Source organism: Perca flavescens, chromosome 22 (assembly GCF_004354835.1).
Source record: "Perca flavescens isolate YP-PL-M2 chromosome 22, PFLA_1.0, whole genome shotgun sequence".
In the NCBI taxonomy this organism is placed as follows: domain Eukaryota; kingdom Metazoa; phylum Chordata; class Actinopteri; order Perciformes; family Percidae; genus Perca; species Perca flavescens.
Window position 1 is genome coordinate 8,366,778 of NC_041352.1, and position 128,989 is coordinate 8,495,766.

The following is a 128,989-nucleotide window of genomic DNA, read 5'->3' on the forward strand; positions in this document are numbered from 1 at the left end:
GTAAATAAATCAGAAAGCTATAGTATTGTGTTTGCAAGTGCCTTAGCATGCTAATACACAATTAACATGAGCTTAGTAACACCTAACTTGTCCTCTCTGGTAGACAAAGGGTGCTAAAACAATCATTAGACATGCCTAGATCTCGTGTTTTCAACTAGCTAACAGGCAGTTATTTTCGCCACCCGGTGGGGGCAGGACTTAAATGCGCTCTCTGTGGTAGGATGGAATTGGGCCATAGTAGGATGTGATTGGCCAAAGTTCGAAGTCAAAGTCAAAGAACAACGATGTTAATGGCGATTGTTCACATGAAAGACACACAAGTGGGCCAGTCATGTGATCTCTCTTCTCTCTATGGGCCGATAAAAAAAAGGAAGAGTTTTCGACCGGAGTGGTGCCTTTGAGTGGTGCAGCCCAGAGCCATATTAGAGAGAGTAGATGTCTTTCTCTATCACTCTGGTGGTCTTTCTCTATCACTCTGGTGCAGCCCATTCAGCCCACAAAAATAGACTGGCCCACGGTACTCCTGATGGCCAATCCATGCCTGCCAACAAGATGGATTGCCATGAAATGTAATCACTTTGGTGATTCTTAACTTTTCATCGTCAGGGCAGAATTTAAATATACCAATCCTTTTGTTTTTGACCAAATACCTGCAAAACTAATGCCATTCCCGTCAACCTCAGCAGCACTTTTTGTGTAGTGCTAATTAGCAAATCTTTAGCCTGGCTGACACCAGACCCTTCTCAGTTGGAACTGAGAGTGGGTCTAGGAAAGCTTCATTGACAGTTCATTTCCAAAGGGGCGTCACCAACGGATGCCACTCAAATGCCTCTGGACGCAATTGGATAGTCCTTCAACCAATCAGACCAACGGTCCGGGTGACGCTTTTCACATCCAATATCCAACTAAAAAAAAATTGATTCTGGTTTTTGGTGTCGTCCCTCCGCGCTCTACTTTTTCCTTGCAGGTGTTGCATATTGCAAACTTGTTATCTTCTGCACACACGCTGAAGAATTTCCAAACAGCTGACATGTTGCAGGTTAATTCACGAGGTTCCCTGTGCAAGAATAGCGCGGACACACGCTTCACACCGCAAGCGGGTACGCACACACACACTGCTGAAGAGAAGTTGAAAGAAAGGAAAAGGAGACGGAGTCCGTGTGTGCGTGCGTCCTTGAGAAGAGAACTGTAACTCGTATAACTTATGTTGTCAGTTAATTGTAGTATTGACCTGCATGAAATCGGCATATGTCACACTGACCTGCGGGTCGCCGAGCACGTGAAGCACGGCTTCGGTAGCCGTCATGTTGAATGTAAACAAAAAGCTGCTCGCCGTCGCTGCGCTATCCTCGTCGCGTATAGTGTTGACGAACTGACCGAAGAGCCGGTTAATTAACCCGACTCGTGTCACTGAGCCGGGAGAATCGAGTGCCATACGTCAATGAACCGACTCACTCCTGTTTTTTTTCTTTTACTTCATTCGTGCCGTTGGCATTATATATATGTCAATGGTCAATGGTTGGCCGTTGTGTAGCTGGTATTATTCTGCTACTGTGTGTGTTGTAATCTAGCTCATTAGCGCCTCCGCTGGACTGGAGTGGTGGTGCTAGAATCAATCAGGAAATGAGCTACTAATGCCCGAATGTAACCGTGCAACCGGCCGGCCGCTCGACTCTAATGTAATCAAGCGGTGTCTTGGTTCTCGGCAAGTTTGAGTTATTAACCGAGCCTTGTTTCTGGTGCATCTTAGAGGATTGTGTTCACGGCAATTCACACATTATCGATGGGGAAGTACAGTACATCACATACAAATACACGTCATGTAATCTTGGTAGTTATGTTAAGTTAAATGTTAAAAGAAGTGAATGTTGCTACGTGGTAACTAGGCTAGGCTGTCACAGGGAGACCGCGCACCAGGCTAGAGCCCTGCAAGCCCGGCGTCGGGGCCCGACAGGCTAAGCCCATTCGGGCCGGGCTCGGGCCGTTTTTTTTTTTTTTACAGATCGGGCTCGGGTTGGACTCGGGCTTATTTTAGCTTCTCTCCTCATTGTGCCCATCTTAAGGCCGTTTTACAGTTGTGCGGAGGCTCCACGCAGAGCTCTCGCCGTAGCCTATGTAAGTGGCCTGATGTTTATACTTGTGCGCTGGTGTGTGCGTCGAGCCGTATGTGAGTGTGTGGGGAGTGTGTGGTAGAGTGAGAAGTGAGAGAGTGCCGGCGATCGGAGCGAGTAGTGACTCTAGAGTCATAGTGACAGAAACAAAGTGTCTCCCCTGTGTTTTCTGACCACAGTGGGGAATCTGTAACAGGAAAAGTTGGCCCTCTCCTTGATTTCATGTTGTTTATGGAGAAGGTGTGACGTGTGTGTGTTTGCGTGTGTAGCAGAGACTTTGGAACGCCAACGAGGTCAAAAATACGTGAATTCTAACACGTGCGTTCCATAAGAGACAGCGCGCATCAGAGAACGCGCGTCAGAGAGAGAGTATGGAAGAGAGAGCGCGTCAAAGAGCGCGCGTCAGAGAGAGCTTAAAGGGATTGATGTTGGTCTAGGGTCGGGCCGGGTTCGGGCTGAAAAAATTGCAGGCGTTGTCGGGCTGGGGTCGGGTAGGGCTTGAACACCACGGGCCAGGGCCGGGTTAGGGCTGGAGTTTTTGTCCCGTGCAGGGCTCTACACCAGGCTACTGAACGAGCCGTAAGGACCGTAACCGAGGGTACGTAACGCGAGTCTATATTCAAACGGGTGTCTAGGTTCTCGGCAAGTTTGAGTTATCAACCGATAGCAGAAGCCTTTATTTCTCGTGCATCTTAGATGATTGTGTACATACAAATTAATAGATTACATTATCGATGGATATCACATACAAATGCACGTCATGTTATCTTAGTAGTTATGTTAAGTTAAATGTTTGTTACGTGATAGGTAGGCTGTCACCAGTAGACTGTGCACCAGACTACTGAACAAGACCGTAACCGTGGCTAATGCATGAGTCTATGTAATCAAACGGGTGTCTAGGTTCTCGGCAAGTTTGAGTTATCAACCGATAGCAGAAGCCTTTATGTCTCGTGCATTTTAGAATTGTGTTCATGGAAATTCATATGCTACATTACCAAGGGGAAAGTATTAGGCCTATATCACATACAAATACACGTAATGTTGTCTTGATAGATATGTAAAGTTAAACGCGATCACCCCCCGCCGCCGAGGGCACGCGAACCGGTGACCGAATCTATTAACTCGCTAGGCCAACCAACAACCGTCCGGTTGAACCGACTCTCGTAAGTCAGCGGTTGTGATTGGTGTAAAGCCCGCCTCAGCGGTTGTGATTGCTACTCTCTTGTCTCCGATGAGTATCTAGGCTACGTTTGAAGCCCACTGGGACTGTCAGGACCCGGTGTGATCCCTCGGGTGCCAGAGGGACCCGTAATCTTCACATCCTCTGTTCCAGTGGATGGTGCAATTTGGACAGCCATACGTGGTTTTTCCAAATTTTCTGCACCACATTTCTCAGCAATTATCCGTCAGTCAAACAGTGATGTGATGATTTCTCCCATCAATTTCCTGTTAATAAAGAATGCATTTCTCCAGGTGGCACTCTTTGTCTGTTCAGTGGCTTCTTCTTCTTTCTCTATTTTTCCTAAATCTAGAATGGTAGAAAACAAAAACAAAAAACATCACTTCCTGCATGCTCACACTTATTTATATGATAATGTAGGAGATTATTACTATGATCTTGCACAACAACTCAAAACAGTTTGATTGCTTCATTTAAATAAATTGCAGGTTTTGAATATTTTAAATACCTATTAAGCATGCAAGTAATCTCCTGAGACAAACAGTATTTGTTAAAGGACTCAAATGGCAAGTTGAAAGTAACATGAGTGTAGAGCTGAATTCTTCTCTGAAGCCATTGGGAGAATGTCTTGATAGTTTTCCTTGTGTGTGCGGTTCCACATGAGTATTCTCTTTGGTCGCTTCTCTACAAAGACCCCCACTCCAAAGAAAGAAAGATAAAAAGAAAATACAAAGTCCATTTCTTTTGCTGCTTAGCGCAGACGATCAGTCAGTTGTTATTATGTGGATTTCTTTTGCACTCAAGGAGGAGAAAATAAGGTTTAGCGGTGGTCAATCCTTTGAAGTGACACAGGCCATCACTAACACTTGTTTCAAGGAGGCTCAGGATGACTGAATACTAATTAGGCCTGGAGTTGCAGTAATATATCGTATAGTAATAGAATCATAATTGGAAATACTCTGGATACTCAGGATAAATTCAATTACATTTTTAACATAAAGGGGCAGAGATGAAAACTTTACACATTTCAGGAAATTTACTTATTCAGTTTTTTTGCCAACTATGCCGAGAGTTAGATGAAAGATTGATACCACTCTCGTGTCTGTACACTATATATGAAGCTACAGCCAGCAACTGATTAGCTTAGATTAGCATAAGGCCTTGAGGAGGAAAAAGCTAGCCTGGTAGGTTAAAAACTCCACCAAACGGAACCGCTTAAGCTTGCTCACTGACACTTTATATCTCAGTATTTTAATTTGCACGAAAACTTAAGTAAATAAAACAATTCTGTGTTTGACAGGACTATTTGTTGGTTGGTAGTTGCCAGGCTAGCAGTGGAGCTTCCAGGAAGCTGTCTGAATTGTCTGGAATGTACTGTAACCCCCAGCCCCCCTGTAAAATGGTCAATTGTTGTTTCCACTTTGGAATTGTATGGTTTAAACAAACAAGATAAAATGTGTGAATTGGTGAGGTTTATAGATGCTGGTAAGCAGATTTTGTGACCTTTGGACAGAGCCAGGCTAGCTGTTAGTAAGCTGACTGCTAGCTGCTAACAGTCGATCCATACTGCCACACAAACATGAGAGTGGTATTAAGCATATTTACCAAAATGTCAAACTATTGCTTTAAGTGTTAATGTTTTGCCCTTTACCCTTAAAATGTCATTAAATGTATCCTAAAAGTGTTGACGAGCTAACGTGTTAATTAGTGAGCTTTATAGGTGCTGGTAGGCTGATGCTAAGCTAAACTTACTGCTGGCTCCGGCAACATATTTACTGTACAGATGTGAGAGTGGTGTCACATCTCTATCTAATTACCACAATATGGATTGTATGTGTGAGAACAAGGCTCCCTTCCTGTGCTTTGCTGCAGACAACACCAAGCCATACATAATGGTCGGACACAATTTCACAATTTTCTCACTCAGAAGTCGCACACACACTTCTTCTTTGTACAAACAAAACACTCACAGGTAATTCCAAGATGTTAAGGACATCCCACAAAGCTCTATAGCACAAATTGAAATTCCAACTTGGTATTAAGGTTTTTGTCATAGAAAAGAATTCACATTTGCCACACATATGCTAAGATAACTGTGCTAAAATATAGGCCTTGATTTCACTCCATCTGAATGAAAAAACATATCCAGTGGAGTTAAATGGCTTTTTGTGTGTGTGTGTGTGTGTGTGTGTGTGTGTGTCGTCCCCCAACACTTATTATGCTCATATACATATTGAAAAATATAGCTCATAGAATATGTCCATAGCTAATCCTTCTTGTGGAAATAAACAGCGAATATAGGAACATTTAAAAAACAATTGTCATTCTTCCTATGAAAAACAAAAGGAGACATTTTATTCACGTTTCCATTAATGTACTCAGAATAAAAAGGAATTATTGTAAGATGGTACTTTATTGGTTTCAAGAGAGATGGAATTGCACCAGCCCAGAGTCTCAGTTGAATTAACATATCCTTGATTTAAAGCATTTAACATGTACAGTAGGTAGATCTAAAAAGATCTCCAAAGTCATCTTACACAAACCATAGAGACATTCAGTTCACTGTTGTTTAGATTCCAGTTTTTAATATTTAAATGAACTATAAAAAGCACATTAAAACATTTTCTCATTTTAGTTACAAAAATGGGTCACCTAAAGGGCTTCTCATTGCATTCACAGAAGGATTTGAACAGTGGATGTCTAACAGTTAACGTATTTCTCTCTTTAAAAAAATCCCCACCCAAAATATATAAACTTAATTGCTTAACCAAGGTATATACAGGGCATAACATCCTTGCATCTTACAGGTTATCAAGAAAGTTTGAGGTATACAACCGAAATAAAAAGCCTGTCAGGAAACAAAACAGAAAAAAAAACAACAAATAGAATTAAATAAAGGAAAAATGAATGCCATGATTTCTTCCTACTAGCACAGGATCACAACATTAGTGGGAGATGTGTATACGTGCTGGTGTGATACTTCCAGTTGTTTCACCTACGGTCACAAGGGCAAAACAGCAAATAACCTTAAGCTTTGGACTTTCAATATATACAAAGGGAATACAGTCTAATTTAGCAATAGAGAATTGTTTGAATGCTCACTTTATTTGCTTCATGACAAATACACAGTATGTGTTGAACAAACAAATATCAGAATTATAAATTTATTTGATTGAATGATGTCTTTAACTTACACTGTATATCTTTGAACCAACATAGAAATTAAAGAGCCGGAAGCAGAATCTGATACACATGCAAGTTTTGAAAGTGGATTCAGAAATAACAGTATTGTACAAAATAATAATTACATTTTTTTTTTTTATAATTATCAAAATACACCTTCTTTCTTAGCACCTCTTTATATTTTGTGTGTGTTTTGAACAAGCACCATTGTAGTCGTTTTCATACAGCACCTGGAGTATCCAGAGAGGAGGTCTGTGTCCCCTTATGTTGCCTGACCCCCTCTCTTGGTTACCTCCGATTCACCCTCCTCTGCCACGCGTTCAAATGTCCTTCACCTTTGCTCCATAACGTGGTTAAGTCATGTGGTTCGAGCCCTACAAGGGCAACAAGTATTTTCCTGGGTTACATGTACATACATGGAAAGACATGCTTTGCTACACCATCTCTTATTCAAAACTTGCATGTGGCATAGAAAAGGGTGGGGGGCTAGAAATGGGGTTTGGTGGTACCCAAAACGTCTCAACTTGACTTTCTTTGCTGGCCCCATCAAGTCCTTTTTTTTTCTTTTTTCGTTTTTATTTAGCCAAGGAAGCAGATGGGCCCAACTTCAAACCCAAACTTCTGGTTAGGGTCTCCAAAGTCAGTCAACATGACATCGATGATTGGAACCTGATCGATTTTGGGAGTATTAATCTCCATCACAGTCTTTCCATAGCCCTTCCTCGTCTGCAATAAGAGAGACACAGACACAGAGATACAATTAGACAAGAAAAGAAAAAAAGCACACATTTTGTCACGTTTCTAACTTGGCAAAACCGTGTCTTCATGCTGATCATTAGGTCAGTCCATTCATTTCCTTCAGACCCGAACTACTGGGAAAAATTTGCTAATGTTTGTGTATGAGGAGAGATGGGCTTTTAACAATTATTAGCTGTCATCAGCTACAATCATGGCTTTCCATTCTTGTTTCACTACTAATGTGATTTCCTTACAGAAATAATAGTTCTGTTCAGTAAGTCCCAAATAAATGAGTAACTGATTCCAACTATTCAAAGCCTGACAGTTCTTAAACTTCTATTTGAAACACCACAGGACATAATGGTTCAGAAGTCATGCTCGATTTTTGTTCTTTTTTTCTTAATAGCACTAGCTAGCTAGGGTAAGTCATCCAAAAAAATCCAACTTTAAAGAGCAGCAAAATGTGCATACTGTAATTAGCTGTTTGAATTGCTCACATAAGTCAAATTAAAATACAGTAATTTTGAGTGATGCCTGTAAAAGACATCCACTCCCTGCTCATTTAGACAAACTGATCCATGGACAGGGCTTACCGCACAGCCGTCTGAAAGGGCCTTGATGTAAGGGTTATTGTCATAGGACATCTCCTCATCGTTGGCGCCCAGGAAGCGCATCGCCTTGCTGTAGCTGTCACTGGTGGCGTCGTGCCACGCCACAGACTGGTGGCAGCTGTAGGTGAAGTTTTGCCTGGCAGAGGCTGTCAGTAGTCTGAGGAAGGTCATCTGTACCATGTTTATTGAGTTTCCATCTGCGTCAACATAGGAAAGCTGTTGGTGGGCAAAAAGGAAGAAAGGTTAAAGGTTAAGAAGCAAACACTTCTACATTTTCACTGGATTTATAAAACAACTAAAATAAAATAATTAATAGAAGAGAAAGAAATTATGAAAGAAATGTGTAAGCAATATGAAGGAGTAGTCATACACAATAATAAAGCAATTTGAAGACAAAACAATAAAATAAACTGAACCAGAGATGTTTAAAATGCTTTTATAAATGATGCATATGTTAGATCTCCAATAGCCAGCTTTGTATCTTGAACATGCGGTCTCATTACTGAAACATAAAACAAGATGAAGATATTTAGACTGCCTGTTAAGAGTGTGTGAAGAACTAACACAAATTAGTGGGGAAAAAAAGAAGAAAAACTGAAGTGTTTTGGGTGCCAGGGAGAGTTTAAATATAATTTTCTGAATAAGATTAAGTCTGTAGTTTATTAATGTTGAAGGCAATGAAAATATTAAAATTTTATTTCTGTTAGAAAAGGCAGCTGATCACACAATTTCCTTTTGTACGGTGTACAGTTTCTTAAGATATGAAGAGTATGTCCTGGCCCAAATAATATTGAAGTAAGGTAGTTATGGGGGGGGGTTATAAATACCTATAACAATTAGTCATATGTTTTCCAATTGATATACAGTAACCGTCGCTGCCTCTTAACCCAAATAAATCCCAAACCACCTTTGACAAGGCTAGTGGCTGTATGGTCAAATTAACCTTAGTTGCTTTGTCACTATTACTTTAAACATTACTGAATGGGGCCACAGCACTCTCATCTAAATCAACTGCTGAGGAGCTTAAATATGGCCACCAGAAGACATGTTGCATCACAGAAAAGCCCCCTGTCAACAAATGCATATTTGCTCAAACAGTCAGGCCAGACAACTTCTGCTCCGATGGATTCTATTTTCTCGCCAAAGTCCCCATCCCAGAAGAACACTATTTCACAGCCGGCCAGAGGATTTCTACACTTACAGTACTGTAGGCATCAGTTAGTCCTATGGTACTTTAATTCCTACGTGGACAACGTTATCTATTTACCATTGTGTGTTAAGATTTTAACAGTCTATAGTTAAGATGGTTGGTCTCCATTTAAATACAGTAGAATAACAGAGTTTCTAAAAGGCTGTGAAAGGTTTGTCCAGGAAAAGCACAGAGCAAGATACATTCGTGAGTCATTGTATTTACTTTGTCTTACAGTATATATGGTAGTTTAATAGCACATGTATGTTTGTAACAATATATTTTTTGTCTCAGTTTAATACATGTCAACCTAATGAGCCTCGGCTGTCTTGAATCTAGAAAAACGAGAGGTCTACAGAACACACATGACCCTGACAATGAACCTTATCTGAATATGTGCATTAGCAGAGCCCGCAGTTTGTAACCAGGAGATGTACTGTACTGTGTATTGTTCTGTCACAGTATTTTCTCTTTGTAAATACATCAGCATGACAGCAGTCTGATGGAGCAGACAAACTTTTTTTCTTTCATTTCTGACTACAAGAAATAGAAGCCGATGAGCCGAGACCATTTCTATCTGTTCAAGGGCAGAGTGAGGACTACTGGAAAGCTAAAATACTCAGGCATTCTGCTTGAATCCTCTGTAATGTTTTATTGATGCTCTCGTCTTTATATAGAACAGTCTTAGAAATGTAATGAATTGTAATGACAGTATCTGAAAATGAGGCAATGGTTCAAAAGGAAGTAGATTATTTTACCTAAAAGCAATATTTTTCATGATGAAAGCCTACCCCCTTGCACTATAAATTCTCTCTGGTCTTGTTTTGCCTAAAGTATAGACACATTCAAACCATTAGGCAGTTTGGGATTTCTTTATGGGGAGCAACTTTGGGTCACTGCCTCACAATTTTATGGGTGGTGCTGCTATTTGAGTCTATTAGCAGCTGCTTGTCGTTTTGCAGTATCCCTGCACAGGTGCATGGGAGAATGCAGGAAAAATAGAAGAGATGGAGCAATCCATTCAGTTTAGCACTGAGTGAAGGAGTTTATGTATTTGGTATTTTTTTGCAGTAAACTGAAGGAGGTGAATGAAAGAAAAGGAAAAAGAGACTTACTATTTTCCCACGCTTAAATTCACTGAACCATGTCCCAGGGACTTCTTTGGGCCATGAAGATATTCTGACCTGTAGAAAACGAAACCAGACAGGGCATATTAATACTAGACAATATCATCTATATTTGTATATAAAAAAGGTCTATTGTATAAAGCACAGCCTGAAGGGTAGCATCGAAGTCTATCACCTGGGAGCAGAAGATAAACCTGCATGTTATTTTTAATATCTTTGAAATATCGTTTTTTACCAACTTTATAGTCAAAACATTGCATTGTATTTGCCTTTTGGTGGTTCTTGTGTTGTTTGCACAAAAGTGAAAATCAAATCTGTACAAGCTTAGCCCTGAAGCAAATCAAATGGGTTTCTTTGACAACTTCAGCCTAGTGCTGCGCTGTTTGTTGATGTGGTGGTTTAACATAATGGATTAAGATTTGATGAGAAATGATGATTAGAAACAGGCAGTTCTGAATCTCGTGGGTACAAATCCAAAGTCACTTACTCCATTAGACTTCTTATCTGGATAGATGCAGGTTTCGCCCCCGGCGGTGAAGTTACAATAGACTTTGAAGGAATCCCCAGAGCAGCCTTGGTTCGGATCAATCCAGTATTCGCCTGAGGAGAACCAAGCACAGTTCTACTACTGTCCATAAAAATGTCTTGAAGCTCCTTTTCAGAAATGAAGTGTGCTAGAATTCCTTGATCCTATGTGAAATTTTGCTTGAAAGTAGTTTACTGCTGATTTTCAAGGCTTATACAATGCTAGATAAAATGTTATTGTTATGCCTGGAGCAGGATATAATTTATGTGCAACAATTTTGACAATTTTGCTCAACAGAAGCAAAATGAGTAAGGACAACCTAAACCAATCCATGCGGCTCTAAATGACAACTTTCTGTCACTCTCATTATGCCTGTTGTTGATTGCTCTTATGGGGACTGATGAGGTGATGGGAAATGACTTCAACGGCAAATAGTAAGCACACACAAGGAAGAAAGGGAAAAGTTCTAACACTGATTAGCCCAATCTTCTCTGGGCAGTGTTCTCAATCACAGTTTGAACTAAAAAAAGTTTGTTTTTTCACTCGAGTATCAGTTTGTCAGTAAAGCAGAGAAAATGGGGAGAATCTCTAGTGTCTCAATTACCGAGGGTTATAAAGCTCTTCTCTGCTACAGCCTGACTTTGTGAATTACACTCATAAGAGGGGTGTGTTTTTATACAAACAGAACCCTTTCAGTATTACTTTACTTTTACGTCAAACACTCCTGCTTACCATCAGGGAACTCTGGGTGGCAGAGCTGCAGATCTTTGCACGTCCTGGCAGGGTTGTTTTGTGTGCCCATGGGGTATTTCATGCGTTCAATGTCCTGTTTGAGGTTGTTGAGTGAGCCGAAGATGTCCTCCATTCCCTCGCCGTAGTCCATGATGGCAGCGGCTGCGTCTGACTGCATGCCACTGGAGCGCTTGGTCTTTTTGGGTGACTGGATGGGCAGGGGCTGGATAACTTCACCTGGTGGACCCTGTAGGGTGTGGTGGGAAAACGGTTTTAGATTTCATACAAGCAAACCGACCTGAGATTGTGTACAATGCAATTTTAATTTAGCGGGAAAAGAGGGAACAGTAGTGGTCTTAAATACTCACAGGAGGACCAGGAGGACCAATTGTACCAGTGTCTCCCTTTGCACCAGCAGGACCCTGGGACACACATGAATAGACAAATGTTAACCAAGATAAATCAAACAGTGACAATGTGCCTTTAAAACACTGATAGTACTCACAGATGAACCCTTGGATCCCTTGGGACCTTGAGGACCCTGCATGAGATAGGACAGAAGTACAGAAATTTGGCAAAGTCATTCTATCATCAGTGTAGAATCTAAATGAATGAGTGAACCAGTAAAAGACTTACAGGCAGACCGGGGGGGCCTGGGGGACCAAGAGGACCGGAAGAACCACCGAGACCCTGTGATAAGATGAGATGAAAGCAGAAGTCAGATATATATTAAAGAAACCTTGTAGACTAAAGTATTATTGGGAGGCTTAAATAATGAGCGAAATGAAAAAGCTAGAAAATAATGGCACAGGACCAGGGATATGGAACAAATGCATAATGAGCCTTCTTTTGGAGTTTTTTATTAACTGAGATGAGAAGAAGACTTTATTTTAACCATCAACACTGCACTTGGTTTCTTTGAACCCAGCAATTCACAACCGTATAGCTCAATTTGGTCAGGAAATAAAAGCAAACGATATGAAGCCTATTTTCAGACCCTAAAATGGAAATGGTAAACTGAGTGAAAACTTTTTTGAAGCCCTTGTGCTCTGACAAAAGGGGACATTACGATTTCATTACGCCTAATCTCCAGATACTTAATCCAACCCATCATTTTAAATGACCAAGCCAGGGCAGTCCAAGGGCCACAGCAGGACAGAATCGCAAATGCAGTCGTCCTGCAATGTTTATTTAAAAATGGATGAAGGCTGTCATCAGTCCTTTATCGAGACTGAGCTTCAACCTTCTTTCAGTTCTTCTTACTGTTTCAGTGGAGGGCTCAGTGGTTGAAAAGAATATATTCATTTTAATGCTGTGGTTCAGAAGCAAACTCGTTTCAGTGTTTTCGACAATGCAGTTAAATATGCACAGTAGGCATCAGATACACAGAAACTGAACACAACAAAAAATATATATATACACATGTTTACAGTGTTCAGGATGCTCATTGGAAAACAGGGGGAAATAAAAACTAAATGAATTTCTATCCTCTCCAAAAACAGTGAAGGGGAGATCAAAAGTTTAAACATAATGCCTCAAAGCCATGTTAATACAGTTGTTTACATCCTTTGAGCAATATGAATGAGTAGTCCAATCCGTTAAAGCTAGAACCAACAGAAAGTTTGCTCATGGTGATTGAAGAGATGTGCAGTGCAGGGCAGTAGAGCTCTGCACTGCACTGCCTCTTTCACTGGGTTTCACTGTGGCCACGGTGGATGGGCGAGAGGTGGAGAGCAAAAGGCCCGCGGACCAAGGTGGGAATAGAGTCATCAATTACTTACACTGTCGCCCTTGCCACCGGGAGAACCCTGGGGCCCGGGCAAACCTCGGTCTCCCTTCTCTCCTTGCTCACCAGGGGGTCCGATCAGGCCAATCAAACCTGGATGACCCTGTAGGACGAAAACAAATGAGCACACACAAAGAACAGTCAGAGGAAACAGCAATGTCCTTTTGTGCTCTGAAACTTTAAAGCTATTGTATTCATGTCTGACACGGGCAAAACTGAAACAGCATTTCTTCCACAATACTGAAATGCACATGGAAGGCTGTGAAGTTTCATGACAATACAGATCCTCAGGCATTATAATATAAATGTATCTCCTGGAACAGACACACAAAAAAACTATTCACAACACTAAAAGGATGACTTTGAAATAGGCAAGCTCTAACCAGGCCCAAGGATTTTAGAGCATTAAACACGCACAACATGCAACACGGTGCCTCTATTGTGTGCTTTTAAACTGCTTTCTCTCAAGCCATCATGTCAGTGTGTGGGAGGCAATTTAGATAGAGTAATGTGTGCTGTCTGCATATCCTTTGCAGTTATATTTCACTGGCAAATTTGACAGTGGCAGCGAAGAAAAGAGCAAGATTAGAGAGATCAGAGTGATACATCACATTCAGCTGCATATTCAATCCTGTTAAGAGTTTTTCTCGTACAGCAGCTATGGCAAAAACTAATTTTGTTTCCTACATGTTAACATAAGCTCTATTATCAACGTTGCTTTGTATTTCTAAAAGATGTGTTGCTTTTCATCGATTGCAAAGTCGTGAAGGCTCTGTGCAAGTGGCGAGCAGCCTTGACTGAAGTCTGAACCTAGATCACCGTTTTCCTGTTTATCTGCCAGCCTATTTGGAACCTGGGAAATGTAATCAGCAAGAATAAAAGGGGCTACACTCACCTTTTCACCTTTAGATCCAGGGTCACCTTTCAGACCAGGAAGACCAGGAGGACCCTAAACAACAATAGCACAAGTTAAAAATCAATCAATTTCACAGAGAAAAGTTAGACAGGACCTTGTGAGGAAAACTAGCAAGACAGAAAACTTGAAGCAGGAAATGAGGTAATAGGAAGAAAGAAACATGAAAAGGGAACACAAAAAGAGGCATTAAACCATCCATGTATTACAGATATGACTCATAGGGACAGTCCAGTTTGTTTTCTTCAACCTGACTGAACCTAAAGACTGGAACTCAGAGAAAACGTATTTCCTATATCTGTCAAATGTGAAAAAATATACCTCCCAACTCCAACAAGATAAATAGTCAGAAAGAGGCAGAGAGATAGATATTACGCATACTAACCATGGGGCCAGGTGGACCATCCTGTCCTGGGGAGCCGGGCAGTCCTTGTTCACCCTGTGAAAAGCCATTCGATTGAGGTGAGCATTATAGTCTGCTGTATTTTCTCTGGCCTGCCATTGATTTGCTGTGTTCAGCACAATGATTAATAGCCCAAATAGGGGGAAAAAAAGTGTGCTGGAATAAACAAGCGAAACTAAAGTATAAGCCAAATGGATGTATTGATTATTCCATGAAGTCTTTCATCATGCCTTAGCAGTACCTTTTTATGTGCGCACACTGTGGGTGGGTGTCTGTGTTCGAGCATGCATGTCTGTTTGAGAGTGGAGCTGAATGTATCAAAGGGAAAAAAATCACTGTTTTATCTCAGACTTACGACAGGGCCAGGGATCCCACGCAGACCCTCTGGACCGGGCTTTCCTGAAGGTCCCTGGGGTCCAACCGGTCCCGTTTTTCCTGCTGGACCCTCGGCACCTGCCTCACCCTGTATGTGGATATGCAAGTGTTGTGAAAAAGCAATGTGACATAATTTAGGAATTTAAGCTTATTGTAATGTTACTGAGGAACAAAACATCAGTCAAATAAAAAAAAGCAAATGTCTGTTGTAACTGTAGCCAGGGAGGACACTCTACAGGTAAATCTAAATAACAAAAAAGTCTACATGTGCATCAACTTTTAAAATCTGCAGCACATAAAGAACACTTTATGTGTTTTTTTCTTTGGAGCCTCCCGGTACCTCAGAGTAATTTTATCAGAATTCAGCTGCAGGCTGCTTTTAGCTTTAAATTATGATCAGACAGTATGCAGTGTGTAGATCGGGTAAATGTGGACAAGTAAACAAGAGTCTGAGTTATCGGATGAGCCAAAGTGCTCCGGCTCCTCCAACTGAGGTTCAGAAAAGGCACAGCCATATACGGTGCTACATCCTGCTATGTTTTCATTTGAGGTCCATGAGAAAATTAGCCTCAAATTCAAAGTGTGCCACGGCGGACCGACTGTAATCTGAAATACATCAATATGCACAGAGACTGGACGGAGCTCATGGAAATAAGATATCAAGTTTGAGCTCCAAGGTATTTACAGATTATAGGCTTATTATAAGAAAAGTGGGCAGAACTACTTTAATAAAACTATTGTTTATTTCAGCTATCTTTTGGCAAGCACATCTTCAAGGCTGATTTCCACATATGAGAACAAGATAAAACGTGTTTCCTTAAAGGTCATTCTTCATGCAATTCTAAAAAAAAAATAGATTTGTATATAGACAGTTCATAATACTACCATAGTATAGTGTATGGGAAATTTACTTTACATCCATACTCATGTAACCAGATTAGCTGAGAAGAGCAGTATGCGTTTGTCGTAAATGTGATTTATATGAAGCATGCACCAGCTGGTGGTAACAGAGCAGGCAGCAGATCATAAGTATAGATTTAGACTCTGATGAAACCAGGAGCTTGGTGTGGAACAAGTGCAAACTCAGAGAAGCTTCATTTGGGCTCTGATTCTGACTAAAAAGGGAAAAACATAATTACTCTGAATACCTGAGGGCTAGACTCCTTTTGTCGGTCTTGAAATTAAGCCACAGCACAATGCAAGAAACAAGTGCATCTTAGTTTTACTCAAATAGGCTGCATCCATACAATTCCATTTAATCTAGGATGGAAATTACTTTTTGTGTTTTTGTGCTTTTAATTTAAGAGGGGGAACACTGTGGGTACGGGTAATGGGGAGGCAGTACAGGGACTTGCTGAGACGACTCTACTGTGTGAAGGATGAATTGATTTTGTTACCTTAGCGCCCTTCTCTCCTTGTCTGCCCTCTGCACCAGCAGCCCCCGGAGGTCCCTGAGGAGGATGACAGTTTTAACATTTCAACACAGCATCAGCACACACTAACTGTACAACAAGACTGAACCATCAAAGTGAATGCTCATCAGTGACCTCTCACAGTATTTCAGAGGCTAACATCATTAAGCAAAAATTATTATGCATCTGTTTGTATGCTGGCTAATCTTTTTTTACATTATGTACTATGTTGTTGTCATGTATGCTGCATACATGCTTTAGTCTTAAACCAGGAAGGATCCTCACCACCAGTTTTTCTTCAGTACACCTTGCCAGCATCTTGGCATTTCAGTTTACTTTTATAAATATTGTATTCATGCCTGTGACATATTCTACAGATGGCTTTAGACATTGAAACTGTAGTGATATGTGTCAAGTATCTAATGTTGCTGGTATGATGTCAATATGACTATCACCAGATCATTGTCACTGTCTATTTTTGCTGAGAATCACACCTTACACAGAAAATAGGCAGGACGCACGGCTGCAGCGCGGCTCCTGCTGTGTCTGCTCATGTGGCTGCTCTGACCCGTTAACACAGGCAGCGAAATAAAAAGCAAGATGTCTGTGGTGCACACACGCTGCTCAGATAGCTCTCCCGCACAGACAGCTGCCAGTTTTAAGCAGTTTAATGTCATTAAGATGCAAAGATACAGTAGGTTTGTTGGGAAATAATTACAGAGGTCCAGACCTCGGTGACCTCATAGCTGGCTACGGCCATGTTTCTGTCAGGAGCTCTCAAGCACACAATGATTTCTTTCAACTGCAGTGGTCCCTCTTCAAAACCCCTCTCCATACAAATTCCACTCTCATCTGGCCACCTGAAGCCTGAGGGCTATTGACTGAGAGCCTATAATGTGAGCTCGCCTCCCGTCTTGGTGCTTTCATCTTCTACTCTTCTACCTCTTACTCTTGGGGAAGAGGCAGGCTCTTGATCAGCACAAAGAGCCATTTCAATTGTAGCACGATATACAGTAGCTAGAGTCAATGTGTAGGTGTGATCTTTTTCTCAAGATCGCCAGGGCACCTTGTTGTTGGCTCTGCAGCATCAGGTGTATGAGACAAAGTATAAACTTTGTCTCATACACCTGATGCCGCAGGGCCAGTAATAATACTGTCCTTAATCTTATGAAATTGCTACTGAGAAAGGATAAAAAGGTACTAAATTAAATAGTGACCTGCACCCAAAAAAATAATTAAAGCCAGATGAAGTTAATAACTTTTCCATATTTCTCTTTTCAAGAAGCAAAGTTGAATACATTCCCAGTATTAAGGCATTAGCAAATCAGATGAAACACAATTTTCTGCTATGCTAAATTGTTCAGAATTGGGGGCTGTGCTCGATAAAAGATTTAAGAGTTGTTGCCATTTTATACAGGCAAAACGCTGAGAAGACACAAAAAGGGCCAATGCTTGCTGTGGACTTATGAATGCAAAGGAGCAACCTGTCGGGGAGCAGCAGGGATCATCTTCTGTCCCTCCTTTCCCCCTTGAGCGATTATAGACCTGTGAGTGATAAAATAGCCCTTTTCCTTACCATAATCCCTAGGCCATTTAGGTGCAGCATATGCTGATAACATGCTAAATGCTCAGAATGTAAATTTCATTGGGCACATTAGAAAAGCAATCAGCCCAGCAGGTTTAAAAATGCATGACATATTTTTTTTCCCATTGGACTGAGCCTTGGAGTCTTTCTTTGAAATGCAGTCAGTCACTTGAGATTGTGACTTTTCTTTCAAATTCAGGAGAATAGCTGCTCATATTCATGTGGACTTTGAGCTTCACATCATATTGAAAATATGTTAATGCTCCACCTCAGATTTGTGCATTCAAAAAGTAGCTTACTGGCTTTGATATTTCACTCCGTTATCTCAACCTCTTACTGTAGGATGCATGGAGAGGATCTCCTTATTAGAGTGAGAACGGACATTATAGAAGCAGAAACTTTAATTGTGTTTTACATTTACTCAGATTTGTTTTCTCAAAGTAGAGACCCAGTTCATCTAGCAAAGGCAGACAAAAATCTCATGAAGATGATCGCATCACAGTCAACACAGATGAGGTTTCATTTTATTTCATTGTTTTGTTGGTGGCCAACCCTTCTCCTCCCATAACCTCTTAAGAACTTTACCACGTCCATGGTATGCCTTTTTTTTGTTCTGACTGTCAGTCAAGCAGCCATGGATCAATAATGTGTCAGACTTGCTATATCTCTCTCGCTTTTTTCCCACTGCCAAAACAAAGTAAATTAGTTTGAAACCCACGGGTCTTTTTTCCAGCTTTTTTTTGGTAAGCCTTTTCAATTTCTTGCTAAAAAAAAAAAAAAAAAAAAAGATTCATGATTTTCACATCCTACCATTCATTTCTCAATAGGCTTTGATGCGGATTTCTTTGCAGACAGCGCAACGCCTTGACCCTTTAAATCTCCCACTTTGTTTTCCCAACTCTACTTTTAATGAATGTGAATCTCTCCTGCTGACTGCCAAGATTGAGTTGTCGAGGGGGAGTTGTTGTTGCGAAGCGAGGCAGGATTCTGGTCTGTTGGCTCAGGAGCCAGATTACAATGCCAACAGATACACACTTATTTCATCTATTTTTAAATAGGGCTACAACATTTCACACAGGTTTGTTGAGTCATGGTTTTACCACTGACTAAAACTTTGGTCACCAAGAGATTTCATATCAAAACAACTCACTCTTGCAAAGATGAAATGCCAAAAGAGGGGACCATCAAACATGCATGAATAAAATACTGTAGTCATTTTAGAGTTAATGGCCACAGACTTACTCTCTTGCCAGGTGGTCCCGGTGGGCCAGCTTCTCCTGATGGACCTGGAGGTCCCTGAGAACAAGCAAAGAGATTGGAGATGCAGGATGCTATTACAGACAATAAAACAAGTTGTATTAACAAATGAATCAGTGCTGATATGAATTTCAATGAGAGATCAGCATGCTTCACTAAAGATCTTGTTATGTCTGCCAAAAGGACAACAACACAGAGATCATATTGACATTTAGGGAATATTCAACCCCAGTAAAGTCCACAAGATTTGGGCCAAAACCCAAAGTTGGATGAGGCACTGCACTGCCTGAAATGACACGTACTGTGCTTCCTGACACACTCATCCATCTCATCCAATTATCTCGTAGTTAATTGCAAGCAATCAAACCAATTTTTTCATCATTTGCATTGGTAAATATTTGGCAGTCCTGAAAAGTGTGAGTTATTGAGCTGTTTTATCGGTTGAGTACACAGTTACATGTAAAGACGTATATCCAAAGGATATATATGTTTTCCTCTCAAAGAGCACTGAGCCACTACACAAAGTTTATCAGATTTTAATTTACCTTCTATCTTTTCCACTGTAGCATTTCGGCACGCAATCAGAGTTTATAAACATGTATTTATTCAAAATTCAAATATGTAACATTCATGGAGTAAAACGAAATAGTTTCTGTGTTTTTCTTTGGCAATGATAAAGGCTCATTTACATTTATAAATGTTAATAAGAGTTGTGATTCGTTGCGCTTTACACAGGGCCAGCACATTACTGTTTGGCTTTTATTTCTAATCAGAAGTAATGAATCTGCAAGGCAAATACGCCCATTTACCCTACACCAAAGAGTATGGAGTAAATCTAATGAATTAAAGTGTAAATTATTTACCGACTAGATGTAATTACAGCTTTTACTGCAGGCAAACTTGTGATGGACAACTATAATATAAGGTATATATATTGATTCTTATTCATACACTGTTGCAAAGTAGCCGATTGTTAAGATAATTATATTATATTATGTGCTTTTAAAGTGTCCCTCGAGTGAAGCGTATACAGTGAATCATACATACTCATGCAATCATTTGTTTTGGCCAAATACTGTGGAATGACAACAACTTACCGGCTGACCAGCCTCACCATCCTCTCCCTTCTCTCCTGATTCTCCATCAGTGCCCTGTAAAAGAGAGATGTGCTGGTTAGGTCATGTCTACCACTGAAAATATTGATCTATACTTTAACTATCATACTGTTCCATTTATGGATTTAATGATTCACAATACAAATATCTACACTATCTACTCTATATGGGCCTATATAGAGTAAATATTGCTGAAAGATTTCATACTTACAGCAACACCTGGCTCACCAGGAGGACCAGGGTCTCCAGGGAATCCAACAGGACCCTTTAAGGGAGAGAAATGACATGCATCAGTGTAGAAAAAGAAAGCTGCGGTGCTGCTGCTGAGATATCATTTCCCTGGATACAGGTATAAAGGACATGGTTAGTAATTTAGATAGTGATTTAGTCCTGTTGTACCTGGTAACAACCATTAAAGGCAATTTGATGGATTTAAGGATGATGCTGCAAATCCATGACAAAAAGCCTCACTGCATTTTATTACCATGCAGGCATAAAATATAATCTCCCTCAATAAAAAGGCTTTTTAGTTTTGAATATGTTCTAGGATGAAATGCCTGCCTCAGGGCTGGTGGGTGACATTTCCTTTAAAGCAGTACATTTGAGTCTGTTAGACTGAGACACTCTTTCCACTGCGATTTTGAGAGTGTTTGGGGGACTTACAGGGTTGCCCTTTGGACCGTCATCTCCAGGGGGTCCTTTGGCACCAGCAGGTCCAGCAGCTCCAGGGGGTCCAGCCTCTCCTTTCTCTCCTCTTTCGCCTTTAGGTCCCTATAATTGGGGGAGTTGGGGAGGACAATCATTACACCAGTACAGTTCCACAGGGAACAGCATTGTTTTAAGTCTACAATGAACTGAATGGGGGATGAAGACGGATGTGTGGACAAAGGCTGCTGAAAGAAATGTGACGTTACTGTGCCTCTACAGTCCTGGTACAGAACTTACATTCATTTTGTATGATTATATTATTATACTTTGTATAAGATTTCTTTACAAGTTTTTTATCATGAATTGTAAATTTAAAGTGCATGTGGCTAAATGCAGTGCATGTTTCATGTCAGTTTGTTTAATGTATATCTTCAATCAAATACATGATGTATGAGGATAAAAATAAGCTTTTAGCCATATTAAAATATTAAAAATCTAATTGAAACAATTGTGTTGAATATTGTACATGGTACCTTACAAAACAGTCAAATAAAAGTTAAATTAAAGTAAAGGATATTCAGCTCAATTATTAATTATTAATTCATTATTAATTATCATGGTAATTAGTTATTATTGAGTTATGATTGTCCCAGTACTATCAGTACTAAATGAAACACTTTAATGTAAAAAGACAAAAGAAGAACTGAAAGTCATTGGGTCGGGCTGGGCTTATAATGGGGACTTAAGCTGCACACTGACTTTGGAAATGTCAATGACACCAGCAGTTTGATGGGGAACTAGCAGGGGACATTATGAATGCTTTTAATCATGCTCCTCTGCCACTCCCACTGGAGATAGGCCATCTTTTCAATCTGCTGTTGTACCTCAATGATAAATGAGGTAGCAGAGCTAATAGAGCCATCAATGATGGGTGTTGGGTAAAAGTTAAAAAAGCTAATCAAATTGTGATAAATCTCTGTCTGGCAATAACACGGGCAAACATACGGATATGGTAAACATGCAATCTTTCAGAATCTTTTAAAATTCAATGTATTACTACATTTACTATAAACACTATAATACAATTAGAACAATCTAATGTAAATACATGGTATTGAAGAGGACTTAGAAAACTTTATAGTCCTTTCTTCTGCTCCATTGTAGCTATCAAAGCTTAACCCAGCAAAGTAGGTGCCTGGTGTTTTGATGCCAACTTGCTTCATGGTGGCTTCAATCATTGTTCCTTAGGACAGAAACACCAGGCGTATCCTCCTGGTAATTATGTCTTAAGAGTCTGGGAAGAGACTCAATTTGGCAGGCCTTGTGGACATGGGGTGCAAAGCACAAGAACCATGCTGAGATGAACTACCAGCCTCAATGTGAGGAGCAATTACTTTCAGTGTAATGAATACACAGTGTCACAGAAAAAAAACTTCCTGTTAAATTGGATTTTGCTCTATATTTGCCTAAAGCTATCCATTAAGCAAGTGTTTTCCTGGCGATAACCTACAAATATAAGTTGCTGATGTTGCTGATACTGTTACCTACCTTGCTGTAGCAAAAAACAAATTTGACAAACCTTGGTGGTGTGTACATTAAAGTAATGTAAAATGAGGTGAAGCTTTCTAAAAAAAAATTAGTAGAGCCCTACAAATATTCATCATTGTTATGATGCCCTGTACACAGAAACACACACAAAGTGGCACATACATACTAAAAAACATACAACATACCTGCAACACATATTCAGTTTGACAAACTAGCAAAAACAAAAATAGAGCTCCTTACCCCAGTTCCAGCCTCTCCGGGTGGTCCTGGGTTTCCAGCCTCACCTTGTTCACCCTGTGGTTAGAGAAATGTCAGTGTCTGGATGGATAAACCTTCACCCTCACACATGGAGAGCTTGCAAATTCAGATGCAGCGATTAAAAAAGGAACACCTACTCTACCAACAACAGTTACCTACGTACTAACACTTCATGATGTTATCAGTATGAGCAGAAGGCAGAGATTTAACTTAACTAAGTCTATAACTGTAGCAGATACAAGGGTTACTGTATTTCAAGTGCCCCCTTAAAGAGTTGGTAGCCCTTCATTTTTCATATTCCAGAATCATTTTAACTGCCGTGGTACAGCATTAAAATTTATAGAGCAGCCGTCTGCCAAATGGCAGTAAAAGGGACGAATCTGGTTGGAAGCATTGTAAAAGAGACATTAATAGTGTCAAGGCACTAACTCAGACAAAAGGCCTGGGCAAACAAAATGAACAGACTGAAGGTGGTAACAAAGGGGGCAGCTGGACGGTCTGGAAGGGGTGGGCCAGCAGAATTTAAGTCCTAGTGCCCAACATCATGGTGGGCAGGCAGAACAGCCTGGGGTGCCAAGTTGTGAGTCTTACCTTCTCACCCACAGATCCCATGGGGCCCACACCACCTGGAGGGCCTTGTGGACCCTGCAGCATGAAATAAAGAAAGAGATGAGTCATCATCCATCAACCTTAGGAGAGGACTCTTGATGATATCCAGGCATTGCAATGTAAGGCAGGTGAGTTAAGGCCAATACAGATGTAGGTAACTTAATGTCACAGTCTTACTTGGAACAGGTCCTTTTTTTTAAATATGCAGTTTACATAATTTGGTGAAAAACATATTGTTATCATTAACCATACGTACATCAGCTCCACTAGGACCCTGAGGACCTCTGGGACCAGGGGGACCAGGAGGGCCCTGCAGAAAAGACAAAACACAGTGTTGTTAAAGTGCATTAAAGTATTATTATAAGTGTGCGTACAAGAAGCAGATGTGTTTCTTACCATGGGGCCAACATCACCGTTCTCTCCCTTCTCACCAGGAGGTCCAGGAAGCCCCTGAGGACAGCAAAAATGAATTATATTATTAGAAAAGAAAAAAATCATGTTACAAGCACGAGGTGCTGTTGCATGAATAAGCAATGGTGTTCACAATGATTTAAATTGGTTTGTGATGTTAAATGCGTTCTCATGCGTTGATATTTAATTTTTAAACTTGATTTGCCTGCTGGAATACATTGTGGTGATGCACTGAAAAATTAAATATATCTGTCGGCCAGAACACGCATTAAAAGAATCACTTGAATCCATGTTTTAACTTTGGCCTAGTCCTATTATCTGTTCAATGAAATATTCAGTGGAAATGCTGAGCAAGGTCAAGAACAAGTATTCTACCAGGTGAACCAGAGACCTTAAAAAAACAACTAAACAACTAACTAAGAGATTTAGAAGCAGTGCATTTTAGTAATGACAGAAGAAGTCATTTTAATTCTTATCCATAGCAAATAGCAAGGTCTTTGAATGAGGTAGGAGACATGGTAGGGCAAGTATGCCGTGCATTAAAAAGTCTAACTTAGCTAGACTTTCTAAACAGCAGTTGGTAGTGATGAACTCGGTGTCAGTGATGTATCAGATAACTCCACACTTGGGTGTGAGCACAACAGGGGTTTAAGCTTCCTTATAAATACTCAATTCTGTCCCCGGCTCCGCTAACATGCAAGACAAGACTTCTCATCTGTTTGCTTTCCCATTTGTAGTCAGTGACAGTTTCATCTTCACTCAAAGGTGCAGACATAGATCCGGCTCACTCATGCATGTTAAATGAGCAGCATGGTCAAGACCTCACATGTGTGTTTGATCCCTGACATTTCTACCGGTAATTGCTGTGATTAAATTGCTGTACCCTTGTGTGTGTGTGTGTGTGTGTGTGTGTGTGTGTGTGTGTGTGTGTGTGTGTGTGTGTGTGTGTGTGTGTGTGTGTGTGTGTCCTTAATTCAGAGGCAGTTTGTCATCAGGGTAAGGTTAAGGAATGCATTCCTCTACATCTGCTTACACCATAAGATAACTCTTTGCTGACTGTTTGTATATATGTGCATTGGCCTACATCTGAGCTTATGTGTGTTCATGCCCCTGTTTCCAAGTATTTTCCATGGGTGCTAAAAAGTGTGTGTTGCTGCATGTTGATCCCTGCCGTGCTGAGAAATCTCATCTGTGTAAAGGTCTCCTCTAGTCGGAGATCATTAGCGGTGCTTCTAATTATGCAGCATGGTAAATGGGCTCGATGAGGAACTGACTATCAGAGCAGGTCAGTCCACGCAATTATTGGAATCGCGATGGGAAGTAAATTACTCCCAATTAAAAGTCCATTGAATACAATCCTGCAGAGATAGGATAGTACCTTGGAACAATGAGCAGTAGTCTACGTAATTTCATCAAGAATATGGCCCCAATCTCTGCAGTAAACTCTTAACGCGTTTAGCCTAAGGAGTTGATTACTAATAAAACAGATCATTACTAACACATAGGCTACTACGGAGGGGAGCGTCCTATCTCGTTACATTATTATCATAGTGATGCAAAACATCATTAACCCTAGTTGTTGTTATGTGTAAATTTTTTTGTATACAGCTGATCTGTTTTTTTTACCCTAATATTACTCTAAAACAGTTATATTGCACATATTTGTTACAGTGTCTTTTTACATACTTTTTATTTTAATATATCTACTCTTACTTAGTACTTTGCTTTATTGTCTATTCCCTTTTTAATATCTTTATTGTTTAATGTATGCACCTAATACACCAAGGCAAATTCCTTTTACGTGCAAACTTGCTTGGCAATAAATCAGATTCTAATTCTAATATTTCCAATCCGGCTTAAATGATGTCCTTGGATGGATGGAGTCTACCACATAACTATGAATAAAATAAAATGTTGCATATCAAAAAGCAAATTGTAGCACTGATGATAATGCCTTTTTCTGTGTGTGGAAATGGAGGATGGATGTTGCCAGTGAATGAAGGTGAGAGGTGTAATCATTGCAGGTCAAAACTCGGTCACCATACATTACACACCACAGATCCAATTAAAGAATAGGTGTTTGTGTGTGTGTGTGTGTGTGTGTGTGTGTGTGTGTGTGCGTGTGTGTGTGTATGTGTGTTTGTGTGTGTGTGTGTGTGTGTGTGCGTGTGTGTGTGTGTGTGTGTGTCTGCCTTTATTTGCAGTGTAGCATGTTGTGGGATGAATGTCACAGTGTGGCAGCCCCACACAGTTTAGACAGCTAATTTGAGCGATCCTGATTCGTACGTATGTCATCACTAGACTCGGCTACTACAGGCAGAAAAGATGAAATATTTCAATTCCATTTATGTCAGACTGTTCATGGTAATACAATATAAGAGATGTATAAGATAAAATAATAAATAAATACAGTGAGTGGTTATGCCTACTCAATACAGTAGGTCTAAAATATAAATCATAAAAAGATGACTTCCTAATTGTTTTCAATTTAGTTTGTTGTAGGCCTCTGTATTAAACTCATTGTATTTTTCTTCTTCCCACCCCTCGTGCATGCTTAATAAGCTATTCATTCCCTAGCTACGAGTTATTATTGTAGAGTATGGTATTTCAAAGCAGTTAATTGAATGGCCCCAAAAACTCTTATGCCTTCAGTAAACACGTTAAAGCAATGTTACTTAAAAAAGATTCCACAAGACTCTTATGACACATGTTCTCTGTCCCCCATAGCACAAACCTAAAGCATGGCATGTTGAATATGACCCACAATATAATACATATAAAATGAATATGAAGTGATGGCCTGCAATCAGGGTTCTGCTCTATGCTATTTCAAGTGATTCCTCACCTGAGGAGCCAATCTCTCCAGCCACACATGGCTAAACAGGAAATGGCTTTTCTTTAACATTATCTTTATGAAGCCAGGGCTGTGGCTCATAGGACTGGATATTTTCATACCACAATTGTGAGTTTCTCCTCATCCATTGTGACAGCTAGAGACCACAGATGAAGAAATGCTCTCATCTAACAAGTGAACCAGTCAATGTACAGTGGAAGCAGGTCTGAGTCACAGCAGTAGGACGTCCACCCGGCCCAATGTGTACCTCACCACCACCTTTGTGTGTCTTTATATAGAAAATAATCAGGGTGGCTGTTTTGATGTTGTCATATACTGTACTACTGATATACAGTATGTTGGACTAAATATGACAAGTACAAACAACATTTTTGTCAATTTCAATCTCTTGACAAGAAAATGCCATATCCATTATCTAATCTCATGGTCTCCTTCGGTCTTGTTTCATGTCATGACATGTCATTGTAGAAAAACTCCTGACACATGTAAAACTGCATTACCAAACCATGATGGCAGAACTTTACCTGTTGCAGACTAGGGTACGTCTTACTGTAAAGGGGCTGTACTCAACTCAGAACATTATTATAGCAGCAAAAGAATATTTGCAATGCAAAGATATAGTGGAGTAATTGCAAAGTCTCACTACCTCTGTGCGTTCTGTAATCTAAGCTTCTCTGTTCTTTGTTTTGATAATCGTTCCGGCCGCGCATGCATGTTAGTGCAAAAACAGATATTTTACGTATTTCGGTCTGTGAGAGCTGTGTGGAGGCAGCACACGTTTGTTTGTTTTTTTCAGTATTTCGAGTATAGTCCCTTTAAAAACTGAATATGGAACTGAAAGCTTTGTGAAGACGCAGCACAGAGCTGAGTCTGGGGGGACGAGGTTTTGGAGGCAGGATTGGCCTTTGTTCTGGTTTTCATTTGTCATTAATTTTTGCACATATAAATGGCACTGCCTGGCTGTACATAAGTCTGTCTTAGCATAACATGCATTTAATGCTTACCTGAAAATGTTCAAATTGCTACAGAAAATTCATTATTTACACAATGTTCATTGAGCGAGAGCCTCAATGTAACCATGGCATTGACAAAAATGCATGCGTAAGAAATGCATGTACAAAGTATTACCTCTATAATGACTCTTACCATTTATAATCATAGTTTGCTATGTAAAATGCTAACTTGTAATAGCGAGAGTTTTCCTAAACAGCTGTTTACGTGACCCATACAGGATTACTAGAAAATGACAGCCCCATATGGCTCATTGCGTAGCATTACCTTAATGACTATATGTATTTGTAGAATGTGTTTGCACGTGTACATGTGTGACTGGTACTAACCTGCAGACCGATGGGACCAGGGGGTCCAGGGAAACCTCTGGAACCTTCATCTCCTTTCTGTCCAAACATACCCTGCTGACCTCTGGGACCAGGCTCTCCATCAGCTCCCTGAGAAAACACACCCACTTTCACTGTGACATTTCCTCTCAACTTTAACATTTAATGCATGTTCATGTGTTGTTTAAGACTATGTTTATTTTTTGACAAGCTCGTAAGGCATTGTTGGCAAAGATGGTGTTGCATAATCTCAAGATGGCGCCGTGTACGGCTGCCTTGGTGTTGTGCTTATGTTTACCTTGTTCAGCCATGTGTGCGTTCAAACGTACTTGGCCATTAAAGTTGATTCTGAGGAAGCTTTTCAACTTTATGATTATAAACACCTAGTGTCTTTATCAGGAAGAATCCCCTGGCTAGTTGAATATTAAGCGTTTTACAGTCTTCTTTAGACATCACACACGTGGTCCATTACATTAGTTTCATTAGTTTTTTAGGATAGTTGTACTTACAGCAGGACCTGGGGCACCTATGGGACCTTGGAGACCAGCTGGGCCAGGAGGACCCTGAACACAAACAAGAAAAAGTTTCCACAAATGTAAAAGCACAGATGTATCATTTTGCGATTTGTAAATTAAAAAAAAACGCTCATTGTGATAATGGTGTTAGTGTGTAGTTCTGTAAGTAGGGACTCCTTCCCAACTCGTGTAAATGTGTGTGGAAATAAGAAATGAATGGACTCTGATTCCTGTAACACACCTGTTCTCCCTTGTCGGCTTTGCTTCCCTTCTGACCGGGCTCTCCAACCTCTCCCTGGGAAAGAGAAACACACACACACACAAACAATCAACTGTCTCATTTCAGCCTCGCTTCTTCTCGAAATGTCAACAGCTTATGAAAAGATCATTGAAAACCCTTGGCTGAACACAAACAGCCATTATCTGCAGCTATAAGTTTATGGATGCACAAATATGGAGATGTAAGTTTTCTACTGTCGACTTTGTTGCATTGTAAACCTCTGCAGTGACATACGTTTGGCAGCTCAATACAATGCCTGATAGTAACCTTAAGGGGCATAATGATTGCAGGAGATAAAACAAGCAACAGTATTACACTTTTACATCTCCTCTAATTGTTGGCACATTTGGTTATGAAGATGGATAGGCAACAGTGAGGGAAAGAGAGAAAGACACATTTTCTGTGCAGATGGCCTGAGTGCAAACATGGGGATGAAGATTGATTGGCAATCTGGTTCAATCCCACAACATATTGCAGTTTGGGAATGGAAAAGGAGTTGTAACTGTGCCAACAGGACGGGATTAGAGGTGGGGAGTGTGGTTGACTGACCTTGTCACCATCCTCTCCAGGTGGACCCTGAGGTCCAGCAGGTCCGGGCAGACCAACAGGACCCTGGACGCCATCACGACCAGCAGGACCTTGAGGTCCTTTCTCACCCTAGAAGAGCAAAGACATTCCTTTTAATTAGATTTTGAAAACTAAAAACAGCTGAATTGAAGGTCAAAGGGAGGAAAAGAATAAAAAAAACTATTTAGGTGACAGAAATGTTTTGTGTCGGCCACTGTACTGTAGCAGAGATAAAAATGCTTACAGGTGCTCCCTTCTCTCCAGCAGGACCAGGGGGACCCTGAGGGCCAGGTCTACCAGACAGGCCAATCGGACCGGCTGAACCAGCAGGACCTCTTTCACCAGGAGAACCCTGTGAGCGTGAGAAACAGATTGATATGATGAGAATTAGAGGCAAAAACTGTGTTCTGTTTGTTGTGGAAAGAAACAGATTGATATGATGAGAAATTAACCTGAGCATGCAAAAACTGCCATTAAGTGTTCTGTTTGTTGCACCTTTTAGGAGGAAAAGGAAAAAGAAGGACAAGCAGGTGGCTTTTTGTATAAAGCTGAAAGCAGCCAGCATTATCTGCTAGCTAGCTCTGAACTCCCTGCTGAAAATTCATGAATAATGATGGTGAAAGACACTTAAATCTCACCCTTCGTAAAACATGAATTAACTTTAAATCTCTGCTTCACTGAATTAACTCAATGTGTACCTGCATTCATATTAACCATATATTCCAAGAAAGGCATGGCCCTACCAGAAATTCAATATAGAACCAAACTGCAAATTAAACTGTTCTATGTTCTTATAAAATCAAAACCTAAAATGTTTTTGTCACCTCTTAGATGATCGAGATTATTCTGTGACTACATTTATAAAAATTGATAATATATCATTTTCTTTGCAAACTTTCTAAATGGTTTGAGTTTATTTAATTGATCTTTTTTTATTTTTTTATTTTACAGCACTGCTATCCCTAAAACTAGTTTTAGTGTCCCATGATCCAAGAATAAAAACCCTGGAGCACATGAAAAACAACCCTCAAAACTATATATTGGTGGATTACTATGTTTTCTACTCTACAGTGTGAAGTAAGTAACTAGAATTACTGTTTAGTAATTCTAAACAGTATACACTATAGTCTACAATATGTATGCATATTAATGTGCAAAAAGGTAAATGAAGTTAGATTACTTTAGTGTGTTAAATTTGTGTCCTTGAGTAGGAAATTACGAATTTATTCATTTCCCGGGGTTTTACAGTAATTACTGTGGCGGAGTCACATTGCTGCTAGATTATTCTAAAAATGTTTAATTAAAATGTTCATGCATACATAAGTGCTGAACACTAGACGGTCAAGTATCCCCTGAGCAGAACTTTGCCATGAGCATAATCCCATTATGTGGAAACCTGACTTTATACTGCAATCAATAACATTTCACTATCAAGAGACAATAATAAGAGCCTATTAGATCATTATTTAACACTTTTTTGCTCAAAATGTCTTGTGTTTTTAGCAGCTATGTATTTTGTAAATGTATTGCTTTAATACAAATACATAAGTGGGTGCTAATTAAAAAGAAAAAAAACAGATCATGATTAGGAATAAGAAAATAACTATTTTAACATCAGCAGCTTCTTGCATCGTGCTAACCTTACCACTGAATTTTGTGAAGAAGCTCTAGAGTCTCTGTGGCAATTTGAGAAGAATGAACACAGCAGGCTTAAAGTGCCAGGATGCAACCTTTGGGACTGATGAGGCATGTGTAGGAGCAGAGAATGACTAGACACTGACTCACCATATGGATGCTCTCCTAGCTGTGCGGTTATTTGTGTGTGTGTGTGTGTGTGTGTGTGTGTGTGTGTGTGTGTGTGCGCGTATTTGTGTGTGTGTGCGTGTTTGTTTGGGTCCGTTTCTGTGTGCCAGGAGGCAATGGAGCAACAGTCTTGATACCCAGCTACTCTAGTGCATGATCGCTCTAAAGACAAATCACTGTGTGCAGTGGGATGAGATGACATTGGAAAATTAATAAAATGATTACGTGACTCTGATGGCTTAATGAGTTGTGTATTACACATGTACAACTGAAATAATTTACTGTTTGATTTTCTCTCATGTCTGCCTTAATGTCACTGTGGCTGCAGTTCAACAGTTTTTATTTACCTTCAGCACATGTAATTCCTGCTGTATTTGAGAAAACCTAGGCTCTCCTTTATATAATGTAGCTACAGTTGTGATGCACTTGAGCGAGGCACCTAACCAAGCTGCTACAGTGGATTTAAACACAGACATTCCTAGAATGTGTGTGTGTCTAATACATTCATGAATGTGCAGCACTGCCCAGCTGAAAAGACACACTGCTCAGCAAACCTGTCATGGGGCAATAAAACTTCAAACAAACAAATACATCCATGTAACTTTCTCTCATAAGTTTGCCTCATAAGGGGTAAATTAAAGCCACTTTTGAAGCTTTGTCCAAATGATGTTAACTGCCCTATCGGGTGCTTGGCATATGCATGCCTTTCTAAAACATTAAATATACTGTACCACCCTTCACGCTAAGCAAGAACACAAATTAAATATTAAAAATAATCCAATACAGAGAGGAAAAAAAGATACAATATCTCAGAAACATTATACTTACAACAGGACCAGGTGGACCCTGGGGCCCCTCTCCTCCCTTCAGACCTGCTGGGCCCTGGGGAAAAGAAGAAAAAAAAAACAATTGAAGATTCTCTTGACATAGCTGTTAAACCCTGTGTGACTTTACATCAGCCTATGCATTCCCTTAACAGCCCTGCATTTTTTAACATCTCCATCATCAGATGCCAATCCAGACTGGACTGTCTACCTTCGTTTACTGGTTTGTCACTTCAGCTAGACACCACTAGAAGTGTGCTTTGAGTGCAATTTATCTATTCCGAGAAATATCACTGCTATAAACATTTTTATCCTGATAGAGCACAAGCATGACAAATGCAGTATGTGTAAAAAAATCCATAATAAACATCCATAATAGGTATCTAGCTAAGGTTATTTATGGCACGTCTAAAAAAGATATCATTCCCCTCATAAATGTTCTCTCGTGAATATTGTTGCGAGAAAGTGTGTGTGTTTGTGTGTGTGTGTGTGTGTAGGGGGGAGATATGGATACATAACATAAGTACACATGTGTGCATTCTTGTATGTTTGTCAATGCACAAAAAGTGTGTGTGTAGCTCCCTAGTGGGCCACAAAAGAGCACATGGCAGTGTGGGTAATGAGTCTCTGTTGGCTGTGGCTGGGTGCTGGAGTAAATTACAATGGCAGAAAACAATCAGCGGTGCTGCTGGCCTGCACAGTCTGACCGACCTTGAGAATGCAGACAGCACATTACTTCCTCTCCCCACAGTATATCCATTCCTAGCCACGGCAGTCTAATTGCCAACATTTCCCACTTAATAATTTATTAAGTAAATAATGCATAAAGAGATAAACAAATAACTTTGCTGCCCCCCCAAAAAAATGCTGGCGCTAGAATATGAAAAACAATTCAAGTCCTAGAGTTAAAGCAGGGAAATATTTTGCAAATGGTTCCCAACAATTCCCTACTTCTATAATAGAGGCCCACGATGCTTTGCGGCGGTTAAAACAGCGGCGTCAGTGGTGGTGGAGCGATGCAGAGGCACGCCTGTTCATTTGTAAGATGTCGCTTTGGATTTCCTCTGCACCGGATTGATTGCGAGGAGTGAATTCCAGGGCTGGTGTCTCTAATGAAGTGAATGGCTGTAGATAGACGCTGGTTCATTTCTTATGTAGCAATGTTCTGTCACTTTCTACTAGCAAACACATGTAAAGGCAAGCTTTGATGAATAGGTGCAGGTGGAGTGTAGCTCTTACCGTGGCACCAGGTAGACCTCTTTCTCCAGGGAAGCCTCGAAGGCCGGGGGGACCGTCTTTACCAGAGGATCCCTGAGGTCCGGGGTCTCCCTATACACACACAAGAACACATGTTTGTGTCAGAATTAGTGTACTTCATAAATGTTGCACCAATACAGCATGGTTAATAAATACAAAACATAAACATAAATACAAAAAGGCTTATGTAATGAAGAAGGGTTTATGGGTGAAGCAGAGAACTGTCCTCTATTGTGCTGCCGACCTGAAATGATGTCCATCAAAGCAAAATGCCAACTGAGCCTGATCAGACAATGAGTGAAAATCGTAGATAATGCCAGACTACCAAAGTAAAATTAGGATTTTTAAATCAAAATCATAGCCTGGTTCATTAGGCAGGTTGGTACACAGCTTAAGTGTCAACATGACAATCAGCACTATGCCATTTGTATACAGGAAACTGGTGTATGATGAGCTTTACTGAACAAGTATTCAACCTTTGACCCTTTCATATCAGACGTCTGTTACAGATGAATCACTGGGAACCACTGACAGTGCATCAAAACTGCAATTGTTGTTCCATTTACGTCGCTGTTAAAATTACACAGTTACTTTATATAGAAAAGTACAGAATAAATGTAAGTTTCAGTTGAGCCCCTCTCCTCATACTGTGTCAGTCTGAAAGAGCCTTTAGTCTTCCGTTATTGCTGTAGCAGCAGTAGGTACTCTGTCTTAGGAACAGCAAACTTTTTGTTTGGAACTTTACTATTTTAAATTACTTTCTTATTCTTTTATTTAAAATCTACGTATTTATCCACATACACAACTTTTAAGGTAACTTTATTGCCTGTGAAGTTTTGAATTGGTGTTTGCATTGTGTCTATATCGGTTTGGAGATGCAAAGCACATGACAAGCCAAATCTTGTATTTAAGAACTGCTCTGTGACTCAGACAGAACCTTGAAACCTTGAAAAAAATCACAACTTAAGAAATGTCCATCCTCCTAAGAGAAACATCCTCCTCCTCTGAGCCCCGTGCTTGCAAGTATATTTCTGCATCTATGAATTAATAAAAAGTATTTAACTTTACTGCTTGCAGATGAGCAATAGAGAGTTCTAAAAAAGTCCATATTTATTGAAAAGCATATGACAAGTAAATATAGTATTTTCTAATGGCTTTTTACATTCCCAGGAACAGAGGTATATTTGTTTTTGAAGCTTGCATTCATCCTAATGGGCCATTAGCCACAATTAGTTTGAAGTATGTGTTTTTCATTTTGATTCATTAACTAGGGCACCACACAGTTAATACATAAGTCTCATATATGTACTGTATATATAAAAAAACAAAAAATAAATGTATACTTCTTAGAGGCTAAAAAGCTCAAATCAAAAGTTAACTAAATTAAACTTTTGTGACTGAAATGTGCTTGCAAGTAAGGATAATCAAAATGTGCAAGCAAAAATGTGTTCAGCTTCTGCAAATGTTTGCATGCTCTCCCCCTTCCCTAACCCTCACCTCAGACACTGAACCCACTTTTAGAGTTTGTGTAAATAATTGCAAGGCAATCTTTTTTACTTCCTGTTTGATTTTGTAAACCACATCTCTAAAACAATGACATTTGACTCCAGACAAAGTTACTTGTGGCTTTGTTCACTTTTTTTGTAATGGCAGGCTGACTTTATCTGCAAACGTGGAGGCACAGAAGAGTGGGCTTCGGAGGTATAAGAGGATTTGGGCTCTGCTGCCAAGACCTCCACAAAGTGTCCCTGGCATACAGATGCACATTCCTGAGCGGAGTGGGGAGGAAAGTGGGGCTGTGAATGGCAGAGGCACCCCATACTTCTACAAAATGGCTACTGTCTGCTCCTAATGAGCACTCAATCGCAGGCCAGGGAGGGAATGTAGACCAAAATCTCAGCTACTGTATCTTCAGAAGTCTCTTGCCAGAGACTAGTATAGCACAGAGAGTAATGGTGAGATTTGGGTGTTTGCTGGGGTGTGTTTCTGGGGAAATTTATTGCTATGGATTTATTTCTGCTTTCTCACAATTTTATTAAAGCAATCCAGCAGTCCGTTGAGCTTTGCATGCCCTCCAGAAATATAACTGCTTTTGAATGCAGCTGGCTCAATCTGCAAAATCACAGCATGTACGATAATGGCAACTGCATAAATTCAATTTGCAGCCCACCTCTATAGTGCAGATCTCTCTATCAACCTCCCTGGCTTCCTCTCTTCGGTATAATTAACACAAATCTACAACGGCCCATAAGAAAATCCAAACCCACACTTTTACACAAATGTCTATGGATATTTGTTACCCACCATAGAAGAAAAGGGGGAGCAATGGGGCCATTTCTAGCATGTTATGCTACTATGCAAAAACAAATGAGCATTTATTTGAGAGGAACAATATGGAAGAATATTTCTCTCCCCTTAAGTGCAGTATACTGGACACATACCTTAGCTCCCTCCTTGCCAGCAGCACCTGGAAGACCCTGCTCTCCCGGTGGGCCAGGGGGTCCAGGGTGGCCTCTCTCACCAACAGGGCCAGTCTCTCCAGTTGGTCCCTAAGATGCCATCCCACAGTTATTATTTATTATATAATTATATATAATATTATATTATTTTTAGTTCAAAATAGCAATGATACAATATGGCAATCTCCTTCCAAAATGAGAGCTGTTGTGAACAAATGTGCAATAGATCTACCACATTTTGCTTAAGGGCTCAAACATACCCACCTGAGCCTTTGTCTTATAGTTGTATATTTTAATTGAGTATTTCTTTTCTAATATGATACTAATCACTGAGGATGGTGATCCACAACACCATTAACACATTGCTCGCTTACATATATTTTCATTTTAAATTGCCTTGAATAGCTCTTACAGTTGTATTGTTTTGCTGCTCACAAAAATGCCCTCAAGATGTCACATTCAAAAATGTAATCTTTAATAATAAAATTATTCTTCAAATAATAAATTTCTCTTACCTGGGGCCCGACGACACCTCCTGGGCCTGGTGGGCCAGTTTTTCCTTGGAAACCCTGAAGAAAATATTACAAAGCCTTATTTATACGGTTTATGATAACAATGGAAAGATAGCTTATCTATTAAAACCCAACTAAAGAAACCACAGGAATTTTACTTGAATTTGTTTCAGTTGATAAGCAGGGATTTAGGTTTTGGCTTGGTATTACCTTGGCGAATTATATTCCATCACAATGCTGGCTAGTAAATAACTGTAGGCAAATGTAGTCTTTAGATATAGTCAGGTCTTCAGGTATATTGTATACATTGATTGATTAAGTAGATATTAAGATTACATTATAAGATTGTATTTCTTTTAGCATTAACTGACAGTAAACAGTAGACACAAACAGGAAACCGAGAGCGGGAGATGACATGAAACAAAGGTCTCTGGCTATCAGGACGCCCATTCATGAAGTATATGTATTGTACTCGACCATAGACAATATTTTACTCTAATGGATCATTTGCATGCTGGATCCATTACTAAAACGTATGCCGGGCAAATCTGACAGGAGCAATAAATGTTTACATGTGAATGTAAAGTTCAACACAATGATGTATTTGCTGCACCTGTTTTTGAATAGTGCATTTCCCTTATCCCTACGGTAGAATAGGATGTCTAACTTAAGTGCTTTACCTTACACGCAAGTATTTTGGGAAAACATTATAATGAAATTTTCATTTAAAATTTGTAATACTAATATGGTAGAAACGCCAGAAGCATTAATACGGTATCTATCTCTTCGACCTTTTTTATCACATAAATGAAGTTCCACATGACCTCAGAGTTTGGCCGGTGCAAGATTTATGAAGCAGACAGCAGGCAACAGAGCAGACAAAAGACACCTGACATGCAGAGCTGTATAGTAACAAAGTAGAACTACTTCACTACTCTACTTAAGTACTAAAAGGCTGTATCTGTACTCTACTGGTGTATTCTTTTTTTCTCCTACTTCCACTTTTACTTGAGTACATATTTTCGATGAGTTTAATACTTTTACTTAGATACATTTTTTTATGTGCTGCATCGTTCCTCGTTACTGTTGTGAATTCCTCACGCTACGGAGACTGTGTAGGTTACAGTGTGTGTAAGAAATCCCTGAGATTGCGTTGTTTCTTTTCATTACGGTTGCCCGTTCAGAAGTCAGAGACCATGTAAGTTTGTAGTCTTTATATTTAGTTATTGTTGCAGCAGATTAATCTATTCCTGAGTTGTTTCAGTCTGCAGTGAGTCCTGAATGTTAACCCCTTGACCCTGTGATGTGAAGCTGCTAGTTAATCTGTATGTTGCTAGCTTGCTAACTTTCCACTGTACATCACACATGTTACTAGCTAGTGTGTGACATGTTTTTGGGGCTTTAATCGTTACTGTGCTGGAGAGGATGTTCATTTTACTTGCACAGTGTGATAATTGTACATTTGATTTCAGTATTTGTTGATATTTGTTATTTTTAATATAATATATTTAATATTTGTTAATTCCTTTGGCTACAGTGTCCTTTAGGAAATACATTTGAAATAATATAAACAATATGATATTCAAACTTTTGACTGATTTCTTTAATAACTAAATAACACAATATTTGTACTTTTACTTTCAGTACTTGAGTAGTACATTTTAAAATAAACTACTTGCAATACTTAAGTACAAAAAATGTTGAATAATAATAAATAGCATTTATACTTCTACTCAAGTCACTTTTTTGATAGAGCACTTGTACTTTTACTCAAGTATGGGTCTCTAGTACTTTATACACGTCTGTTGACATGTTACTGACAATGACAGGAAGCAGATTACTCTATAAGGAGTATACCAGGTAGAAGGGATATATGGATATTCAGAGGCTAACAATGAGTCACTCAAGAGTAATGGGTTCCTACAGACACACAAGCACACACACACACACAAGCACACACACACACACACACACACACACACGCTTTGTTTGTTGCACAAGTTTACATTCACAGCATGTGGTTGATTTGCATTGCCATATTCCCCATGGATATGCTTAAGCAGATTCAAACAGCAGAACAGGACAATCCTAAAGAAGTTCAACATCTCAAGCATCGACTCCAACGCTGCAGCACAGGTCAGATGAACTTCTGTCTTCCAGGAGATGAACAATCTGATCTGAATTGGCTTGAGTCCTTCGAAGTACTCAATATTCCCCAAATATTAACCCAGTGTGATGCTTAAAAGTCAGCTCTGCTGCACACTGTCTTTTACATTATAATTTTGACTTTTCCACAGATTTCCATGGGATCTTCGATTCCCTCAGTTGTCAAACTCCATACATAAGCATATTTCACTGAGGTATTGCATTTACAACTCATTTAATTTGTAACTTTTTATCCTACAACCAAACAAAGTTTTCAAAACGTAGCTTTTAGAACGCCGATCCTGCCTGACTTATGACTCCAGGCCTATCGATCACTGTGTTGTGATTCATGGTGATGTATTATTCAATGGAAACCCTCAGGCCATGCTGTTACAGCATCGGCCCGGATTCAGAAAGACCGACTCAAATCTTTATTTGCACTTCCTCAAATGCAACTTGTGGGAATGGGTGCCTATGAGGATCTTTACTGCTGTGATCTATTCTCATATCAGATGCTTGTGGAGCATGTTCATCTGTCCATAAATCTATGGCCATAAACACATTAATGAAGGCTCTATTGCCGTTACTTGAATAGAAGCAAAGGCAGGGAAGCACTCATGTGTGGTGTTGTCTATAGGAAAGAAGCAGGCAAAAGGGGAAGCTTTAATGACAGAGGCGATGATCTGTCAAGCTTTTAGTAGAATTTATTGCCTTCTGAGCCTCGTCAAACCGAGGTGCCCTGATGCATACCAAGTACGGAGGAATCGAATAGAGGGCAGGGGATTGCAACGATATGTGATCAAGTCAAACTTTGCTTTGTTTGTGTTTATTGTCAGTTAAATCTTATGTCCCATGGGATAAGCCATCTATGCATCAATGCATCTTCAGTACAGATTTAGTACAGCCATTTCTCATTAAGCTCATAACTGCACATCTGAAAAAAACTATGCGAACCACCGTTCCATGCTGCTGCAACAAATGTTATGTCTGCTGCTTTTGTTATACCTCAGTTACATTCTTATTATAAATATTATTATTTTAGAGCAGGCAATGCTACACAAGGACACCTTGTTGCAACTGGACAATCCAAGTTCAGTATCCTTCAGGTGCATATTTGTAAACTTGTAACAAGATAGAAGGTGCATCAGAAAAGTATGCTTCCCCAGCTACCTGGTGTCCATCTCTATGAGATAGGAGCCTGAGCCATCTGGATTCTCTCAGTCAGAATGCAGTGTGTGTGTGTGTGTGTGTGTGTGTGTGTGTGTGTGTGTGTGTGTGTGTGTGTGTGTGTGTGTGTGTGTGTGTGTGTGTATGTGCGGGTGCGTAAATAGAGACGAGACAAGCAGATAGACAATGTTCACAAGGGGTTTGTCTTTAAAATGTTGCCTTAAGAGAGATGTCTGCCCCTTTGGCATCCCACTGAGATGTTGTCTCACTGATTGTAATCCCCTGCATAAAATAGCAATAGAGATAAGAAGTGGAGGAGGAAGAGGGGAGATTCAATTGAAGTGCAGCTCACTGATTGGGAGGATCAGATCTGTCCTGTAATCGAAAGGCAATTTGAAGAATGAGAGCTAAAAAGGTCTCGTTGGCAACTTTAACCTACATGGCAGTGAGTACCAGCCATTAACACAACAAAACTCATTTTTGCAGGATTAAAACAAGATTAGACTGAGCACTGAGAGGAGATTCCTGATTAAACATTTCTGAAAAAGTTGTAAGGTGTCACACTCTTGTATTGTCTTATACTGTCCAAGTGTGAGAAATTATGTTTTATCGAGTTTCCAGCTCAATGTGAGGTTTTCTATTCCTACACTCAGCAGAAAGTTAGAAGCCGAGCCTAATCAGAGCCACACGGGTGACTGAACGCTCAAATAGGATATTGCATCTTCAGGACTCACCGTCTCTCCACGCTGACCAGGGTGCCCGGGCAGCCCGTCCTTTCCAGCTGGTCCCTGTTACGTAGAAAGCAAGATTCACACTTAGCAGGTAACCAAGTACATTCAGAATCAGTTTTGTTGGCCAAGTAAGTGTGTATGCAAACATGAACTTGAATCTGGATAATGTCACTATGAAATTGGCCCTATTGCTGGAATAAAAGTTTTTTTTAATTTTTCCAAGTAATAAGATTTTATTATTGCAGTATTGTGCAAATGCTTTGTGAGCACAATATACAGTACAGTCATAACTTCCAGAGTGGCAAAGTCTTAGACTACTGGAACACAAATGAAAAAAATAACAGGTTGTATTTTTTGGTGAAAGAAACAACATCACTAGCTGAGGGCTAAGAGCCAGCTATGAATCTATCCTGAATCGATAGGTGAAAATGATCACTTGTCTACTGCCTAGACTGGAGAGTGAGAAAATGGGTTCTGCTTCAGTAAAAGTCAGACTAATGATCCCTGCACAGAATTAGGGATATTGCTATGTATTACTGCACCCCATGAATTCCTCAAATCAAATCAATTCTGACTTATAATGTTTGCAAAGTGGGCTAATTTGCCACTGAGACAGTAAGAAGAGGAAAGGAAGTATGAGCGTCGACACTGAACATCAGGGACTAGCGGAAAACCATACACCTTTAGCGTGTGGCGGTACTTAGGTGGTCCGGCGAAAACTCAGGTCTTCCCATTCATTTTGAATGGCAATAGTACGTATAGAGCGGGAAATTAATGCGGCGACCGACTCAACTTTTGGAGAAATGCAACCCAACCTCACCCTGCGCTGGCCAACTTGCAGTCCGTTTTGAGATTCCGGTACAGTAAACATCCCTGTCTCTATTGCTGCCACCATAAAGTTTTAAAACTATGAGGGTAAAAACCGATCGGAAAACAATAATTATGAAATATAAAGTCTACTTGTGCTACATTGGGGGGTTAAATAACACACCAGGACGTCACACAAATGGGCCATTTTAGTGATACTCCTACCGTCGCACAACCCTGCAGTGTTCAGAAAGGAGAAATACTTACAGGGGGGCCCTTTGGTCCAGAGAAGCCCACTGGTCCCTGAGGTCCTTGAGGCCCCTAAAGTATAGAAAACAAAAAGTCAGATCAGTGAGAGACGCAGAGATGATTTTATTAATGGTCCAACTAGGCTTAATCTTAGAATGTAATGCAATGCATGAGCTGTGATTTACATGATATATGATAAAAGGAGCATTTCTGGGGTGGAATATTTATAAAGATTCTGAGTGAGAAAGGTCACCTCCCAGTCAAATGTCAAACTGTGATACTGCAGAGGAAAGGTAATCATTTTATATGAGCCAGACAATAGGAGTCTTTTTGTTAAATGGTTGTTTGTATTCCACTAAGGGCATTAGCTAAAGCCATTAGATAACCCATAATTATCATATTGCATCCTGACATATTATTTCCCAGTACAAAGTGAAGTATGTTGATCAGCTATAAAAACTGGTTGTGACAAGAGTTTTGAGACAGCCATTTGGATGTTTAATTCATATTTAATTGTGTGAATGCTGCAGCATTCACAGTATTGTTATCCGATTCTTTATTCTTCAACTTTATTTGGTCGCCTCTTACTTCTGCATACTTTCAGCTACAATAATAAAAAAAAAAACATTAAAATATCAAAATGGTCAGCTCTTTAAGCACACGATGGGACTTCTTCAACTTTTGTTTTGCTATTTAAACTTTTTAAAATATTAAGCTTTTTAAATTTTTTATTTTACATTAAAGTTGATGGGGCAATCTTCAAATCCTCTTCAGGCTTCTTCCCTTTTGAAATGCTATTCGTCTACCATACTTTCACCTCTAGACGTCATTTAAACTTTAAACTGTTCACAAAACCTTTAGCTATCACAGTTATATTCAGCTTCATGATATCTTTTACAGTTTTTGTGGTATCACTCTTTAAGTCGAGTGTTTCCTTCAGGCTTTTTCTGTGCTTATAATGGAGTGAGTATTGCATGAGTGGGTGATGACATCATTATAGTGGGAAGTCTTGGAAAATCATCTTAAAACCTCTAATTTGCTCTCACACCCACAATAGTTACTTGCCATACACAATTTATAAGTCAAAGCTAATGACAGCTTTTCAGAAAAATATACAAATATTCCAGTTTTGTTTCATACATTCTGTGTGTTATATAGCATTTCATTGAAAGTTATACTAATTTAAACCATTCCCACTTTTTCAACTATTCTCACTGCTTTACCTTCTTACGCATTAAAGCCAGCAATTTAGTTTAGCTTTAGCAATTTAGCTGTTAGCATTCACAAATATTTTCTGCAGGAAATGCATTTTCGAGTTAAATATTTTATTCAATGTAGGTGTGTACCCCTCAACAATGAAGTACATATTTATTTGCTTGGTATATTTAATGTGTAATGATGGTTGTGACTCATGAGCAGTGGGAATATAAAAGGCCAGTTTCGAATACAAATTTGTTTTCAGAAAGCTACTTTACAGTACGTTGTTGAGGTAATATAAGGACTTGGGATTTAGAGACAATAAATATAATTGACAAAATATTCAGTGCAAATTGGTTAAATCCATTGCATTCTAATATAAACATGACTCAAAGGTGACTTGGTAATATAATTTTATCTTTAAATCATATTCATCCATTTGGTTTGAGTTTACTTTAACTCACGTGTGCTGTTTTGGGCCCAATTAAAGATTTTTCGAAATAATTTTAATTTGAAGAAACATGGACTGCAGAACTGTTAAGCAGTACAGACAGAGTTCACAACATTATAGATTGTCCAGCTGGAATTTCACAACTTTGAATCTCTCAGAATAAAGTCCACCAACATAGAAACATGTAATGCCCTGCAGCGCACTGAACTACTACGACTACCATTTGAAGTCACTGTTCCATTATTAATGTGACTATTATCGCCACTGTTCATCACATCCCCAACCGGCACCGTCAGACACCACCTACCAAGAGCCTGGGTCTGTCCGAGGTTTCATCCCAAGAGGGAGTTTTTCCTCGGCACTGTCGCACTGCTTGCTCTTGAGGGAATTACTGTAATTGTTGGGGCTTTGTAAATTATAGAGTGTGGTCTAGACCTACTTTATCTGTAAAGTGTCTTGAGATAACTTGTGTTATGATTTGATACTATAAATAAAATTGAATTGAATTGTATTTTGAAAGTCAAAAGCTGCCTATTAATATCTGCTTCAACAGTGTTCTGTGAAACTGCACTCTGTGGGACTGAGGGCAGCCATTTTAGCCACATGCATACTCAACATACAGTAGAGAACATGGAGTCATTTGACTTGTTCATTTAAACCCTGATACCCAAATCCAATACGAAAATCCAGTTGATTGCAGTTGATTGTAACCAACCAAAGCACTAACCTACAGCTTCACAGTTGAGTATTTGTAAAACAAGTTAACTTCAAGGATGCTTAAACTTCATTAAATTATGCTTATGATTCACAATCCAGTGTGACTTTAAATATACTAAATGTGACTATTTTAATGAGTCATGATGAGTAAGTTACTGTACCTGGCTGTGTAGTAAATGTGGAAAGCAAGAGCTTCCTTTACCCAGTTTGGTTACACTCCTACATTCTTGTTTTTGCCTTCATCTAACAGAGGGCAGGCTCTGTTTTCTGATGAACCTGCCCTCATCATGCTTTGTCAGAGTTGTAATAAATTCTATTTCTCTCTATTTCTAGTGTTAGGAAAATATCAATGTAAACTGAGCACTTGCTGCAGCTGCTTTTTTTTGTTCCGTGCCTTCTTTGGATTTCACTGGATTCCAATCAATGTTTCACATTTTCTATGTTACACAGCAACATAAAATTTCACTAAAACACCACTGGAAATCTATCAAAATCTAATAAAAGGTATTTAATAAGGTGGCACTGTTGGAAGGCTTTTATTGTGAAGCAACTGCAGAGCTTGTTATCTTTGCCACTGAGTTAGCCACCTACAGCTAACTTGTTTAAAACATTGCAAATGAGAAATATACTTTATTACAACGAAATGGATAAAAACTGAAATGCTGCTGTCTCTTAGATGAAGGTAGCAACAAGAACATTAAAGCAAAACTCAAAATGACAGCAATTGCTCTACATGGTTCTGTGTGTACAGTGTGTCACCTAAGCCCTAACCAGTAAACCTATTCATTTCTTTTGGGGCAAGGAAGACTTCATAGAAAAAAGAATCACTTTATTTTGATGAAATGGAAGACACAAACATGCATTAAATTAAAGTTAATTAAATTAAAAGCTTCACTGATTTTGAATAACTCTGAATCTATTACTTCTTAATTATTTACAGTTAACCCTTACTGATCTTATTGTCTTACTACACTGTCATCCTCCAGTAAGAGCACCTAGTGGGAATAAAAAAAGCATACAAAGTATGCCCTACTAGATTCATTTATTCAAATCCTTATCTCATGATTATGCTTCGAAACCTTTGAAAGATTTGAAGGTCAATACTGACTATATCTTGGATTAAACAATTAGAATCAATTCACATTAAGGCCTTAAAAATTACGATAACACGTTGAAGTCTAAATATCGTCATCATATTGTAGGTGGATGACACTGAATGGCTTAAGACAATATAAAAGACTTACTCTCTCACCAGGCCCGCCTGGAGGGCCATCGTTGCCTGCTGTGCCCTGCAACACACAACAACAAATCATCATCAGTTAATATAAAGGTATGTTTTTACACTACCCATGGGGCTCGGTGGGAGCAGTAGAAGGAGGCATTGTTCACAATCTGTCATGATTTTATTTCTGTAAAATTCTGAGTGCTACCCAGGATAAAAGCCTAAACTCAGTGTGAGAGTTTTGTTGTGATTAGCATAGCTGGTGTACCTTGGGACCAGGTTTTCCTGTTGGACCTCTGGCTCCTCGACCCCCACGAGGACCCTACAGAGAGAGAAAAACTCAAGAGTCATACAGAAGCCTGGTATCACTATGTACGAGTTACGAGAATGTAATGAAACTGTTAGAATGCATAGAATTCAGTTGAATACAAGATGATTTAATTAGTTTAATTTATTATGGAAATCATGGAGAGAAAAATACATACCGTTGGACCTCTTTGCCCTCTTGGCCCAGGTTTGCCTGCAATGCCCTGTTAGATAACCAAAGGCAGAACATTTAGGCACTCACACATACTTTCTGGTTGTCATTATTCAACATTAACTTCACTCCACTTCTGACAGGATCAACATCTGTCCTTTCGACAATGCCAAACAACCACAGAACAATTTGTTTCCTGTTCTAAATTATTAGCTTCGATAAATGAAACAATAGTTGTGTTAAATAACATTTTCCTGAAGTTTCAGTGCATTGAGCCACATCTTACCTGCATGAGTCTATGAATAAAATCTTTTTTAAAAAAGTGAGTTTGGGCTTTGGCCACTAATATCTTTGTTAGATATTAGGAAACAGGGACACAACCGGTCATAATCTCAATGACAACAAAAAGTTGTACTGGAGTTTATAGCTACAATATGCACTTCTTAAATGACAACAAAGAATTGGCTAAGTAATATTATTTCCAATGGTTGGCTGACTTAAGCAGGAGAAATAGCCTGCCAAAAAATGCACAGATCAAATTTCTACAATAGCTGCAAATGGCTTTCTGGACAAAATTGGATGATTTTATGAAAACAGTATTGACTTGTATTGAATTGATTAATTTTGGCAAATAGCCTTGGCTTAAGTGAGACAATGTACTTCAAAGTGTCCATTAAATGATTCTGATGTACTCAAAGGAAAGCTAATTTTTTACCACCACTTTATACATTTATTTAAAATGTATAGTTTGTATTTTTATTATTATATTTTTATATATATATATATATATATGTATATATATATATATATTATTATTATTATTTAAATATGGCTATTTCATAATTAACTGTTGAAAGTAAAACCTGCACCGTGAATTCTTTCTTAAGGAAATTGTGTGAGCAACTTATTTTTTTTCCAAGGCTAGACATGAGGAGAGGGGCTCAATAAAAGCACAATTGTTTCCACATCTTTTGTTCTCTCCCCAACATTGATTTTGCTGCTGCTATTTTTTGTGCCAAGTCACCATAGAGATGCCTTTATAATAGGAATCAATTTCCTTTTGTACTGGGATATCATGGCATGGTGATTTTCATACACAAACAGGCACAGTGTGTGTGTGTGTGTGTGTGTGTGTGTGTGTGTGTGTGTGTGTGTGTGTGTGTGTGTGTGTGTGTAGGAACCCATCACTCTTGAGTGAATCATTGTTAGCCTCTGAATATCCATATATATGTGGGTGTTTTCTTACCCTAGCTCCTTTCTCGCCATTGGCTCCAGGGAACCCAGGGAAACCACTCGAGCCCTGTCAATAGGAGAGGGAGATATCATGGAAGGGAAACAAGACTGGATGGGTCAGGGCATGAATGCTAATGAGGGCTCATCCTGTATTTATCTGCACTATTGTTAGATATCATCTTCAGCTACACACTGTAGTTTCACACAGTTTATACTATGGCCCTTATAATATAAAATTCCATGAATTTAGCATGAGTTTGGAAAATGAAAACTGATTACTTCCATGACCTTAACACTTTGTTCCTTTCTAAATTTGTTAATGTTGTTTTCAAGAAAACAAAAACACTTTACTTCAGTTGGGTTGAACACTATTTAATACAATGAACGTTTTCAAAATTGTACTTTAAAACACATTCTCAATGTTCCTGTGCAGTGAAAGTTTTACAAACACATTTCCCACATTCCCAAGAGAATATATCAAATTCAGAAACTTTCCCCACTCTGGTGTCTCCACAATGTTTATCAGGCTGGCAGAATAGAGGAAGTTTCTCAGGCAAATTCTCTATACTTATATGATTATGTGGGAAGCACACAAACACATACAAAGAGAGAAGGACTTTAAAACAAAAGGCTTAGCACAAGACCCCTGTAAACACAAGACAAGGTGAGATGATGTTTTTCTTTAGTCAAACTCTGTGAACAGGGGATTAAGAAGCAGCTTACCCATTCTGCAGCACCTCGCCACACGTTGCATTAGGGACATTCAATAAAAATTCAATCAATGACAAACTTTGACTTCCTCCAAATATAAGAGTTCCACAAATCACTACAGCTTGATTATGTCTAATACCCCATGCCTCTGTAAAAAGCTTACACTGTCAAATTTTGATTTACTTATTAATTTAGTCCATCATGTTTTATCCCATGGGCAGTCCTTGGACATGCCTGTGGCACTGCTTCATCAGAATACAAGCTGGCAACGTCAACTCATGTTCATACTTGCCTGTAAAAAATCGTTTATGATACTGCGCCTGTAATAAATGCAAGTACATGTCATCAGCTCTTACTAGGATCTAAATTATGAATAGTTTATTCTTTGTCTGGTAAATTCAAATTAACAATTTCATAGAAGCAAAGACTGCTGTCACATTCTAAAAGAAACCAACATGGTTTGATGCATAGTTTTTAACTAGGGCTGGGTTTAAAAAATTGACATTGGATCATTCAAATCGATTATCTTTTAAATGATCCAATATCGATTCAAAAAATCGATCTTTTAACCCACACAGACCAGTAGGGCCGCCGGTGATCTCGGCCGACATTACTGTCTTTAGGAGGTTGTAGCGGGCTCTTTTTTAAAGCTAGAGTGAAGATATGAATCTAGATGACCTAAAACATCCATTGGTACTAACCAATGGATAAAATGTCGGGAATGGGGCTAAATATAAGTAGGCTCAATTTTGGTAAGGTAAATGGCTATTTTAGGATGTATGGCTTTAGGTATATACCATCTGTGCACTACACCTTCTGCACCAAAGAAAGCAGAATTGTTTCTGGTCACTCAACACTCACTGACTGTAGAGTTGCAATTTATTGTGTTGACTGTTGTGTGTACATGTTAAATAAAAAATACATTAATGTAACTGCTTTGGCGGTCAACGCTTAATGTAACCCTTTGATTTTTTTTAAATGCACCAGGTTATTAGCCTGGATGCCAGCCGAACTTAGCCCCGCCAACAACATTCAAGGTCGGGAATCTGAGTATGACCATGTCAGGCTACCAGGTTATAGGGTTCTTTGTAAAATGTACAGCACTAGTTCTCTGAGAATCTCTTTCATATCCAAGCAAAGTTGGTATTGTAACTGAAATATCCCTAATCAAATCAAATCAAATTGTAAACTGAAACAAATTGGGACTTTGTGGATCAGAATTGAATCAATTTGCAAAATCAGTGGCGATACCAAGCCCTATTTTCAACATCAGTGAATCACTTCAGCATAAACTAAAGACATTGGTATGATTCCCATGATTTCCAAATGAGACAAAAATTCAGCGTGCCACCATGTTAGACTTGGCAGGACATCTGCTGCATTGCTTTATAGCAAAAAGTACAAGAGGGGACTGTTCTGTCAGCACAATCCCAGATAAAGCCTGTAGAGTTTGTGGGTTCGTGGAGGGCAGAGAGAAATCTGTTTATGTGGTCTTGATTTCAAGAAACACTAGAGCAAACTGCTGCATTGAGAATTGTCTTAGTTACAAAAATTGAGCCATTGTAATTGTGCAAAAATTAATTAACAATTATTTATATTAAAAATCTATATTCTAATAAGATACCCTTATTTATTCATAACTCATAACTAATGACTTTAAAAATAGTTAATGAATGATTCATTAATGATTAAGTTTCTGGGTTGCCAGGTAATGAAAGCTATTTCATTACCTGGTAACCCAGAAACAAGTTGTTTTCCTTTATATTTGGTGATAATGATAAAAATAAATATTGGTAATGCTTATTGGTTTCTTACTTTCTAATAAGCCATTAAGTCTGCAATTACAAAATGTTAATATGGTGTTAATACATGTATTTTGATCAAAATTCTCTGCAGCACCTTCCCAGAAGAGAAAGAGCTAAAAGACAAAAGAAGTATTACGCTGAAGGAGGATATCATGAGTCAAAGGTTATTTGTTTTTTTTTCAACCTGGCAACTCAAAGGTTGTTCTTTGTAATGTCCTAACCCTAACCCAAGTGTAATAAAGCTACTTCTTACAAACTCTTTGTAAATGGTACCTTACTGGTAACTGGTAACAACTGTTTAACAGGTACTATCCTTAAAAAGAAGCATGAAGCATGCCTAATATTGATGAGCACTAAAGCCCTCCAGTTTCAAAGGAATGCAGGTAACACTCATCTCTCCTACTGGTTCTGCACTAAAATGGTGTGTTTTCACAATGAATTTCTTCTAATAATTATTTTGATGGTAAATCAATTTTTCCATGAAATCATCAGGCTGTCTAGTGCGGACATTTTGGTCTGTTGTGTTATGCCAGTGTACTCTGATAACTGTGATGCCTTCATAGTTCTGATAGCAGAGTAGACAGGTGCAGATTCAGTCAATGAAACATCCCTTATTGTGGTGAGAGTGACGCTAAATTACCTTAGGTCCTTGTCTTCCTGGATAACCTGGCAGTCCTGGAACGCCCAGTTTACCCTGAGAGACATTAACAGCACAAGTCGTCAGCCCAGCAATACAACTTCAGCACAAAGAGAGCAACAAAAAACAAAACATAAACATATGATTCTTGTATTGGCTTTCCAACACCCTTAATCATTGAGCCCTCGTACCTTCTCTCCAGCAGGACCAATGGGACCTGACTCTCCGTTGGGGCCAGCTCGGCCTTTGGGACCCTCAGGACCATCCTCTCCACGGGACCCAACTATGCCAAGCTCACCCTAGAACACAAACCGAGAATATCCCAATGTACGGTAATTGCCTCCATGTGAAGAATAAGGATCTGGCTGGACATGTAGGAAGTTATTTGTATGACAGATGATGCTTCTCACCCGGTCTCCTTTGAGTCCCATGTCTCCCTTGAAACCTGGGAAACCATCCTCGCCCTAAAATGAGACATAAACAAGTTATTGCATTTGCTAGTAATTGTTCAGTTATTTCATTATATTGTTTTTAAGGCTTTTGTTTATATCCCACTAAGAGCCTTTGACAAGGACTATTTTTTTCATTTCACTGGGGATGTTTTTTTGTCTCCTGACACTGCTGTTGTTGTTCACTCTGTGGGTCGCAGGATCGATGATGCCATCTGCTGGCCAGATAGGTGAACAGCAAATGCAAGGAACTGCTGAGATATGCTTTATTTACATCCTGCATGCGCTGCGTTTGGCACCTGCACCAACTGATTTTAGGCATGACAAACAATTGATTTGGTATTTATTTGTCAGCCATACATGGAATGGGATTTCATACATCAAATATCAAATCAAATAACAATTTAGTGAATTTAGTAATTTAACAATAATTGTCTCAGATAAACACAATCCAATGGATGCTGGAGGACACTATTCACTTCAGCCAGACCTTTGTCTCTTTCCTTTAACTCTTGCTAGTCCGTCACATGTCTCTGTTTTCAACCCTATCTGATGCATAATGCAGCACTGAGCATGTGCATGTCTGTTGCCAGCAACTGGCACATCCTTTATTCATAAGAAACCCTTTCTCCTCAAGGTTTGGATTTTGAATATCTTGCAACAGAATAAATAATTAATTGATTCACAAATCATTCTAAAAACTGATATGAATACCTGTCATTGTAGTGAGAACAAATCCCCTCAGTCAGATAATAGATTTTATTCAGCAGCATAGTTTAAATTCTACATCGTGACACACACAGTCACACACTTCAAAAGTGCTTGAGATGGATTGCAGTGTTCTTTGAAACCAAAAGCCTAGAGCATGACAGTTTCACATTCAACAACTGATTGAGGGTCACTCCGAGAAAGTCTCTGTCTCCATTGAAGATGGCTATCGACTGACCCGTGCATGGAACTTTCAGGCTGCAGCAGCCTTCCACACCAGATCAAAAGAACCAAAACAAAGTTGGGCAGACAAGTAGACAGCCACAGTTACAGACAGAATATCTGTGACATGAATATATTTACAATATGTTCCCAAACTTTATTTTGCTGTCTTCGCCTTCATCCCAAAATGAGTGAAGTTTAGACAAACACTTTGACCTATGGCATTTTGGACAGCATGCTTAAACTTTAGTCAATGTACTTTTAAACAGCACTCCAAACACAAGATCAATATCTTAATCGGATAACTATGATATTGTAGATGGGGAAGAGCAAAGTTTAGTACAGCATTTAAAATAAATAGTATCCAGTGTCATCATGGGTCAGAATATTTACTAAACCTTTGTTGACGAAACACAGGAACCAATTTATTTTGTAATAACATTAACATACACCTTAGTATTCAAAACCTGTTTTGGCTGCTCAGTGGCTATAACCTGCATGGTAAATTGAGAAATGATGTGGAAACTATTTAGCATTTTAAGAAGTTTATACCTTCTCTCCCTTTCCCCCCTTGAGACCACGAACACCATCAGCACCCTAATGGACAGGAAAGAGAGATAAATAAGCATCAGAATACAATACAATACCAATATGTACACTATTATAAAAGGGAGGACTTTTTTTATCCAGTGAGAAATAGTAAATACTGAAACCGTACCTTGACACCACGAGGGCCAGGATAACCAATAGGACCCTGTGGGCCTGACGGACCCTAGAGAATAGAAAACAACGCATGCTTACGATAGTAAATGCAGGTGTAGATGTATGATATAACTGTAGGTTTTCAATTAGTCTGAGGTCACTAATTACAAAAGCTCTATTATATTTGCATCAGAAACTGGCCAACTGTAAACATTTTATCTACGTAGGTAAAGAAAATTCACAGAAAACTGAATTATTATCGTTCATCCATGACAGAGGTCGGAAGAAATATTTTTTTGAACCAAATTTAAACAAATCCTAATAACTGACTCTAAATTACAGTTTTCTGTCACTATGAAAGGTCTGTTTAAATTACAATCAGCCGACACAAAAACACATATTTTACTTTTAGAATTTAACATTTACTTATATATGAAAACATACAATTTATTTTAGTTGCCAAAAATATGTTATTTTTCCATTGACAGCTAAGCACATAATTGTCATCTGGCTGTTGCAGAGTTAGTTAGTTAAATTAACAACCTAACTGGTTAAGAAGAACTAAAAGAAACGGTGCAATGCTTCTGAATGTGAGTAAATTAAATAAACGATAATTTCATCTATCAAGGTAGACAAACATAAGTTATCCAATTGTCCTTAAGGAGTACATTTAAAATGTGTTTAAAACACTACCTGTAGTACTTTAACTGCAGTTAAGACATTTTGGTCGTCTTTCCACTGCAGCAAACACACATGCAAATAAATATCTTACCCAAATGACTCAAATCCTTCTTAAATACACCTACCAGGGCTCCTTTCTCTCCAGGTGGACCCTCCTTACCAGGATGACCCTGTAAAATAAGCAGTCACAAAGTGGTTAAAAGGGGTTGTTACAACTAAAAACTCAACGCAGTGAATGGTGTGAACAGGTGTATGTTTTGCAGCTAGTTGATGCAAAATTTATGATGTTGAAGCATCTTTTCAAACAAGAAGTGCACTATATGTGAATTGGTGGTACCATTATTATCTACAGGCGGAAAGGCCTTTGTGTTGTCCTTTATATAGATACTCTAGTTTCCATGGCAAAGCAAGAAACATACAAATCTGAGAATGAGAGCAAAGGGATGATCTAACTGGCCAAAGGCTTCTTGTCCACAGAGTAACCTGATAAGCCTTTTCAAACCAAAGCTGAGCCGTGTTGAATCCATATAAAACATGGTCAAAACTGCATAATTTTTTCTGATTCACGCCAACAACACAGGTTTTTCCCTGTCAGTGTGCACTCTATGGGGGTTTTTGTGCTGCACAAATTCAGTTCTGTGTGTTAATGGCCACTAGTGTGATGGTTACTGGTAGAGTCTGAGTGACGGGGCAGGTAGACATGCCTATACAAATGGCTCAACACACATACACATGGAAACCTTTTGCTGTGAACACCTGGCAGTTCCAATTTGAGGTGCGAGGTTGAGGCAGAAGGCTGTAAATCACCAGGCTCTGGGGCCTGAGGGCAACTAAGGGCTGCCTACCTCTTGAACTTACACACCTCTCCTAGCAAGGGCAGACAAGGAGGAATGACATGAGATACTACAGGTCTAGAATAACAAAACTCAAAGGCACATTTCTTATATTTCTTTGTCTTGAGAGATTTCTGAGGCACACTTCTGCAGTATTTCACAGGAATGCTCTGTGTGTGTCATACACTAAAAGGGTAAACCCATCAAAATAGTCCATCCAGTCTATACATATTTTATTTTGTTGTTGTTGTTGTTTGCTTAATTCTTTTAAAAGACAAAATTCTTTACAGTTTAAAATGCATTATTATACATCTGGTTCAGTTTTACATGAGAGCTTGTAGTTATGTCAAGGTCTTTAAACTAAATAAAAACTTTAAATCAATATGCATCATGTAATATTTGTTTATAAACATGGCTGGTCTCTTTACGATGGCCACTAATAACAAATTATACACAAAGCTCTACATCTAGCCAGGGTGTGCAGCGACTGGCTGAAAATGGTATGAGGCATAATGTCACGTTCTACCTGATCTGCATCCCATGCCCATATATTGTGTAACAGTTTGATTAGTTTATCAGAGGTCATCAGATCTGGTTTAAAAAGGCTCCTACAGAAGTCAGTTTTGTGATGGGAATCGTGGTTTGAACTTGGTGTTGAGAAAAAACCTTGTGCTTCAAATCTAATCACCTCTACAACCCTGCTTTGCTTCAAAACAAATATTATACATTTATATAATGTACTGTACGGTTGCAGGAATGTCCATGTGTATGTACTATCAAACATATGTCTTTAAGTGCAATTGTTTTTCTCATATTTCTGTTTGTGTGTGTGTGTAATACTGATATACTGTATGTACGTATATAGGTGATAAGAGCACGCACAGGAGGCCCATCAGCTCCAGGTAGTCCAGGCAACCCCGACCTGCCCTGCGGTCCCTGTATGGGGAAAAGAAAAAGACATGCAAGGTCAAAGCTCTGACGATACAAACTAGTTTCAGAATTCGCTATTACTCAGGCAGCAGTGCAGAGTTCACTCAGAGTATCTGCAGGTTCCAAAAAGCTGAACATAAAACATTTCATGACCTTTCCTTTGTTACCTGGAGTTGGATTTAAGAGAGCAGACTGTCCCTGACTCAACATGGCTAATCAACGCATGTTCAGTTTAAGCTAAAAAGCAGGACACTTAACAGTGATGTTAAATGACAAAATGACCAGTTGTTTTTGGTAGAATAGATAGGATTTAAATGAGTGACTTGGGGCGTTATGAATAACTATGACTTGACTTGCTAAGAATGTGTAATATACCCAACTAAACATCTACATGTCCTTTAAACCTTTGCAATTATATAGTTAGACTGTTGATGCCAAATGAGAAAAGGCTAAAGTTAGCCTAATCGAAAAGCAACATCTCAAACATTTTCCCACCCTAAACCTGAAATAACAGTTTTTAAATATAAATTACTGATTATTTAATGTTATCCTAAATTGTGCTATTTTCTTTATTCTTTTTCACAGAAAAATAACAGGGTTACATACTTTTTCACCAGGTGGTCCGATAGGGCCTTGAGGACCAGGAAGACCCTGTGACACGGAGACACAAAGCAATCAGTTGCTATAGCAACAACAAGCATACTTAAACACACACACACACACACACGAGCTGGATAAGCTGAAGAGTTTGTTGAAGTTGTAAATAGTTGAGCTAGTTAAGGATTGTTTAGCTTGTAACTTTGTGTGTGTGTGTGTGTGTGTGTGTGTGTGTGTGTGTGTGTGTGTGTGTGTGTGTGTGTGTCGCAGGGGTAATTTGAGGCACTGAAGCTTGCTCCAACAGGTGTGGCAGCTTTGCAGGAATTCCACCAACATGAATAAGATGCTTTCAACTGGATCAACCCCAAAACATTCTCCTTCCGAAATATAAACCCAAGAAAACTACTTGAGAAAAATTTGTGTATGGGGAGGGGGGGTAATATGTGTGTGGGGTGTGTGTGTGTGTGTGTGGTGTTTGTGGTGTGTGTGTGTGTGTGTGTGTTTGTGTGTGTGTGTGTGTGTGTGTGAGTGTGTGTGTGTTCTTTTTATGTATCCAGGGAGGGGTGGGAGGAATAGAGGAAGGGTGGGCAGAAGAGAGTGGAGCAAATTCAAAAAGTCGAAATGAAGATAATCATTACTTTTGACAGGTCAACTTCTGATTTGATGCCTCAAATTTAACTAAAAAGGTACAACCTTGTCTTTTACACCTGGAAGGATAAACAACATCACACCATGCTGTGAGGAGCCAGCTGTTCAACTGTGCATTGAATTATTCAAATGCATCTCCAAGTTTGCAAGCTGTCAACAGTGAATCATAAGTAAATCTGCTTTTCTCTGCGTGCAGAGTTTGTGGTGGAAGATACAGACAGCAATGAGGCCTAAAACAAGTGTGTGACCCCTTCACTGTATTAACACATGATGATGCTTGCATCGACACTGCACTTTGTCTTTGTCATAGGCGTCAGTGCGTCACGAGTTCTATGATTGATTCGTTCACCTGTGTTCCGGGGATTCCCTGCTGCCCGGGTGGGCCTGGTTCTCCTTGCGGTCCCTGAAATGAGATGGAGGATGTCAAAATTGAACACTATTCCCAGAGTAATCCTCTGTGCCAAATACTGCCACTTGAATTATAATATTATAAACATTATTCTTATTGTGAACAATCAGGTGGGTTCCGTCCAACCTTCTGCATATCAACAGAAAATTACTCTGGCTCATAAACATGTTTTATTTTAACTGCTTCCAGTGCCAAGTGGACTTATGATTTTATTTTGCAGAAGATAAGTACTGTTCTGAGTAAATAACTGAATTAAAAATAATAAATCAAATGGCAACATTTATGTTTAATATTGTATATGGTCATGTAAACATAATGTAGAAAGGGTGACAAAGTATTGATTACTGTACAAGCAACAAACAAACGTCAAGCTAAAATGCAGCAATGCACACGCTTATTCTCCACTATATTTAGCGTCATTAAGCTGTTTGAGGATTAACTCATTCCACAAGTTATTTGAGTAAATAGTTACAGATTGAAGAAGTGTTTTGGTGTACCTACTCCAACTACCCTGCCTTATCTACTGCGATATGAATGCCTCTCAGATCTTAACTAACTGGGACTGTATTCTATTGTGTCATAATGTGATAACAAAATATACAACACATACAGTACATGAAAAACACTGTTAAACTGTAAATGCATTCAAGGACTTGAGGGTACATTTGACCCGAAATAGCTGTTGCACATTTCAAACTTCATTATACACTACTTATCTTGTAATATCCAGAACGGTAGCACCACAATTTATAATTTGATCCTGAGCTGCCATTGGAATGACCTTTAACCTCCTAATGTGCATCCTAAAGGGATTTAACAGCCTAAACTAGACAGTGCAAACATATAGAAACAGTCATGTCCTGATAGGGCTGGGCAATATATCGATATCATATCCATATCAACATGAGACAAGATATTGTCTTAAATTTTGGATATCGTAATATCGTAATATGGGATAAGTGTTGTCTTTTCCTGGTTTTAAAGGCTGCATTACAGTAAAGTGATGTCATTTTCTGAACTTACCAGAGCTGTTCTAGCTGTTCGATTATTTGCCTTTACCCACTTAGTCATCATATCCACATTACTGATGATTATTTATCAAAAATAAATTAAAAAGTCTTGTTGTGTACATTTTTGTGAAAGCACCAATTGTCAACCCTACAGTATCGCAATATCAATATCAATGTATCTGGTCAAAAATATTGTAATATTTGATTTTCTCCATATCGCCCAGCTCTATGTACAGCTTAGTCACTTTTAGTCAGTTTAGTAAGAGTATGTTGTGTTCATACCATGTTTCCTTTGGGACCTGGAGGCCCGTCAACTCCAGCAACACCCTGCGAAGGACAAGTCAGAAAAGACTCACTTATACCTTATATCAAGTTTAAGGTAGGTTTAAATGCTAGTTTACTGTAAGGATAAGGATGGTAAAGATGATGGTACGTACAGGAGATCCAGGGGGTCCTGGAGGACCACGAGGTCCAAGCAAACCTCTAGGACCCTATGAAGAATGAGAAGCAACGACTTATATTCTATACTCAAAACAATGCTGAATACTTTTCAGTTGGGCAATCGTGTCCTCTGCTGGATACTTTTGTCAAAGATAGATCAGATATCAGAGAGCACTTGTAAAGCAAGCTTTAAAGGGAATCTTGTTGTAACATGTTGGAATCCCATATGTTTGGGATAGCATAATGAAATAAAGCCAATAGAAGACAAGCCTTACACTCTCGCCAGCTAATCCTCGGGGCCCAATCTCTCCATCCTCGCCCTAAGGGAAGAAAAAGAAAGAAGGGAGAGTAAATGTATTGCATTGGTCTACACAAATACAGTCTGTAAGTAAATACTGGCATTTTGTATTGAAACTTATGAAATTATATCACCACCTACAATCCTAAACTCTGGAAAGCCTGTATAAGCCAGGGCTTATTCTCAACATAACCAAATATTGTTGCAGTAGTATCCGTCTAGGGGTGGAGGTGGAGGGTAGAGTGGGGTAGTTAGTTTCAGGGGGAGGAAAGGTTAAACACAAACCCTCCACCCTCCCTGTTAATAGTCTCCGCCCAGCTGCCGCTGCCTGAGGGCTGAGCTGGTGGACCACATCTGATGTAACTGGTTCACCTCAGTTTATGTCCAATGTCTGTTAAAATTCACTCAGAGAGGAATAACTTACTCTCTGTCCATCTTCTCCAGAGGCACCTGTGGGTCCCATTGGCCCTGGCTCCCCCTGAGATAGAGAAAGAGAGAAAGAAAATGAGAGATAGATTTGGATTCATTCATAATTTTATGAACTGATCACGCCCAATCTGGGGTCCAAAAAAACTGGAATCAGCCCTAGGCTTGTTACATGTGTGATACTTTCTCTTTCAGCTTTTTTAAAAATGTATTCTCATACTGGACATATTCTGCATCATTCTGTTTGTTCTGCTGTTGTGATTTTGAAAACTCTTGTTATGCTGTATTCCATGCCTTATATATTTCAATCATACAGTTCTACTAATAAGGGAAATTGGTGGTTACTTTAAAACGTTTTTATTGTGGCATTCTTATATATCGTTTAGTTGTTGTTGCCATATAATCATATCACATTTAAAATGTATGGGCCTACTGCAGAGCGGTTTATTAAATTGGGGTTAGAGACAAAGTTGAAATTATAAGACCTTTTCATTTTCTTGCCCTCCACAACGAAGTGATTTCTGCTTCCAAGTCTACTTTATAAAATGTTGGTTCATTCTACAAACCTGGCATACATCAAATATGACTTTCTGGCTTCAGTGCAATCCTGTCACTACATTTTTTCCACGTCAGGCCTAATGATGCAGGCACATTAGTGGAATGAAACAAATTACAACTTCTTATTCAATTATTGCCCGCATGACATTGCAGTTATTTACTCATCACACTGAAATTAAAGCAAGTTACTCAACGTGATCTCTGACTGGTGAGTGGTGAATGCAGCCAAATATATTTGATTGCAGCCTAAATGTTTGCCATCTACAGCAGAAGACACCCAACCCTTCAGTAAATCATACACATCTCCAATAACTAAGGTATTTGGTTTAAATGCCAGTTCTGTGACTTATCAAGTGAAGAAACAATATTTTGCTCATAAGCTTAAAAACATCTACAGGAGTTGTTTCTCAGGCAAAACATCTGCTTCATTATTACTCTCAATGGACAAGTCTAACAGGCATTAAACGTCAGTGGGATCTACAACAGTAAAGGACTAGAAAGCTGTTTTTGAGAACATCCTAAATTGTATATTTGACACCTGTTTTTGACGAACTGAACTGGTGACAACCACCATACTGTACTCACCCTGTGTCCCTTTTCACCAGGCAGTCCGGGCAGTCCATCGAAGCCTCTGTCACCCTGTGCAGAAACACAGCAGAGGATGTCACCAGACCACGCAACACCACCACACATAAAAAAATCATCATGGGCTGCAGAATGCTCGTAGCAATGCTTTATGAAAATAATGCACTATTTCTCATCTGTACTTAGTCACATGAGCACGGAACGTTGGGTGATGGCATACCTTGGAGCCTGACTCTCCGGGCATTCCACGGGACCCGTCAGCTCCGGCACGACCCTTAGAAACATTAGCAGAAAAATTACACATAGAGCTATAGACCGACATATTACAATAGCTTGTATGATGAGTTTGGGGCAAAAACTCTTGATATTCTAGAAAATCCTTGTATGTTTAAGATAATTAGAAGTTGTTTTATTGTGTTATCGTAGTTTTTTTTGTCTTGTCCAGGGGGCTTGTTGGATTGTGCCATTTCTGAAGTTATTTTATTACACTTTATACATTCTGTTAGATTAAAATCAGCCAATGGCTCACAAATGACCCATGCATCAAGCTTGCATGACTAATTTGCCTATGACTGGTTAATGTTTATTATTAGTAATCAATTACTTCAAGATGTTTGGCCCTGCAGAGTGACGGCACTGTGACACTAATTGCATCCCACATCCATAGCTAGTTTTCCCATTTTGGCATTTTTAGACAGATTTACTGCCTAGCCATTGATCCGAGGATTGGAGGCAGCGCAGGCCTTTAAGCACATATCAAGCAAATGTTTGTTGAACTGGAAATAAGCCTCTCAGCGTTTCAGCAGTGACCACAAGTACAAACAACCACACAGCAACAAACACAAAGACATGTGAGCACACACACACAGCACAGTGAGAGTGGACCAGGTCATTGAGTTCACTCACCCTCTTGCCAGGTTTGCCAGGTTGTCCTGCAGGCCCTTGGATGCCCCGGGGACCCTGTAAAGACACATGGGGACCACTTAGTGACAAAGGACTAACAACCTGGGAAGTGGCCTACAATCACGGATGAGGAATATTTTATCTGCATTATTAGGATCATCACTTCCCACTCACCTGAGGACCAGGGTCTCCATATTCACCTTTCAGTCCAGGAGAACCAGGCAGACCCTGAAGACAGAGAACACAAAACCAAATATAAATACTTTTCGTTCAAACTGTGACACATGCAGTTTGCTACAAGACAGTAAAAAATAGTGTAAAGTAAACAGCAGATGGCGATGTTTAGCTAAATATGTACATTCTTTTTGTGTGTTCATCTGAAGAAAAATGAATCCACACATTCCTGTTACTACAGATGCATGAACTACCTGGGAACTCCAGTGAAGACACTCAAAGACAATAAGACCCTTTAAATTCTCATACATTCTATCACTCTACTTTGACTCTCTGACAATTTTTCTTCAATAATGGATAATGTGCAGCAGGTACAAACATTGCTGTTCAGTAGGATGGTAATGGTTTGTTTTTAGCATGTAAATGATTAGAATGTGAAATTATCCTGATAGCGTTAAATGTTAAAGCACTTTCAGGCACATTGCCACAACCGGGTGTCTTTTGGCATATACTGTACTTAAGTCTAAAAATATGATGCTAAATTGTTGGTCTCAGCTGACATTTGGGGCATATACTGTAATCTGTCTGCAGACAAGTATGGATTCAAAGATGGTGATTTGGCGATTATAGACAGACATTTTAGAATCATAAAATAGCTTGAATGTCTGAAAAGCTGGGTTTTAAACATGTAATCAATCAAGAAGGGAAACATTTTGGAGAGGTACATTTGTAGCCGATAAAAGCCATACAATCCTTATCTCAGCCACTGTTCTTTGTATCTACGTATTGCCATATAATTTCAGATCATTATGCATGGCCTTTAGCCCGAGAAGAGCAGATTTAACAGAGGGTAATTCTTTGTGTCTTTTGTAGGGCCTTTTCCTGCAGATAAAAAGTGGATCGTGTATCAACAAGCCCAAGAGAAAGGAGGAGGGGGGGAGAAACCAACAACAGAATGAAATTTTCTTGGCAGCTGGTAGCACCAAACAGATAGGCAGTGTGGCCACTGAGCCACCTACCACTGATGCAACAAAACAATATTTCTAAGATAATCCAGAACTGTCTACAGCATTGAATTCCAAAGCTATTTCTGAAATATTGGTGAGAAGCATATATCATCAAGCTTTGGGTAATTGTAACTTTAATAGTCATAGTCCTAATATTGATCCGAATGGATATCCTGTAGCTTATGACAACTTTAATTATCATATGCATGTACAATAGGATGAATAGTAAACAAGCCCTGGAAATATGAACAAAAAAAGTAAGTAGCCAAATTCGTACAAACCACCAAAAAAAAAAAAAAGCAGACTCACCACTGGTCCAGATCTTCCTGTCAAACCCATTGGCCCTGAGGGTCCCCTCATAGCCAGCTGCAGGGCACGGGCACAGACAAGAACAAGGTCAAATTCCACTTTTGTAAAAATCCATTCAAAAATCTGCTGCATATCCATGTTTTTTCGCCATGTCATGTTAATTTATTTAAATGTCGATTTTATACACAACACCTTGTTTCTCTTATATGCCATATATTATTTATTTGTATTGCACGTTTCATGTTCCATGCTGAACTGAATCTGTGATGTTTTTAATTTTACTTAGACACGTGTTATTGTTATGTGTAGGTTGTTTTATGACAGAATACAATCAAATCAATGAAATGTATGACTATTATTAAATGTGTCATTGTTTTAATTTGGTGGTGACCATCATTTTAGATTTTTTGAAGTGGTAGGCAAATGACCAATCATATTACATATTGCCAATAACATATTTTGATTGATCAGTCTACTTTTTATATTTTATTTTGCTTCTTCAGAGTTTTAAAATGAGTACACTGAAAAATGCACCTAATGCATATCTGTAATCACTATATCTAGTTTGCATTCTTAATTCTAAATTTCTGTGCATATCTTGCTCATTCTGCTTACATATTTATAACAAATCCTTCACAGCAAAGCATGAAAGACAATAATTTTATTATTTCATCACATCTCATTATAATGTATACAATTTACCTTTGGGTGCATTTCCATACTCTACACTCTGTGGGCCATTATCTAATTGCTTTCTTATTGTGTTGTCTTATGGTACAGCAAACTCAGAAATGTATTTCCACACCTAATCTCTTTGATCGCTGTGGTCTCTGACTGTGTAATTAATGTGGGATATTGTCTACAGAAGTCCAGAGTTCCTCTTTTATATATATACACAAAGACATTTTCTACACCTGTTGGTTTAGCCCACCCGCAAGTCGAGAGCCCCTAAAGTATTTTTAACAGGCTCTCCTGTCTGTCCATCTGTTCAAAGTGGTCTTTTTATGTTGTTGCTCTTCAGCCTGCTCGGCATGTCCCCTTTTAGCCTTGCAAGGCCAACAAAATGCAGTTTACTCCCCTTCCCTCCCCTGTCAAGTACTGTCTCCTTCATCCTTCCCCTCCTTTCCCCCTACAGCTGTGAGTAGGGAGCAGGGTGGGTGTGGGGGTTGGCCACAGTTTGGCTTCTCTTTGGCTTTTTTAAATGTCCATTTCTACTTACTCTGGCCTGGGACAGGATGGCCTGGGCTTGGGCTTCTTGGGCCGACACCACTGGACCCTTCTCACCATCGCCACCAAAACGGAACTGTTGAACACACACAGGCATTCAAAAAGTTGCTCAATCGGTTTGTCTGCACTATTCAATAACTTAGAAATTAGCCTATTTATGGAATTATATGGTCGCTGGTATGTACTGCTGTTGCATCATTCTGAGCACTTACTGGCAGCATCAGCATGGTACCAGGGGGCCCTGCCAAACCATCAGCACCAGGCAGACCAGCACGACCAGGAGGACCCTGCAATACAGTAGACATGCCACCAGATTTATAAAATGTATCAACTTCATAAAAACTAACATTTGTAAGAATTGTTTTGTTTTTTTTAAACAACAACGTGATGAGATTTTGATTTCCTCTTCCTCTGTTGGCTCCTCAGTGATTATTAAAAATTCTAATCATATAGCTGTCTGTATGTATGCAATGTACAGTATATGTTATCGTATCTAAATAGCTAAAAAGCTATGTGGTTTGAATGAAATCACATTACATTGTAGATAAATGAAAATTACTCTTATCTCTCATGCTGTACCAAGACAAAATGACAAAATGCAGAAACATATGTATACATACATTTGCTGTGATATTGCACACGCACACACACGCACGCACGCACACAGATGGAGCGGCACATGCTGGAGGAGTGTTGTTTGTAAGTTTGATTAACATGTGCTCCTCTTCCTCCAGCACACACAGACTAGCCTGTCTATCTGTAAACCACGCTACTGTCTACGGTCCAAAACCAAAATCCTTTTCCATTAATTCTGGTGTGCATGTTTGTGTATGAGTGTGTGTGTGTGTGTTGCATGTCTGTGGAACAGAGAGAGTCTAAAGAGCGTTAAATATGGTTACCTCTTACCAAGGAAAAGCCAGGGCAAATATTATTCCTCACCTTCTAATCTTCAAGAGACCATGATATCACATCAATATGTGATAAAACTTCTTACTGTATTGAGGAATTATAACTATGCCAAGCATGGATAAGCAGTAAAAATAGTGAAAATAATAGACAAGGTGGAGCTCCAGCATCCCTCCACTGACTCTATTGTGTTCTACGTATACTTAGACACTTTGGGGTGCATTATAGTGCTTGAGGCAGGTTGTCGCAGCTTGGCTGTGTAAAAACTGTCATCTACTTCCAAGAGTTTGTTTGTAATCAATTTAAGTTGAGGTTACTTCATAAATACTGTTGCTAAGGTTACTGCTATTATTTCTACACTGATGTATAATGATGGCTGAGATGTTGAGCGATATTTGAAGAGTCCCAATATACAATTTTATCCACCTGCCAAACAAAAATAATATCTTATGTGGCCATGGTAAAAAGCTTTCCAAAATGGTTATATACAGCAGCATAATATGATTTAATGTGGCACATAGAGTACACAAATAACAATCTTTTGGTTATCAAAATATTCTTTTGCAGATTCTTACAGGTCACCTTACCAATCAAGTAATAAAGACATAAACACTCAACCGTTTAGTGGTGCCTATTAGATCATTGGCTGTAGTGTTGCATGCTAACACTCAATAATAAGCTACTAGCATGATCTCAATATGTAGCTAAGTAAGGGAATTTTGTGTAGAAGATTGGTAAACTTTTAGATGTAACTTACATAAATATGATTCAACATAAGAGGCTTTGCATGGTATATCAAGTCAAAGATCTTCCGTTTGTTATTTGATTTGATTTTTGGACACATTATATTTACATGTAAAAAATATGTGGCTGGTTTGGGGACATAATTGACAACTCACCCTGTCACCAGAATCTCCAGCAGGGCCTGGGGGTCCTTGTAGACCTGAGGGACCTGGAAGACCCTAAAAAGACAAAGCTCAGTCAGCAGACCACCACCAGGAGAGCTCATTCAATTTTGACAACAATGGTGCATAATTGTGCCCAAGTGCAACAGAGTGACTTATTTCTTTTTTGACAATATACTCACAGCTGGGCCGGGGGGGCCTGGTGGTCCTTCAATCAGCATGCCCTTAAAAAACAAACACATTGTTTCACACCACAAACACTGTGCAAGAGCAGGTTTAGGATAAGTCTACAAATTTTGGGGGAAATTTTGCTGCAAGTTTTGGTTGTTTGACTAGGGTTTTATTAAGGGTCTTAAAAAACTGCAGTTCAAGAGTTGACTTCATTTCCCTTTGCAACTTATGTGATAAAAGTGAGAGAAAGTTTTGACAGCTCACTCAGTAAACAGAATAATTTGAACTATAATGACAGGATTATATCACTTACAGGCTCAATTACAGCCGGCTCGCCTTTTTCTCCCTTCTGGCCGAAGGCTCCTCCAGCCCCAGCAACCTGTAGTCACAAAGCAAGCACAGAGGTGACATTCTTCACACAGCAGCTATAGTCCACAGGTGAATGGATAGCAATGATGAACAAGGAGGATGTTTGTTAGTGCTGGAACAATCTATCAATATCACATACTTAGGTGCAACTACTGTAGCTATGTCAGAGGCAGAGAGTGAATCAAGAATGACACAAAGTGAGATGATGATTATGGGACCAAACAGGAAAAATGTTAGTTGTACTGAGCAAGAATGGACCTCTATGTGCTTTAAATGGAGCAATGCTGTCATTGCATTGCAATTGTGCAGTGTGGCTAATGATGACCAAATAAAATGTTGCTTAACACCAACAGAATATTGTTGTCACGTGAGCCTAAGAAAATAATACATCGGATACATATATACAGTGTTTCCCCTATATTGTACAGGACTGACGGGCCTTTTTAAATGCCAAAAATAACGCCAAATATCCATTATGTTTCCCCTATATTCATTCTGCACTGCCGCGATTCCATGAACGAGGCAACCGTCTGTGGTTTGTTCACATCTGTAACAGCAGGCTCGGTAGCGAACGTCAAGCTAGACGGTTTCTGGGTTTTTAGCTGAGCTGGACCAGAGAATATTAGGATAAAACGATCTGTTTTATCCTAATATTGATGCTGTTATGCCCTCATTGTTCTCTGTTCTCACACTAATAGACATTGCCTTACAATGTACAGTTTCACATTTAAGTGAAGTAAAGCGTCTTCTTTTCTAATCTTTGCAAACCATTGCAAATGACAAAATCTAAATACATAGCTGAACACAACTGTATTTCATTAGTGGTAGGGGATTAGTTCAGCTGCATTGTGTGTTTATACGTATGTGTTTTGGGGGTGAAAGTGGAGAAGGTGGGTTGAGATGGGAAGGATTAGGAGGTGCTTGTCTAAGAGTGGGAGGTTGGGCGGTGTGTGTGTGTAGAAGGGTACTAAAAACACCATTAAAGTCCTTGCCCTCACATGCTGACAATACCCACAGGCACACAGACACAAAATTTGTGTTTGCTGATGTTCTAAAAGTGGGTAAATTTAAAAAGCACTGGGGCCAAAATGGATAAACATAAAGACAAAGTGGAGAGAAGGATGTATGTTAAATATTTATTTATACTTTAAGCAGATGACAAACTGTGACAAGCTGTGACTGTTGATTGGCAAAGGCAGAGTTCCAAAGTTGGTTAGGGAAGTAAAAGGAATCCATAACATCTTGACATCTACAATTGTGTGTGAGTGTGTGTGTATACTGTGCAGACAGCTGCCTATGATTTATGGGCTAATTGCTGTGCATATAGGGAGTGATATGACACAGACAGGCTGTTTTTTTTTGCAGTTAAAATGTCAGAGGAAGAGAGGGAGGGATCCAATCCGACTGCTTAGATGAGTGTGTGGGGAGGGGGCGGTATGGCTCGTTGGGTATGTATGGGTGGTGTGCAGGTTGGGCCGACATTGACTGAAGGCTGTGTGAGGAGAGAGATGAAGTTTAAAGAAAGAAGAACAAAATGTGTGAGTGTGTATTTAGGCTTTAGGTGCTTGTGCACACACTGTACAGTATGTCAGAATGTGATCTAATAAATTAAGAAGTAACCAGGCATACCCTTTCTTAGAAAACACAGGTGCATGCATTGTCCCTATCATAGTTGTCAATCATTAAATCACCAATCACACACCAGTGAGACAGCAGCAAGACTCCACACTCAACTTGTCAATGACACATTACCAAGCAACCAACTAGGAAGGCGTGCACTGGAAGACAGAGTGAGTCCATAACACAAACAGAGTCCCTAACGCTTCATGCTCACACCCCTCAGTCACCAGGCCAGGGTGTGGTACTTACGGTGCTCTCAGAAACGTCAGTTTCAGCAGCAACCCCAGGCCCCACCTCATCATCATAGGTTCCCGTGGGTTTGGACAGGGCCGTGCCATACTCATCATATGCTCCGTAATCATACAACCTGTTGTCAATCTCGCCCAAGTCATACTCCTTTAGGGTATATTCCTTAAGGTCATATGCTTCCGCACCAGTGTCCAAGTTGTCCACCGTTTCTGGGACAATGGACTCCGGAGCAATGGGAGTGGCCTCGGTGACATATGCACCGACAACATCCTCCTCCACAGCCTTCCAGGTGTCACCCAAGCGAAGAAGGGGGGCGTAATGGTGAGCAACCAAGGAAATAAGCATGTTAGTTAAGCAATTGAGGCAAATGGTCTACTTGTAGATGTTATTAAAGCATATTAAAGCATATTGAAAATAAATTCAGCATGATATGCAGAAAACTAAATTTTAAATAGAAATGGTAACACCGTATTTATGCCAACAACAATACAAATCTTAAATTATTATGGAGGAAGAAAATATATATAGTTACTGGCCTGGCAGTGCTGGGTGATTGTAATTTGAATTTACAATCCTAGAAAAAACTGGTGTTAAACTCTTCCAAGATGGATATGTTACAAATGATGTATGCTCTGTTAAATTACAAATTCATGAAATACAGTTGTGCAGTAATCCCTACAGCACACCTACATTCAGTAAATAGACATGTTATAATACAAAGGAATAAATAAAGTGTTACCATAGTGGCTGAATAAAATCATCAACTCTGAGGATCAAAAGTTTGTTAACCATAAATGTCATACAGTCTTCGTTATCTCAGCCTTCTTTTCTCTCTCATCATACAACCATACATGATATACGGATACAGACAGTAAAGAAAGGCTGAAATGACACTAGCAGCTTTTTGCATGGACATCTAATCAATCATCAGATTGTAGTGGCTGTGCACATATACAGAGTGCATCAAGATGCATACAACTAAAATTTACTTTTGTTATTCAACAATCCATTTTGATAGAATATGTTTTGAGCCGGCTTTGTATATATAAATACACTCTGTATTTGGCACAATTACTACAAACACAATCACCTGACACAAAGTTTTTTTTCATTCCAAACTGATCACTTTTTAGCTTTAGCTTCAGATAACAACAAAGTGGATGCAATTACATAGTTATTATTGGCAGTACTCCATCTTGCCAGTGATATATTTAAAATTGCCTGGAGAATCACATCCACTTTGTCAAACGCTGCGGTAGATAATGCACATTCATAGCTGGCTGTGAGGAGATTTTAGCCTTGGTAATCATAGTTCTTTAAGTGGTAATTAGCAGAACTAGTGATCAAAACCAAGCTTAAGATGTGATGGACAGGGCATATTTTGTTAAACAGATAATCCACTACTCTCCACATTTAGTGTAAGTGACATTGGATGAGAGAGGCTCTGTCATCATCAACTTCTTTTATTTCTAGATAAGGCTGTAAATCTTGTCAACTCCTCTTTCTGTGGGTAATAAAATCAGACAAGCCATAGTGGCTGAGGCAACAATTCTGAGAAAACATCTCTAAATATCAGAAAACATATAGTTGGCTCTTGGTAAAGGCACACATGTTACTTCACATAAAGTCTGAGTGGTTTCTATTAAAAAGAAGGCCACGTGTTTCCAGAACAAATACCCTTTTGTAATCATAATATGAAGATACGGTACAGTAAGTAAGTAATTTGCTTGTTCAAGTAACAATTACTTCCATATGCCACACATTTGTAAACAACTAGGTTAACTTGCATTGTCTGAATAGGTCTAATGTGTTGCTTTGAACTAACAAAATCTGCAGCCTTAGCCAGAAATGTATGACATGATATAACGCTATAAAAACCTCCACAATGTCCACCGCATTATTTTCTAAGCATGCAATGCATCCCTAGAATCCACACAGTGTATGCAGTGGAACAAGTGGGTTGTAGCTTTTAAACATTAACAAATCTTCCCTGTCCATCAGTTCTGCCACACATCAAAATCTTAAGCCAGAAAACACAACGATTCATTAGAATGGTTGTGCCATTTCATACCAGATACTTCCTTGGGTAAAATCTTCCCGGATTACATTTCCCAAAACACCCAACACCGGTTTTTAGAAGTAGATGAGAATAAGGATGAAAATTACCTCACTGGGTCCACTCGTGGGAAAGGGAGCCTGAGTTTGAGTACCATCTACAGTTCCGTAGTCAAAGTCTGTATTGTAATCTCCTACATTGTTTGGCTGAATCATGTTGAAAAAAGGAAAGAAATATAAAGCGAAGGTTAAACCAAAGGCTCAAACCAGAGGTTATTTACTAGGGGTCCTTTCAAGCTGGCTACTTCTACACAAAAGAGGTTAGGGAGCTCTCAGTCTACCATCATAGATTTTCCCTTCAAGGTTGGAAGATCTTGATGGGATTTGTTCTTGTCTTAACATGAACGTTTACCCTAAAATTGCCTCTTGGTCGAGCTGGCGCTGTGGCCTGGTAGCCAGGCATCTGTCGCTTCTTCTTAGTGGCAAACGTTTTAGCTGGTGATTTTTTGGCAGCAAAGAAGTTTAAGGGCTTGGCCTTAGTTTTACTGAGGGACTTTCTGGTCCTCTTCTTTTTCATGGAGACACTACGTTTCTTTCTCTGGAAGAGGTTGCGGCGACAAAGAACACCAAGACAAACATGGAACATTCAAAAGTGGAAATGATTTAAAGACACAATACGCGACCGTTGTACAGAGTCCAATCCAACCAAGCTGTCAGACCCCATGTGATCCACTTTCCAGTAGCAGCCCATGTACAGTAGTTGGCCTGCATGGTGTTCTTTAAAATGTTCACCATGTACATCAACTACAAGGGCTGCAATTGGAATGCTGACCATGTTAAGGTTAACTTTAGATTATGTGACAGTTGGGTGAAAAGGATGCTGCACAACAATAGAGGACTGGGCCTTTCATGTGACATACAGGAGAATTTTGGGCACATATAAAGATCTATCTGGGAAAGATGCACAAACAAAACAAACAGGATTTGCCTTTCAGCAACTCTTTAGAGCTATTGCAGTAAAAAAAAATAGTAAAAGTAAAACTTTGCCGATATCCATACGTATACAATAATTTTAAAGACAAGCTGGAATGCAAAAAAAACACTCAAAGCAGATGGCATTTTCCCAGTGAGAGAAGGCAGCAGCCTTATAAAACAGACACAAGGAGGACTGACACACTGAGTATGTTTACATGCACACTCAAAGTTCTACCTCCGCTGCCTTACTGTAAGGTCATAATCAGAGTAGGCATAACCAGGTCAGGACAACTAGATTATTGCTCATCTTTCAATGTAGTGGGGCAAATCAACACTTTGGGCTGAAACATTCTAATCATAATATGATCATAAAGCGGATTACTCCCAGTTACTGGAGTATTGGTGTGCACGTAAACATAACATTGAGACATCACACAGACAACACGAGACGAACTGAGGGATGGGATGGATGACTGGCAAAAAGAGACATAAACTTTTTTTTCTTTTCTTTTCCTTTTTTCATTTACCTGTGGTTCAGAATACTCATCGGTTGGAATGGTGTCTGTGGCTCCCTCAGAGTAATCATAGAACTGAGAGTAATCTAAATCAGTAGTGTACTAGGGAGGTTGGGATAGAGAGAGAGGAGAGAGAGTGGAATCAAGAGAATTTTTAGTGTTAGCATTAGTGCTCTTTCAGCAAGAAGATGATACATATGGTACATATCATCCTGGGCATGCTACATGTTCAAACAGGTAAAGCCAAAGTGTAATGCTATAATGCATTATAATGTATTTATAACATATTAAGATGCATGTCTTCTAATAATTAACAAATCATAACGACCTTTAAATAATCAAAGCCAAGTGTTACTAAATTAGATAATGGTCTTAATATGGTGAAGAAACTAGTAAACAAATGCAGAAACTAGCCATGTGCGCCTTAGCCCACAATCGTAAGCAGATGGGATGTTTAAAAACTCATAAAACAACAAGGAAACCACAAAAACAAAAATACCAGCTGCATTTCAAGGTTATCGTAATGGAACTTTCTTACTGCAAGCATATAAATTGTACACTTCAGTACTTTTAAGTTCAGCTAGATTAAAGGGGTCTGATTTAAAGAAAGTGCATCCTCTTTAAGTTAAGTAGTTCTCTTGCAGTTTCTTATCAAGGATGGGGAAATTAAACTATACAGTACAATATGATAATACTCTGATAAATGACTTCTAGTCATGAAGGTTTATCATTTTATGCTGCAACTTGAAAGTGAAGTCTGAAGACAATGCTATGCTAAACTGATACAAAATGATGGGTTATGGTATTTGGCAGCATGTGCATTTCCAATTATCAAATTAATGAAGCCTAGATGGCTATCTGGGGACTCTGGCACTGACTTAGGTCCAGGCTCCACATTGCAATTTTATAGCTGGTCAGTGTCCATGATTGTTTCCCCCATGCCCCTTATAATCATCTTAATGATTAATGGGCTAATATAAGGGTTAACTTGTTGCACTTAAGACTGATGCAGTTTTAAGTGTGTGAGTAGTTAAAATCGCTAATACATCTATGGAATAACAAAGAGAGACACGTATTCCACTGTGTCATAGGCTGCTGCTTGGTCAACTCTTACTCACAGGAATAAGACTTATAAGTAAACAGTTGGGGTTAATAGGCTGTTATACGTTGCAGAAAAAGATCAGAGAGATAGAATAGGTAGCCCTACCAGCTGCTTTCATTATTACTTCAAAATTAACATTTCACACTGCATGTTGATAAAGCTCCTCAGCTTTTGCACTGTAGTCATTAAATTAGTGATTGTTGGTACTTTAAATGGTCAATTTACACTAAATATCACAGGTCAGACACCAGCTGCTGCTGCGCTGCTTACCATGCGTTAAAATCTTCGAGCAAGGTGTACATCTTGCCACACACACCTCCAATCAGGGACATCACAACAGGCATTTGACCTTTGACAGCTGATGGAAGACACCTGCTATGACATCACTAATTGGGGTGTGTCAAGATGTGCACCATGCACAGTTTTAAGTATTGATTTAGTGCAAATTTACCCCAATGGTTCGATACAGTATGTCTGCCAATATGTGAACATATTGAAATGCTGTCAAATGAATAAATTCATATTCATATTACACTTGTTTGTGTGATTGTCTTGCCAGTACTAGTGTAGGCAGCCGGACTAATCAGTACTCTACTGATTCACTTTACAAGTCTACAATACCTGATCTATTGTATGGTAATTCTCCTTAATTATATTCTATTTTAACTAAGATATTTTCCCTAGTGTAAAACCTGCTTCGCCACACACTGAAGTGGATCTGTGAAGTGCATTAACAGTACAAGGCAAAAGCCTCCGCAAAGTGGAAACAGATACAAAGGCAACCATCAAAGCATTTAATTTTCTAATAGAACCTGACATCTGTGAGTCCTTTCCATGTCAAAGACATCAGTAGGTCACGGAAATGACCATTAAGCAATGCTAAAGTGAAGCTCTCCAATATATCCTGTTAGAAAAATAGAAATTAATCAGGGCCCTTGATTGGTTCACTGTTGTATCTCCCCCACCCTCCCTGGTTGGCTGACCTCTTCCTCTGGCTCCTGGGCCTGCAGGGAATCACTGTGGGGGGTGTGACAGTCGGGGCTGTAATGTTCACAGTAGTCATATGCTGCTTTAGGATCAGCCACAATCAGAAGTTGCTGGATGTCACCCTGCAGAAAACAGAAAAAGAAAAGTGTGTTGCATCACCTATCATCATACAGGGACACGTTGCCCACAAGTAATCCTCCATTTATGACTTGTTTTGACTTGACATTTACAAAATATATAGATAATATTAGAAATCACTACTTTGAATTACGAAGGTAGATCAAACCAGATCTTCTGCAAAAGACAAGCCTGCGTGCGTGCGCACACACACGCATGCACGCACACACACACACACACACACACACACACACACACACACACACACACACACACACACAGGTCATGTCTCATCTTGCTCACACACTCACACATACTGGGTGAAGTGGCCTACTGTAAATGCAAATCTTAAATTGCAGATGTGATCTCTTAGGTCCCATACACTTATAGAGTCTGGCAGAGTAAATACCCCTCTTGTATGATTAAACAGCTTGACACACACCCCACAGAGTCCACACTCACATGGTGCAGGGAGGAAGCTAAGTTCAGACACTGGGAAGATTATTATTATCAGCGCCAGGGTTTACCTCAGGAAATCAAATAAACATGTATCATCAAGACACAAGCAACACCTGGCATGTCCATGTGTGCTACAGTAAAATACTGTTTCAGTAAGGTTTACTCTTCAACATTTACCATTTTGTTTACTGTCACAGTATTTTTTTAAGTTTAGATTTTAGCTGAACTGTAAAATATTTTGCCATAGTTGATAACTTTGTCACACTTTTTTTTTAAATCCTTGCCAAAAACATTATCGTTAGTGGCCACAAAACAAGTCTAGCTCTGAATCAAACCCAATTATCAACAGCTTTTAATTTGGAGTTTAAAATAGCTCACAAGACCACATTGATTACTGCTGGTATCTGATGCAGTGAGCGTCAAAGGGAATTGTGCTAAAATTAAGCCCTTTCTAAAAATGTTACTTGCAACAACAAAAAAAGAACAAAAGTGTTGAGCAAAAACCAACAGTACATAATGGTTTTGTCTGAAAACAATTAAAATAGCACACAGGAAAGAGTAAAACCTTGAAAATCTCAGACATGGTTTGGGAAAGTTGCACAAACCACAATGTTCTCTCTATGGTTGGGACAGCTAACCACAATGCTTGACACCATTCCAGCACCGTCTTGCCTCGTTATCAGCCAAAGCACACAGCTCACTGCAAGACAGCAAACATATTGGCAAAAGCATCTGGATTTCTCTTTGGAGTCTGTAATTGCTTGAACCGAGTTCCTGGAGGCTGATTTTTTGAGCCTTTATACACATTGTAAAGACAGCTGAGGGGGGGGTCTTGGGAGGTGGAAGAAGGGGCATGTCTTTGGTTAGGATGTTTGGCAGGCGAGCACACAGAGATGCCTGAGCCCAGAGGTAAAATCCTGATGCACTTGTGTGAGCAGGGACACTATACGTTGAAAAGCAGAATAGACGATTGGCAGAAAAACATGAGAGAAATGAAGCAGGCTGCAACTTGTCATGAGAATGTGTGCGCGTTTGTGTGTACACCTTCCTGTGCTAAAACTAGATCTATGGATCCTTAACATGTACCTTAGTATAAACATCAGTGTGTTAAGGCTTGCCCCATGGGAAAACAAACAGTGCTCCTTGAAACTTTCTGTGTAACCATCCATCAACATCTTGTTGCACAGCTTCAGTTTGACGATGTACAGAGGAATGCTACTTTAACTTGATTTTCTCTCACTGGTTGAATGTATATCTCTAACAATCAAAGCATATATTGTCATTCAAGTACAAGTAAGACACCAAACTTGAAACTATAACATGCAACACATTCTGCCTTGCTTAGTTCTACATTATAGGGCTCATTACTCAGACACACAGATTGCCAATCTAAAGAATGTTACGCCTCATTCCAGCCTTCTGATTTAATGGGCCAATCACAGTACTAATGATCATACCCTTTTTATATGATCATACCACTCTCATGTATGTATGGTTAGTATGAAGCTACAACCAGCAGCTGGTTAGCTTAAATACTATGCTATCCATTAAAATATGAGCAGACAAATAATTTTAAAGGGGAACACAATCTAAATTAAATATTCCAATATTTTATTTGGCCTATGGAAGTTCAATCAATATTTGTATATAATATTTAACTACTCTCTCTCAGAAACAGAAACCACAGAAGTAAATCTCAAACTTGTGCTGTCATCAAGAATAAATTGTGGAGCTGCTCCACAGACAATGAATGGGAGACCCAAATGAGCTTCATTCTATTGTAGTGTTCTTAGGTCTGAAACAGAAAATGTACCCATATACTCAGAACATACCCCTGGGTGCTCTGTGTTATCTACAGTATATAACATCTTTCTAAATTCATTGTCTATTGAGCAGTTCACACTTTATACTTTATTACATCACAAATTTGAGTTTCAGCTCATTTTTGGCTTTGAGAGAGAGTTGATTATGTTCACTAATATATTTGGACTGTGTTAGACCATGGAATGGGCATAGTTCCCCTTTAAATCATTGGTGTCCAAGTTGTAAGAAGAATTGTGCACCTTTCCTGATGATACAGTATCAATTAATGTCAGTGTTAGCTATTGAAAACATTTACTATACGAACAATGAAAAGACAAAATTGACCTGCCAAAGGGGCATAGGACAGCATTAAACCTAGGTGCCAAGTCTGGAAAGGCCTTAGCTGAGTGTGTGTTGTGTGTACTGTATGTGTGTTTGGGAAGGCTCGACAGAGAAAGGGAGATCAAGCCTTGCCCTGAGTCAAGTTGACATGTATTACCTCATGTGTCACCCTAAGACCAACAGTGAATGCTTGAACCCTGCCTAGAGTCAGCTCTAATTAGTGACACCCATCTGCAAACAAATAGGCTGTGGAGACATGGTGTTCAACCTCTGGACCACATCAGTACAACTAGGAGACTTTTGACTGTTCCATGGTTAGACATGAGCATAACAGATACATTCAATAATACATGTACATGGAAACAAGAATAGATGGGATGAACATATAGGCTGTAGGTGTTAGTATAAAACCACTAAGTCTAAGGTTAAAAAGATGCAAACGCTGAAGAACACCTAAATGAATTAGATAATCATCTTTACATATACTTCTACCAACAACTTTCTTCCTTTGGCTCCTTCTTTCTAGTAAAAAAATAAATAAGAGCTGAGTCACCAAACAAACAAACAAGAGCCAACTCACAAAGCCAAGACAAGGCAAGTGAGAAACTGATGTCAACTCAGGAAGGAAACACTACTAGGGATCCAGAGACAGACAGGCAGGGATTAAGAGAGAGCAGCTGGGATGGTAAAATACGTTTTTTGCTGGGAAACACCTGGGGAGAGTTATGATGAGGCTCTGGGCCTGTCTTCCATTGTGGACTGCTGAGATAAAAGCCCCTGGCAACTTGGAGCAAAGCCAGAGCTCCAAAATATGCCCCTTCCTTGCTACAGCACAGCACAGAAACAGGCCACGAGGCCGTTTGTTAATGAATACCATGTCAGAGGTCAACGAGAAAAGAGAGAAGCTGAAAGAGAGAAGCAGGGTCAAGATCAACAGCTGAGATTACTCCATACCTGTTATATCCTCTGTTTTGTTTTGCATTCTTGGCAGTGTTCACCTCAAGTGGAGCTTAAAGAGCATTTAAAAGCATCATTAACCTTTGAAAAAAATTTAAGTACATAATAATTCTTACTATCAGATGATAATGTAAAAAGACAACAAGATACTGTATATTGTGTATATTATGTCATTATGTCAAACTATTAGGGCTGCTAGATTACGGAAAAAATCATAATCACGATTATTTTGGTCAATATCGAAAACAAGATTATTCATTGACTTTTGGAAAGATGTTGCAAGTATTGAGCTTAAAAAATAGTGAAACAGTTAACGTTAAACAAATCAACAGTGAAAACAACTTGAACTGTGAAATTTCCCGCTTCAACATTTTATTTTTCATTCAGAACACAAGACAAAATAAGAGTTTTTGTGATCATTAGGAGCCAAAACCCTAATCGTGATTAAGCACAGTCCTACAAACTATATGATTTTTTTTTTTTTATTGAGATTTCTAAAACGCTATGTTTTTGACTGGAGAGTTGGTTGATCGCTCCTGTCTTAGAACTGCTTTGACTCTGTGGTGTCTCTTCAGAACTATACAGTATGTAGTGTAAACTACATCACTACTAACACATCTGGAATGTCTGATCTAAATTCTTTCATTCTGCATTTAATTAACACTGGCTTTCTTACTTACATTGTGTTAATCATAACTAAAATATACCTATTAGTAAAGCTATCGAGTCATTTTGAAGCAGTTACTCTCAGTTTGGCATAGTAGGATCAGATAATATTGCCCTCTGTGATGCAGTGCAAACAGGGACAGAGAACTAAAACCATCTTTTTCTAAAAGTATTATCCACCTTGACCTCATCCTGTCCACAAGGCACCATAGGATATAAATACACATGGAGGTCAAAGGTTACAGCCGTGCACAATAACAGAGTTCCTACAGAGGAGCTGCATGAAGACAACCTCCATGTTTTCAATGGTCAGTATACAGCGCTGTTTAGTTTTGGTGTGATAGATGGCTCTTTTGTCTTTTCTCTACTAAAATCCAAACGCATGTTGTAATTACAAGGCGAGTACAGGGCATCACTGGCCAAATCAAAACACAAGTAGTCGTCACCATTGGTTCTTTGACATACCTTTGCCCAGGGCAACACACCCATACTAACTGTAATTAAACAGCCCCATACAACAATTAGTCACTTCCTTAAAGCCTATACAGTACAGTTTCTCTGAGAAGACAGAAGAAAGAAAAGAGACAGAAAAAGAGGCAAAAAGAGTTTCCACACTGAACAGTTAAGAGGATCAACATGGCATTAAAAGGACAGAAAAAAGCTCATTTAAATATAACAGTTTAAAGAGCTATAAAGTAGCTGTATTGTTATGTCCTATATATAATCCATTGGCAGTTGTAAAAAATATTCTGGAATCTTATAATCAATCTGAAATGGGCAAAACAGAATGCCCTCTTAGTGATGCTTCTGAGAATGCTATCAAGGCTAGCAGACTCGCTAAAAAAACTATCCAACACAAACCATTATGTTAATTTTAAACCACATGCATCTTCTGACAATACTGGTGATGTGGCATTGAGACATAGACCACCTCAGCCCCATCTAGTCCTTATGGTAAGACATACTGAGCACTGATGAGTGTTTGCTACCCAAAAATAAAGGGAATAGGCAGGTATGTATATTTAGTGTGCTCGATTCAGACAGGTAATGTCAGCGAGGCATGAATAGACGGTCTCATGACTTTGGCACGGTAGGGAGGCCTCAAGGTGGGGAGGGTGGAGAGGGAGAAGGAGGTGGTGAGCAGGGGAGAATATGCGAGGGAAGGGGGGTGAGGAAATGAGGAAGGCCTGACGGGGCAATGAAAGACTCCCATTCATGTGAACCAGATCCCTTTGAGACGGTGAGACGGTGGTCGCCTCCAACCTGGGGCAGGTATGGCATGAATAGACGTTTATGAAAAATGTGGGTCAGCTTGTGAAAACAAATGTCAGGATTTGAATAAGGGAGCAAATGTTTTATTATTACTGAATAAATTATCAATCTATCTCTGGCAATCCGAAACTACCACTGTGGTATAAAGGGGAGTAAACTGTAAATAAATAGCCACTGCTATAAGCTAGTCCAAGTGTTTCTTACATTCCTCCAAATTTCTTATACATAAGTTACATTGTTATCAAATCAAATATAGTGACAAACTAAAATAACAAGAAGAGGTCAGACAGAGAATCCGCTAATGTGCAACATTTCTCATTATAACCACCGGCTTGAATGCAGAAGGCCAAGGAATTTCCTTCCCTTGTATATCCCAGCATGCATCGGGCCCTGTGGATCTTTGAGGAGAGCATGGACAGAGAACAGACAGGAGACCTGTTCCAAAAACCACACAGAGAAGACCCTGTTAACTGACTTATGGCTCCTATTTTCAGCCACCTCCACTGGCCAACCTCTGACTGGACACACTGTTTCATACAGATGTTGGTTTCAGTGCCCTCTCATAAATCTAATCGAAGCTGACAGGACACATGAAAGCAAATCTGCTTATAAATCTTTGCACCCAAGAAAACCTGTCTCTAGCTATTCTTTGTAGAGTAATATGACAGTAATCTCAGTCAGCCTACAATTAAATATCAGCAACATCCTGCTACAATCGGATTAAAAAAATTTCCTAATTACGGTCAATAAAAAATAAACAAAACAAAAAATACATTATGTGATATCAGTCACTATCTACAGAGGCTAAAATAATCTTTTTTAATAACTTTTTTTTTTTTAAACCTGCACTTTTCTCACTTTTTGACCTTAGTATAGCACTAGGTCAGACACAGCAAATGATGTAAGACAAAAGAATAAATCATTGTGGACACCGTGGCGATGACAAGGTATGCCAAGAAATATGGCTTTAAAACAAGAGTAGCAGCATCAATCATTCAAACTTGGCATCAGAATAATGACTAGTCATTCCTGCTGCCCATAAACAAATCAGCACTCTCTCACAAGCAAACACAGCCCCCATACAGCCTTTCAGTGATGTTTACTTCCCACCAGAGAAGACCTTGAGTCATCAAATAAGCCATTGTCTGTCATTATTAACATCTGCCTGACCCATGCCAGCATCCACCTCTGGATGAACTGTGCCGTAAAGCATAATGTTGAAATCGCTGACTACGGAGGTGGTAGCATACCCTGAATCCCGAAAAGTTCCCCATATAAAAAAAAAATGCAAATTTGTATTATTTGTATTATTTTTTTCTCAATGATTAGGTAGGTAATGAGAAACAGTCTGGGCAAAACTGTGGCTTATATTGCAAAGAATCTGTCCAATATCATGCCATCATTTTGCTTAGCTTTTCTGTAGATGAAGTTGTGTTTCTATAGGTGGCTCTTTATGTCTGTTATCAAAATGCATCACTTTCTGTACATCAGAATATTTTTCCCCAGACAGGTGTATGTGGGATATGGATCAACCGATAATGGTTTTTCAGGACCGATATGGATACCGATTATCAGTAGTTAATGAAACCAATAACCGATATTTGGAACCGATATGCATTTACCGTAAAAGATGAAAATCTTTAAGTCAAAATTAAGATTTTGGAATGTTACAAACTCCAACACAAAACTTTGTTTAACTGCTTCACAGTAAGCAATTATTTAATAAATGAGAAACTTTCAACATAATACCCAGTGAAAGATCAGATAGTGTTGTGGGCAGGACATTAAGTCAGACTCAGTGGTGAGTGAAACCGAAGCAGAGGGACAGACACAGAGCTGTAGCTGAGCCAAAGTAGCGCACTTTTTAATTAATTAACTTTATCGGTTATCAGGCAAATAAAACGCTGATACAGATAATCGTTAAAATTAGCCTTCACGAACTGGCAGTATGAAATTAACACTGTGTTGGTTACCGTATTTGGCGACAGAGATTGCACAGTGAGAGGCTCATAAAACTAATTTCAAACATGTTAGTCACCAGATGTTGGACTTTTCCAGCAGCACGTGAACTATACATAATAGTAATGGCTAAAAGTCAACAACTGCCAAGTGCCTAACAATACAATCTATTAATTTGGTTTTATTATTTGTTTACACACAGGGAGATAGGCTAGAAAACATTATTTTTTATTATTTTTTTTCTGGAGGCATTAACAGCTACATACTTGTTATAGTTTCAGTAACAATCACAAGTGTAGCAATGTTTCCAAAAAGCATTGCTTTAGTGACAAACAAAAATGGCTCAGTTAAAAGGAGTTAAGATTTACTGCAGTGTTTACCACATACTAGATGCAAGAGCTAATGAATAATTGGTGCTGGTTTAATCCTTGAAAAAAATTGTCTCTTTAAGTGGACACATCCTTGGCAACTTAAACCTTACAATTAACTTATTTTAAAAGCAGCAGTATTTCTTCTCTAGAGACAAGTAACATGTGCTTACATGACAGAATCATAACCGTTTTTCCAACTAATATGTTTTATTCATTTCAACAAGTAATAACATTACTGCTATTGTACCACTTAGTAGTAACAAGACACCTGTTGTGGGAATTGAAAAACTCCAGCTCAGTTTAGTACACTTAACATGTCAATCAATACAATACTATCATGGCTGCCATCAATCTAATCAAGTTAGAAATACATTCATTGGTGGGTCATTTCACCACTTCACTTTAAGTCAATTCAAACCATTCGGTTAAAAGTCAATCCAAGAGAACATTTCAACCAGGCCACCTATTTTTTGGTAAACCTTTTACATGTGAAACTCCCATGGTACGAAATGTCTCTAATTACAAGGTAAAGAGAAGTTTAAACAACAGATTTGAGAGCCAATGTGTGCTTTGCAGAAAAACACAAACAAACAAGCAATAATGATGAACAAAGGTGGCCATGTTCAGCCGCTTTGACCTGGCTACGGTTCAGATCTCACCAAATATTACAAAATCCAGTCACCAGGTAAAGAGAACTATAAATATCATCCCACTTAGCCTAGAAGCCATTGCATCACCATCCATTTACAGTTGGTGTAGTGTCTACTGGGAGATTTTGGGTAAATGGACAGCTGCTGAGTATCAGCTCATGTGGATGAGCTTGTCAGGAGAGAAAGAAACTATCTTATCACAGTCATCCAAATCACAATATCACATGTCCATGTGTCTTCTGCCTACCATACACTATGATACTTTGAAAAGACTTTAAAAGACTTTGAAAAGACTAAAGTCTGAAACCCTCTCACATCTAAAGACAATGTGTCAGAAGTTACAGGCCTTTTTAGTCACAGACTATAAGATTTTGCAAAGACTGGGGATCTTGCAGGGTCACTATTTGTAAGACAACATCTAGATTATTTTTTGAGATTATAGCCCATTCTACTCCTGGTGGAAATAATGGAAGAAATTTGCATGAGCCAAGACAAAAAACATACAATAATATTAAAAATGTTTTTTATCAAAACATCGGGATTAGAAAAAGACTGACTTCAGACAGATCAGGCTGAGTTTTATGACCACTTTACGCCAAACGATGGAGATCCCGGGAGTACACCACAACTCTTGCAAAACTCTCATGATTTTGTTCTGACCTTGGAAATGACAGTGAGAAAGCTTGAAGGTGTAAGGCCGGCATTAGTTTCCACAACTATGATTTGACTTTTATAAACAATACTTAACAATACAGTAAGAGCAAATACTGAAATAGAAAGAACAGCCACAGACTTTCCCAGTTTTCACGAAATACAACAGGTAACTGCTTGTCAATGATAACCTCAACCTTTGAATCCCCCTTATTGATTTGATTCTTTATTTTTCTGTCTGTATTAAAGCTATTGAAGTAGTGCTTGATTGTGATTTTGAAATGCTGCCCGAGCAGCAAAAATACTTTACAATGTGCTTCTTTACAACATGTTACATATAACACTACATACTGTACAGTATATAGCTTCTCCCACTCCGAAATAGTTAGAACACATTGATCAAGTTACTCAAGTGGTCAAGCAGTAAGTCAAAAACAAGAAAAACTGTAAACTTCTGCTCTATCATTAAACTACACTATAGCACAAGCAACCTAGATAAAAGGCCTCCAATATTTTGGATTTATGTACAATATCAACGTGAAGTTCCTAAAAAAATCTGAAGAACTGAACACCTCCAGATCTGCCCTGGTTTTTATCATCTCTACATTCCTTATTGGCAGCATCAAGGTGTCCAGGGTTGCCTCCATGGGACACTGACTAAAACCTCCTTAGGCGTAGCACTTTTGAGCAACATTTAAATCTGGACACACAGTTAATACCACTACAATCTTTTGGGGAATTTTCAGTTGAAGAAGATTGCTACATCATTACTAATTAATATGCTAATAAGTAACCTAGCAGTGGCAGCGACATGCAGCTTAAGCAACGCAATCACAATGTACATGTTCACACAGTTCACCACACTGAAATTTTTACCTGGAAAATATCCTCGTCCAGGATCCTGGTGCCGAACACGGTAATGCCATTGGTGTTGATGGAACCATGGTCACTCCTGAGGAGAGGCTTGATGATCTTCTTCTTACAGTCTACAATGATGGTGACCGTTTTCTTCTCCACACTGATGGCCACACGATGCCACCTGGTCAAGGACACAACAAGGAGAGGTGAGAAATAAAAGCAGCCAAGCTGAATCAGTATATGTCAATCATTCTGAAAGACTAGTTACAGGGGCACACGTAGGGAATCTTAAGCCATTCTAGGTGCATAATGTGAGTGTATGATACTGAAAGCAGAGGATGATAGAATATAAACAACATGCACAAATTAGGACAATGAACACCAGTACTTAGTAGGGCAAGTGTTAAGTAGTCAATAACATGAAATTCAATCGTAGACAAGTTTGTGGTGGTGGATTACATTCTAAGAAAATCATAGCCCTTGTAATAGGATTATAATCCCCCTTTTATACATCACAACGCACCTCAAGGAGAGAGAAACTCAGAATGCTCTGGTGTACAATGGGATTCATCACATAAACAAACACTCTAAGACACATGAACCTCAGAGCTATGTATGATATATTTTGATCAACAACACCTATATTTCGATCAACAACGCCGGTTAACCGGGGTCACACGTGAGTATGACACCTCCCTCGCCTCTGGACCATTTGCCACTGCATTTAAGGGCTATTGCATACCAGGCAGCAGTGGACCACATTCTTGCCCCCACACTCTGGTCCTGTTTAACACGGGATTACACTCATTAAACTCCAAACTTAATCCTCCTTCTGGGTTACTCGGCATGACAGACATGGTGAACATTGAGGAAAGTGTGTGTCAGGATCCAGGAAGGCCTGCTTTGCCAGAGCAGGAGACACATAGTCAAAACATTGTTCTGTGGTGGAAGATGAGACCTGGCACCACTGTAGCTTAGGATGGCAATAAAAGAAGCGTTTATAGATAGTACAGATATATATCTGATTATTTAATTAATGCATCTACATTACATTTTGTTATCAGAAGAAGATACATGTCCAATTCCTTTGAACACAGCTCGATCATACAGACACATTCCAGGGCAGGCAATAGATCTTAGAGGAAAATGAACGTGCAACACTCTCTGGGCTTAGCAGTATAGCAGGAAGGATTACTTGTCACCTTATATGGCAGCAAAAGCAAATGTTGACTTTGATAGGTTTAAACAAACTTTGAAGTGCATTATAATCTAAAGAATAAAAAGTTATTTCAAAAAGCAAATGTAAATGCAATCTTTTGAAAAGCATGTTTAAAGAGCTTAAATAAGATCAAACTAAGGGTATACAGCACAACAGCTCACAAGAAATCCTTCTATTCACCTCCCCTTCACTTTAAAGAAAGGATAATGCTCTTTTTCACCTCATCAATATCATCATTGTGCCTCTATTTTCAGGCTTAGCATATGCTTATTAGTAACAATGAATACATCTACAGGAATCACAGACTGCACACAGCCTGAGCTGTAGTCAATGACGATTTAGACAAGGCCTGGAGCTGGAATGCATCCAGAACAAGTGCTCAAAATCCTCTACAAAGAACACTGCTTCTTAGATACTGGGGCACACAAAACTACACACTGGACAAAACAGCTCGACAAGACTAACACAAAGCTGGCTAACCTTCTCTTTGTTGCAAAATGCACATAAATTATTGCTGACATGAGACTTTTGAAGAATTTACCAAGCTTCCCTCTATCATTATAACTGTGTACACACTAGATCTCATTTAAAGCCAATTTGGGTCACAAAATTATTGTGACAGGGTCATGGCTTCCTTCAAAAGCTCAAAAAACAAACTATCCTCACATGTTCAGCAAATGAAAACAAATTAATAACACTGGAAGACATTATAAAATACTACATTAAATGATGCATTTTTCCCAGCAACCTATGTGTTTGTTTTTTGCCCCTTGCCCCTGAACATGGGCTCATGTCAGCTAAGCCGAAGCTCTGAGTGAGAGTTCTGGGATTTCTGAACATAGGAGCAGATAATCAGGTTTATGATAAATGTTTGGAGCGCTGTTTCTGGTTGGGTGAGATAATCCAAGAGGGTACAAAGGAAGTTTAGGACTGCCCCTTTCCCCTCCTTCCTTTCCCCCCTCTCTAAAATAACAGAGGCAGTGAGTTCATGGATGTGGTCAGGTTGCCCATAGCAGTCCCTGCTGTGCCCCAATAATCCAGTGTCTCCCTGTCTCTGACCTGTCTCTGTGCCCGTGGACCCCTGATGAGATGGATAATCCGATTGTTTTCTTGCTTTTATCAAGAAGAACAAGTGAGAGGAAATCAGAAACATGTTTCAGCATTTTAGGTTGATTTGGTAATTTAACTAGTTTTAAGATTATCAAAATGCCATTCATGAAATGACTCCACCTCTAATAAGAATGCATATTCATGTATACTTGTGAGAAATGTAATCAAAGTATGAAACAATCCATTCCATGTTTCCATAGACAACTAATGTATTGATCAATCACATGCCTTAGGTCCAAGTTTTAGGTCCAACTGGATAACACTTGGTTTGTTCCTTTTGCACCATCTAGCATTTTTAACCCAGACCCTCAGTTACCTACAACAACTGTACTCCACTGTACTCCACCATCCCCCCTCCTGCATGTTGCAACAGTCATTCCTTCTGAATCAGCTTCAACTGTGAGACTGAGGGTGTGCTGGTGTGTTTGAGTATGTTAATATGCGAGTGGATGTGTGAGATTTGACATACTTTCCGTCAGCAAGGTTGAGAGTACGGAACAGAGGGTAGTCCTCCGGTGCTGGCTTGCCAGTGTGATCCTCATACAGAAAGACAGGTGAACGTCCCACTTCTACGCCCAGCTGCTGGACTCCCTGCTGGTTGTAAATTGACAGCAAGAAGGACTGGAGGCCTGATTTGGGGCGCACTGTAGTCAGGATGGAGAAGTCCTCAGGAAAAACACCTCCTGCACAGCCAAAAGAGGAGGGGTGAAAAAGACAGGTTAGAGTTATCGTGATACTTCCAACATGACTGACTAGTTAAAAACTATATTATCTATTATATAATATTTTGGTTACTACCCATTCACTTCAATGCAACAAGGCCCCAGCCTCAGTTTTAAATCTAAAGCGATAATCAACTACTAGTTTATACTATACATCAACAACTATTAGTTTGTAAAAACGTGTTTCATCACACTGTATCACTGATGTGTAAAACACTATAATGATTTGACATATAGCCACTTCATAAAAGCTTTTACCTGTCTTCACTTTTACCTTGGTAAGTGTAATAACGTTGCAAGACATACTTAAGAATACAACAGCATTATGCAACATCTAAATTATACGTAACTACAGAAATCAGTTGCTCCAGAACTCTTCAAATGTTATGTTCTTGCACGTATAGTCTCAATTTTTATCTAAAAGGTTTACAGGAGACCGAAAAACAAAGGTTTTGCTCAGTCTTGCCTTTTATATAACAATACCAATCGAGACATATCAAGAGAAGAATCCACTGCCAAAAAGCACCTTTGAAACCCACAAACCAGTTTACACATGGTGGTTGAAGGAGGTTAAAAGTTGAGAAGTTTGTCTTACCAGGGAATAGCTGTGTGGTGGGGGCACTGATCTGGATCTGCTTGGCAACTCTGTAAGCTGAGTCCGGCTTTGATGCTCTTCTGTTTGTGCAAAGTCCTGATGTTTTCGTCACTCCTTCGGGGTAATTTTGAAATTCTAATACTTTTAGCACATCCACTGGCTCTGCTGATCAAGGGAGCAAATAAAACATCAGTTAGGTCATAGCATTGGTTTTTGTAGGCTACATTTTGGTTGGTTTTATGGTAGGTTTTTTATTTTATTTTAAATACAGGCATGTGTCCTGATCCGGTTCTGGAAAATATACACAGGCAGTGATAGAGCCACTGCATGATTCAGGTAAAAAAAAAAAACTCGAGGAAGATTAACCCAACTTAGGCTGTGGAACACTTCACAGATTCCTTCATCATGACCCATCCCATAAGAGTACCGATAGTTGTTACCCTCTGTCATAAAAATGGCACTGACACATTTGTCACAGCATCATTGACACAATATACACTATGACTAACTTAGCCTTAAACACTGACATAACATCTACAGATCAACATACTCTGACTTAACAACACATCTAAACAGTTAATTTAGGAAATGCTGCCTTCATGTTGCTCTACAGTCTCAGCTGACAGGAAATGTCTCTGTCAAGGCCAACCAAAGAGCATTATGAACAATGTGCCAACAGAGATCTAGTTCTATAACACCTGGATAGGTTTACCTTGATAAGGGTTACCAGAGGCTCTCTGGGTTTTCCATTCTCGTCAATCTGATGCACTTTGTATAAAGGAGCCTGTGTGGTGATGGTGCCCATAGAGACCCATGGGAAAGCATTATAATTATGCCTCTTCATCAAAACACCCTCTCAGTATAAAACATTAGCTTGGTGAACATGATAAGGGAGAAACCAAAGTGCTGCAGTGTATTGACCCTCTGTGCGATTCATACCTGGAATATGTTTTACTATTCAAGGGCCAATAAAAAACAATGAATAAAGCCCCATACAAAAGCTTAAAACCCATATATTAAAATAAAAGGAGCACTCGCTACACTCCGTAGAGCATAGCAGTATCCGACTAAACTGGCAATACAATGGCAGACTGTTAAATGGAATAACACTAATCTGTTTTTGTGGGATAAATAAGCATGCCAAGGTGTCTGAAAGCATCAGCAAGCCTTTTCTGACGGCTCTAAGCCACTGATTTGGCTAGCATGTAGAGGTCAAATCACTCTGAAAGTTTCTTTAACTTCTTGATACAAAGCGATCTTACAAATAAATGTCAATGTCACTCTCAAAACTCTCTGGTCAACATTCCATCTGTGGCAAGGAAAAGCAAATTAAAAGTGTGTGGTTTAGGGAAAAGTCCCTACAGTCTTACAACATGAATCTATTGTATACTGAATATAAAGGTACTGCAAGCACAGCTTATACATACGATTTGTATAAGATCACCAGATTTTCATTGCTGATTACACTTCTATCTGAGCACACTATTCAGACCTAGTGGACTAAAATCCTTCCATTAGTATGAGTTTTGGCAAACAACAGAACACACTGAATGAATGTCAAGTTTTCTATGTCACTTTATCATGATGGACGTATACATAAAGGGCCTGGCCTACATCTGGTCTCTTTATCTTCTAGCACCTTATACAACACCTGCAATGGACCAGTTGCACACCTTATACAACACCTGCAATGGACCAGTTGCACATCATAATGAAGGCAAGCTGCTTCAATCCATAGTAAAATATTCTGAACTGTAAGCAGTCCAAAAAAGCAAACACTGCAGAACTCCACCAGCAATCCATTTTTACAAACATCATCCACTTTTATTATTTCAAAAGCAAAAGCAACCTGAACCTGAGGGAAGAAATTGTATGTCTCCCTCAGGGAAATTTGTGTGGGAATGGTTGAGCTCGGTAAGAACAAATGAGCATTCTTAGTGTCAACACAAAATATAACAAAATATAACTTCAGATATATATATATATATAGAGAGAGAGAGAGAGAGAGAGAGAGAGAGAGAGAGAGAGTGAGAGAGAGAGAGAGTGAGAGAGAGAATCTAAAAACAGCAGAGATAATGTGAAGTTGAGAGCAAAACCACCAGCAAACTGTTACTCTGTAGGAATGCCATCACTAAGGATAACTTGGCCCTTTGTGTAGCTTGTGAGGATGAACAAGCTACTTACTTTGGAAAGTGAACTGAGGACCTCATTGTGAGTTCCTGTAGAGTTGCTTTCAGTTCAAACTCCAGGACTCATATGTTCCAGATGTGGCCAGGCTACGACCCTCACACAGAAGTGCTGAGAAAACTTCAATACTGACCAATCCATTAAGGTGGCCAAATTAGTGTGCACAGGTTTTAAAAGAGTGCATCTGATGAGCTGGTGTGAGTTTGCCCTGAGGGCTGAGCAAACAAGCCATATAGCTACCAGCAGAACTCAGGTGGCATAGAGGGATGGACCTTCCTTAGTCTGGAGAAGAGAGAAAATAGCCAACCCTAAATTCAGGCAAGCCAGCCTCTATTTCTCAGTTATTGGATCATCTGACATCATTATGCAAAGGGAGGCATGTGGGAAAGGGAGGAACAGTATGACACATTACCAAAAGACATAAATCGACTAATCTGATATAATCTCCGTCATGTTCACAGGTGTATTTCGATGTAAACAGTGTGTTCCAAGAGATAACATAACCACCTGTCTTAGGACAGAGGCCAAAAAAGTCTGTCTCAGCTCATCCTTTATCACATAGTATGTTAGACTTGAGCAAACTGATATCATAAATCCTGCTTCTGATGTGTCATTTTTAGCCCTCACAAATAGGTGAAATTGGCTGATAAACTGAGGAGGACCTTTTCACCTGCAGCTCCCTGAGACTCTAATAATATCTCAGCCAGAATGTCTCTCTATATGTCCCCCCCTCTCTCTCCCACTCTCCCTCTCTCCTTCCTTTAACTTCCACCATGCTGCCGGCTAAAACAAGACAGCTTTATGCTAGTGTCATACCAAAGAAACTTTACTGAGACCTACCCAGTTTTTCAAAGCATTTCCGTCCCCACCCCCCTTGCTTTTCCTCTCAATAACCCCTTATAATGTATGCCTCCATATAAATATCAGAACATGTTATCATATGGGGTTTTTTCTTAATCCAAACAGGTCATATTATAGAAAAGGAGAAAGCCCCTGTGATCCTCCCATTTCAGAATTTGAGTTTACATTTTTGCAGTAATAGCACAAGTTGTGTGGAGGAAGAAAAGCTTGTCTCCAAATAATTCCACAATGACTATAAATATGTGACAGCTACACAGGACAAAGGTACAGCAAGGAGATGATTAGCTGATGTTTCCGGTTGAGCACATTACGGAGAGGACTCTGAAAATGCTAGCTTTGTCTGCTGGAATGCACATGCCTGCGCCCCGGGGGCTGAGAAAACGTGTCTGTACACTGCTAGATGGAGAAGGCACCCTGCAGAAACAGCTTTGACTGACTGAGACCCTGGAACACTGAGCCTGCAGCAGAATGCCTAAGATTTATAAAAAAAAAAAAAAAAAAAAAAAAAAAAGAGGCAGGAGTTGTGAGATTTTTCAATCTGAAGTAAAATTCCAGTCCAGTACCTTCTGAACTAGCAGATTGTAATCCTAACTGGAAACAAATTTAGCACATTTTAAAAATGAGGCTGAATTTTGATTCTGGAAAATTTTCATTATGGAGATAAAAATGTATCATCTAGTCTCTACCTGTATCTGTGTGGAACAATACATCTGTACAGAGTTGTCTATAGGCCAGGGTGTGAGGCCTAGTATGTAATCCTGAACCCTGTGACTTGTGGCCATTATTGCTGCAGGCTAGACCCATATGCAGGCCTACTCTTTGAAGGCTCCGAAATCATAGGGAAGTGCAACAAGGACCATCATCAAATAACTGCTCAGTACTTAGAGTGGAAGCATTCCCACCACTCACACAACACAGCCTTGTCCTGCTGCCGACAAAACATCTAAGTGCAAAGTTGAGGGGAAGAGCTGGGCATGGCGGGGGTGGGGTGGGGGGCTTGGACAAGCCAGCTTTTGGGCTTCAGTGTGGACCAGGGTAGTGTGGAGATAGGGTGAACCTGCCTGACCACTCAGCCCCCTGCAGACCCAGACGGACTTTGCACTCTGCTCTGACAAATCTGAGATCCACTATAGCCTTTTTAAATATGTAGCCTATTTCACCACTACATATTTATCATCACACTAATGCTGTAGCCAAACAGAACACCCCGGTGTCTGCAAAAACAATGTTGTGTGACTGATAACCAATTAACTTTCTATCCTGGACAGGCTATCTTCCTCTTCACCTGGTAGGATTACATCCCCTTATGAACGGTAGGCTACAATCAGGTCAACTTAAACATGTAATTACAGCCCTCCACACTATCAAAGAATTCAATATCCCATCAGCCTGAAATAAAATCCCTGATGAAATTCCACAATAGTAAGTAGTATGTTATCAAAGTCCAGCGTCTGCCCAGTGTCATCTGGCTGAAGAAATCCACCCTGCTAACCGTGTCCACATCCACCTAGCGGACCACAGTTCCAACAAAGAGCTTTATTTCACCTAAGTGACTCTTAAAAAGCAGGGAACGCTGCTCTGTTTTCCCGAAGGACATACGGGCGCCTTAGGATGAATTTAATTAGGCGAGATGTTTCATCTTCTGAGCGGACGCTTTCCAATCATGCCTAAACGTAGCCCGCGGTAAATGGTATGATAATGAATATAGTGTTTTGACCAACAAAATAAATGTGCACCTGAAGCGATTACCCCCTGAGAGCAGGTAGGCCTACTCTATAAATTGCCTCTCAGGGTTTACCGTAACCGTCCACTTCACTACAGTATAGCGAGCAGAGTACAGTTTTACTGTAAACTTTTTGTTTGGTGGCATCCACACAGTGTTCAATCCCACTGCGCTAATCTCGCTGTAACTACTCTGGTTGTGGAACGAAGAAAACAAAAACAAATGTACAATTGACAACGGAGCAAACGTGACGTCGCTGTGTCCAGGTAAAGCTGTTAATCCCCCAATCTCCATCATCAGTTACCGAGTTTCCCCAGCCGGTCGACGCTGCGTTCCCTTTCGGCCAGATAAAGTTCATTAGAGACGTTTGATCCTAACAATCTTACCTGCTCTGATATTGGTAGCCTGTAGAACCAGGGTTAAAGTGATGAGTACGGTTACAGTGGAATCCATAAACCACCTTTTCGTTTTCCACCTTGTGGACCACTTTTGCATCTCCATGGTCGGGCGCCCACAAATGAATAAAACTTTTGAGCGGCTTCAGGTGATTTTAAATGACGTCCCTTCCACAATCCCAAATGATGATGGAAACTGTCCTACAAAAAAGCCATAAGTGAGAAGTTTTAGCCTCTTCTCTCAGCCACACCGAGGCCCCCGATCCTCCTTTCCAGTGCCCAGCCTTCACAGTGAAGGTAGTCGGGCTTTAACCAAAACGCACAGAGTGCAGTCGGTACACTTGGTACGTCCACGGACAGGAGGGCTGGGCAAGCTCCACAAACCGAAGCCACGATTACAGGGAAATGACAAGGGAGCCAGCCCCCGATTAGCAAATCACGGGGCTGGAAATTCTCCTTCGGGTCCACCCATTAGCTTTGTTATGCGCCCCCAAGTCTCTCCCCAGTGGTCTGAGGGAAGAAGAGAAGAAAAATACAAGTTTGAAACGACCTGGGAATGATGAAATGGCAGAACTGTACATCAAGAGTGTTTCTATAATATTGATAATATAATAGATCCATTAAGCTTCCACCACCTGAGCTGGCACAGATGACTGCTTTTATTTGCAGCATGACTACAGTGAGTAAAATGAGAAACTGCTTTAGCCCACTCTGCAACAAGTCCTTATTGACAGTAAAACACACTTGAATCAATTCATAAAAAACATTTAAATTCAGTATCCATATACCAGAAATATAGAAAACCACAACCACACATAATAAAAAATACATTGGTAACACTTTACTTGAAGGTATCTACATAAGAGTGACATGACACTGTTATGACAGTCATGACACATGAACCCTAACCCTAACTAACTATAACCATAACCAGTCATGACAAAAACCGAATGACACTTACTAAAAGAAGTGTTATGTCATACGTCAACGTTTATGACTTGTTTATAATGTTTATGACACATTCATGACAGTGTCATGTCACTCTTATGTAGATACCTTCAAGTAAAGTGTAACCAAAACATTCTATGATCATATAAAATCAAAAACATAATGATGAGCACATGGCATTAGTGTTGTGAAGAAATCAGTGCAGCTCAATGGTGTATCACTTTGCAGACACTGTATCAGATATACAGTAATCCACATGGTTGGGAATTAGCAGGGCCAGCGTAAGCAGTATAGGCGAAAGCTAGGGCCACAATCCATCCCGAGGGGTGTGCGGGCACCCCAAAGCCAGGGCCAGCCAGTGGCATAGGCAATATTGGCAATTGCTAGGGCCTGAAAAACGGTTTTAAAACAGTAACGTTAATACAGCGTGTTGGAGTCAAAAGCAGAGGGACCGCAGCGTTCACTAACGTTAGCTTCTTGTCTCATCTGGGGTCTGATAAACAGTAAATTCATCAAATTCAGTGTCCACAATGCCGTTTGTAACTTTGCCAAAGATTGAGTGACAAGTGTACTCGCCCTGTTGTTTATTTGGTTGCCATGACTTTGTGAGTGATGACGTCCTGTCACTGTTCCAGTTGCTCACCCTAAGGGGAGAGAGAGCAGTTGACAGTTTGCTTGAGTTCAGTAGAGCAGACGGCTCTGCAGAGTTGTGTATAATTACGACTTTATGACTTTTCATAAACAGCTGAAGGAGCGGCGGTGAGCGGTGTACATAGCGGAAACCTTGTTGTGCGTCTGCCCTATTTCTGATACCATGGCGGCACGGTAAAACGTTAGCCCTGCTCGTAATGGTCAATTAAAGTGCTCTCCTTATCCATCCCCTTTTGTAATTAATAGTTGTTAGCCTTTGCATTTTCATCATGGATTGTCTTTTATGTATAGCAAACAACAACATGCATCATGTGAGAAAAGACATGTTTTGTGCAGGAATGCTAGGTGTAATTACTGTTGCCGTTTGTGGCTTTCATGTGGCTTAGGTGCAATTATTGGCTGGGGTTCATCATCAGCAGCTTTTTTATTAATATAATGTAACACTTAATGGTCACATATACTTCTCTTCTCTCTTCAGATGCACTTTAGAAATATTTTAATACCACCCTGCAAAAGCTGGGCCATCTTAGCATCAAGTTCTCCTGTCCACTCCACCTGAGCACCTTCCAGTGATACAGCATCAAGCACTCCTGTCCCCTCTACTTTAGACAAGCCCAGCGATGCAGCATCAGTTTCCCCTGTGCCCTCCAGCTCAGTCATGTAGCATCAAGCGCTCCTGTCCTCTCTACCTCAGCACTTCCCAGCAATGTATCACAAAAGGCTGCACATACAGACCCTGCTGACTGATAAGGTAAGAACAGAGTTTATTTACAGAGGACCATCCTTGTTGGAACACTACAGCTACATTGTGCATATTGCACTCAGGTTTCTGTAATATAGTTTTTTGTGCAATACTCTTTTTTTCTATTATATTTATACATCTTTTTGTTTGCACTGGTTTCTTTAAAAGGTCCCATGGCATGAAAATGTCACTTTGAGGTTTTTTAACATTAATATGCGTTCCCCCAGCCTGCCTATTGTCCCCCAGTGGCTAGAAATGGTGATAGGTGTAAACCGAGCCCTGGGTATTCTGCTCTGCCTTTGAGAAAATGAAAGCTCAGATGGGCCAATCTAGAATCTTGCTCCTTATGATGTCATAAGGAGCAAGGCTACCTCCTCTTTCTCTGCTTTGCCCGCCCAGAGAATTTGGCCCACCCATGAGAGAGAGACATCATGGCTTTCAAACGAGCAAAGTGGCAGTTGGTCAAGGCACAAGTATTGATATGCAAACAGTTTTTTTACATCCACTTATGGCATACTGTGGGAGTTAATTTAAAGCTTGTGCACATACACAGTTCCATAAAACATAATCAGTTTGGCTTTATAAAACTGATTAAAAAAAATGCGTATGTATAATTCTGTCTTCCTGCCAACACACAGTTTTAGTCATGAATGAATGGATCTAGCCCCAGATCTCAACCTACTTGAACAACTATTATTGATTTTGGACCAACACAAGACTTTCTTTCCACCACTATCATCAACACCAATTGAGGTAATACATTTTGAAAGAATGGTTTTCATCCATTTAGTCCAGTTTCAGAGACTTGTAGAATCTATGTCATGGTGCATTGACGCTGTTCCAGGGACTTGTGGTGGTCTGAAAGCTTTACTTAGACACTACACTTTGGTTTTTCCTTTAGTTTGTCACCCATGCACTCAATGACCTCAGATTCTAGTCAGAATCTGAGTCTGATACTGCCCCATTGGGCTGTGATTATGGGGCATGTTTCAACCGAACCAGGAAAGAAAATGCCTCTGCACTCAATTGAATAGACCTACAACCAATCAAAGCAACGGAGACAGACGTCACAGAAGCTGCAAGTCAAAGGCAGGCTTCGACAGAGCAAAAGCAAAGGCGGCAGTTTCCGTGTCGTGTGGACAGGTGTGGCAATGTGTATACATACATGATCAAGGTTCTCTGTTCCTCTTTTTAGATTAATGCGCTGTCGATATCTTCTATAACAGACAGTGATCTATCTACATCTCAATTCTCCAGCGGCAGCCATCTTTGTTGCCATTCAACCCAAGCGCTCTTTGGTGACGTGGTTGATTACGTTACTTTTCATCTGTTTATCATCGTATAAAGCCCGCCCTGACAATGTGATTGGTCCAACAGCTCTGGTTCTACCATAGTTGCTCCACAACAGATCAAGTCCAGACCGAACTTCCCGACCTCAGATGTTGTGGGCGGGGCTAAGTTTGGATGGCATCCAGGCTAATTGAATAGGTCTATAGGTTCGCTATGCTGCACTGAGAACAAACGCAATCATCTGCCAACAATGTAAGATAACGCTACTTGTACCCAGTTTTTCAAGAGTTTTGTGCAAATGACTGTGTGAATATCCTGAAACAAGTCACAATAAGGCAAGTTGACCAAAACACACTTTTGGACAACCCTAAAGAGTGATTGCAGGGGGGTGAAGTTTTTCAGGGTTCCTCATCTAATGGCATTTTAGAAACAGAGTTTAGTCCAAAAGATAGTCAGCTCCTTGTGTCTCTTGGCTCAATCCGGTGAAGGCATGGATCCTGACCAGGCTCTGTCTGTCAGCCAGCACGCCCTTCCTAGCCAGCCAGACTCAGCCTGTTTCCTGCCAAACAGTATCAGATGATCCTCCTGGATGACCCGTGGCAAAAGCAGAGCCATTTCTGTGGGACGAATTGGTGTCTGGGCAGAGAAGGTTTCATGCTACATCTGGTCTTCTCATGGTTCATAGAGCAGGGGCAGTCACTCCCCAAGTGGGCCCCGGGGAGTTTCATGGGCTCTTGTGGCGGTCCAAGTAGTCCCAAGTAAAATCTCTTTACTTTATGGTTCAAACTACATTTTTATAATTAAAGTAGGGATGCTAATTTCTGTTACCCGACAAGCCTGCAACTGAGTCCCAGCTCATGCGTCCGAGAGGCTCGGACATCCCTTCTGTGATCTGTGGACAGCAGCAGACTTGTAGCGGTCGCCCAGCAGCGATGTTGCATGCATTATTGTGGACACATGCAGCCACCTTCCTCGAACCGCTTGCGCCTCCATGCAACCGACACTGTCTGCAGAGTCTGCAGAGCGTCTGCCTGGCATGCTCTGTGTAGGACGGCCCATTTAACCAGTCCTCATCGATATAGTGCCATGTGTCACCCATCCAGCAGAGAGCCACAAACTTAGCAGAAAAAAACTTAAATCCCTATTTTATACAGTCTGTTCTTAAAACGCAACAAGGAAGCAAGTTATAGCAGTTAAGAAATAGATTGTATAGCCTATTTTTGTTTTATCATGCAAAAAAAAAAATCTTAATTACTTGCTTATTTTCATTTTCAAAATAATGTTTTTAACTGTTTAACTGATTGTCAGGGTGTGACTTTATTTCACGCAGCTTTTGATCTTTATTGTCCAGTTTGAGTTTTATCAGTGTTTGTGTAATTTGCTTTTGGTGTTATTGGTTGATTTGCTGCATGTTTTATCAGTTATTATTTTCATGCTTTTGTGGATTGGCTGTGTTTTGTTGATTGCTGTAGACATTTGTTGGACTGGGGATCAAGGTAATAAGAAGCAGCTGTGACTGACTGGACCACACCCCCCTCCACAGCTCAGGATTGGCCTAAGGATAGTGTGCTGTGCTTGTTAAAGGTTGATGTGAGACAGGTGCAGAGAGAAGGAGAGCAGAGAAGAGACACGTGTGTGATCGGCTGGGGGAGTGTTTTAGTTTAGTATTTTGTATGCTGTGCAGTATTAATCTGTTTTGTCTTAAATAAATTATTCAAAAGTTATCCTGTGGAGCTTCAATTTTTTAACAGTGGAAAACGTTGCTGGCAAAACAGAACCATACACTCTCGTGCGACAGTATTGATCAGTCAAAATTTGAATTGCGGTTAAACATGATTGAAACACCATTAACATGCCTAAATTAAAGAAGGAAGTGCTCGGCATTGCTTTGACTTTTTAGTTTTATTATCTTTACTATCATCTCCTACATACCTATTCATCAAATAATTCACAACTTGTACACACTTTAAAAGAGATATTAGTAATTGCGAGGCAGTCAGCAATGGGTGATACACTTGAAAGATGCTGCAGTGATAGCAGCAGATGGTAGCCTCAGGGATAGTGAGGCGTGCATGCATATGATTTGACATTTGTTGGTTTGATTTCCTGTCGTATGGGAAAATCTGGACAATGAGCAAGTCAGATTCATACTACTTTTAGTAGTTCTAGCAGCAGTAGCATTCATAGCTTATACATACTTGTAGTTGTAACAGTTACTGCCTCAGTTCTATGGATAAATAATATAGATTACCTTGGCAAAGAATTGCTTTCTGAATTTGATGTGCAATTCAAAGTGTCACAGTAATGTACAGCACAGTGGACATTTTGACTCATTAAACTAAATTAATTTCATATTTGAAGTTATATTTTAAAATCTTTCAAAACTCCAGCTTTGTGACAACCAATCAGGTTTGAACAGTTTATTAGTAATCATTTGTAGCCCAAAATAATTTCTGATTATAAAAATGCCAAATCTGTGTCTAAAACATATAGTCCAACTGAAATATTCTCCCACGATTACTGCCAGCATGTGCATGTAATTGTTATCAGCTGCGACTATAATGACAATCAGCCTTTGTCCAAAATTGTTACGGTCTCCACTAATGAGATGGTCCTAAAAAACAACAGATAACCAAGCCAACTAACTGCTACCAGACAAGTGATGAATAATCTCTCTGGCAGTTCAGTCTACTTACTTACTATTGTAGCAGTTACAATTAGTGATTCTGTACGGTAACTTCAGTACCTCAAGAAGTAAGTTGCTGTGTATCAACTTTTGAACTGCATCATAGTTTTGGTGTTGTAATGCTGCCATTTTTTGGACAGGGGTGCTTATCCTTCCTACTTCATACTACAACATAATTTGGTGTTGGTTCATGCCCTCCAAAACTGCACATATGTGTAGGCGTTTTCTGATCGACAGGACAATATTGCCATTTCAAAAATAAAAATCTTTTTCGGAACTTACACCGCTATCGTTAAAGGGTCTGTACTCGACATTCAGCATCATGTGGCCATGAAAAAATGTAGGTATTTCATGTATTGGGGAACGTATTTTTTATTATTAAGGTTTGGTTTAGGCACAAAGTCAACTTGGTTAGGGTTATAAAACCATTGTGGTTTGGGTTACAATTACTACTTTGTCAAGGTTATGGGGATGTTCATCGTCATGATTACAATAATAAACACTTAGCTAATGGTTAAAATAAGCCAACGTTTCAGGGTCGATAGAAAACTGATCTCCTTTTTAAAGATCGTTGTTTTGTTGACCCATCCTTTCACCCCGACCCCTTTCCTCTGCGAAATTTGTAACTCTACAATAACATAACCCAATTTCCTCTTTTGCTCCAGACAGACGAGTCATAATCACTACAGCTAGCCTTTGTTACAACATTTGTTTCCCTAATACAACAGACACGAATGCAACTTTTACTGAGGAATGCAAAACCTAACAGATTAAGAGGGCTTTAGTGCCTCAATGTTACAGTTACCAGTGCACTGTCCCATGTTGTCTATATATACACACACACACACATATATAAACAGATGTCAGGAATAAAACCAGGTAAATAAAAATCAAATGCCTAGAAGCAGCCATACAATAAGCTCCACTGTTCAATATACTAAACCCTACAGTCCCTGACAAAAGTCTTGTCGCTTATCTATTTTGTAGAAACACCTGTTATTAACCTGACTTTTAATTAATCAATTGGTGTTAGAAATAGCTCATATGAAAAGCTAAAACCCTCCCAAATGATGTTTAATGCACTGAAATAAATTAGTTTCACTGAAAAAAGATTTATCATTTAATCAAGACAGAAAGGTCCAATTTTGGCAAGACAAAAGTTTTGTCGCCTATACAGAAATTGAACAAATTTACTGCAAATACAAAAATATGTCAGCAAATTAAGTAGTGGTGCTGTGAGATCCAAATTTAATATCTTGTATGACTTTCATGAGCTTGAAGGACTGCATCCATGCAGTTTGGCAAGGATTCATATAATGTATTGATGAAGTCATCAGGAATGGCAAAGAAAGCAGTCTTGCATGCCTCCCAGAGTTCATCAATATTCTTTGGTTTCGTCTTCCATGCTTCCTCTTTCATCCTACCCCACATATGCTCAATGATGTTAGTCTGGTGACTGGGCTGGCCAATCCTGGAGCATCTTGATCTTCTTCGCCTTGAGGAAGGCCAATGGGCTTTACCAAGCTGTGAATATTAGAATACTTTTTGACAGTTTCGTTTTGCACTGAAACATTATTACTAAAGCTGTTGGGATTAATATGAGCCATTTCTTGTAAAAACATCTTGATTAGAAATATATTTCAGCGGCACTTCAGGTCAATTTGTACACAAGCGACAAGACTTTTGTCAGGGACTGTATATTTAGAGAACTAATCAACCAAGATGGACCTAATAAGAGGTTGAATAAATGTTAGCATCTTGCAATACATATTCAAAACCAGTAAAACAACCACTCAAGAAAATTTGACTTAGCATTCTCTAAAAAATGTAAAGATGTAAATTACGCATCGGGATCCGACAGCAATTTGTTTTTGACAGGATCATTTCCACTAGCCATTAGGCAAAGCCTAGTACAACACATGATGTAGGGAGGTCAGTAACAGGACCTTTGTGCCAAAAAAAGAGACCTAGATTCAAAATCTAATATGTATTTTAAATATATCCTGTTAGACATGTTTAATCAGTACTGTATACATGTTCAAATAAGAATAGTTCTTTTACCTTGCCATGAGTTTTACCTGACATGGTATTGAAACACTAGCACTTTTCACAGGCACACTCAAGTCAACCACCCGCCACTGTCTGTCACTGTTTACACACTGCACAGAGGAGAGTATAAAGAGCTCTTTCTCTACACTTACTCTAGTCCTCTGTCTAACATAAGCAAGAAACAGTTCCCCCACTTCACTAACATTATTTTTGGCTTCCACAGTATTTCATAAGAATAAATACACTTTAAGATATTGTATCAATTGGTAAGTTTAGTCATCATGGGACTGAAACATTTTATTTAGAACCATTTTGGGGTAATTTGAGATAATCTGTGGAAAGCTATAGCTTCAATCGTTTGAAAATTTCTATGCTATGGGTTTTGGTGTTTTATGACATATTCTTGCCATTGAAATGACTCTTAGTTGGCATACACAGGACTCTGATAGGGACAACCATGTATTTTCAATGTGGTCTACCATGTAGCACACCAGAATTAACTTCTGACTAAATGCTGCCTCCATTTTTAGGGCATGTGCAGGCCCAATATATAGTTATATGGAGATGGTGTCAGTTGCTGCTTATTTTATATAGATAACCATAAAGAAGTATGACATGTACAGACCTATTCATCAGCTTTAGACCTAATGCAGAGTAGCAAGATCTACCTTACTTGCAATTGCAGATGTCAATCTTAATTTACAGAGCCATTTCCATTTGTGAATTACGCATCATAGTTGAGGTGGTTCGGGCATCTGGTAAGGATGCCCCCTGGGCGCCTCCCTAGGGAGGTGTTCCAGGCACGTCCAGCTGGGAGGAGGCCTCGGGGAAGACCCAGGACTAGGTGGAGGGATTATATCTCCAACCTGGCCTGGGAACTCAGGATCCCCAGTCGGAGCTGGTTAATGTTGCTCGGGAAAGGGAAGTTTGGGGTCCCCTGCTGGAGCTGCTCCCCCCGCGACCCGACACCGGATAAGCGGACGAAGATGGATGGATGGATGGATGGACAACAGTCATGTATTGTTATGCAATTTGTGAATTATAGAGTATGTACCGTTTTTTGTTTTCGCTGGTATTTTCTTTGTTTCCATAATTATGTTCCAAACATGTCCATTCTATCTAATACATTTTTTTTATATTAGATAGTATTATTTAGTAATTGGCACCAAATATGTATGGTTGCATGTCTTCCTTTAAAGGACACACATCTCACAAATATAAATCAATGTATGATTTTTTTGTGCTCTAAAATTCTGATGTAAAGCTACTCCGAACATGTTTCTGTTGTTCACACTGATAACACCCACAGGTCTGTCTCAAGTCTCAACCATTGGGAGAAAAAAAAATTAAGTCGTGAACTGAAGTCAGCCTGGCCTGGTCTACAGGTGTTCGTAATGGGAAGCAGCCTGATTCTAAAGCACATAAGAGAAAGGAAACCGCGATCTTGCAGCCAGACATGCAACAAACCCTTTATATGTCTCAGAAAGTCAGGAATGTCATTCTGTCTGCATATTGTAGATGAGAGACATCTAAAGTGATGGCTTCAGCTGATAAAAGTATAATTTCAGGGCTACTGCAATTTTCCTCTGTGAGATGACTTGATAATTACCATTTTATTTATGCTGTATGCAGCGTAGTATGCCACATGTTGGAATAATAATAGTTGGCATCCAGATATAAGGTAAGCCTGTCTTAGAAAACATTTTTGTTTGTGCCGTTATAATATTTTGTGGCCCTTCACCCCTGTTTAAAGAACGACTCCCAACTATGTGCTCATAAACCGGAGTCCGCCTCAGTAAAAGATTTATTACATGGCAATTATGAAATAACATAAAAATTTAGTTAATGTGAAGATGATGGAGCTTTTGAATGTTGAAAATTGCTGTGTAGCACTAGCACAATAACTATGAGCTTCATGGACAGTTTGAGTGCTACACAAATTGTCCTCCCTTAATGTAACAATTTATCACCTAGAGTGCAGCTCTGCTTTCAGCCAATCATGAAAAGTTGAAGGTAGAGCTGTATTTTTGCACCACCTGGTAGGGGCGGATCTCCAGTGAGCCCTCAGAATGAAAATGTTGAGTTCATGGATGTTGTCGGTACACAATCCGTTCTGCCTGCACGATCCGTTCTGCACATGCGCAAAATGTTTGCGCATGCGCTGATTTACGACACTGCACGATCTGTTCCACGCTTCCGGTCGACAGCCAAGCTAACGTTAGTTACGCTTCCGGTCGACAGCCAAGCTAACGTTAGTTTAGCTAACAGCTAATTCGGCTAACCTCTAGCTGAGACAGCATGTAATAACTTTAAAAGACCCTCAAAATAAAACGTAAAAATAAACGTTAACATATATAACAGCTGATACGTCAGTTCTACTTTACTTGTGCTCCTTTAAAATACAATCACTCAATAATTGTCTTTATTGTTATTACTGTAAAGTCTTAATTTAGCTGTAGTCTGCTTTTCCCATTAAGTTTGACTTAACGTCATTTTAGACTGAATCTAGCTGTCAGCTAGCGGTTCGCCGAATTAGCTGTTAGCTAAACTAACGTTAGCTTCCCGGTGGAGGCTAGCCATAGGCTAGCGTGGAACAGATCGTGCAGGTCGTAAACAGTAATATCTTGCGCATGTGCAGAACGGATCGTGCAGGCAGAACGGATCGTGTACCGACAGATGTATTAAGATAACTGGATACAGTGTTCGGTAGGAAGCCCCGTATGTTCCAATGAGAGTGCTCAAAAGCGCATAAAGCAAACATGAAGCTCGGATCTTCCGCATTGTTGGCCCATGACGTCACAATGGACACGCGCACTAGCAACAATTTGTTTGTGTTGTCTTAGCAACCGGTGGCAACATGCTCGTTCATGAGCTTCTCTCTCGTGTCTCTTACAAGTGGCAAACTCATGAACTCGCTGTTTTCATTGTCTAAAATATTCACTAACGTTAAACATTGTGTTTTTGTTGTTCCCGATCGTTTACATGCTTAGCTAAATAAACGATAGATGTATTTAGCTAGACAACCAAGGAGATTTAATCATTATGTCGTGCTACTAGCTAGCTAGCTAGCTAGCTACTAACTAGCGCTAGCAATTAGCCTGCAGTTTCATGAACAAAACTCATCCATAGCTTCATCCCTCATCCACGTTACAAGCTTTACAGCATACAGCCCTCGGATGTATCATAAGAGAGAACCAAGGCCATGTAATCACTATGTCTGTAGTAACGTTATGTAGGCATGATCTTAATACAGCCATGCTAGCTACCCCTGATGTTAGCAACTAGCTAGCTAGCCGATAGCCCCGCCAGTTTGGGAAACGCTAATGATGTTACATCCACGTAACAGGCTTTACAGCATACATACATCCCTCGGATGTATCATAACTTCCTAAGATAATACCATGGACGGATTAATAGATCACATGGTGAATTACAACCATTAGCTATATCCATTATTACAGCTAGCTACATGAGCTCGGGAGAACGTAGAACAAAGAAAGTCATGTGAGCAGGCGAGCGCAGTCCCGCGGCTCTGGATTTGCTTCTAGTGAATGTTAAAAATGTTAAAAACGTGACGTTTTAAACAAGGACCCTTTCAATGTTCGGGCTGGTAGGCTGATATGCCCCGAAACAAATTATCCGCTGAAATATAGACGTTTCTTTCGCCATGCAAAGTCTATGTGAAAAGTCTTTCTGGGCCATGGGGTGCAGTAATACCCCTATCGGCTAAGCCCATGGTGGCTTTTAGACATGGCGCTCTTCTTGGGGGCTTGGTTGAGTTAGGAGACTTGCATGACCTTGGTATGTGAGTCTGATGCTGTTATAAAACAGACGTCAGACTTATTCTGCAGCAAATATACTATACATCCTCTGTTGCACCGTCCTTATTACAGGTGGCAAGGTGAACAGTAGAGGTGAATATAATCTGTTGTGAAACTGATTTGGTATTAGCCTGACAAGCCAGACCCACATCAAGATGTTGGGTCTGGGAACTCACCATTGACAGGGCTCAATCCGAGGGGCGGGATAAACGGTTGTCTTTCAAATTCAAATTCCCTAGGATAGTGCTACAACCAGGTAGAGCAACGAAGAAGGTAGCGAAGCTAGTTGATAGATTAAACTTTTGCCGTATCCGGTCGGCAAAACTCTGAACACATCTTCCTTTTTTAAGAATGATTTCTGTGCCGTTCTTTGTTCTTTTCTCAAAGAAAAGCTTAACTCCAAGTCTTCCAGAAGACCACTGTTCCCAGCAGCAGCAGCAGCAGCCATAAGCCCGCCCACCGACTCTATACACAATGTGATTGGCCTGACCAGAGTTTGGTTTTTCCAGCTGTCTCTTTACCCTGCTGCCCCTAGGGTGCGTCTAGATTTCTAGGCTAATTTGGTATAGTTGTTGGGAACAGAAGATAAATTTAGTAAAGGTCATGGCAAAATGAGCTGAGGTGGCTACATGGTGGACTGTTGACTGAAACGGGGGTGAAGAAAGCAGGGAGTCACCCTGGCTGAATGGGAAGATAGAGGGGCTACTGTGAAGTGAGGGTGGGTGGCCTCAACTAGCTCCAAGTGGTGTGTGTGTGTGTGTGTGTGTGTGTGTATACATGTGTATTGGGGGTCAAGCACATTTGTAAAGCAACAAACATTTCAATAGGTCAGTGAGGGAGACATCTTTCATGACTCCTGCACAGGCAGATTTATGATTCAACCAGAAACTGGGCTTAAACATTCACACCAGCAGCACAGAATAGCTGTGGAACTCAATTCACTCACATTTGACGAGAAACAGCAGTATACTCTGCAGTCACAAAATCAGTCAGTTGTTTGATTCAATAATGGTTGCAACATTACAACACTGAGACTTGGATTAAAACTAAATCCCAGACACCCACTGCAAACATTAAGCATTAAAGAGCCCTGGCAATAAATTGGTAATAGACTTGGAATGTGTGTAGATTAAAATCATAGACAATATAATGTGACAGTTACTGTAACTGGATAGTATTTGGACACAATTTCACATGAAGACTACATTTACAATACTGCTATTATATATATATAAATGTACAGTCAGTTGCCAATTTATTAGGTACACCTGGCTAAAACAAATCGTCTAATATCATAGTTCTGCAAAAAATCCTACCTTCATGAAGATTATAATGTTACATTTTTGTTGAAACTGTTTGATAGGTGTTGACCCACCCCATTTATATAAATATGGATAGGCCGAATACAGTTGTAATGCAATACAGTTCAACAGCACCACAAACTACATCCTCTAAAATGACCAACCAGTTTAATATAGATATACATATTAAATATAAGTGTTTCCCTCACTTAGGCTAATCCCCCTAAACTTCACACTTCTGTAACCACCCTACCACATTAAATGCAAGGCCATGTGATAAATAAAGCATGTAACCTATAATGTGTAATATTTTTGTACATGGAATAATGTTATAATGCAGTCATAAGACACTCATAATGTGCCTTAGCAGCACATATGCTACCCAAATAGACCAGAGGTTTGATCTTCTTAGCCAGCACTGACTAAAAATGTATTTTTCACATTTCCAGGTTTGCTCTGTGGGCAGTGGACGTCAAGCAATTCACAGAGCTCCTTTTCATATGTCTCTGTGTCTCCCTCCCACCCTGTAACTGAGTTGTTGAGAATTGCCCTGCAACAGCTTGCAGTCTGCACCCACAGGGGCCGCACTGAAATGCTGTGGCCTCTAAATGGAAGCCTACAGGTTCACAGACTTGCAGAGTGATGCATTGTAGGAGGTATACTGTACGTCTTTATTCATATTATAAAATGACAGGGTGTGTGTGCTACTGTAGGCATTTGATATGGTGGAATTTGGATGCATGTTTGATGTTAGTCTGTCTGTCTAGCTTGTTCCTGCTATACCCTTACATGACTCCTCCAGTCATTCATTTTTTTCTGTTTCAGCCCATATACTGTCTCCTACTGTACATGCTGATCCATGGTACTGAGTCATTTTCACCACACAGCTCTTTATGACTCTAATGCTGCTTTAAAGACTGTCAAAACTAAAAAAGATCACAAAAGCTACAAACTAGTAAACATAGCTGGCATTAGATAGGTAGAAGCAACTCTGATAACCCTATTATTTGTTCAGCCCTAAGATGTGCCAAATAATGTGCTAAAAGACAGGACCTAAAATAATTTTAAAAAATGACTCACTTTGACTTGTTCTACTTGTTTTATAAGAAAAATAATACTTTAAATGTAATGTTCAATTAAAAGGGTTGTTGTTTCGCCACTAACTCTAGAGTCTGGGATGTCCCAGGAACACTTGAACCAAACACCAAACATTTCCATGAAGTGATGGCAAATTTTTTGATAAAATGCAAAAGTGACATGTATCACCTGCTGTATGTCAGACAGGTTACATGTTTCTACAAGCTGGTGCTCATACCACTTAGTCATGACTTGTAACCAGTGACTGCCCGGAGGATAGAAAAAATTCACTGGTTCAATAATTATTTTTTTTATATATTCATTACTATTAACACCTACAACATATATTGGGAAAAAAAGGTTAGTAATGTAAAGTATACTGGCTCCAGAAAAGCTTTGACTAATGAACAGTAAATTAATATCTACTTGAACGGATAAGCAGTGTGCAGGAATCTCCTTTTTAAACAAACTATTTGAGCAATTAAAAATGCATTTAAATTGATTTCCACATCTATGTTAACCTTAAAACCAAAACAGTTTATTCACCTTACGATTTCTTAGAACTGTCCCTTTCTACATGCTGTATTCCTACATTAGGAGTGTTGACATTATCATCTGTGTTTCAGATTTAATGCTTATTTCAGGAGATCTCACGACACTGTTGTCCCTAAGAAATACCCATCCATAACTCACACCAGAAAACTCAACATGTCCCCAGGATTTTCCAAAAGTGACACAAGGAACCTATTGCAGCTGTAAGCAGTCCAAAAAAACAGAGATGCTAGCGTACCTCTTACTAACACGCCTAATGTAATGGAGCCGTTGTTAATTACACCTGTGTTTCCTTCTGTAATAAGTCAATGTCAGATATTAGAGCAATATACATTTTTCCATTTTTTTTCCATTATGCTAGATTTTAGTATTACCACTGAATCAAATGAGTCCCTGGAACATGATGCTAGTAGTTAGCTACTTCCAAACCAACTAGAAAACACTAGCATACCACCCATATAGACAGTACTTTGTAACTTTTAGCTAATCTCAACTTGCAATTTTAGCTAACGTATATGTGCTGACATTTGTGTCCAACTAGAGAAACCTGTGTAAGTTAAGCTAGTCTGCCATTAGAGTGCACATTTAACCAAAGAAAGAAAGTTAGCTTTGCTAACTACAGTAACGTTAGGTTAGCTGTTAGCAGTTAGCAAATATTTCACCAGCAGGTTTAGTCAAACAGAGATGTTTACATATTATTATATTGCTGGAAAACAATAAAGTGCAAATAGAGGTAGCTTAGAAAGGAACTTACTCGGTATTTAACTTTTCTCGTGGTTTCTTTAGGTTTATCTTTGAAGTACTTTCCATATCAAGCCCCCCTGTCACACACACAGCTGCACTTCATTGATGCTTGATTGTGTCTTGAGTCTTGCAGGTGATTGGCCAGCTGGTCTGACTGTCAATGCTGCTGCGTAAAAAATTAAATGATGAAAAGCAACTGATAACCAGCAACGTATGTTGTCTTAACTTTTTTGTATCACAAAAGCAATTCAAGTAATAAAAATTGAGCAAGTTAAAAATAAAATAATCAAAAATAATCAAATAAATGGGATTGGCCAGCTGTGACTGGATGAGAAAGTAAACTATTACAATCCCTAAAAACTGTACAGTGTTATTTTCAACGGTCTACTACTGGCCCAGAATACACCAGATTTGGTCATATTCTAACTATAAAGTGGAGTAAAAAGTACAATGTTTCCGTCTAAAAGTGGTGTTTTATTTTACTTTTTGCACTTACTGTATGTGAGATACAATTGAGTAAATGTATAGTTACATTACACTACTAGCATCATTACAGTATCATCCTTGACCAACAAGCTTGGAGGCAGGCCTTCTATAATTAAGGATTTGCAACCAGCAATGAGAGGTGGTGGAGACTAACAGTCGAGACATTGGACGTAGTGGGAATCTTAATGTCACATTCATACATCCTCCCCACATTAGAATGATAGGACTGTGCATAAATGACCCTTTGAATATTACCTCGGTGCACTGCTGACCTCACCATATTACCTTAACACTGTTTATGAATGTCATTATATGGCACAGGTGGCTGCAGTAAAAAGGTATTTGAAAGGAAAAGTTAAGGCTATTTGAGACTTAACAGCAAGGCTAAAAGTCTAAAAAAGAATTCATAAAATTAGGCAAAAAGACAATAACTAAAGCACCACTGAAAGTGAATCTATGAATGATGTGTATTAGCAGCGGTTTTGTGCAGGGCTGCGGCTGGAATCACTAAGAGATGTGAATGGTCTCCGTATGTGCTTTCCTTTGTTACCAATGCCAATGCACTCTCTGTGGGTTACATTACAGTATGTGGTGTTTTTCTTTAACTTTAATTTGTTACAGAGATCTCTCTTGTTTGATACAATATTAACATGAAAGCAGTGTCCCCTATTTGGAGAAATGATTTGAAGGGATGGGAATTTCTGTGTAAAGCTATAATTTTGGCTGGTTTTAGGTGTTGACAACTAATGTCAGAATGCACTGAAGATGAAACAAGATTATACCTAATTGTTCTCTTACATGGAAAGTTCTCACCCAGAGCCAAACAGTTGCGGCTTTGTCATCAATAATCAAAACCATTTATACAGCGAATGCTGTTAAACTATCTAGGCCTACTTCAAAGGATTTATAATATAATAATATAAATTTCTTCTAAAGATAAAGTGGAAGACTCCTGCTGTAGTCCAGCTGTGTGCCTCCGTTCACCATGTGGTCCAGTCAAGAACAGGGATGTGCCCATGCATTAGAGAGATAATTAACTGTTTGGAGAGGGCAGTCTGGCTGAACCGGTGGATTGGCGTACTGTGGAGAAACGAAACATCAAACAGGATGACATGGAACACAGCGTACGACTCTTTAGTAAAATTGTGATTATGGGATCTTTGAGCTGAAATAGAACAGCTGTGTCCCAGCTTATGGTTTATTGTACAGAGTCTCTAAAGTAGAGATCTCACTTGCTAAATTTGTAAATTGAAAGCTGAAGTTTCAACGATAGGCATGTATGGTCCTCATTTTCATGACAGTAGGCAAAAATACACTGAATACCAGCTGACTGTATATCTATAAAGCATGCAATCATGTGTGTTGCACATACTTCTATTCAGAGAATGGTAATCAAATGTCAGTTTTAGCCACGCTGCTAGGGATGGCAATGTTGTTCTGCTGTTACCAGCCCAAGCCCAAGACACAATTTGAAAGAAAATTACATAAGTCTATTTTTAAACACACGTAACTTATTATTTTAGCATGAACTGTGGCATAGCCTCATAATGAACTAAACTATAATTTGTATGGAATTTTCAATTTCTGTATATATTTTTTAATCCATTACCCTTTATGCATGGAAGCCTATACACATTTTTAACCCTCTACACTGCTATTGTCAACAGCTGTTGGATAGATATCCATGCAGTTTTGTACAGAAAGGTATGTTCTCCGGGGCATAAATCCTAATGATTTTGATCCCCTTACGTTTCCATTAGCACTACCTAAAGTTGACATTTGTGGTTTTGAGTTATCTCTCAGTAACTATTGAATGGATTGCCATAAAAAAATATTTTTGTTCCCCTCATGATACTTACCTGCAGCGGTTGATGAACTTGTTAGCAAACAGTTTCTTATTTACATATCCAGCAGTTACGGAGCAACATTATCATTCATTTTTAAAAACAGCATGCTAACATGCTTACCTAAGATGGTAGACATGAATGTTACTTGCTAAACATCAGTTCGTCAACATACTTTAAGGATGTTAGCATGCTGACATTAACATTTAGCTAAACGCAAGATAAAATCAAAGTACAGCCTCACAGAGCAGCTATCATGGCTGTAGATATATATGTGTGTGATATATTGATTTATCTTTTCATTTACTTGGTTATGAGATAGGTCATGTTTCAAACTATAAAGGTGAGTAAATCACAATGACAATGATGCATTAGTGCTGGTGTAAAACTACTGACCATAAGCCCTTATGCCAGAGCCCACTGGGGTCATCAAACCTCAGAATAGACGGAGAGCATGTAATGGTGTCAAAGCAAGCTGCTGAGTAGGAAGGAAATGTTTGAAGTGACATTCTACTGCACATGTGATTTAAGTTACGTGTACAGATTCATAATGTGGAATAATAATTTGCTGAGTGATAGTTTGTATTGTCTTTGATAATGACAATCTTCCACGTCCACAGTTTGTTTTCATTTCATTAGCGGGATTGCAAATAGATAAACTGCAAAACCTCTTACAGATCTCTGAGTGGCTGTTCTTTTAAACAACATCATGCAGTTGGTGTAAATTTACTTTTGGAGCCGGACTCGCTAATATCACTCATCCTGTAACTTTCACCCTGAGCCATTACTCTGCAAATCTTTAGATGGTATCTCTTTGTGGTCGCTGGTTTTCAGGTCTGCAGGTAGCATTCCTCGCATTCTGCCTCTGCCTGGATTCCTGACCTCCCTCCACCCTCGGCAGTCTCCTTCCAGAGCGAGTGACACCCGTGTTTGATCCCTGCACACTTCTTGCCTTTCTCCACCAAGCCTTCTCCTATGTGGCCAGGAAGAGGCCAGATCTGTTAACATGTAAGTTGCATTAACAGAGGGCCCTTATTATCAATTATCACAGAACAGTTTAGGGCAGAAGTATACTGACGTATAGACAGACGTAAATTATGTGTATGTGTTATGTGTGAAAAGTACTCTATCTTCTCACTCAGTTTCAAAGAGTGATTGAAAACAGGATACAAGACTTTGGTTTACTTTGCGATTCAGCCTGAATGAACTGACCATAGTAGGAGTTACCTTTAGCAACAAAATGAAGCTTGAGGCGATGTTGGCTGTAAATGTATCTGCTGATGGCATCATTGTTTAAAGCACAGAAAAACTGTTTTAATATATGTTAATTGTTGTGTATATTTATTTATGCTGAACCTACATACAAACGGACTAAACTTGGCCTTTCCTCTACAGTGCATCACCATCCATCAAATGCTTGCTTGGATGTGCTGATTAAACAGAGACTACCCATACTTCATATTATTTCTGTCTTTGCCTGGATTCTGCCTGAGATCCACTTTGGGCAATGATTATCAACCTGCTATCTGGAATATGCAGCTACGTATCCAAGCCACACCTCCCTTTTCTAAGCATTGTTTAGGTCTTGGGCAAAACTGAAATTATCTTTTATTCCTTCCAAGGAGTTATTTCATTCAACAAAGAGTGACTGTGCAAATGTAAAAGATGACATGCAAAACATGACCAGTCAACTTTTTCTTTCCATAGAAACAGAATCAGTTAATAACTATTATAATAATTATGACAATGAAATGATCAGCTTAATACCAATAACATGACACATCTGTAAGCCACATGAGTCTTCAGTACTCAGATGGCTTCATACTGTACATCTGAACACAATACATTTATGCAAGTATTTAATGGTCTTATGTCAACAGCATGTTGTGTCTGTCGTGGCTGATTGAAATATAACTCATATGCAGTCAGCTTGGGACATTGACAATTGTGAGCTCTCAATGCATAATGGGACATGTTTACTTTGACTTTGAAGACAAAGTTGTTGTAATCTTGAGCACTATAATTTAGTAGAAGCAGACACTGACACTGGCTCAGTGTTACATATTAGTTGCTTTTAATTTAGCATCAGGTATCCTTCTGATAGTTGGCTTGCTTATATGTTTGTACAGGTTAACTGGGCTGAACTGAGTTTATATATATATATATATATATATATATATATATATATTAATATAACCTGCTACACATTGGCATGTTAGCATTATCATTGTGAGCATGTTGACATTTAGCTCAAAGCACTGTTGTACCTAAGTCCTGCCACAGCTGTTCATCCATATAAACAGCTAATTTTCCAATGGACCTTGATGTGGTGCCAGACCAGGTAGTTATTTGGATCTTACTGTATTTTAACAATGTTTATCATGTGAAGCACTTTGTGACTTTGTCTGTAAAAGGTGCTATATCAAATAAATGTATTATTATCATATTACTGGAAAACTGTCAAGCGACCATTCGTGTGACCACTGCAGGTGTGGTTTTGTGCTGGGTCTTGAAGGTAGTCTTTCAGTTATAGTCTATAAAGACTGACAGGTTGTAAATCATTATGAGCATTTAACACAATAATAAGAGTAATAGTAGTATTTAGTAACAGTAACAGTAATAAAAGTCAGTGTGGAAGGCACTTTCTGCACACATATAAATGGCCTTTTCAAACAATTAGCTTGGCTTGTATGCTTCTGTAATCATGAATGCCAGGACTGAAGGATCACTGGCTCTAAAGGGAGGGAAATGCAGACTGCAAACTAGTCACTACGTTCTGGCATTCCACACCAAACTGAGAGATGGGCTCTGTCAAACTCAAACACACATGCACAGTGTTAAACAGACTGACAGAAAGAGGAATTTTGGGACATGTGATAATTTCTTTTCTTGCCAAGAGTTAGATGAGAAGATTAATTCCTTGCATTTGACCGTTCAATGTGAATCTGGAGCCAGCAGCTGGTTAGCTCAGCTTAGCATAAAGACTGGAAACAGGGGAACAGCTAGCATGGCTCTGTCCGTCTGTATTTAATGAAGGTAGCAAAATGCACCTACCAGCACCTTTAAAGCTTACTAATTAACACTGTATATCTTGTTTGTTAACCATCTTTGCTTTTTACGTGGAGGGCTATTTCTTGGCAAGGTTTTAGATGCAGTTGTTAAGAAAATACAGATTACTTGAGATGCAAATGCTTAAACTAAAAGATTCCAGTAAGCTCTGACCTGTTTTCCGGTGAAATAAACCAAGTCTTGTCTGTGAAATATTTGTAGAGGCACAATGGAGGCATGATATGTTCAGGATCTACGTTTTTCAATGCAGTTTCCATGCAGGCTGCTGGAAATACACACTATCCCACCACAGAGGCCCCTGGTTCCCCATTCATTGCTCCAACCATGAAAGATTCCATTTAAAGCCTCGGAGGCTGGACATGACCTGGGTTTACTGTCTAGGGTGTATTAGCCTTCCCTCTGTGCCCAGTCAAGAAATACACAGGCCATATGGACTTGGTGAGGACTGTAGGACCCTGTTGAAGGTGCAGAGCCTGTGGAGATCCTCTAAACCTCTGGAATAGTACTCATTTTGTTCCTTGAATACTCATTATTATTTAATGTATATTATTTTCTGTCCAAATAAGTCTTAGGTTCTGGATAATATAATGATCTTCATTAAGTATTTACGTTGTTGTTGTTGTTGTTGTTGTTGTTGTTTTTAAATGAAACGTTTATTTGTATTTGTCTGTTCAAATGTGTTGTCGAGTGTTGACCTTATTTCTAAAGCAGCCATTTTGAACAACCAGGTGTCTAAAATCTTACCATTAATATAAAAGTAGTGTTACTTTAACACATACCTCAGCAAGATGAATTTATTACAAACAACCAGTAGGAGACAGTGGTGCAGCGACTTGCGATGATCCTCACCTGCGAGTAAAACTGCCATAATCCATTTTGGGACTTAAAGTTGCTAAACTTAAGGTTGGCTTTAATGTGTGACTTTTTAAACAATCTTGATATGTTTCACACACTTGATAATGGTTTATACTGATGTTTCTTCTGGGAGAGTTTCATGAACATTTAAAGCTGCTCTAATTAATATTTTGATATTAACAGTGGATCGAAGGACCATCTGCAGTGCCTGAATTGGTCCAAAAAAGGTTCCAGGGCTCTAATTCAGCAGTTACATGACATGATCATTGCATGTGCCTTGGTTATATTTATATTCATACTTATATATTGTAGGAGTGACATGAATAGTCGACTATTCGAAGATTTAATTGAAGGAGCCTCATTAGATTACCAATCTCACAATCAAATCATCGCAGTGTCTGAAAATGTGGCTATGGAAAAAAGGATTATTCCATTTGGACTACACAAGGGGGCTGAATGTCTGATTTTACATAAAGTTGCTTGATTTTTCCCAATAAATCATGATATTTAGCCGGTTCTGGTATAAATGTTAGCCTATTAATAATACTGTCAATAACAATTAGAAGGGTACTCATGTGGACAAAAATCTGAAGTGCCAGTACTCAGTAGTGGTGAGTACTGGCCCATTTCCAGCACTGACTACCTTTAATGAAAGTGGTGTCACACATAGGGACTGACCCACAGAGAATTATCACTAGATAGTGCATTTCCTCGCAGCTCTAAAGAGCATTTTAGTGTCTTTTAACTCATTGTTTTTCTTTTACAGCCCACAACTTTAGCCTTCTTTTTTTGGTTCCATCTCACTGCTATCATTAGCTTCATTTTCAGCAGCAGTAGGCAGTTGTTTCTGGAAAAGCGCAAAGAGAGAGAGACAGATATTTTGATCAGGAGTTGGTGGAGACCAAAATGGAGCTAAGGGGAGAGTGGCATGTGGACTTGCATTTTCCTGGTGGACAGAAACACATCTCCAGATGAATGCTAATGTTGCTCATTGTCTGCTGGACGTGTAAATAGGCCACTTTATCAACCTTATAGGTTGATTATGTCAATGTTGTACATTGTACGTACATACAATACATTGTGTGCTTACCTTCCACCAAACCTAACTCATTTTGTTTTTCTAATGAAATATCAAGAAGCAGCTGAGCTTTGACTCTGTAGACATTTAATGTCAGCCTCTTGAGTTGAGAGCATCACCTAGATGACTGAAAATACAAACATTAATCTTCATCCTGGTGACTGCTTTGTACTTTATAATGTCTTGCTGACAGAATCATTTCCTCGGCTTACCTACAGAGGTAGTAACAGCCCTACTCTCTTTTTTGCCACCTGAAACTCAGCCCTTTTTCAGTTTCTGCTCTTCTTCTGTACTCTGTAGTCCAACCCCTTTTCTTTCAACTCTTTCATTAGACCGGAACGGGCATTTATTAAGAATAAGATCTAATACTGTCATGGTCAACCTCTTCTGGTATGGCAGACATCATGTTTGCCATGAAATGTGTTAAATTAGATTTTATTAAATAAGATTTTATTGGTACAAAATATCTGCTCTTTTTCCCCCAAAATGTAGATATCAGCCAAATCGATAGAAACTGAGCCAGACTCTCGTTCCCTAGCCACCACATTGCCAATCAGCATCGCTCTCTCTTTTCCTCTCCCTCACTCTGATGCCCTACATTGGAGGGAGGACGGAGGATCGAGTGTCTACCGTTCCTCCCATCACCTGTGAAATTTCAGAGCCAGGCCACGGTGAAAGGGGGTATTGTGTCCCCCTGATGAGGAATGCCCTTGCATCGCTCCTCAAAGAAAAGGCTTCATTTGGCCAGGAATTTGGAGGCATCTCGAGAAGGGTGGGGGGGTTTTTCTTGGGGGGTGGGGATGGGAAGATTAAGGCCTTCATAAGCCTGGACAGGAGGACAGGCCTTCCCTCACTGGTACCCTATCACTGTGATACTGATTGATTTGCATTGATCCAACAGAAACCTCAGGGCTACCTTTCAATCTCTATCTGTGATTAATGAACAATCTAAACAATTTTAAGTCCAAGAAAGACCAATTATAGGAGATGTGTTTTAATTGGGCATAAACCTAATGCAATATAATTATATATTGTGGTTGAAGAGGAAAACAAAGTATTTTTAACCTACATACAGTAGTTTGAATGTCAGCTCTATTACTGCTGCAGCAGCTGTTATTTCATATGGCAAGGCTGACACCTGCTGGAGAAAGATAACAACTACAATTTTTATGTTTTAAGACTTCTGATGAGTCAATGCAAATACAGAGGACCACAATGGAAATACACCTTTGGACTTATTGTGTTTTTATCTCTGTGATTTTTAATGTATGTTATTATTGCTGGGCAGTGTTTTATGTGTTTTTTAATCATTGAATAATTAAAATATAACAAACAAATGTGTAGAACTGTTTATTGGAATATATTACAAGGTGCATATATTGCTTCTCATAGTGTGAATACTGATTTACTATTGAACTGAAACACTATTGCACCTCAATAGAACACTTAACACATTTTTAAAAAGCTATTAAAAGCTCCAATATTGTACAAGAACTGAATTTAATTTTGACTTCTGGCAATGTAGGATGTATTTAATGTAGCCCATTGTATGTTTTTGTATTTTTGATGTTATGAACTTTGCATCAATCCAACTCTAAAATAAAGAAAGAAAAAGTGTGCATTGTACTGTAAATGTAACCTTTGACACCTCTAAAGAATATTGATAAGCATTACTATCTCTATAGTATGGATTTGTGCTCTTTAAGACATAGAGAACAATGAACATAATAATCCAATGGTCTTACACAGCTATCACATGAAAGTATGGTTTGAAAATATCTAACACAAGTGCCAACTCAACATTTTAATTACAAGGTGTTCTGTTTCTACAGATGTTGTCAATCTGACACTGGAGGACCATACAGTAGGCCTACAGTATGTGGCATTGACCTTAATCATACTGTAGGCATACTATATACATCCTCAAAATTCATATATACACACTTCTAAGACAGTGTTTGCAGTAAGTGAAGCATGTCTTTGTGGTGGCGGCAGCGATGCATGTTAGACAAACATATTTCACTAATTTTATAAACAGGTCACAAGGTGAGTCAAAATATAGTTTTAAGACCTTTATTATTTTAAGCTATGTCTTGCTCACATGTTGGGTATTTCCAATAAAGCTGTATTTAATTAAATTGCCACAAACTTAATAAATGGCATTGTTACTACAATGGAGGACTAGTTGATCTGGACTTAATTGGAACTTGAGGTAAGACATGGTGGTTAGGGCCCCTATGATTTTGTCTGGTTGCTATGTTTTTGTCTCCAGGTGCGTTTTTGTTTGAATGATGATCATGTCAATCATCATTCGAACAAAAACAAACTTTCTATCAGTCAGAAATTCAGAAGATTTCTACTTTCACTCCACAATTTCTCTAAAAGAGACACTTCAACTGACGACTTTTTGCACCTAGACTTCTACTTGAGACCCACTGTCACTGACAAAAGGACCTTTTACGTGGAAAATGTGAGATTTATACACTTTCTAAACCTATGTTGTTTTCTATGTATTTTACCATTGAGACTTTCCAAACACCAAAAATTCACCAATGCTAGATGCCAGTATTGGCAATATTTTCAATTTTTCGCTGTAAATGAATCAAATAAGACTGCAGTTTGAAGTAGCCTAGCTTAGCCTAGCAGTCTAAAGCAGCTTTTGGTTTACTGTAGGCCTACTTCGCTTTGTTGGTTGGTTTTATACAGACCATCTGTTTCATCTATTGAACAATTAGCCTGATCATAGAAACATTATAATAAAAATCTTTCCAAGTTGTTCTCTAACTTCTTGGCGATGTTGACCAGTACCCTATGCAAGCAGTGCATTAAGCCTAATGTATTAGGCCTATTTGAATATGCTTATTATAATCAAATATTCTAGCCTACATAGGCTATTTGGGATATTTGTTTAATTTAGACCTGAAAACGTCATTTAAAATATTCCGTTTTCATCTTACCCCGAACAATAGCAGAGAGGTGTGACAACTACAATAGGCTAATAGATTTTTCAAATGTTTGTGGAAAAGCTATGATAATGTCCCCACTTTTCACCCATGAGCAAAAGAGCTTTGACTTGGCATGTTGTTGAAGTCTGACGTAAATGATGCTCTAAAAGGTAGGCCTAGGCCTATCTATCTGTAAGGTGGTTGCCCAGGGGCAGGGATGATGTTTCTCAAACAAAGCATTTATAAACAGGTCATGAGGTGAGTCGAAATGTTTTGAGAACTTAATTAACTTAATTTAGACTATTTCTTGCTCACATGTTGGCTATTTCCAATAAAGAAAGCTGTATTTAATGAAATTGCCACAAACTTAACAAATGGCATTGTTGCTGCAATGGAGGACTAGTTGATCTGACTTAATTGGAACTTGAGGTAAGACATGGTGGTCAGGGACCTGATGATTCCGGGGTTGCTATGTTTTTGTCTCCAGGTGCATCATTCGACATGATCATCATTCGAACAAAAACAAACTTTCTATCAGTCAGAAATTCAAAAGATTTCTACTTTCACTCCACGATTTCTCTAAAAGAGACACTTCAACTGACGACTTTTTGCACCTAGAGTTCTACTTAAGACCTACTGTCACCGACAAAAGGACTTTTTACTTGGAAAATGTGAGATTTATACACTTTCTAAACCCATGTTGTTTTCTATGTATTTTACCATTAAGACCCCAAAATTAACCAATGCAATTTTTGGTGTAAATGAATCAAATAAGACTGACGTTTGTATAAGTTTGAAGAAGTAGCAGGCTAAAGCAGCTTTTGGTTTACTGTACTTCGCTTTGTTGGTTGGTTTTATACAGACAGTCTGTTTCATCTATTGAACGTTAGCCTGATCATAGAAATAGCCTTATAAAAATAATGTATCAAGATTTTCTTTAACTTCTTGCTGATGTTGTGCAAGCAGCTGCAATAGTAAACTAATTTAATCATCATTATGCCTATTTGAATGTGCTCATAATAAACACAAATTCTAGGATATATGTTTTTTTTTTTTTATTTATTTTATATTTTTTAAATATTTAGTTTTCATCGTGCCCAAACAATAGCCCCACACAGTGCGCAGCAGAGAGGTGTGACGACTGCAAAAATAGATTTTTTCAAATGTTTCCAATAAGACGGCAATAAGCTGTCGAATTCAGCAAAAGTGTTTGGCAATTCATGGTATAGCCTATTCTTATACACCACAGCAGATCACATGGCTGTCTCCATGATAATACATCTTGACAGTCTACCTGAGTTGACTAACAATGAGCTAAATAGAAAAGTGGACTGGGCAAAGCTCACAGAATATGATCTATGGAAGTACAACGCACTGAGTGATAGTAGTCTTGGTAATATTGATATACCACTTGAAGCTATTTTGTGTGACAACTTAAATTGTAAGAGTCACAAACATCATAGTCAAATAGTTATCATGTATGACAAAATTGTGAACAGTTTAATTAATGTCAGTAAATTATTCATCCAAGACAAAAGGAAGCTTAACATTAGACCTGGATGGAACGAATATGTGTCTGAACTTCATGTGGAAGCTAAGGAAGCTTTTCTGAGCTGGGTATCATCTGGAAAAGCTAGGTATGGCCCAGAGTTTGAACATAAGAAAAAGGCAAATGCCAGGTTTAAATATGCTGTACGGTTTATCAAGAGTAATGAGCAGATGATGAGGGCAGATTCTATGGCCAGAAAGTTTCAGCAGAATAATTTGTATGATTTCTGGAAGGAAGTAAAGGTCATCAATAATAGCAAGATGCCTTTGCCATCCAGTATTGATGGGATCTCTGGGGATGAAAATGTTGCGGAGCTGTGGGGGAAACATTTCAGAGAGATTTATAACTGTGTTGAGAGTGCTGAATATCATGTTGATGATGTCATTAATAATGATGGCGTGGTTATTAGACCTGATGAAGTATGCCATGCTATTGAGAAATTGGCAGTGAACAAAGCGTGTGGTCTTGACCAAATAACAGCTGAACACCTGAAGTATGCAAGCCATAGAATCTCAGTGTTACTTGCTATATGTTTTTCTGGAATATTAGCGCATGGCATATTACCTGACTCTATGTTACCTGTACTGTTAGTGCCAGTTATTAAGGACAAAACCTGTATGGTATCTAGCATAGAAAACTACAGGCCAATTGCTCTGGCGAGTATACTCTCTAAAGTATTAGAACAAATTTTATTTGATAGACTACAAGAATATATAACAACCACTGACAATCAATTTGGTTTTAAAAAGAAACATGGCACAGATTTGTGCATATATGCACTGAAAGAACTTGTTTCCAAGTACAAAAGCCATGGATCAACAATGTTTTTATGTTTCCTTGATGCATCCAAAGCTTTGGACCGTGTTAATCACGGTAAACTGTTTATTAAATTACGAGAGCGAGGGGTCCCCCCGTACCTAATACGTATCTTGCATTATTGGTACTCCCATCAAACAATGCAAGCTAGATGGGGTAAGATTACATCAGATCCTTTCCCAGTTACCAACGGGGTTAGACAAGGTGGAATATTGTCGCCTGTTCTTTTTAATTTGTAAATGGATGATCTTTCTAGGACATTAGAAGTGTGTAAAACTGGTTGTATGGTGGGAGATAGGCGTATTAATCATCTGATGTATGCAGATGATTTAATTGTTATGTCTCCTTATAGTGCTGGCCTACAACAATTGCTTAGTGTCTGTTCAAACTATGGACTACAGTATGACATCAAATTCAATGCAAAAAAGAGTGTTGTAATGATTGTCAGAACTAAGGAGGACGGGAAGCTATGCTTTCCGTCTTTTTATTTGACAGGGCAAGAGCTAAATGTAGTTACTAAAACAAAATATTTGGGCCACATTATTAGGGATGATTTTTGTGATGATGATGACATACAGCGCCAGTGTTGTAAATTATATGGACAGGCAAATATGTTGGCACGTAAATTTCATATGTGTACTGAAGAAGTTAAAACGTCTCTTTTTAGAGCATACTGTACACCACTTTATACAGCTCACCTATGGTGCAGCTATAGTAAAGCAAAGATAAATAAGATAAAGGTAGCATACAATGATGCATTTAGAATTTTGTTGAAGTATCCAAGATGGACCAGTGTTAGTCATTTGTTTGTGACGAGTAATGTTCCCACCTTCCAGTGCTGTGCTGAGGAATTTTATGTACAAATTTAGGTGCCGATTAACAGAGTCTAAGAATACAATTATAACTGCCTCAACTAACCCTGCACTTAGTGATACCAGATTTACTTCCAAACTCTGGAAACACTGGCATACACATTTGCATATGTTCTAAGTATTGTGTATAACTATCTTTGTGTCTGTGTATGTATGTATGTAGGTATGTATGTTTTGTATGTTCCCTCTGTGTACTATGTGATGGACAGTGTGTCTGTATGTTTTTTGTGTTTGGGTGTACCCTTCTGTCTGTGGTATGTTGTGTGTACTTTTATATTTGGACCTTGAGTCTGTAAATAAAGTTATTATTATTATAAATGCATCTCTATTGAGACAAAAGTTGGTATGACAGCGCCAGTGACATGGCTTTGACTCCATCGGTCTGACAATAGGATCTGACGACGTAACAGACTATTATTTTCATACAGCCTAATCCTTCGCTAATTTATTATGAATAAAAAAAGATATTCTTAATATCTGTACAATTCAACTTTATCAGTGCTGCTGACTGTGTGCCCATGTGCTGGATGTTGTGATATGTGTGAGATAGATATAGAGAGATATATCAATGTTAATGATTTGTTAATGTTCATATTACTTTTTATAGTATTCTATCTGAATTTAATGATTGAATTTAGACTGGCAACATTGTTATTGGAACTTTCATGCCAATAAAGCCCTTTTGAATTTAAAAAAGCTAGATAGGGCTCCCAGATAGCTCAGTTGGTAGAATGGGCACACATATTTAGAGGTTTCGTCCTTGACCAGTGGGCCTGGGTTCAACTCTGACCTCTGCCCTTTGCTGCATGTCATTCCCACTCTCTCTCCCCTTTCATGTCTTCAGCTGTGATGTCAAATTAAGGCCTAAAATGTCCAAAAAATAATCTTAAAAAGATAGATTCTATAGATTCTCTTCTATACTTTTTCTTGGATATAATTTAATACATGACATTTACTTTTAATGAAGTATTATTGCATTATGATACTGGTCCTTTTGATTCAATATGTGACGTGATGACTTGTCCATAGAATCATTATGAAAAACAGTCCATGGTGTGTTAACATGATGTGGAGCAGTGGTCTGATAGATAGATAGATAGATAGATAGATAGATAGATAGATGAAGTATTGCTGCATTGTGATAGTGATCCTTTTAATTCAACATGTGATGTGATAGAACAGTCCATGGTGTGTTAACATGATGTGGAGCAGTGGTCTGAAGGTTGGATTTGTTTTGACCTCCAGATGGACCAACGCTCCAAGTGGACAAGAGCCTTTGTTCCAAACCCCAACCGGCCCAGTAGCCCACGGCTCATCCAACGTAGGATCCCAGCGCCAGCCTCCCAGAGTGGCTTCCCACCTGGCACTGACCCTGGCTCCTCAGCTGGAAAGCCGCTGAGTCTGGAGGTAAGTCTGACTCTGGCTCCCAGTGGAAAAAAGTAAAAATGTTCTACTGCATGTTGACATATACACATAAGGCATAATGCCTACTGCAGTAATAACACTGTGAAAGAAATACATACATTTGGCACAGAGAGAGAGAGCATGCTTTATTACGTATAACACACCATGGTAGATATGGACTAACTCAGGAGCAGTTTGACTTCTGGATACATGAAGAAGGTTCAGGAGACTTTGAGGACTTACACAGAAGCATACAGTACAGTTAAACCACGGTGTGTTATGGTGTAATGCCGTCCCAACTCCAGTCTCTGTCCCTTTCCAAGAGGCATATGTCTCCTGCTGAAACTGTAAAGTTTGGGTAATGCAAAGATATTGATGGTGCCATAACATAGGCACCACAAACAAAGATGTTCACCCAAAAAATTGCTCATTTGTTATAAATACAAAACAATATTTTGAATATCAGTCAAGGTCAGATGTATATTTAATTAGTTTTGATAAGTAGATTGTGACTGACGTTTTTAGTATGGCATTAACATGCAGAAATGTTACAGTAGGCTAAATTGTACAATTAAACTTTATCAGTGCTGCAGACTGTGTGCTCATGTGCTTGATGTTGTGATATGTGTGAGATAGATATAGATAGATAGATAGATAGATAGATAGATAGATAGATAGATAGATATGAATCAATCTTATTGTTTGCTAATGTTCATATTCCTGTTTATCGTGTCCTGTCCAAATATTTGGACTGGCAACATTGTTATTGAAACATTCATATCAATAAAGCCCCTTTGAATTGAAAAAAGATCACTTGCTAGATAGATAGATAGATAGATAGATAGATAGATAGATAGATAGATAGATAGATAGATAGATAGATAGATAGATAGATAGATAGATAGATAGATAGATGAAGTATTGCTGCATTGTGATAGTGATCCTTTTAATTCAACATGTGATGTGATAGAACAGTCCATGGTGTGTTAACATGATGTGGAGCAGTGGTCTGAGAGTTGGATTTGTTTTGACCTCCAGATGGACCAACGCTCCAAGTGGACAAGAGCCTTTGTTCCAAACCCCAACCGGCCCAGTAGCCCACGGCTCATCCAACGTAGGATCCCAGCGCCAGCCTCCCAGAGTGGCTTCCCACCTGGCACTGACCCTGGCTCCTCAGCTGGAAAGCCGCTGAGTCTGGAGGTAAGTCTGACTCTGGCTCCCAATGGAAAAAAGTAAAACTGTTCTACTGTATGTTGACATATACACATTGTCAACATTGTCAACATACATGTTTATTTATCACAAGTAATATTGTTATTGTGATATTCAACAACGTTATCAAGTATTGCATTTTTTCCTCACATCATGCAGCCCTGATATATATCACTTGGTAATAGGCTAAGGCGTATGCGAAGCCCCTTTACCCTGTTTCCGCTGACCTTCGAAAAGAGACAGTCTCGGAACACAACATCCCCTTATCAGCCTAGACTCTCTCCTAGACACACATCATTTCATACTTGAACAAAGGACAGGTTTGGTTATTAGTGTATGGCCGAATAAAGCTTCTCATCCCCTGACCTGTGACCTAGGAATGACCGGATTTTATCTAAGTTTTCCCCCTTGTTTCATTTTGTTTTCATCTTACCACAACATGGTGTGTGTTAGTCGCGCATTACAAGACCTATCTCCACAATGCTGTGGCATAAGGTCTGGATACACCACAGATACATTCCAGGATAGGAGAAAAAAAACACTCTGAGTTGTTTGCATATCTTTAAACCAATCACAATTGACTTGGGCAGTGCTGAGCTGTGGACGCAGCAACTGTGGCTCAGCAAAATAGTCTCAGGAAGAAACTTGTTTAGGTGAAACATTTGAATCCTGCAAAAGAAAATGCTTTACAAAATATTAAATAAAATTAGCACAAAAGAATAACGTAAGCGATTTAAATTAGCTGCACAAATGATTAAATGTAATTTGCTCTTACTAGCAATCCCACCAATTGGTCCCAAAACGTTCCAGTTAGATAGTAAATGCCATAAACATATTCTATGTAAGTCTTCACAATCTTTTACTGAAAGAACCAAGCAAGCCTGCCTTATTGGGCAATCCTAATTTTCTTTAAAACTTGCCACTTCCAGAGTGTGGCTTGCTAGCTCGTATTATGTTGTTGTTTCCCGTTGCGAAGGGATTTTAAGAACGGCAACACACAGAGAGCAGAAGGTGAGGGGAAAAGCCTGACATCATGTGTCTGGCTTCTTTTTGGAAATGTAGTTATGTTAATGCAGGCTAATGGTGTGTTAACATGTGTGATTTGTTTTTACCTTTAGATGGCACTCAATGCTCCTCGGCCGTTATGGGACGGCCCTAAGCCGCAGTGGGTGAAAAACATGGAGGTTTATATGGAGAGGAGAAAGGAGTTTGGCGGCTGGCACAAGAGTGTCACTGAACCTGCAGGTAAGTATGACTATGGTTCCTTCACTAGGCCCCGCCAAAAAGCTCCTTTTGGCTCCCCACATTTCTACAGCTTTTCGCCTTTTCCTTCACCCTGTGGCTCCCCACGTGGCTCTGACCCTGGCTCTCCAAGTGGCCCCCCTTGTGGCTCTAACCCTGGCTCTCCAATTGGTTCTGCACATTGCTCTGACCTTGGCTCTCCAAGTGGCTCCCCAAGTGGCTCCCCTTCTGGCTCTAATCCTGGCTCTCCAAATGGCTCCCCACATTGCTCTGACCCTGGTTCTCCAAGTGGCTCTCCAAGTGGCTCCCAACATGGCTCTGACCCTGGCTCTCCTAGTGGCTCCCCACATGGCTCTGACCCTGGCTCTCCAGGTGCCTCCCCACGTGGCTCTGAGCCTGGTTCTCCAAGTGGCTCCCAACGTGGCCCTAACCCTGGATCTCCATGTGGCTCCCCACGTGGCTCTGACCCTGGCTCTCCAAGTGGCTTGCCATGTGGCTCTCCAAGTGGCTCCCAACATGGCTCTGACCCTGGCTCTCCAAGTGGCTTGCCATGTGGCTCTCCAAGTGGCTCCCAACATGGCTCTGACCCTGGCTCTCCAAGTGGCTTGCCATGTGGCTCTCCAAGTGGCTCCCAACATGGCTCTGACCCTGGCTCTCCAAGTGGCTTTCCATGTGGCTCTCCAAGTGATTCCCAACATGGCTTTGACCCTGGTTCTCCAAGTGGCTTGCCATGTGGCTCTCCAAGTGGCTCCCAACATGGCTCTGACCCTGGCTCTCCAGGTGCCTCCCCACGTGGCTCTGAGCCTGGTTCTCCAAGTGGCTCCCAACGTGGCCCTAACCCTGGATCTCCATGTGGCTCCCCACGTGGCTCTGACCCTGGCTTTCCAAAAGGCTCCCCACATGGCTCTGACCCTGGCTCTCCAAGTGGCTTGCCATGTAGCTCTCCAAGTGGCTCCCAACATGGCTCTGACTCTGGCTCTCCAAGTGGCTTGCCATGTGGCTCTCCAAGTGGCTCCCAACATGGCTCTGACCCTGGCTCTCCAGGTGCCTCCCCACGTGGCTCTGAGCCTGGTTCTCCAAGTGGCTCCCTACGTGGCCCTAACCCTGGCTCATGTGGCTCCCCACGTGGCTCTGACCCTGGCTCTCCATGTGGCTTGCCATGTGGCTCTCCAAGTGGCTCCCAACATGGCTCTGACCCTGGCTCTCCAAGTGGATTGCCATGTGGCTCTCCAAGTGGCTCCCCACATGGCTCTGACCTTGGCTCTCCTAGTGGCTCCCCACATGGCTCTGACCCTGGCTCTCCAGGTGCCTCCCCACGTGGCTCTGAGCCTGGTTCTCCAAGTGGCTCCCTACGTGGCTCTAACCCTGGCTCATGTGGCTCCCCACGTGGCTCTGACCCTGGCTCTCCATTTGGCTCCCCAAATGGCTACGACCCTGGTTCTCCAAGTGGCTCCCCACGGGGCTCTCACCCTGGCTCTCCAAGTTGCTCCCCATGTGGCTCTGATCCTGGCTCTCCTATTAGCTCCAGTGAACTTACACAGTTATGGAGCAACCCAGAGCTGAAGTGGGTGAAGAACATGACACTTTTGATAAAGAGGGGAAATCCATTTGGCAGCAAGAGAACTGCTGAACCTGCAGGTAAGTCTGACTCTGGCTCTTCAAGTAGCTCCCCTTCTAGCTCTGACTCTGGCTCTTCAAGTGGCTCCCCTTCTAGCTCTGACTCTGGCTCTTCAAGTGGCTCCCCTTCTAGCTCTGACTCTGGCTCTTCAAGTGGCTCCCATTCTAGCTCTGACTCTGGCTCTTCAAGTGGCTCCCCTTCTAGCTCTGACTCTGGCTCTTCAAGTGGCTCCCATTCTAGCTCTGACTCTGGCTCTTCAAGTGGCTCCCCTTCTAGCTCTGACTCTGGCTCTTCAAGTGGCTCTCATTCTAGCTCTGACTCTGGCTCTTCAAGTGGCTCCCCATGTAGCTCTGACACTGACTGGACCTGGTTTAAGGAGGGATACTGGACCTGCAGGTTGTCAGATGATCCTACCAAGACCATTCAAATAATGCTGAAGAGGGTGACCTACTCTGACCAACCTCAGGTACCCACTTCACCTTTGAAAGCAGGCCCCTCTAGAAGACCAGATGCACCTAGTGTGCCTCCGCCGTTATGGAGGGGTCCTGAGCAGAAGTGGGTGAAGAACCTAAAGCCTTTAATGAAAATGAGAAACCAGAGCAGGGGGCGCAAGAGAGCCGCTCAACCTGTAGGTAAGTCTGCAGGTAAGCGCATTTGTCTTTAACTTGGATTTAATTGTGCTAAACTGAGTTGAATTTATTTGAATAACTTTGAATTAAATTTCTTTGAATTGCTTTAAATTGAATTGTTTTGAATCTTGAAAATTTGAAATTATCTGAATTTATTTAAATTGAATTTATTAATTGCTTGGAATTTAAATGCTTGGAATTATTTGATTTGACTTTTTATTTATTTGAATTGAACTAAATTGATTTTAATTGCATTTGATTTTAATTGCTTTGAATTTAATTGCTTTGAATTGGTTTGAATTGCTTTGAATTATTTGAATTGCTTTAAATTTAATTGATTTGAATTGAACTGATTTGTTCAAATTCAATTTATTTGAATTGCTTTGAATCACATTACTTTGAATGGAAATGCTTTACATGGATTTGAGTTGATTATAATGTACATTGAACTGAACTGTATAACTGAACTGAATTATATAAAATATAATTGGATGAAAGGACATGTTCTGGTGAGAACCGAGTCCTTGTTGCTGCACCATGACTCAGGCAGGGTGTCTGCACAGAGGGAGTGTGATCTGGGGGGATAGCGTGAACCTCCAACGTGTTAGGCCCTCCCAGGGAAGCTCCGCTGTGCAGAGAAATAAAAGGATGGCGACACCATGTCAAGGAGGTTCATATGTCTGTTGACGCCCACCCTAGACCAAGAAGAGTCTGTATTGCAGGTTATTGCATTAGTAATCGAGGGAGTGTGCGCGCCCATATATAGAGGTTCACTCCTCGATGCAGCGGCTGTGAGTTCGACTCAGACCTGCGGCCCTTTGCTGCATGTCATTGCCCCTTTCTCTCCCCTTTCATGTCTTCAGCTGTCCTATAAAAATAATCTTAAAAAAAGAGAAGAGAAGAGAGAGGCAATGTTAAGCTGGAACCCTCTTGTAAAAGGTAAATATTAATTTCTTTAATGTGGAGGAGGAGGAGGAGGAGGAGGATGGAAAAATTAAGCTTGAACCTAAAGGTAAATATCCTTTTCTTTATTTTATAATTAAAATGATGAAGATAGATAATTCATGTTTATCTTTATTCTATTAAAAATTTAACTACTTCCTGTTGTCTGCATTTGTTTTTTACAGAGAGGAGGCAGAGGAGGCGGAGGAGGAGGAGGAGGAGGAGGAGGAGGAGGAGGATGGCAAAATTAAGCTTGAACCTAAAGTTAAATATCCTTTTTTTATTTTATAATTAAAATGATGAAGATAGATAATTCATGTTTACCTTTATTCTATTAAAAATGTAACTACTTCCTGTTGTCTGCATTTGTTTTTTACAGAGAGGAGGCGGAGGAGGATGGAGGATGGCAAAATTAAGCTTCAACCCTCTCATGTAAGAGGTAAATATGAATTTCTTTAATGTTATATTAGAAGGATAGAGATTGATAATTCTTGTTGACCTTTATTCTCTTAAGGTTTTAACAAGTTACTGTTGTCTGAATTAGTTTTTTTACAGAGAGGAAAGGAGGAGGAGTAGAAGGAGGAAAAAATTAGGCTTAAACCCCTCTACTTCCTGTTGTCTGCATTTGTTTTTTACAAGAGAGGAGGAGGAGGAGGAGGATGAAAAGGATGGCAAAATTAAGCTTGAATCTAAAGGTAATTATCCTTTTCTTTATTTTATAATTAAAATGATGAAGATAGATAATTCATGTTTACCTGTATTCTATTAAAAATGTAACTACTTCCTGTTGTCTGCATTTGTTTTTTACAGAGAAGAGGCGGAGGAGGAGGAGGAGGAGGAGAATGGCAAAATTAAGCTTGAACCTAAAGGTAAATATCCTTTTTTTATTTTATTATTAAAATGATGAAGATAGATAATTCATGTTTACCTGTATTCTATTAAAAATGTAACTACTTCCTGTTGTCTGCATTTGTTTTTTACAGAGAAGAGGCGGAGGAGGAGGA

At 39.5% G+C, this 128,989-nt stretch overlaps 2 protein-coding genes across 4 annotated transcripts; one reads left to right on the forward strand and one right to left on the reverse strand.

Moving 5' to 3' along the window:
• Nucleotides 1-5,854: 5,854 nt before the first annotated feature.
• On the reverse strand, nt 5,855-107,526 carry col11a1a (collagen, type XI, alpha 1a). 2 transcript variants are annotated; one of them, XM_028569215.1, is made up of 68 exons: nt 107,435-107,526; nt 91,555-92,073; nt 86,398-86,559; nt 85,550-85,763; nt 82,770-82,932; nt 72,643-72,768; nt 70,570-70,659; nt 69,179-69,274; nt 67,013-67,294; nt 65,088-65,153; nt 64,786-64,827; nt 64,598-64,660; nt 63,005-63,079; nt 62,785-62,868; nt 61,566-61,622; nt 60,250-60,303; nt 60,079-60,132; nt 59,393-59,446; nt 59,173-59,226; nt 58,028-58,081; nt 57,581-57,625; nt 57,302-57,355; nt 57,147-57,191; nt 55,795-55,848; nt 54,807-54,851; nt 54,153-54,206; nt 52,563-52,607; nt 51,773-51,826; nt 51,607-51,651; nt 50,086-50,139; nt 49,867-49,974; nt 49,679-49,732; nt 46,536-46,589; nt 45,297-45,341; nt 45,080-45,133; nt 44,834-44,878; nt 41,243-41,296; nt 40,172-40,225; nt 36,129-36,182; nt 35,596-35,703; nt 33,137-33,226; nt 31,902-31,955; nt 29,515-29,622; nt 29,253-29,360; nt 28,665-28,718; nt 28,418-28,471; nt 27,912-28,019; nt 23,703-23,756; nt 23,563-23,616; nt 23,289-23,342; nt 22,680-22,733; nt 20,907-21,014; nt 20,455-20,508; nt 20,226-20,279; nt 19,114-19,167; nt 16,272-16,325; nt 14,855-14,962; nt 14,482-14,535; nt 14,079-14,132; nt 13,179-13,286; nt 12,034-12,087; nt 11,903-11,938; nt 11,766-11,819; nt 11,398-11,644; nt 10,627-10,739; nt 10,128-10,196; nt 7,806-8,039; nt 5,855-7,200 (listed from the first exon to the last, which is right to left on the reverse strand). In XM_028569215.1, exons 2-68 carry the CDS (start codon nt 91,667-91,669, stop codon nt 7,054-7,056), a joined length of 5,424 nt encoding a protein of 1,807 aa, XP_028425016.1. In that variant the 5' UTR covers nt 91,670-92,073; nt 107,435-107,526; the 3' UTR covers nt 5,855-7,053. The 2 variants fall into 2 exon arrangements, with proteins under 2 accessions (XP_028425016.1, XP_028425015.1); XM_028569214.1 differs by having other exon boundaries at nt 86,398-86,562.
• A 9,567-nt stretch (nt 107,527-117,093) lies between these two features.
• On the forward strand, nt 117,094-127,098 carry LOC114549450 (collagen alpha-1(I) chain-like). 2 transcript variants are annotated; one of them, XM_028569761.1, is made up of 4 exons: nt 117,094-117,226; nt 122,184-122,345; nt 123,381-123,542; nt 124,673-127,098. In XM_028569761.1, the coding sequence occupies exons 2-4, from the start codon at nt 122,184-122,186 to the stop codon at nt 127,076-127,078; spliced, it is 2,730 nt and encodes a 909-aa protein (XP_028425562.1). In that variant the 5' UTR covers nt 117,094-117,226; the 3' UTR covers nt 127,079-127,098. The 2 variants fall into 2 exon arrangements, with proteins under 2 accessions (XP_028425562.1, XP_028425563.1); XM_028569762.1 differs by lacking the exon at nt 117,094-117,226 and adding an exon at nt 118,247-118,372.
• Nucleotides 127,099-128,989: the final 1,891 nt, after the last annotated feature.

Coding starts and splice junctions, on each gene's coding strand:
- col11a1a (XM_028569214.1), bottom strand. CDS start 91,669: ATGGAGATGCAAAAGTGGTCCACAAGGTGGAAAACGAAAAGGTGGTTT. Junction 54,852..55,794: donor AGGGAATCCCCGGAACACAG/GTGAACGAATCA, acceptor TCCGTGTCACAG/GGTCTTCCTGGTCCTCAAGG. Junction 20,509..20,906: donor ACGGTCCAAAGGGCAACCCT/GTAAGTCCCCCA, acceptor TCTCCCTTAAAG/GGTCCTGTTGGATTCCCTGG.
- LOC114549450 (XM_028569761.1), top strand. CDS start 122,184: ATGGACCAACGCTCCAAGTGGACAAGAGCCTTTGTTCCAAACCCCAAC. Junction 122,346..123,380: donor GAAAGCCGCTGAGTCTGGAG/GTAAGTCTGACT, acceptor TTTGACCTCCAG/ATGGACCAACGCTCCAAGTG. Junction 123,543..124,672: donor GAAAGCCGCTGAGTCTGGAG/GTAAGTCTGACT, acceptor TTTTACCTTTAG/ATGGCACTCAATGCTCCTCG.